Source organism: Pithys albifrons, chromosome 27, assembly GCF_047495875.1.
Source record: "Pithys albifrons albifrons isolate INPA30051 chromosome 27, PitAlb_v1, whole genome shotgun sequence".
Taxonomy (NCBI): Eukaryota; Metazoa; Chordata; class Aves; order Passeriformes; family Thamnophilidae; genus Pithys; species Pithys albifrons.
The window spans coordinates 3,127,531-3,266,346 of record NC_092484.1 but is presented as its reverse complement, the minus strand read 5'-3'; the positions used below and the strand labels follow the sequence as shown (position 1 = coordinate 3,266,346).

Below are 138,816 nucleotides of genomic sequence, written 5' to 3'. Positions count from 1 at the left end.
TTAAAAAAAAAAACCTTTTAAAGTTCAAGATGTCTCAGAACTGCAGTTCTCCAACAGCCTCTAAAACATGAAATATTTTTTTTAAAAAATGACTTCACTCTTAACTTGAAGTGTGTCTTTAAAAGATAAATTCGAGTGATGCTGAGCAGTAAAAGCAAAGGTGAAGAACTTTTGGTTTTGTTTTCTTGGAGGGTTCGAGTTTGTTGTTGCTGTTGAAGAGTTTTTGAGGCTCCTCAGCAATCCAGTTTTAATCTCTTCATCCCCAAAGAATTAACCACAATTTCCCTTAACTGGAAGCTGAGACTTCTTTGTAACGAGGCACCTTCAGGAAAAGAGATATTGGGAAAATCTTCTTAAACTTCAGGATTTTTTTATTTCCTGAGTGACTGGAAAATGTCTGTTCACCCCCAAGGGCTCCTCCTCATCCTTGTGGTTCCTGCCCTGATTTTTCCCTGTAGGAGGAGCCTCTGACCTGCTCCTGCTGTTCAGCCTTTCCCTCTTTATAATTCATCTGCTCCCTCGTGAAGGGCTGGTCTGAGATGGGCTCTCCTGAGCCACCACGTCCATGTGGCCACCACCACATCCATGTGGCCACCACCATGTCCATGTGCCCACCACCATGTTCATATGGCCACCACCATGTCCATATGCCCACCACCATGTCCATGTGCCCACCACCATGTCCATGTGGCCACCACCACATCCATGTGGCCACCACCACATCCATGTGGCCACCACCATGTCAATGTGGCCACCACCACATCCATGTGGCCACCACCACATCCATGTGGCCACCACCACGTCCATGTGGCCACCACCACATCCATGTGGCCACCACCATGTCCATGTGGCCACCACCACATCCATGTGGCCACCACCACATCCATGTGGCCACCACCACGTCCATGTGGCCACCACCACGTCCATGTGGCCACCACCATGTCCATGTGGCCACCACCATGTCCATGTGGCCGCCACCACATCCATATGGCCACCACCACATCCATGTGCCCACCACCACGTCCATGTGGCCACCACCATGTCCATATGGCCACCACCACGTCCATGTGGCCACCACCATGTCCATGTGGCCACCACCATGTCCATGTGGCCACCACCATGTCCATATGGCCACCACCACATCCATGTGGCCACCACCATGTCCATGTGGCCACCACCATGTCCATGTGGCCACCACCATGTCCATATGGCCACCACCACATCCATGTGGCCACCACCATGTCCATGTGCCCACCACCACACCTGGGAGGGTGAAGCACCCCTTGAGTTTTGGTCTTTGGGCTGTTGAGGACTCATCCTGTGCTTCTGGGGGGGTCTCTCAGACCCCAGAACTGGGGCAGATGGAATCCCTTTGATGTCTAACCTGGTGCCAAAGTCCCACCTCCCTCTTCCAAACCTGTGCAGGGAATTGGGTGAGATGGAGTTGGGAGCAGAAAGGAAAATAAGGTGTAGGAAACAGCAGAGTTTGTGCTTAGAGAAGGAAGAGCAGCTTTAGTTTCTTGTAGAGCCAAGTAACTTCCACTTGTCCAACTTGGAAAAGTGCACCATGAAGAGCAGAGAAGAGGAACGAGGCTGGAGAAGGGACTGGAGGTGGCACTGAGTGTCCTCTGAAACACCTCCAGGGACAGAGAATCCACCAGGTCTTGATCCAACCCCCCTGGGATCACCAGCCCAGGGCACGGAGTGCCAGAGTGATCCCAGTGGGGTTGGATCAAGGGTTGGACTTGATGAGCTCAGAGGTCTCTTCCAAGCCAAGTGAGAAGAGCAACGAGGCTGGAGAAGGGACTGGAGCACAAGTGCTGTGGGGAGAGGCTGAGGGAGCTGGGGGTGTTGAGCCTGGAGAAGAGGAGGCTCAGAGGTGACCTCAGCACTGTCTGGAACTGCCTGAAGGGAAGTTCTGGCCAGGTGGGGGTTGGTCTCTTCTCCCAGGCACTCAGCAATAGGACAAGGGGGGCTCAAGCTCTGCCAGGGGAAATTGAAGTTGGAGATCAGGTAGAAATTCTTTGCAGAGAGAGTGCTCAGGGATTGGAATGGGCTGCCCAGAGAGGGGGTGGATTCCCCATCCCTGGAGGTTTTTCAGCTGAGCTTGGCCGTGGCACTGAGTGCCATGATCTGGTAAAGGGACTGGAGTTGGACCAAGGGTTGGACTTGATGACCTCAGAGGGCTTTTCCAAGCCAATCCATTCTAGGATTCTTCTAAAATATTGTCCTGGTGGTTAATGATGGTCTTGAAGGGCCTTCAGCAGAGGGAGAGCACAACCTTTGCCTCATCACTGACTTCCAGGGTTGCTTTGGACACTCCTCCCTGCCCTGTGCTGTGAGGATTAACCAGACCCAGACTGTGCAGAGTGGAAACTCCTGAAGAGGAAACTCTGAGGAGGACAATCCCTACAACTGGAGGCTGAGGGAGTTAAAGGCTTGGAGTTGAGCTCTGCTCTGGCCAAACCTTCTCAGCTCTGAGGGCTCAGGGTGTGTGTCCACGTGCCCAGAGTGTGTCTGGGCCAGTGTGGGGCTCAGTGGAACCCAATCCATTCTAGGATTCTGTGATTATTAATATCAATATCCACATTAATATTGCACAGAGTAACCCAAGGGATGCAAGACAGACTTTGTTGTGCTCTCCTGGTTTTTTCTGAGAAGGCTCTTCAGGCTGATTTTGCTCCTGGGGTGGGTTGTGCAACATTAGTGGAGCCACTCCAGGTTTCAGACAAACCCCAAACCCTAATTTAGAGCCTTCCCTTTAATTACCCAGCAGCATTTTGAGGGTGATAAAGCACTGCTAAGCACCCTCCTGCCTGGGCACAGAGGAACTCAATGATTTGGGGTTGAAATGAGCAGTTTCACCTCCCGTGGGTTGCCACCAGTTGTTGTGTGTGACAGAAACTCCCCAGCAGTGACTGTGCCCGAAAAAAATCTTCACAAGTTTCATTTATTTCCTGTGACAACAGAGCAAAAGGGAAACCTCTGAGACAAGATCTTGCTATTAGCAATTAATGAATGAGAGGGGTGATCACAGAGACCCCTGAGTGCCCTTGGCACAGGTGGAGGAGGCCTGGTGGCCTTCAAGATGACCAGTGGCAATGACTTTCCTCCTTTAAAAAGAAAAGAGAAACCTTTCAGAGAACTTCAGATGTCATGGCAGGATTTCTGCAGGAGAACACAAGGATGGGAGTGTTCCTGGCAGAAAATGAGGACAGAATCACAGGATGGTTGGAAGGGACCTTAAAACTCATCTCACTCCACCCCTGCCATGGGCAGGGACACCTTCCACTAGTCCTGGTTGCTCCTTTCATCCAACCTGGCCTTGGACTGCTGGGACTGGACAAGGAGAGGAGGAAGAGGAGAGAAGCAGGTCCTGGCTGAGCAAATTGGGTTGGGTTGGGTTGGGCATTTTGGCACAGACACATGAACAGATGAAGGAAGGAATTGGGGGGAATAGGAGAAGGTTGTGTTTCCTGGTTGCTGAAGAAAAGGGTTTGAAAATGAAGGGGAGGTCCTTGTTTTTATCAGGGTTTGTTCTCTTTTCCTCCTGAGGTGTCACGGGTTTGGTGGCAGTGGTGCCTCTGCAGCTTCTGCAGAGCTGGGGGTTTGGTCACTGGCAAATGATTCCACTCTGTTTCAATTAAAACAGGGATTTCTACCCTGAGATCAGCTCAGTTGGTTCAAACTTGGTTGGAATAACACCAAGGTCATGGGTTCAATCCCCTGTGTGGGCCATTGACGTAAGAGTTGGACTCGATGATCCTTGTGGGTCCCTTCCAGCTCAGAACAGTCTGGGAATTCTGTGACTCTGTGATTCATGTGCCTCAAGACCTACTGACCACAGATGGTTGAACCTACAGAGGATTAGAAATGTCTTCAATGCTTTCCTGGTGGTTCTTCACTTCTATTTTCCAAGCCTGAAACCCACCGACTTAGGAAGGCCCATGGACTTAAGTCAGCATTTCTGGCCTTATCTCAGCCCTTAGACTCAGCTTAACCTTTAAACTGAAGCCTCTGGTGAGTTTTAAATTTAAAGTTAGGCCACATCAGAGCCTGCAGTGACGTCCTGGAGCTGTGGAGAGGAAGGGACTTACCTTTGGGGCTTGGCCGCCTCTCACTTCTTCCTCCTGACGAGGCATTGTCGTAACTGTGGGGTAACCTTCAGATAATTAGGAGCTTTATCTCTGCCAATCTAACATCACTTTTAGAAAAAAAAAAACCTATTGTGGCAGCAGTTTTTGCCACCTTCAGCCTGAAGCAGGTGGAATTTTCCATTCCTCTGGGTAGGCAGAGAGAGGGGCAGAGCGGGTGCCAGGCTGCACATCCTGCACATCGCTCACGGCCATCCTGCTGCCAGACCTGAGAGCTCCTGGGCTGCTGCTCCTCTTCTCCCACCTGGGGAGTGGAAAAGACCTCCCTGCAGTCCCACCAAGGTAAATGCAGCCATGCCAAGTGACTGTTGGCACAGCTCCGTTCTGAACGTCCCGGCGTGGGATTCGATGGGCTCGGAGCCTCCCTGAGAGGCACAAGGGTTTGGTGGGTTATTCATTGCTTTGTTGGCAAGGAATGTGGCACAGACCTGGTCCAGGTGGGCTGCTCCTGCAATCTGGGCACTGTGGTGGTGACCTGGGTGCAGTGTTTGGGCATGGCAGAGATGCCAAGGTGGGCTGGTTGGCATTAGTCAGCCTGGGGCAGCTCTGCTGGGAGGAAAGGCTGGCAGAGCTGGGATGGTTCAGCCTGGAGAGGAGATTTGGGGTGACCAAATTGTGGCCTTCCAGTGCCTGAAGGAGCTCCAGGAAGGATGGAGAGACACTATTCATTCCAGAGAGAGTGCTCAGGGATTGGAATGGGTTGCCCAGAGAGGGGGTGGATTCCCCATCCCTGGAGGTTTTTCAGCTGAGCTTGGCCGTGGCACTGAGTGCCATGATCTGGTAAAGGGACTGGAGTTGGACCAAGGGTTGGACTTGATGATCTTGGAGGTCTTTTCCAACCCAATCCATTCTATGATTCTATGACTGACAGGGGTCTGGAGGGGCAGGACAAGGGGGAATGGCTTCAGATTGACCCTGAGATCAGCTCAGTTGGTTAAAACTTGGTTGTAATAATGCCAAGGTCGTGGGTTCAATCCCCTGTGTGGGCCACTGACTGAAGAGCTGGACTCGATGATCCTTGTGGGTCCCTTCCAGCTGAGAACAGTCTGGGATTCTGTGAAAGAGAACAGGTTCAGATTAGATATTAGGAAGAAGTTCTACCCTGTGAGGGTGGTGAGGCCCTGGCACAGGTTGCCCAGAGAAGCTGTGGCTTGGAGCCTCCCTCTGTGCTCTGAGAGGCACAATGGTTTGGTGGGTTATTCACTGCTTTGTTGGCACAGACCTGGTCCAGGTGGGCTGCTCCTGCAATCTGGGCACTGTGGTGGTGACCTGGGTGCAGTGTTTGGGCATGGCAGAGGTGCCAGGGTGGGCTGGTTGGCATTAGTCAGCCTGGAGCTCCTGGGCTCCTGCTCTTCTTCTCCCACCTGGGGAGTGGAAAAGGCCTCCCTGCAGTCCCACCAAGGTAAATGCAGCCATGCCAAGCTCTTGTTGGCACAGCTCCATTCTGAACATCCCAGCGTGGGATTTGATGGGCTCGGAGCCTCCCTGAGAGGCACAAGGGTTTGGTGGGTTATTCACTGCTTTGTTGGCACAGACCTGGTCCAGGTGGGCTGTTCCTGCAATCTGGGCACTGTGGTGGTGACCTGGGTGCAGTGTTTGGGCATGGCAGAGGTGCCAAGGTGGGCTGGTTGGCATTAGTCAGCCTGGAGCTCCTTGGCTCCTGCTCCTCTTCATCCACCGGGGGAGTGGAAAAGACCTCCCTGCAGTCCCACCAAGGTAAATGCAGCCATGCCAAGTGACTGTTGGCACAGCTCCATTCTGAACATCCTGGCGTGGGATTCGATGGGCTCGGAGCCTCCCTGAGAGGCACAAGGGTTTGGTGGGTTATTCATTGCTTTGTTGGCACAGACCTGGTCCAGGTGGGCTGTTCCTGCAATCTGGGCACTGTGGTGGTGATCTCAGCGAGGTGGGTGCAGTGTTTGGGCATGGCAGAGGTGCCAAGGTGGGCTGGTTGGCATTAGTCAGCCTGGGGCAGCTCTGCTGGGAGGAAAGGCTGGCAGAGCTGGGATGGTTCAGCCTGGAGAGGAGAAGATTTGGAGTGTCCAAATTGTGGCCTTCCAGTGCCTGAAGGAGCTCTAGAAAAGATGGAGAGACACTATTCATTCCAGAGAGAGTGCTCAGGGATTGGAATGGGCTGCCCAGAGAGGGGGTGGATTCCCCATCCCTGGAGGTTTTTCAGCTGAGCTTGGCCGTGGCACTGAGTGCCATGATCTGGTAAAGGGACTGGAGTTGGACCAAGGGTTGGACTTGATGATCTCAGAGGGCTTTTCCAACCCAATCCATTCTATGATTCTATGACTGACAGGGGTCTGGAGGGGCAGGACAAGGGGGAATGGCTTCAGATTGACCCTGAGATCAGCTCAGTTGGTTAAAACTTGGTGATAATAATGCCAAGGTCGTGGGTTCAATCCCCTGTGTGGGCCACTGACTGAAGAGCTGGACTCGATGATCCTTGTGGGTCCCTTCCAGCTCAGAACAGTCTGGGATTCTGTGAAAGAGAACAGGTTCAGATTAGATATTAGGAAGAAGTTCTACCCTGTGAGGGTGGTGAGGCCCTGGCACAGGTTGCCCAGAGAAGCTGTGGCTTGGAGCCTCCCTCTGTGCTGCTGAGAGGTTTGGTGGGTTATTCACTGCTTTGTTGGCACAGACCTGGCCCAGGTGGGCTGTTCCTGCAATCTGGGCACTGTGGTGGTGATCTCAGCGAGGTGGGTGCAGTGGTTGGGCATGGCAGAGGTGCCAAGGTGGGCTGGTTGGCATTAGTCAGCCTGGGGCAACTCCAGGCTGTCTCAGCATTGTTGAGGCTGAAGGAATAGCTCAGATATCCCTGTGATCCCTTGGGAACACGTGGCAAAGGGAAGAAGAATGGTTGGGTTATTCATATTGGGTGTTCCTGAAAAAGGGGCCACCAAAGAGGTGCTGAAATGGAAGGAACAGCTAAAAATGTCTGTGAAATACTCAGTAGGATCCAGGTGGTCCTTCAGGCACAATCAGCTAAAACTGTCTGTGAAATACTCAGTAGGATCCAGGTGGTCCTTCAGGCACAATCAGCTTTCCAGGGAAAGTTCTAGTTGTTAAAAAAGAAGATCAAAAATTATATAGAAATACTAAGATGGTACTTGTGTTGCATTTTCATAGAATCCCAGAAGGGCTGGGGTTGGAAGGGACCTCAAAGTCCATCTCATCCCACTCCCTGCCATGGGCAGGGACACCTCCCACCACCAGCCCAGGTTGCTCCTTTGATCCATCCTGGCCTTGGACACTTCCAGGGATGGGGCAGCCACAGCTGCTCTGCCCAACCTGTGCCAGGGCCTGCCCACCCTCACAGGGTAGAACTTCTTCCTAATCTCTAATCTGAACCTGTTCTCTCTCAATCTGAAGCCATTCCCCTTGTCCTACCCCTCCAGGCCCTCATCAATAGTCTCTCTCCATCTTTCCTGGAGCTCCTTCAGGCACTGGAAGGTCACAATTTGGTCACCCTGAATCTTCTCCTCTCCAGGCTGAACCATCCCAGCTCTGCCAGCCTTTCCTCCTGTTCCATCCTCTGCCCATCTTGGTGCCCCTCTGGCCTCACTCCAGCAGCTCCATGTCCCTCCTGTTTTGGGTTGAGAACCCCAGAGCTGGTTTTGCTTTTCAGCTGAGCCCCAACTGCAGGAGTTCAGAATTCAACCAACCTCTCCTTGCCAAGCAGAATCTGCCCAAAAGTCACCACTTTCAACCCAAACTGGGAAAGAAACACAAAAAAGGATTTATTTAAAGTCCTTTCCCAGAGGGAAACCCCCCCACATTTATGACATACCTTATGTTGAGCTAAGGTGGGATGTGTTCAGACTCCTTGGCTGAGTTAATTAAGTGAAGGAAACACCACGAAGACTTAATTATTTTGTGATTCTGTGATTATTCAGCAGCTTCACTGAGGCTTTTGCAGACCAAGAAGTGCAACACTTGGTCACTTCTAAAAGCTTGGCAGCTCGGGGGTTTTAGGGCTTTGCAGGACATTTCCTCTCTTATGGTCTTTGTAGACCCACAGTGAAGTTTAGAGGTCAGTTGGTTCTAACTTGAGTAAAACCTGAGCTGGGTTTGAGGGTTTGAGGCTTTTTGCTCTGAGAGTGCAGGCTCAGAGCTGTGGGCTCTGACCAAAGGACTGAGGGAGCAAGGAAGGCTCGTGCAGCTCATGAGCTGAACCTTCTGCTGCAGCTGGTTGGGTAATTTTGGGTGGGTTTGCAAGGTTTGAAGTCTCTACCTCAAGACCAGAAGACAAAATTAATCCTCTCAAGCTGCCAACAAACCACCTGTCATGACTGAGCTGCAGAGACAGTGATTTAATATCTTCTGATGTAGAGTTTGAGTCCATCTGCATCATCCTGAGGCACCAAACTCTGAATTTCAGTCAGATGCACTTCCCTTGGTGTCTTTGAAATCCACTGCCTGATAATTCCACCTCATGTTCTTCATTCCTGAGGGAACATTTCTCTGAGTCTGGGACTCTTCTCGTGTCTCTATTTTCATTTTAGAACCAAATTATTTCAGAATTAATTCGGGAAGGAGGAAGTTCAGTATGTCCTTCAGGGCTGGAATCTCTGGAGGAAAATGGCATTTTGGGGGTGGTTGTGGTCAGATTTCAATAATCATGAACTCCAGGGGGTCCTTACAGGCTCCTGGAACATGATTTTCAAACAACTACCCAAAGAAGTGCAAAGCTTCAGTGGAGACCAGATTTTGGACCAGCTGGTGGTGCCAAGTCTGGTGTTTCATAGAATCATAGAAGGGATTGGGTTGGAAAAGCCCTCCAAGAGAATCAAATCCAACCCTTGATCCAACCCCACTGGGATCACCAGCCCAGGGCACGGAGTGCCCTGGGCTGGTGATCCCAGTGGGGTTGGATCAAGACCTGGTGGATTCTCACTCAGTGCCACATCCATAGAATGACAGAATGGATTGGGTTGGAAGAGACCTCTGAGATCATCAAGTCCAACCCTTGGTCCAACTCCAGTCCCTTTACCAGATCATGGCACTCAGTGCCACGGCCAAGCTCAGCTGAAAAACCTCCAGGGATGGGGAATCCACCCCCCTCTCTGGGCAGCCCATTCCAGTCCCTGAGCACTCTCTCTGCAAAGAATTTCTACCTGATCTCCAACTTCAATTTCCCCTGGCAGAGCTTGAGCCCCCCTTGTCCTATTGCTGAGTGCCTGGGAGAAGAGACCAACCCCCAGCTGGCCAGAACTTCCCTTCAGGCAGTTCCAGACAGTGCTGAGGTCACCTCTGAGCCTCCTCTTCTCCAGGCTCAACACCCCCAGCTCCCTCAGCCTCTCCCCACAGCACTTGTGCTCCAGTCCCTTCTCCAGCCTCGTTGCTCTTCTCTTCTCACTTGGCTTGGAAGAGACCTCTGAGCTCATCAAGTCCAACCCTTGATCCAACCCCACTGGGATCACTCTGGCACTCCGTGCCCTGGGCTGGTGATCCCAGTGGGGCTGGATCAAGACCTGGTGGATTCTCTGTCCCTGGAGGTGTTTCAGAGGACACTCAGTGCCACCTCCAGTCCCTTCTCCAGCCTCGTTGCTCTTCTCTGGCCCCGCTCCAGCCCCTCAATATCAGGCTGTTTGAATCCTGAGATGCATCAACACAATCACACCAACATTCACCTCCTGAGCCACCAATCAATGGGGTGTCCTCAAACCAGACCCACAGCAAACTGTCCTCTGGCTCTGTGGGGCTCTCTCTGACTCACTCCTGGTTTGAATTGGAGCTCAAAGCTCCACAGCAAGAGCGGCTCCTCCACCAGGAGCTGCCGTCCCCGAGGTCATCGGGTTCTGGTTCTCCTTCTCTGCCTCCTTTTCTCACCAGGGCACGTTATTTCCCACTGAGACACCAGAAGTGAGTCAGAGCTGTTCCTCAAGAGCTCCTCTCAGCCACCGCTTTAGTAAGAATGTGAAATACTCAGGAATATGAGTAACTAGAATGAGGTCCTTTTATCTCCAGCAGCCTGAGAGGTTTAGAGAGTTCTGTGAGATACCAACAAACCACAGGTTGAAGTGTGTTCTTATCACTGAGATGAAGAAGCAGCAACAAGGATCAGAAGTTGTTTGTGCAGAGGGAGAAGTTTTGGTTGTAAACCATCCCCTGGGCCTGGTTGTTGTTTCATTTCATCAGTGTCGGTTCTTGTTGGCTCCTGGGGGTCAGGTATCGATGGAGTGCAAGGGGCAAGTTCTGATCTAGCTCAGGATGAACCAATTTGAGAGTGAAAAGAACTGTAATTAACACTTGAGTTAATTGAAGAGTGAAAAATGGGCAGCTCTCGAGTTCCTTTTAATTAATGTAAAGTTTGGCTTCGACTCTGGGCTGATTTAAACTCCAAATTCCAAATTCCATTCCCAGTTTAACAAAAGTGGGTAAATCCAGTGATGTCTCCATGGATTGGCTCTTATTTATGTGTGAATTGAGTGTGATCAGGACTTTGATCCCAAAATTATCTGTAGGGCAGGGAATTTCCTGATGGAATTACACATTTTATGGAAAGCAATGGGAAGTTTCCTTCCTTTTGCTTGTTTGGAGATCAAGGGTGTTGGAAATCCAGTAGACAAGTTATATTGGGAAAAAAATATAGATGTTATATTGGGAAATAAATATAAATTATATTGGGAAATAAATATAAATTATATTGAGAAATAAATATAGAAATTATATTGGAAAATAAATATAAATTATATTGGGAAATAAATATAAATTATATTGGGAAATAAATATAGATGTTATATTGGGAAATAAATATAGATGTTATATTGGGAAATAAATATAAATTATATTGGGAAATAAATATAGAAATTATATTGGGCAATAAATATAGAAGTTGTATTGGGAAATAAATATAAATTATATTGGAAAATAAATATGAATTATATTGGGAAATAAATATAGAAATTATATTGGGAAATAAATATAAATTATATTGGGAAATAAATATAGAAATTATATTGGGAAATAAATATAAATTATATTGGAAAATAATATAAATTATATTGGAAAATAAATATAAAAATTATACGGGGCAATAAATATAGAAGTTATATTGGAAAATAAATATGAATTATATTGGAAAATAAATATAGAAATTATATTGGAAAATAAATATAGAAATTATATTGGGCAATAAATATAAATTATATTGGAAAATAAATATAGAAATTATATTGGAAAATAAATATAAATTATATTGGAAAATAAATATAGAAATTATATTGGGAAATAAATCTAAATTATATTGGGAAATAAATATAAATTATATTGGGAAATAAATATAGAAATTATATTGGGAAATAAATATAAATTATATTGAGAAATAAATATAGAAATTATATTGGAAAATAAATATAGAAATTATATTGGAAAATAAATTTAAATTATATTGGGAAATAAATATAGAAATTATACTGGGAAATAAATACAGAAGTTACAGTGAAAATCAAGGTTACAGTGGATCCAATTTATACTGAAATTCCAGCACAATTCATGTCTGAGCATCTGGTTTAGTTTCAGGGAGTCCTTCAAGGATGGATGATCCTTCTGGATGCCTTTCCACTTGGGATAGTCTGTGATTGTCCCATGGGAATCCCACAGCAAATCTCCCCTTCTCCCTTCAGAGTAAAGGGCAGAAATCCCCAACACAGGGAAAATCTGCCTTTTTATACTCCATTGATTTCCCAATTTAATTAAAATATAAGTTGATTTACTCTTGGATTTTCATCCTTGTGGTTTTGGTCAGGGATGCTCCTCTCAGCTGGATTTTAAACAAGGCTGCAAACCCCAAATCATTATTGGTGGCTGCAGACAGGAATTTGTGACACAAATTCACAGATGTGGAGATTGAACAACAATTTTGCAAGTTCTGGAAAGAGAAACTATAATGAGATGGTGGTGAAATTCAAACTCACACCTTAAAACCAACCAACTGAGGATGATAAAATGCAAATATTCCCTGTCTCCCAAAGCCTGCCCAGAGAGGGGGTGGATTCCCCATCCCTGGAGGTTTTTCAGCTGAGCTTGGCCGTGGCACTGAGTGCCATGATCTGGTAAAGGGACTGGAGTTGGACCAAGGGTTGGACTTGATGATCTCAGAGGGCTTTTCCAACCCAAGTGAGAAGAACAACGAGGCTGGAGAAGGGACTGGAGGTGGCACTGAGTGTCCTCTGAAACACCTCCAGGGACAGAGAATCCACCAGGTCTTGATCCAACCCCACTGGGATCACCAGCCCAGGGCACGGAGTGCCAGAGTGATCCCAGTGGGGTTGGATCAAGGGTTGGACTTGATGAGCTCAGAGGTCTCTTCCAAGCCAAGTGAGAAGAGAAGAGCAACGAGGCTGGAGAAGGGAGTGGAGCACAAGTGCTGTGGGGAGAGGCTGAGGGAGCTGGGGGTGTTGAGCCTGGAGAAGAGGAGGCTCAGAGGTGACCTCAGCACTGTCTGGAACTGCCTGAAGGGAAGTTCTGGCCAGCTGGGGGTTGGTCTCTTCTCCCAGGCACTCAGCAATAGGACAAGGGGGGCTCAAGCTCTGCCAGGGGAAATTGAAGTTGGAGATCAGGTAGAAATTCTTTGCAGAGAGAGTGCTCAGGGCTTGGAATGGGCTGCCCAGAGAGGGGGTGGATTCCCCATCCCTGGAGGTTTTTCAGCTGAGCTTGGCCGTGGCACTGAGTGCCATGATCTGGTAAAGGGACTGGAGTTGGACCAAGGGTTGGACTTGATGAGCTCAGAGGGCTTTTCCAACCCAATCCATTCTGTGATTCTGTGAATGTGGCACTGAGTGAGAATCCACCACATCTTGATCCAACCCCACTGGGATCACTCTGGCACTCCGTGCCCTGGGCTGGTGATCCCAGTGGGGTTGGATCAAGGGTTGGATTTGATGATCTAGGAGGTCTTTTCCAACCCAGTCCACTCTAGGATTCTATGATTGAATTTGGTGTGGAATTCACCTCACCCTGTCTGTGATGCAAAGCAAAGGGAAAACCCATGACTGTGGTTGTTGTGGAGCATCAACAACCCTCCTGCTGGGTGGGGAGAGGACTTTGCTTGGTCACCCACAGGACCTGATATTTCTTGGTGATTCACCTTTAATTTTTAATCTCTGCATCATCCTGAGGTGACAAACTCTGAATTTTAGTCAGATGTACTTTGAAATCCACTGCCTGATAATTCCACCTCATGGTCTTCATTCCTGAGGGAACTTCTCTCTGAGTCCGTGACTGTTCTGGTGGCTCCACTTTCATTTTAGAACCAAATAATTTCGGAATTAATTCCGGAATCTCTTTTGAGCCTTGGAAAAAAAAAAAAAAAGAATCATCTGAGGGTCAGGGGGCTTGAGAAGGGAGAGTCACCAGCTCTTGGCTGGGGCTGGGTGGTTTGATGAGAGCAAAGTGTCTATCGAGTGGGAGATCTGCAACGAATCAGTTCCTGTGAGAGATAAGGTTTTTTTCCTGGAGGGTTTTGCACGACCTGCTGGAAAGTCCAATTCATCAGAGCTGCTCAGGGGGGAGATAAGGGGAGGAAAGGGAGATAGGGCTGACCAAATCTCTGAAGGCTGAGCCCTGAGATAGCCTTTTTTTTTTTTCAGTGGAAGGAAAGAGTTTTACCAGAAATGAAGGTCTCTTGAGGGGCCACCTCCAAACCTTCAGTCCAGCCCGTCCTTGCTGTCCCAGAGGTGGGAATTTACCCAGGACATGACACATTTAGCCCTTCCCAACTGCTCAGGGGCACTGTGGAGGTGGCAGGGATGGTTTTTACTTTATATCTTCCTGCATTTAACAGTTCTCATGTAAACACTGGGACCTGCTTTGTGTCTGCTCAGCAGTGCAAGAGGCTGGAGGAGCTCCAAGGCTGCTCTGCAGAGAAGCAGAGCTGGGAGAGATGCTCTGTCTGAACAGATTCAGTGCAAAGCAGAGGTGAAAAATGAAGGACCACCAGCATTTTCCAGAGTTTTGGGAGCTTTTCTTCTCTTGGGGGTGCCAATAATGCAGAGCACTCCCCATGTTCTGGCAGGATGTTGGTGAATCTCCCACATTTGTGGTTCCAGGAGCAAGAGGTCCCAAAGCACCTCCAAGAGCTCTGGTTGCACAATGTCCTTGCCCCAACCATTCTGCTGCTCTGAATGTTTCCAGCAGCCCTGTGGGGACAGGCTGAGTGTGACTCTGAGCACTCCCCTGCTTGAGAAGACACTCAGCATGTGGGTATAGGTGTGACTTTGTGGGCTGCAGATATAAATAACAGGTAGAGCTCAGACTCTGTGGCCTAAACTTTGATGCTTTCACATGCTGGCCCAGCTCAGTCTTCATGCCTTGACCTTAAAAGGCCAGATCCTGCCTCTGACAAGGACTTCCCCTGCCTCCCACCTCCCACCCAAGCCCCTTCCAGACCTTCCCACCTCCAGCTGTGTCCTCCCTGTGCCTCAGGCTCAGCCCTCACTTCTCACTGCTCCACTTCCCCTTGTTTCAGGTGTTGAGGTGTGAAGGCAATTCCCACCTTGGCACAGTTGGAGTGTCAGGGGTTGGAAAAATGGGGAGAAGGTTCAACAAAGGGAGTTTGGTGGAAGGTTCTTTGTCTCTCTGTCTCACACAGGCCCATGTTGGGTTCCTGTCACCTCCCAGCATTCCCAGCTCAGCTGGACAGGGAATGTTGGGTGCAGTAACCTTGAGATTTCTCATGGGGTGTCCTTGTAGCCCCAGGGGCAAGAGAAGGGCAGGGGGAGCCAACCTGCTCTGCCCCAGTGTGGGGGCTGAGTTTACACAGTGAAAAAGCCACCTGCTGGTTCCTGACTCATTCAACATGTCACATCCCAGCCTGAACCATTCCTGGGAAGTGATTAACCCTGAAAAAAACTCCATTTCTGCCCCTTGACACCGTGAGAAACCACAAGAGCATTCTCTGAAATTCTCCTTTTGATGCTTCGAGCTCAGGAGAAACTTTGAGGGAAAGCTGAAGGAACTACCCCAAACTTCTTCATGCCAAAGGACATTTCTTTGGGTTTGGTTTTGCTCAGAACCTTTGCATTGATAAATTAAAATAATTGCATTTTGCTACAAAATCCCACTTATTTGGACATTGAATATTTAAGTGGGACTCGTCCTGATTTAAACCAGAGCAAAACTCTGGTCACTCTGAGCAAACTTGGAGGACAAACAGATGAGGATTTGTCTCTTCTGCAGGTCTGGGTTGTGCAGAGATCACTGTTGATGACAACCTGCCAATACTAAAGGTCTCTAAATAGGTGTAAAGAAATGAATAAACAGCTCATGTTTCATCTGCAAGCAGCAGAGAATTTAATCCAAGAGCTTCTAGAGCAGTTTTAGGCTCAGTGCTGACATTTCTGCTGCACAGGGTGTGTTTGATGGGACTCCTTTACAACATCCTCACATTGTTGGAGCTTCCAAATCATCCTGAGATCTTTTCTGCCTCATTTGGTGGGTGCTGTCTTGGGGCACCTTATAAAGGAATCTGATTTTCAGGATGAGTTTCAGACTAAGACAGAGGAGGTTTGGATGGGATGTTGGGGAGAAATCCTTCCCTGGGAGGGTGGGCAGGCCCTGGCACAGGTTGGGCAGAGAAGCTGTGGCTGCCCCATCCCTGGAGGTGTCCAAGGGCAGGTTGGATCAAAGGAGCACCCTGGGCTGGTGGGAGGTGTCCCTGCCCATGGCACAGTGTGGGATGGGATGAGCTTCCAGGTCCCTTCCCACCCAAACCACTCCACTCCATGATTCTGTGATTCTGGCACAGGTTGGGCAGAGAAGCTGTGGCTGCCCCATCCCTGGGAGTGTCCAAGGCCAGGTTGGATCAAAGGACTCTGGGCTGGTGGGAGGTGTCTCTGCCCATGACAGGGGGTGGAATGAGTTGGACTTTGAGGTCCCTTCCAACCCAAACCATCCCATGAGTTCACAATTTTGGGATTCTATGATATTTTGCTCCCAAACTTGTTCTGATCCTTGAGCTGGACTCTTGGGGAATCACTTGTCACTCTTGGCAAACCTGACCATTTAAATGTGGTCTCTTGACACAAAACAGGAAGTGAAGAACCCTGGAAATTTCCCAAACCTCCAGACACAAATTACAACTGGACAGGATTTAGGAACTGTTTCCTTTCCATCCCTGATTTGAGTTGATGTGAATGTTCATGGAGGGAAGTGGAGCCCCCAAACTCCCTGATTTCTGTTTGTCCTTCTGTGTCCTGAGGGACACCCAGACCCTGCCCAAAGGGCTGTCCTGAATGACTGGGAGTTTTATCTTGGCTTTTGTTTGAGGAGGGTTACCAGTCACTGAGAAAAAGCAGTTCCTGCCTGTCACACAATCCATTGGTGGAGAGAGAAGGTTGGCTCTTGGCCACGTGGGTTATTAGCCCTGCTGGTTCTCAGAAGGTCATGTGGCAGATGGTCACAGCTCCAGCCACCAACCCCCTGAGACTCCAGAGGAGTCTGAGCTCTCCCTTCACCTGCACCTCTGAATATCTTCAGCTCCAAAACAGCTCTTTGAGAGTTTCTGCCTGAAACCCAAGGAATGGTGAGTTTTGAGCAATTCTCAGCATGAAACTTTTTTTTTTTCTTGGGGGTAAGAAGAGGAGGGAAGTTTTCATCTGAAGGTGTTGGCCAGACCTCTTCCCCCCTGCCAGGAACCTCCCCAATGTTGTGCCGTGACTCAGAAAACCTCTTTGCAGTGACACAAACTGTGCTGTGATGATTCTCTGTGTGTGTGTGTGTGGTGGCCATGGGAGCATTTCAGGGCTCACAAACTGTGAGGGGCATCGTGGCTCTGAGTTGAGTTGGTGGGTGCCAAGGGGCAGGAGGTTGAACCGAAGGGTGTGGGGATGGAGACGTGGCCGAAACTTTGTCCCATCACTCCCTAATCAAAGTGAAACAGCTCTGCCTTCTTTTACCATTTTAGGGCAATCCTGCAGAGGGGATGGTTGGTCAGGGTTGGAGCTGATTGGGCCCTTTGGCCAAGCTTTGTGTTGGTTGGGGTTGTACAACCTGGAGAGGAGAAGCTTCAGGGTGACCAAGTTGTGGCCTTCCAGTGCCTGAAGGAGCTCCAGGAAAGATGGAGAGAGACTATTGATGAGGCCTGGAGGGACAGGACAAGGGCAATGGCTTCAGTTTGAGAGAGAACAGGTTCAGATTAGAGATTAGGAAGAAGTTCTACCCTGTGAGGGTGGGCAGGCCCTGGCACAGGTTGGGCAGAGGAGCTGTGGCTGCCCCATCCCTGGGAGTGTCCAAGGCCAGGTTGGATCAAAGGAGCAACCTGGGCTGGTGGGAGGTGTCCCTGTCCATGGCAGGGGGAGGGATGAGATGACCTTTAAGGTCCCTCCCAACCCAAACCATCCTGTGATTCTGTGATAACAAGTTGTCTCCTCTTGGCTCCATGAGGCAGGTTTCCAAAACTGAAGTTATGTTCACAAGATGAGATTCCCCTCACCAGACCTGAGATGTCTCCAAGGTCAAAACCAGAATTAGTCCCTCTGGGACTTCTTACAATCCACAGACCACAGTCCAGGGAGCCCAAATGACCAAATGTGACAACTTCAGGGTGAGATACACGTCATGCTCAGCTCCCTTCTAGGTCTCAGTGAAGTATAAAGGGTGGTTCAGGTGACCACATGCAGGTATCTACTTCTAGATAGTCCCACCAGCTCAGACTGCCCAGAGGCAGGAGGGCTGCTGGGGCTTTTCCCTGGAAGATCTCTGGTTTAGAGGAAGCTCATAGCATGGGTAGGGATGTCTGGAGTGTGACCTCTTATTAATTTCATTCACAGCTTAGACTCTATTGATCTTCTCCAGTAGATCCTTCCCATCACCAGGGACAACCCACTGTCAGTGTCTTCTGGTGGAAACTTCTGGGCCAACCCTTGGTGCTGCTTTGCTGCTCAGGTACCTGCAAGCTCCTAGAAGGCACTTTCACAGTGTTCATTGTAAGATTTATGATGTTCCTCCAGGATGATCTGATATCCCTGGAAGTGTTTCTGTAGCCCTGGAGGTGTCCAAGGCCAGGCTGGACAGGGCTTGGAGCAACCTGGAACAGTGGAAGTTGTCCCAGGGGAGATTGGAATGAGATGATCAATAAGATGCCTCCCAACCCAACCCATTCCATGACCTGCTCCCAGATGTATCAAAATCACAGCCTGCCCCAAGTGCAGCTTTCCAGGGTGGGGTCGGGAGTTTGGGGACCTTTGGGGACTGGCTGTGCTTGGTGGAGTTACAATCCTGTTCAGCTGCTGACTCAGGTACCTGCCTGGGGTAAATCAGTTCTTCTCCCTGTGCCCTCCTTATCTGTTAGACGGGGCTAAATGACTCTTACTTCCTTTGTGAGACAGCTTGAGATCAGTAGGAGATAATTTTCATTATCTTGATTGAAATTGCTCTGGCAAAACATTTGTGATTGTTCACTGAGTTGGCAAAATCTGGGGGGGGTTGGGGGGTGTTAACTCTGCTCAGCAAACACATTTTGGGGCATCCTGGGCTGGACTTGGCAGATGTTTGAACTCTCCTCAAACACATTTTGGGAGATCCTGGGCTGGACTTTGCAGATGTTTTAACTCTCCTCAAACACATTTTGGGAGATCCTGGGCTGGACTTTGCAGATGTTTTAACTCTGCTCAAACCCCTTTTTTGGGGGATCCTGGGCTGGACTTTGCAGATGTTTTAACTCTGCTCAGTCAAAGACATTTTGGGGGATCCTGGGCTGGACTTTGCAGATGTTTTAACTCTCCTCAAACCCCTTTTTTGGGATCCTGGGCTGGACTTTGCAGATGTTTGAACTCTCCTCAAACACATTTTGGGGGATCCTGGGCTGGACTTTGCAGATGTTTTAACTCTCCTCAGTCAAACACATTTTGGGGGATCCTGGGCTGGACTTTGCAGATGTTTTAACTCTCCTCAGCCAAACCCATTTTTGGGGGATCCTGGGCTGGACTTTGCAGATGTTTTAACTCTCCTCAGAAACACATTTTGGGGGATCCTGGGCTGGACTTTGCAGATGTTTTAACTCTCCTCAAACCCATTTTGGGGGATCCTGGGTTGGACTTTGCAGATGTTTTAACTCTGCAAAAACCCCTTTTTTGGGATCCTGGGCTGGACTTTGCAGATGTTTTAACTCTGCTCAGCCAAACCCATTTTGGGGGATCCTGGGCTGGACTTTGCAGATGTTTTAACTCTGCTCAGCCAAACCCATTTTGGGAGATCCTGGGCTGGACTTTGCAGATGTTTTAACTCTCCTCAGTCAAACACATTTTGGGGGATCCTGGGCTGGACTTTGCAGATGTTTTACTCTCCTCAAACCCCTTTTTTGGGATCCTGGGCTGGACTTGGCAGATGTTGGTGGGATGTGACTGATGTGCTGACACAGCAGGATCTGAATATTGTGAAAGTTTGGCTCCAAAAGGACAGGAACAACCAAGGGAAACTGTGCCCAGTTTGTGTGTGTGGTGCTGTGCTGGTGTGGCTGTGGTAGACAGAAACCAATCACATGGGGAGGTTAATTTATTCATTAAGTTAATGAACCTTTGGTGGGAACAGCTTTGTGCTCTAGAGAGGGCAATGAAGGTGGGGAAGGGCCTGGAGGGGAAGGATCTGAGGGCACTGAGGGCACTTGGTGTGTTCAGGTGGGGAAGAGGAGACTGAGGGGAGGCCTCACTGCAGGGACAACGTCCTGGGGAGGGGCAGAGGAGGGGCAGGCACTGAGCTCTGCTCTGTGGGGACCAGGGACAGGACTCAGGGAATGGCCTGGAGCTGTGCCAGGGGGTTGGGATGGATCTTAGGGAAAGGTTCTTCCCCCAGAGGGTGGTGGGCACTGACCAGGCTCCCCAGGGCAGTGGGCACAGCCCCAAGGCTGCCAGAGCTCCAGGAGGGTTTGGATGATGCTCTGGGGCACAGGGTGGGATTGTTGGGGTGTCTGTGCAGGGCTGAGGGTTGGATGATCCCTGTGGGTCCCTTCCAGCTCAGCACATTCAATGATTCTGTGACTCTCAGGGAAGGAAATCCCAGAGGGTGACTGAGATTAAGCGAAGTTTGCCAGAGCTCCAGGTGCATTTGGATGATCCTCTGGGGCACAGAGTGGGACTCTTGGGGATGGTCCTGTGCAGGGCTGAGGGTTGGATGATCCCTGTGGGTCCCTTCCAGCTCAGCATGCTCCATGATGTGACTCTTAGGGAAGGAAATCCCAGGGGGTGACTGAGATTAAGCAAAGTTTGCCAGAGCATTTGGATGATCCTCTGGGGAACAGAATGTGACTCCTGGGGATGGTCCTGTGCAGGGCTGAGGGTTGGATGATCCCTGTGGGTCCCTTCCAGCTCAGCATGCTCCATGATGTGACTCTTAGGGAAGGAAATCCCAGAGGGTGGCTGAGATTAAGCAAAGTTTGCTCCAGGAGCATTTGGATGATCCTCTGGGGCACAGGATGGGACTGCTGGGGATGGTCCTGTGCAGGACTGAGGGTTGGATGATCCCTGTGGGTCCCTTCCAGCTCAGCACATTCAATGATTCTGTGACTCTCAGGGAAGGAAATCCCAGGGGGTGACTGAGATTAAGCGAAGTTTGCTCCAGGAGCATTTGGATGATCCTCTGAGGCACAGGGTGGGACTCCTGGGGATGGTCCTGTGCAGGGCTGAGGGTTGGATGATCCCTGTGGGTCCCTTCCAGCTCAGCATGCTCCATGATGTGACTCTTAGGGAAGGAAATCCCAGGGGGTGACTGAGATTAAGCAAAGTTTGCCAGAGCTCCAGGAGCATTTGGATGGTCCTCTGGGGCACAGGGTGGGACTCCTGGGGATGGTCCTGTGCAGGGCTGAGGGTTGGATGATCCCTGTGGGTCCCTTCCAGCTCAGCATGCTCCATGATGTGACTCTCAGGGAAGGAAATCCCAGGGGGTGACTGAGATTAAGCAAAGTTTGCCAGAGCTCCAGGTGCATTTGGATGATCCTCTGGGGCACAGAGTGGGACTCTTGGGGATGGTCCTGTGCAGGGCTGAGGGTTGGATGATCCCTGTGGGTCCCTTCCAGCTCAGCATGCTCCATGATGTGACTCTCAGGGAAGGAAATCCCAGGGGGTGACTGAGATTAGGCAAAGTTTGCCAGAGCTCCAGGTGCATTTGGATGATCCTCTGAGGCACAGGGTGGGACTCTTGGGGATGGTCCTGTGCAGAGCTGAGGGTTGGATGATCCCTGGTCCAACCCAACACATTCTGTGATCCTGTGACCCTTCAGTGGTAACACTTTGTGTTCCAACCCTGCAGGACCCTGTGCACCTTCCCCACCATGGAGCACCTCCTGGCCCCGCTGAGCTTCGCCGGGGACCTGTCCGTGCCGCTGGGCAGGGCGGGGGGCACCTCCCGCCGCAAAAGGGAGTTCATGCCCGACCACAAGAAGGACACCACGTACTGGGAGAAGCGGCGCAAGAACAACGAGGCGGCGAAGCGCTCGCGGGAGAAGCGGCGCCTCAACGACGTGGCCATGGAGGGCCGCCTGGCCGCGCTCAGCCGCGAGAACGCCGCGCTCCGCACCGAGCTGCTCGCCCTCAAGCTGCGCTTCGGGCTCCTCAGCCCGGGCAGTGCCCCCTCCCAGGGCTGCTCCCACGGGGGCTACCTCAGAGGGCACAGGGGGGAGCCCTGCGGGTCCTGCTTCGCGGCGCAGAAGAGCTTCGTGCCCGCCGTGGTGGAGCCGCCTGACCTCTCCTGCAGAAGCTTTGCTTCGCCCAGGAGCGTCCTTGGCTGTGACTCAACGCTCCTTGCCATGGACACACCTGGCCTTCAGCAGCCCAGAAGGCTCAATGCCTCCTTTGGCTCCACGGTTTGCTCCCCATTCCTCAGTTACCACTGCCCAGACAGACACCCCTTCCCCTGGCACTGGTCGGGCACCTCCTGCTTCTTGTGCCCTTCCCCCAGCGCCGCCGAGGGCAGCAAAGAAAGCAGCACAACTGTGTCAGATGAAGATGATGAGCAACAAGTGCCCAAGACGTGTCCCCTCCCTCCCTGCAGCCTGCCCTGCCCTTCAGAGGGTGCCCTGAGGGGCAGAAGCTGCTCTGCCCTCCCTCACAAGCTCAGGATTAAGAGCAAAACCCTCAGCACTTTGGAGGAGGGTGGGCTGGACTCACACTGAGACAGCAGAGGAATGACCCACTGCAAGACTTTGGAGAGACAGGAAGGGTTTGGAAGGATGGGGTGGGAGGGAAAGGTCTTATTCTTCAAAGAGGGATGTGGTTTCTCCTGCTGGCCATGATGCTCTTGCTGGGTGAGACCTGTCAGACTCTGTGGTCAGTGAGTCCCACCTGGGCGACAGAGCAAGCTCAGCTGGGAGGTGTGAAGGGGCAGGAAGAGGCCAAGACAGTGGAGGTGGTTCCCACACCACGTGACACAACTCCAGCTGCTTGGGGTGGCAACCACTGGAATGTTCTGTGCGTCATCATCGCCTTCATCGTCACGGATGTGCCTGAACTCTTCATGGCTCCACATGGGAAACTATTGATGGAAAGAGGTTCAGCCTCCTCAGCTGTGTGGAGAACATGGAAATGGACTGACACTGGCATGAAACGAGAGCAGGACCAAGTCCACTTTAGTCCCAGTTTATCCTAATTTATCTCCAGAGACAATGAACTGTGATCAGTCACAGGGTGGTCCAGAAAACAGCATCATTTATATTTGCAACAGCTACTTTCAAAGACTCCATTTATTTTTTTAATTGAAATGCCCAAACTGTTTTACTTTTGCTTCTTCCTTTTTAAACAAGACGTTTTTCTAAGTGATATTTCTGTGGTTGAGAATTGCCTTTATAAAACACAGGTGAGTTTTCTCCAGGCCCACACTGCACATGTGTCTTTATTCCATATCTGCAGGGATGCTCTCCCTGTCCATCTTGTCTTTGGCTGCTTTGCCTTTGGGAAAACCTTTGGGAAAGGCTTTGGCAAAACCTCAGTGAGCAGCAGCCTCACAGAAGGTTCAGAGTTGTTCCTCAGACCCCTCAGCTTACCAGCCAAAGATAATTCTCAGGGGTACAGCCCAGGCATGGCTGTAACTGTTTTTTAAAGGGAACACTCGAGGGTCCCCAGTGGGAGGCACTCAGGGCACAGGAGCTGTGGGCAGCCACAGTGATGCCCCCCTGCCTGGGTGGGGCCTGCCCAGCCCTCTCCACACCCCTCAGGAAACACTGGTGGGTTGAGAGCAAGAAGTTGCACAACACCTTTTTCTTCACTTCAGGGATTCTCCTCCTTTTCTCCACCTTCACCAGGCACCTGCTGTCCCTCCCCTGGGCTCAGCCCCTGGTTGTGTCTTCTGGGCATGAGCCTGCCTGGCACAGGAGCTGCCTGGCACAGGAGGAGGCCCAGCTGCAGGAGCTGTGCTGCCCCTCAGCCTCATCCTGTTTTCTTTGCATTGCTGTGGGTTGGGTAAAGCACCTTTCCCCTCCCCACCAGTGCCCACGTTGTGCTCCTTGGAAAGCAGGAGCTGCATTTCCCCTGGCACTGTTGGGGCTCTCGATCTTGCCCTGGCACTGGAAGCAACAAGTGTGGATGAGATTTTTTTTTTCCTCTGGAAACCTCCTCCTGGACTCGATGCTGGGTCAGTCCTGCAGCTGGAAAAACACTTCCCAAGCAGGGAGACAGTTCTGGGGGTGCAAATCCTGTGCCAGTGGGGTGATGCTCGTGCCCAGCTCCCTTTCCATCAGAATTTCAGAGCTCACCTCCCTGGGCAATCTGGCCCAGGGATGGCAAGAAATGAGGCTGATTTCTCAAGCCCTGAGTGGCACAGGGAGGTTTGGCTGCAGGAAAGCCCTTGGCAGGGCAGGGAGAGGATCGTGGGTGTGGATGGGGCAGTGCTGGGCACGGTCAGAGTGAGATTTGACTGCAGGAAAGCCCTTGGCAGGCAGGGAGGGGATCGTGGGTGTGGATGGGGCAGCCCTGGGCATGGGCACAGGGAGGTTTGGCTGCAGGAAAGCCCTTGGCAGGGCAGGGAGAGGGTGGTGGGTGTGGATGGGGCAGCCCTGGGTGGCACAGGAAGATTTGGCAGCAGGAAAGCCCTTGGCAGGGCAGGGAGGGGGTGGTGGGTGTGGATGGGGCAGTGCTGGGCAGCCCATTCCAATCCCTGAGCACTCTCTCTGCAAAGAATTTCTTTCTGATCTCCAACTTCAATTTCCCCTGGCAGAGCTTGAGCCCCCCTTGTCCTGTTGCTGAGTGCCTGGGAGAAGAGACCAACCCCCAGCTGGCCAGAACTTCCCTTCAGGCAGTTCCAGACAGTGCTGAGGTCACCTCTGAGCCTCCTCTTCTCCAGGCTCAACACCCCCAGCTCCCTCAGCCTCTCCCCACAGCACTTGTGCTCCAGTCCCTTCTCCAGCCTCGTTGCTCTTCTCACTTGGCTTGGAAGAGACCTCTGAGCTCATCAAGTCCAACCCTTGATCCAACCCCACTGGGATCACTCTGGCACTCCGTGCCCAGGGCTGGTGATCACAGTAGGGTTGGATCAAGACATGGTGGATTCTCTGCCCCTGGAGGTGTTTCAGAGGACACTCAGTGCCACATCCAGTCCCTTCTCCAGCCTCGTTGCTCTTCTCTGGCCCCGTTCCAGCCCCTCAATCTCTTGCCTCAACTGAGGGGCCCAGAACTGAACACAACACTCAAGGTGTGGCCTCCCCAAGGCAGAGTCCAGGGGAAGGGTCACTGCCCTGGGCCTGCTGGCCACGCTAGTTTGGATCCAGGCCAGGATGACTCCCCCCTCTCCGTTTGGAGAAGACACCTCTTAGGGCAAGACCATCAAGCTGATGAACATCCATTACCTGGTGAAGACGGGCAGGAATTCATCAAACTCCAAAAAGTGTGAGTTGTGCTCCAGACCCCCTGTGGTTTGAGAGACCCAGATACATTCCCAAACTTTCCTCTGTGTTCTACTTCCTTTGTTTCACGGGTTATTGCCCTCTTCGAAATTTAAGAGAAGGAGAATTCTCCTACACAGCGTCAGCCTCGGGGGGGGGGGAAACACGAGAGATTTTGGCACGTGGGGAGAGAAGGTGGAGGAAAAAAGCCGTGAGTGAAAGGGAAGGGAGTGCAAAGGCTGCGCTTAAAGGTCAACACTTGCCCCGGAGCGAGAAGGGCATTGTCTGTGCTCTTAAAGAGCATTTGCTGACGAGGGTGTCTCACAGCTCTTTGCTTTGGGGCTTTTTCTTCAAAGACCGATTATTCTGTCCCCTTTTTTTTTTTTTTTTTGTTTTGTTTTTTTTCCACTGTACCCGCTCACACCCTGGAGAGGAGGGACCTGATGAGCATCACTGAGATCTCGGGCTCGTCACCACCTGCCCCGTGCGGTACCGGCAGCTCACACCTCCCACTCTCGGTGCGTTTCTTGAATGCGGCACGAACAAAAGCCCGGCAGGAGAGGGAGGTCAGAGCCCCCAAAGACTTTCCACTGAATCACCGCAGCGTTGGACTAACCCCAAAATCACACCGGCCCTTTCTTCCTTCAGACCCGAGGATGAGGAGGGTTTGCCTCCCAGTGTTTGTGTGTCCCGGTGTGTTGCTGGGAGGGAGGAGTGCAGGGAGTGTCTTTGCTTTGTATCACCCCGTGTATTATTTCATATTATTATTTCTCTGTATCCCACATTTATATTGTTGTGGGATAACCTGGAAGGTGCTGTGAGCTCTGAGCTGGACCAATCCCTTTGGCACAAAGACACCGGGGCCATCAGGTGCCATCAGGAATTCATTCCATAGGTCCATGTCCCAGGAATGCTGCAGGGATGCAGGATCCATGACCCAGGAATGCTGCAGGGATACAGCATCCATGACCCAGGAATGCTGCAGGAAGGATGTGTCAGGAATTCTGCAGGGATGCAGGGTCCCTGTTCCAGGAATTCTGCAGGGATGCAGGGTCCATATTCCAGGAATTCTGCAGGGATGCAGGGCCCCTGTTCCAGGAATTCTGCAGGGATGCAGGGTCCATATTCCAGGATTTCTACAGGGATGCAGGGTCCATATTCCAGGATTTCTACAGGGATGCAGGGTCCATATTCCAGGATTTTGCAGGGATGCAGGGTCCATATTCCAGGATTTTGCAGGGATGCAGGGTCCATATTCCAGGAATTCTGCAGGGAGGATGTGTCAGGAATTCTGCAGGGATGCAGGGCCCCCGTTCCAGGAATTCTGCAGGGATGCAGGGTCCATATTCCAGGATTTCTACAGGGATGCAGGGTTCATATTCCAGGATTTCTACAGGGATGCAGGGTCCATATTCCAGGATTTTGCAGGGATGCAGGGTCCATATTCCAGGAATTCTGCAGGGAGGATGTGTCAGGAATTCTGCAGGGATGCAGGGCCCCCGTTCCAGGAATTCTGCAGGGATGCAGGGTCCATATTCCAGGATTTCTACAGGGATGCAGGGTTCATATTCCAGGATTTCTACAGGGATGCAGGGTCCATATTCCAGGATTTTGCAGGGATGCAGGGTCCACATTCCAGGAATTCTGCAGGGAGGATGTGTCAGGAATTCTGCAGGGATGCAGGGTCCATATTCCAGGATTTTGCAGGGATGCAGGGTCCATATTCCAGGAATTCTGCAGGGATGCAGGGTCCATATTCCAGGAATTCTGCAGGGATGCAGGATCCATGACCCAGGAATGCTGCAGGGATGCAGGATCCATGACCCAGGAACGCTGCAGGAAGGATGTGTCAGGAATTCTGCAGGGATGCAGGGCCCCTGTTCCAGGAATTCTGCAGGGAGGATGTGTCAGGAATTCTGCAGGGATGCAGGGTCCATATTCCAGGAATTCTGCAGGGATGCAGGATCCATATTCCAGGATTTTGCAGGAAGGATGTGTCAGGATTTCTGCAGGGATGCAGGGTCCATATTCTAGGAATTCTGCAGGGATGCAGGGTCCATATTCCAGGAATTCTGCAGGGATGCAGGGTCCATATTCTAGGAATTCTGCAGGGATGCAGGGTCCATATTCCAGGAATTCTGCAGGGATGCAGGGTCCTTGTTCCAGGAATGCTGCAGGGATGCAGGATCCATGACCCAGGAATGCTGCAGGAAGGATGTGTCAGAAATTCTATAGGGATGCAGGCCCCCTGTTCCAGGAATTCTACAGGGATGCAGGGTCCATATTCCAGAAATTCTACAGGGATGCAGGGTCCATATTCCAGGAATTCTACAGGGATGCAGGGTCCCTGTTCCAGGAATTCTGCAGGGAGGATGTGTCAGGAATTCTGCAGGGATGCAGGGCCCCTGTTCCAGGAATTCTGCAGGGATGCAGGGCCCCCGTTCCAGGAATTCTGCAGGGATGCAGGGTCCATATTCCAGGAATTCTGCAGGAAGGATGTGTCAGGAATTCTGCAGGGATGCAGGGTCCATATTCCAGGAATTCTGCAGGGATGCAGGGTCCTTGTTCCAGGAATTCTGCAGGGATGAAGGGTCCATATTCCAGGATTTTGCAGGAAGGATGTGTCAGGAATTCTGCAGGGATGCAGGGTCCATATTCCAGGAATTCTGCAGGGAGGATGTGTCAGGAATTCTGCAGGGATGCAGGGTCCATATTCTAGGAATTCTGCAGGGATGCAGGGTCCATATTCCAGGATTTTGCAGGAAGGATGTGTCAGGAATTCTACAGGGATGCAGGGTCCATGTTCCAGGATTTTGCAGGAAGGATGTGTCAGGAATTCTATAGGGATGCAGGGTCCCTGTTCCAGGAATGCTGCAGACACAGCAGAGGGATGCAGGGAGGATGCTGCAGGAATTCTGCAGGAGCACAGGAGGGATCTGGCAGGACACTTTCCCACAGCTCTCTGATGAGTAAAGGCTGTTGGGTTCTCACATTGACTCAAACCAGGCCCTTCATTTCCCCTGAAACTTTCCAGAGAACAGAAGTTCCTCTCTGAGTAGAAACCCAGCCCAGGTCTGGGCTGTCTGGAGGAAGGGGCAGCTCTGGCATCCCACAGTGGCACTGCCAGCCCTGCCTCCCCAGGTGCCACCTGTGGGCTGAGCTGGTGGCACCGTGTGCCCAGTGCAGCCCCAAACCACAGCCCCGTGCCCTGCAGAGCCAAAACTGCCAGTTTGTCTCCTGAGAGCTGAAGGGGGACACACAGCAGGGCCTGGCACCCTCTGGAACATCAAACCTGCACCTTTTTCTTTTAAAGGCTTATCATGGTCAGGGCTCTAATTGTGGCTTTGGTGACTGTGGTGAGCACAACCATCTGAGTGGGCACTGCCATCTGAGTGGGCACTGCCCTCTGAGCAGGCACTGCCCCCTGAGCAGGCACTGCCCTCTGAGCGGGCACTGCCATCTGAGTGGGCACTGCCCTCTGAGCAGGCACTGCCCTCTGAGCGGGCACTGCCATCTGAGTGGGCACTGCCCTCTGAGCAGGCACTGCCCTCTGAGCAGGCACTGCTCTCTGAGCGGGCACTGCCATCTGAGCGGGCACTGCCCTCTGAGCAGGCACTGCCCTCTGAGCAGGCACTGCCATCTGAGCAGTCACTGCCCTCTGAGTGGGCACTGCCCTCTGAGCGGGCACTGCCCTCTGAGCAGGCACTGCCCTCTGAGCAGGCACTGCCATCTGAGCAGTCACTGCCCTCTGAGTGGGCACTGCTCTCTGAGCAGGCACTGCCCCCTGAGCAGGCACTGCCCTCTGAGCAGGCACTGCCATCTGAGTGGGCACTGCCCTCTGAGTGGGCACTGCCCTCTGAGCGGGCACTGCCCTCTGAGCAGGCACTGCCCTTTGAGTGGGCACTGCCCTCTGAGTGGGCACTGCCCTCTGAGCGGGCACTGCCCTCTGAGCAGGCACTGCCCTCTGAGTGGGCACTGCCATCTGAGTGGGCACTGCCCTCTGAGCAGGCACTGCCCCCTGAGCAGGCACTGCCCTCTGAGCGGGCACTGCCATCTGAGCAGGCACTGCCCTCTGAGCAGGCACTGCCCCCTGAGCAGGCACTGCTCTGCCCACAGCACAGCTGGCACAAATCTCCCTCCTCCTCCTCCTGCTACTCAGCAAAAAGCTGGAGCAGCACCACCTTTCCCTCCTGATTCACGCCCAGCTCACCACGAGGCAGAGGCAGGAGAGGGGAGTGAGTGCTCTTGGAGCAGCTCCTTTGCCCACCCTGACACCACCTACACAGGCCTGGGCACTGCCACCACTGCAGTCAATCAGATAGAGGGTGGTGGGCACTGACCAGGCTCCCCAGGGCAGTGGGATGGCCCCAAGGCTGCCAGAGCTCCAGGAGGGTTTGGACAACACTCTGGGGGACAGGGTGGGATTGTTGGGGTGCCTGTGCAGAGGCTGGGTTGGGACTGGGTGGTCCCTGTGGGTCCCTTCCAGCTCAGGATATTCTGTGATTCCAATTAGCAACATTCACTGGGCAGTGCCCGGGCTGAGAGGTCCCACTCGCTCTCTGAAGTGACTCTTCTCCTGTGGTGGTGGACCCACAACAGGCTCTGCAGAGCCTCTCCTGCCCCTCTACTGTCAAATGGCCCGTGGATCTTCCACTGAACATCCCATTCATGCCCCAGATTTAGGTCAGATACCAGTAAAAGGCTCCCCAGGGCAGTGGGCACAGCCCCAAGGCTGCCAGAGCTCCAGGAGGGTTTGGACAATGGGACGGGGGGGATTGTTGGGGTGTCTGTGCAGGGGCTGGGTTGGGACTGGATGGTCCCTGTGGGTCCCTTCCAGTCAGGATATTCTGTGATTCTAATTAGCAACATTCACTGGGCAGTGCCCGGGCTGAGAGGTCCCACTGGTTCTCTGAAGTGACTCTTCTCCTGTGGTGGTGGACCCACAACAGGCTCTGCAGAGCCTCTCCTGCCCCTCTGCTGCCAAATGGCCCATGGAGCTTCCACTGAACATCCCATTCATGTCCCAGATTTAGGTCAGATACCAGTAAAAGGCTCCCCAGGGCAGTGGGACGGCCCCAAGGCTGCCAGAGCTCCAGGAGGGTTGGGATGGATCTCAGGGAAAGGTTCTTCCCCCAGGGGGTGGTGGGCACTGACCAGGCTCCCCAGGGCAGTGGGCACGGCCCCAAGGCTGCCAGAGCTCCAGAAGGGTTTGGGCAACACTCTGGGGGACAGGTGGGGATTGTTGGGGTGTCTGTGCAGGGCCAGGGGTGGGACTGGATGGTCCTTGGGGGTCCCTTCCAGCTCAGCACATTCTGTGCTGCTGTGACACAGGAGCTCAGCAGGGACTGTGAGAGCTCCCAGGGACAGTGGGGAGTGCTCAGAACTCACTCAGCCCCTCTGGGCTCCAGGCAGGGCTGGGATGCCCCAAACTCTCTGCTTTCCACACAGCTGGCACTGGGAGCTGGGTGAGCCCTGCCATGGCCAGGGGTGAGGGAGCACAAAGGCCTGGCCAGGGGCCAGTGGGCTCAGTGTTCCCAGAATCCTGGCAAGGAGGGCAGGGAGGGCTCCCCAGGGGTGGGCACACATGTCACAAGATGCTCAGTGTGAATGGAAACCATTCTCAGCTCCAACAGTGGCTGTGCCCAGAGATTCCTCACCCCCAGCCCAGCTGGAAGGGGGACAGTGTTGCAGCTGGGCTTAATACTGTCCCTTGGAACCCCCGAGTTTCAGGGAAAAGCAGAGTTTGGAGAGAGTTCAGACAACACTCGGGGGGGACATGGTGGGATTGGTGGGGTGTCTGTGCAGGGCCAGGGGTGGGACTGGATGGTCCTTGGGGGTCCCTTCCAGGTCAGGGTACTCCAGGATTCCAGGATTCCCAGCCCTGCTCGGTCCCTCAGCTTTTCCATGGTCACGCTCCAAGCTGGGAAGTCATAGAATCCTAGAATGGATTGGGTTGGAAAAGCCCTCTGAGATCATCCAGTCCAACCCTTGGTCCAACTCCAGTCCCTTTACCAGATCATGGCACTCAGTGCCACGGCCAAGCTCAGCTGAAAACCCTCCAGGGATGGGGAATCCACCCCCTCTCTGGGCAGCCCATTCCAATCCCTGAGCACTCTCTCTGCAAAGAATTTTTCTCTGATATCCAAAGTCCTTCCCACCCGCGGAGTTTCTGCCACAGGGTGGCAGCTCCAGCCAGGACACAGCAGGTGACAGGGACACAGAGAGGTGTTTTGGAAGCCCTGAAAGCCTCTGCTCTGATGTTTGCTGACATAATTGGTGCTTGAAAACCTTTGTTTGAGGAGCAAACAGGTTTCTAATCCCCTGGGGAGAAAACTGAGCCCTGGGAGGAACCAGCCCAACCTGCCCCTGAGGAGCTTCACCCTTGAAAGGCAGAACTCAGTGGGGTTGGGTGGAAACGTGGCCTGTGGTGTGGGAGGATTAATGACTAATCGTGGTTTCATTAATTCAAATGCTTTCACTTTCAGTGCAGAGTTCACCCAATGATGGTATCAAATAATGACACAGAGATCAGCAGCGACCTGGGGCAGGAAAGGGGAACTTTGGGGCAGTTGTGAGATGAGCTGGAGGGGCAGAAGGTCCAGATTTCTGTGACATCACCCCCCCCCCCTCCAAGGAGCAACCAAAGAGCAAAACCTCAGGGGCTTCCATAGGGCAGGAGGAGTTTGTGATTCCATACAGAGGATCCAGAAGAAATGCAACTTCATGGCAGTAAAAGTGGCATTTATTCAACAGGAATCAGCAACAATCTCCAAAGACACAGCCTGGCTGTGCCCCACATGGATCTCACAGCAGCTTTGTCATCATTATAAATAGAAATATTTTCATTAATTTAAGGTATTTACATCTCCAAAGCCAAGTGGGGGAAAAGCTAAAATCTAGGTGGGATTGCTAAACCTACAACAGTCAGTCCCCCAAAATCTCTAAATTACTTTCCTGTTAAGCCTTTTTCAGAAAACTGACATTAACACTGAAGGGCTTTAGAAACTGCAGCTCTTTCTTGCAGAATTTTACCTTTCTGTTGGTTGTGCAATAATATAAAATACTGCAGTGCTTTAAAAAACCACCTTCCTCAGCACCTGCATCGTTGGCAGTTCCCTGGAGTGTGAAAACAATTCTGGCAATAGTGCAAAGATTTGCCTCGAGATGAGTGAAAATGCTGAATATAATTTATTAAAGAACCATTTTTCTGGTATTTATAACTAGTTTTCCTTCATCAGTGAACAAAGAGGTTTGGGAAGACCCAACTTCATCTGTCAATGCACTTTTCCCGTGCTCAGGTGTGGGAAGTACAACCCATACAAGCCTTGCTGCACTTGGTATAAGTGGGATTTCCTTCTTAGGCAAGAGATGACCTGGAGGGAAAAGAACAAAGTTAATGGCAAAAAGAGGAATCTGCACTTTGCCCATCACCAGATGCCTCCAAACAGGTGGGAATGGAGGGACGTTGGGAATAAGATATTTGTCTAATATTGTGAGGCCACCTGTGGCACAAGGTCTGAGGTGGAAGTTTTGCCTCTCCTGACTCTCCCTGGCTGTGATTTGCCCTCCTGAGGACAGTGATCCTTGTTCTCTGCACCTTCAGCTCTTCCCTCCAGCTGCTTCTGAGAGCTGTGAAGATGCTGCTCCCCATCCAACCATCCCCAGAGATGGGCAGAGGATCTTCCCTGCCTTTTCCAAGGTGGAGTTTGACCCTGCAGGGCTGTGAGTTCAAAGCATTGAGTGCCAAATTCTGGCTGGGACTCCCCCAGGGTATCAAACATGTTGTCTTTGGCCCTCCCTTGCCTCCAACCTGCTCATTCTGCAGATTCTTGAAGAGCTTTGAAAAATGCTGCAGGGCATTCCCTAATCCCACCTGTCATCTTGGGCTTGGCCTCACCTTGGGCTTTGAGTTTTCCTCTCTGTCAAAACTCCATCTCAGCCACGATCCTGCTGCTTTTCTAGAGAGAAGATCCCTCTTCCTCCTTTCCTAGAAATCTGTTTAGCTGCTCTAAATTCCCCATCCTGCTGTGCAAGAGGCTTGGAAAGACTTGGCAGTAACTGAGGGAGGACTTGGCAGCAACTGAGGGAGGACTTGGCAGCTCATTGTGCTGTTCCCACTGGGCTTCTTGAGGATGTGAATGTCCCTCCTGTGTGTGCCCAGGGGTCTGGAGCCCAGGGAGAGGTGGGACAGCAAAGAGGGCACTTACCAGGACACATAAGAGGAGGAGGAGGATGAAGCCAAGCAGGGTGAAAACACAGATGAGGATGATTGCCCAGAACTGAAGCTCTGCAAGGGCACAAAAGGAGGGCACATCAGCTTTTTTGGACTCCTCCACGTGGCATTGAGTGTGGAGTCTCACCCTGGCAAAGCTCAGAACTACTGGACAGGGTGTTGGTGAGGCCAAATTACAGAAACTTTGGAGGGTCTGAGAATGTACCACTTTAAATGCCACCTCCGGGAGAGCCAGAACCTTCAGAGGGTTCCAGGGATGCTCAGAGACACAAAGTTGTCTCTCAGCTGCTGTCTGGACTCTTCTGGGGAAGGGGACAGGGCTCAGGGGGTCAGCAAAAGCTGTTGTTACTTTGCCAGTGTGTTTGTGGTGCATAAAAAAGCAACAGCTCAGAGCCCTTTATTTCTTTCTCCTGTTTACTGTTAGTTCTGGGGTTGGGGCTGTGCTTACAACACCAGATTGGGTGGTTTGTTTTTTTTTTTAATAAATAATGCAGTTTTAAAAATTTATTGGTGCCAGAACTTTAAAGTAGCTCCCAAATGGCACTGGGTTTGCCTGTCCATCTCCTCAGCCTGCCTGGCTCTGGTGGTGCTCACTGTTTGCTGCCAGACCACCAATTCTGGGTCTCTTCCATGGGTTTAATCTCCATTTCAAGGGTCTGATCAACCTTTCAAGGTATGTAATGCTAATTGGTTATAGTTCAGTGGTTTCAGGGTCAATCCTTCCCAAAAATATCACTCACCAGATCTTTCAGCCTCTGGTTCATCTGTCTTGAGTGGAGAGTAACCTGGAAATAAAGAGTGGGAGGGATGAGAAACAGAAGCCTCTGGAGCTGATGAAAACTAAGAATTGCCCAAATGTCACTGCAGAGCTCTCACCTTCAACCACCAGACTGTGCTCCTCCAGCTCATAGCTGGGGCCCAGCTTGGTGAACCCCTGTGTGAGATGTTTGAGCTCCTCAAACACCTCCTGCTCTTGTGAAGTCCTCGAGAGGGGGTCCGGGGTGAACTTGCAGATGGAGGAGACATCAGTGTATCCTTTCCCATGGACAGGCCTGGAGGGTGACAGGCAGACAGTGGTTATGGAGCAGAGAGGAAGGAGGAGAGCTGGGTAGAGGGAGAGGGATTCACAGTCAGGTTTGCAGATGTCTCAGCAATGTTTTGCTGGCAGGGGATCATGTTTTGAATTTGTTCCAGATGAGACAGCAGCTCTTGCAGCCTTGTGAGATCCACCTGCTGATTTAATCCCCATTTCTAAGAGGTAAATCAACTTCTTTGTTCCTCCAAAGAGGTGTTGGAGAAGACACACAGAGGGAGGTTTTGTCAGTTCTGCTGATCATTTTGCTAATTTGTGCCAGTGGAATTTCATAGAATCACAGAATCAGTTGGGTTGGAAGAGACCTCTGAGATCATCAAGTCCAACCCTTAATTCAGCCCCACTTTGGTCATCAGATCATGGCACTCAGTGCCACGGCCAAGCTCAGCTGAAAAACCTCCAGGGATGGGGAATCCACCCCCTCTCTGGGCAGCCCATTCCAATCCCTGAACACTCTCTCTGCAAAGAATTTCTTCCTGATATCCAACCTAAACCTCCCCTGGCAGAGCTTGAGCCGTGCCCTCTTTTCCTACTGTTGGTTGCCTGAGAGAAGAGAAGAGACCAATCCCCACCCTGGCCACAACATCCTTTCAGGGAGTTGTAGAGAGTGATAAGGTCTCCCCTGAGCCTCTTCTTCTCCTCTTTTCAGGGCATTTGAGCACATTAAAGAGGAGAATGAAGGTTTTTGTTTTCCTTCAGAATGGTTTATGCACGAGAAAGGCTTTGCAAGCAACAGAAACAAACCCTCCTCTCCTTTGGCCAGAAAATCCTTGTGGTGAAGGCACAGCTTGAATGGAGGTGCCTCCTGGGTGTCACCCGGGGCACAAAGGGTGGCATCGAGGGGTGCCCAGCCTGCTGTGACCCTGAATGCCACTCCAGGGGAAACCCCTCCCAAGCAGGACGTACCCAAAGCTCTCCACGGTACAACCGACAAAGTGGTTCTTCAGGCGGCCGGTCCTGAACACCTCGAGCTGGAGGGGACAACACAACATTTGAGGGCAATTCAACACATCCTTTGGACAGGCAGCTCTGGCTGTGGCTGCTCCTTTTTCTTTACCTCTTTCTCGATCTTCTCTTTGTTCACTCGGTGCATGTGGGACGTCGGGTCCTGCAGCTGTGGCAGGTAGGGCAGGTTGGAGATGTGGAAATTCAAGGCCAAGTTTTCTTTGCCAGCCTCGAGGGGTGTTCTGGGTGTTGCTGCCTCGACTGCGAATTCCATGGCTGGAAAGGGAGAGGAAAAAAATCAGTGTAAATTCCAGCAGGGGCTTTTCTCCCAAGCAGCACTGACCTGCAGGCTTTTCACTAGGCTTAGCTTAACAAAACTTGAGTTGACAGGAAATTCCCCATCAGTCCCTCATTTATTTGGGATGCTGCACTTTGGGGAAACCCCTGAGAGTCTGTTTATCTCTAAATGGTTGAAGGTCTGGTGAGGAGTTGGTGCTTCATTTCCTAATTATTTAATATTGAATAACAACTTTAAATTGAGTAACACCCTAATACTGAATAACACTTTAATACTGAGTAACACCTTAATATTGAATAACACCTTTAAACTGAACATCTTATTATTGAATAACACCCTAATATTGAATAACACCTTATTATTGAATAACACCTTAATATTGAATAACACCTTAATACTGAATAACACCTTAAATTTGAGTAACACCTTAATACTGAACAACACTTTATTATTGAATAACACCTTAATACTGAATAAGACCTTAATATTGAATAACACCTTAATACTGAATAACACCCTTACATTGAATAACACCCTTACATTGAATAACACCCTAATATCGAATAACACCTTATTATTGAATAATACCTTAATATTGAATAACACCCTAATACTGAGTAACATCTTAAAACTGAACAACAGCTTATTATTGAATAACACCTTAGCACTGAATAACACCTTAAAATTGAGTAACACCTTAATACTGAACAACACTTTATTATTGAATAGCACCCTAATACTGAATGACACCCTAATATTGAATAACACCCTAATACTGAATAACACCTTAAAATTGAATTACACCTTAATACTGAATAAGATCTTAATATTGAATAACACCTTAAAATTGAATAACACCTTAATACTGAACAGCACTTTAATACTAACACCTTAATATTGAGTAACACCTTAATACTGAATAACACATTAATACTGAATAACACCTTAAAATGGAATAACACCTTAATATTGAATTACACATTAAAATCGAATAACACCTTAATACTGAACAGCACTTTAATACTGAGTAACACCTTAACAGTGAACACCTTAAAATTAACACCTTAATACTGAACACCACTTTATTATTGAATAACACCCTAACACTGAATAACACCTTAATATTGAATAACACCTTAATATTGAATAACACCTTAATACTGAATAACACCTTAAAATGGAATTACATCTTAATATTGAATTACACCTTAATACTGAATAGCACTTTAATACTGAGTAGCACCTTAACACTGAACAACACCTTAAAATTAACACCTTAATACTGAACACCACTTTATTATTGAATAACACCCTAATATTGAATAACACCTTAACACTGAACAACAGCTTATTATTGAATAACACTCTAATATTGAATAACACCTTAATATTGAATAAGATCTTAATATTGAATAACACCTTAATACTGAACAGCACTTTAATACTGTGTAACACCTTAATACTGAACACCACTTTATTGTTGAATAACACCCTAATACTGAATAACACCTTAATATTGAATAACACCTTAATATTGAATAACACCTTAATATTGAACAACACCTTAATACTGAACAGTACTTTAATACTAACACCTTAATATTGAGTAGCATCTTAATACTGAATAACACCTTAATATTGAATTACACCTTAAAATGGAATAACACCCTAATACTGAATAACACCTTAAAACTGAACAACAGTTTATTATTGAATAACACCCTAATATTGAATAACACCTTAAAATTGAATAACACCTTAATACTGAACACCACTATTGTTGAAGAACACCCTAATATTGAATAACACCTTAATATTGAATAACACCTTACATCAGAACAACAGCTTATTATTGAATAACACCATAATATTGAATAACACCTTAATACTGAATAACACCTTATTTTTGAATAATACCCTAAAATTGAATAACACCTTAATACTGAACAGCACTTTAATACTGACACCTTAATATTGAGTAGCACCTTAATATTGAATAACACCTTAAAATGGAATAACACCTTAATACTGAATAGCACTTTAATACTGAGTAACACCTTAAAATTAACACCTTAATACTGAACACCACTTTATTGTTGAATAACACCCTAATACTGAATAACATCTTAATATTGAATAACACCTTAATACTGAATAACACCCTAATACTGAGTAACACCCTAATATTGAAGAACACCTTAAAATTGAATAACACCCTAATATTGAATAACACCCTAATATTGAATAACACCTTAATACTGAACAGCACTTTAATTCTGAGTAACACCTTAACACTGAACAACACCTTAAAATTAACATCTTAATACTGAACACCACCTTATTATTGAATAACACCCTAATACTGAATAACACCCTAATATTGAATAACACCCTAATATTGAATAACACCTTAATATTGAATAACACCTTAATACTGAATAACACCTTAATACTGAATAACACCTTAATACTGAATAACACCCTAATACTGAGTAACATCTTAAAACTGAACAACAGCTTATTATTGAATAACACCTTAGCACTGAATAACACCTTAAAATTGAATAACACCTTAATACTGAACAACACTTTATTATTGAATAACACCCTAATACTGAATAACACCCTAATATTGAATAACACCCTAATACTGAATAACACCTTAAAATTGAATTACACCTTAATACTGAATAAGATCTTAATATTGAATTACACATTAAAATTGAGTAACACCTTAATACTGAATAATACCTTAATATTGAATAACACCCTAATACTGAATAACACCTTAAAATGGAATAACACCTTAATATTGAATTACACATTAAAATCGAATAACACCTTAATACTGAACAGCACTTTAATACTGTGTAACACCTTAACACTGAACAACACCTTAAAATTAACACCTTAATACTGAACACCACTTTATTGTTGAATAACACCCTAACACTGAATAACACCTTAATATTGAATAACACCTTAATATTGAATAACACCTTAATATTGAATAACACCCTAATATTGAATAACACCTTAAAATGGAATTACATCTTAATATTGAATTACACCTTAATACTGAATAGCACTTTAATACTGAGTAACACCTTAACACTGAACAACACCTTAAAATTAACACCTTAATACTGAACACCACCTTATTATTGAATAACACCCTAATACTGAATAACACCTTAATATTGAATAACACCCTAATATTGAATAACACCTTAACACTGAACAGCACTTTAATACTGAGTAACACCTTAACACTGAGTAGCACCTTAATACTGAATAACACCTTAATATTGAATTACACCTTAAAATTGAATAACACCCTAATACTGAATAACACCTTAATATTGAAAAACACCCTAATATTGAATAACACCTTAATACTGAATAACACCTTATTATTGAATAATACTCTAAAATTGAATAACACCTTAATATTGAATCGCACTTTAATACTGAGTAACACCTTAAAATTAACACCTTAATACTGAACACCACTTTATTGTTGAATAACACCCTAATACTGAATAACATCTTAATATTGAATAACACCTTACAACAAAACAACAGCTTATTATTAAATAACACCCTAATATTGAATAACACCTTAATACTGAACAACACCTTAAAACTGAATAACACCTGAATATTGAATAACATCTTAATACTAAACACCACCTTACTCTTGAATAACACCCAAATATTGAATAACACCCAAATATTGATTAACACCTTAATACTGAACAACACTTTATTATTGAATAACACCCTAATACTGAATGACACCTTAATATTGAATAACACCCTAATATTGAATAATACCCTAATATTGATTAACACCTTAATACTGGACACCACTTTCTTATTGAATAACACCCAAATACTGAATAACACCCTAATATTGAAGAACACCCTAATGTTGAAGAACACCCTAATGTTGAATAACACCCTAATACTGAATAACACCCTAATATTGAAGAACACCTCAAGCCCCTGAGGACTGACAGACTACACTGAGCCAGACTCAATATCTGAATATCCCAACTCAGACCTTGGCTCAGCGATTTCCCTTAATATCAGATTTATTTCTGCTCTGATGGAGCAGAAACTGGGGAGTTCTGAGGATGCAGAGTGGGGGTGACTGGGTGGGCACTGGGCAGAGGTTTGAGCTCTACATACCATCCACTGAGAATTCCTGCAGCCTGTAGCTGCTCCCCAGCCACAGGCCGGTGTCATTGGAAGTCCTGTCCTGGAAGGTCCTTTCCACCACAGCCCTGTTGATGTTGGGTTCAGGGTGGAAGAAGCACTGGCAGTCGACCACTATGGATCCAGCCCTGTGGGCAGAGGAATGGAGGGGCTGAGATAAGGAGGCTGAGGGTCACCAAACTTCACATGGAAAGGGTTTCCTGAAGGGTTCCTGCTGCTCCAAGTGTTGGGTTGGAAAGCAGTGTGGTGGAACAATGATGATCTGGGGTTTTCCTTTGGTTTCCTGAAGGGTTCCTGCTGTTCCAAGTGTTGGGTTGGAAAGCAGTGTGGTGGAACATTGCTGATCTGGGGTTTTCCTTTGGACAGGGACACCAAAGGAAATAGTTCCTTTTCTCTCTACAAATTCAGGTTGTGCTGCACAAACACAGGGAGAGATGAGCTGTTTGTAGAGCTTTAGAGGGTCCCTTGTCCCAACCTCTTTCCACCCACAGCAGGACACCACAGCTATGCCTGAAGCCCATTTTGAAAGCCAAGAGGGGGAGTGCAGAGGTTACAGGATCATCAGTTCCCGTGGAGAGGATGGGAGTCAGTAATTCCCGGGATATTCAGTGACCTCACAGAAACCCTGACAGAGACTGAGGCAAATATCAGGCAGGAGAAACTCAAAGCACCAAACAAGGCCTAGAAACTACTTCTTAGGGCATAAATTTCCAACAGGAGAAGGGAGGGGAGGAATTTCCCCAGGGGGACAGTGGCATTTGGCCCTGGGGACCACAATCAGAACATGCCCCAGACCTCAGGTGGGTGATGTTGCAGCCCAGGAACTGATCCCGCAGGTCACTCTGATGGAAGAGCTGATTCATCTGGAATGAAAACGTCATGTGAGACATTAATGAGTTCTGAGCACTGTGGAGAAACACCAGGCTATTTATTTCTGAGCAATGTGGAGAAAACAGGTTATTTTTTTTCCTTTTTTTTTTTTTTTGACTGGTTGCATTTCCTGGGAGTTGGTTTTGAGTTTGGAATGTGCCTTCTGGTGACAGAATCTGAGCCCCAGCCTGGCAAAACTTCCTGCTTTATCTGAGCAAGGTGGCAGGGTTAAAAAATCCAGTCTGCTGCTGACTCATCCACACACTCAGAACTCAAAGAAGCACAGAATGTTCCATCTAAAGAGCAAAACCCCCCCAGTCAGGACTTTATCAGGTTGGGTTGGTGCTGAAGGGAACTCTCAGCAGTGAATTGTGGATGTGTTGACCTCTGAGCTGGCAGGGATTTGCAAACTCTGCTGGAGCTGGGACTGAAATGCTGAGTCCATGTGCATCTCACAGATCCCCTAAACCCTCCTGTATTTCAGAATCCATGTCTTTGGCTGGAGATCCCCTAAACCTTTTTGTATTTCAGAATCCATGTCTTTGACTGGAGGTCACCTAAAACCTCCTACATGTCTTTGGCTGGAGATCCCCTAAACCTTTTTGCATTTCAGAATCCATGTCTTTGGCTGGAGATCCCCTAAACCTTCTTGTATTTCAGAATCCATGTCTTTGGTTGGAGATCCCCTAAACTCTCCTGTATTTCAGAATCCATGTCTTTGGCTGGAGATCACCTAAACCTTCTTGTATTTTAGAATCCATGTCTTTGGCTGGAGATCCCCTAAACCTTCTTGTATTTCAGAATCCATGTCTTTGGTTGGAGATCCCCTAAACTCTCCTGTATTTCAGAATCCATGTCTTTGGCTGGAGATCACCTAAACCTTTTTGTATTTCAGAATCCATGTCTTTGGCTGGAGGTCACCTAAACCTTCTTGTATTTCAGAATCCATGTCTTTGGCTGGAGATCACCTAAACCTTCTTGTATTTTAGAATCCATGTCTTTGGCTGGAGATCCCCTAAACCTTCTTGTATTTCAGAATCCATGTCTTTGGTTGGAGATCCCCTAAACTCTCCTGTATTTCAGAATCCATGTCTTTGGCTGGAGATCACCTAAACCCTCCTGTATTTCAGAATCCATGTCTTTGGCTGGAGATCCCCTAAACCTTTTTGTATTTCAGAATCCATGTCTTTGGCTGGAGGTCACCTAAACCCTCCTACATGTCTTTGGTTGGAGATCCCCTAAACCCTCCTGTATTTCAGAATCCATGTCTTTGGCTGGAGATCACCTAAACCTTCTTGTATTTCAGAATCCATGTCTTTGGCTGGAGGGAATTTCTTAAGCCCACATAGAATCCCAGGATTATTTTATGGCTTGGAAGGGACCCTAAAGGTCACCCAGGGCAGGGTTGGCACCCACAAGGTGCAACATTGAACATAACAAAAAATGATTCAAAAGCCAATCTCATCTTTCACATTCTAGAAACTTTTGCTCCCAAATATTGAATTAAAAAAAAAAAAAAGACATAAAACTATGGCTGTTGCTTCCCAAATTGACCAAAGAGGTTCATATTTGAGCTGCAGTTCCTCACCTTGGTGGTGATGCTTCCCACTGCTGCCTTGTACTCTGGAGACTGAGGGTCTGGGCTGGTTAGATTTTCATTGACTATCCTGAAGCTCAGTCTGTAGCCCCGTTTGGCTGGAGCTTCAATGAAGAGAGGCCTTCTGGTGGTGGCTGTGTCTGGGAGGGGGAACCCTAAAGAGAAAGGTCCAGTGCATTTATTTGGACATCAGGTCTATCCATACCCTAAAACCAACAGAGGACATTCCTGTTTAGATTATAGAACAAAGCAATGAAATTCTCCAGGAATTTGTGGGATTTAAGGGTTGGAAATGCTTCTAGGATGGCAAGAGCCTGCTGGATTGGTTTTGTCACAGAGTCAAAACCTGCAGGAAACCAACAAGCCAAAGGCTCAAGCCCCAGTGGAGTGATGAGGAGTGATCTCTAAGGGAACCCGATAGAGGAATGATCTCCAAGGGATCCCAAAAGAGGAGTGACCTCCAAGGGATCCCCAAAGAGAAGAGATCTCCAAGGGATCCCAAAAGAGTGACCTCCAAGGGCTCCCAAAAGAGGAGTGACCTCCAAGGGATCCCAAAAGAGAAGAGATCTCCAAGGGATCCCAAAAGAGGAGTGACCTCCAAGGGATCCCCAAAGAGGAGTGACCTCCAAGGGCTCCCAAAAGAGGAGTGACCTCCAAGGGCTCCCAAAAGAGTGATCTCCAAGGGATTCCAAAAGAGTGACCTCCAAGGGCTCCCAGAAGAGGAGTGACGTCCAAGAGATTACCAAAGAGGAGTAACCTCCAAGGGATCCCAAGAGAGGAGTGACCTTCAAGGGATCCCAAAAGAGGAGTGACCTCCAGGGGATCCCAATACAGGAGTGATCTCCAAGGGCTCTCAAAAGAGGAGTGACCTCCAAGAGATCCCAAAAGAGGAGTGACCTCCAAGGGATCCCAAAAGAGGAGTGACCTCCAAGGGATCCCCAAAGAGGAGTGATCTCCAAGGGCTCCCAAAAGAGGAGTGACATCCAAGGGATCCCCCAAAAAAGAGTGATCCCCAAGGGACCCCAATACAGGAGTGATCTCCAGGGGATCCCAAAAGAAGAGAGATCTCCAAGGGATCCCAAAAGAGGAGTGACCTCCAAGGGAACCCAAGAGAGAAATGATCTCCAAGAGGTCCCCAAAGAGGAGTGACCTCCAAGAGATCCCCAAAGAGGAGTGATCTCCAAGAGGTCCCCAAAGAGGAGTGATCTCCAAGAGATCCCCAAAGAGGAGTGACCTCCAAGAGATCCCCAAAGAGGAGTGATCTCCAAGAGGCCCCCAAATCAGGATATGCTCATGGCTACTCACCATTGACACAGAGGCTGTTCTGGTCCAGGCTGTAATGCCCCAGTCTGGTGCCACCCTCTGTCATGGTGCTCAGCTCCTGATAAACCTGTTCCCTGTCAAACCTGGCCAAGCTGGCACTGTCCTTGTAGCTGCAGGTGGCATCTACTCCTGTGTAATCCCTGTGTCTCCCAGGCCTGGGGGAAAACATCAGACACAGCCTTGAGGATGCTGCTGGTGCTGGAAGAGCACTCGGTGGGATTTGCACAATGAGAAGTGACCCCAAAATCTGTAACTGGGCTCCTACACCTTTCACCAGAGGTCAGGATTGGGTTGATGACATTTAGACCCCAAAATGATTTTCCCAGCAGGAGAATCCTGAATGGACAGGGAGGTGTCACAGGTTTGTCTTTTCTGACATCAGAACAACTACCATAACTCATGGAAATTTAAGGTGTGTAAGAGCAGATGAAGGTTAATTGCACTTTCAGGAGGTTTTTAATGTACTTTCAGATACTTTTGGTATCAGCAGGGAGGAGTCAGAGGGTGGAATCAGACTCCTCTTGGGGGTGTCAAGTATTAAGATGCAACAGGCAGAAAGTGATGCCCAGGAAGTTCCATCTGCACATGAGGAAGAACTTCCCTGCACTGAACAGGCTGCCAGAGGGTGTGGAGTTTCCATCACTGGAGATATTCCAGAGCAATCCTGTGCCATGTGCTCTGGGATAGCCCTGCTGGAGCTGGGAGGTGGGATCCAGGTGCCTTCCAACCTGACCCATCCTGGGATTCTGAGTCTTACCTAAATCTCATCATTTTACATCCTGTGTAGGCAGATCTTACGCTGCTGCTTCTGAAGAGAGGGTCAATCTGCCAGGGGGGAAAGGAAAAGGTCCAACTGAGAACTAGAAATCTCATCCTGAGTTTCATGCAGGTGGGTTAAGGGCACCACCAGAACCCCAAAATGGGCAAAGCCAGAGCCAGACTCACGTAGTGGTTGAGAACTCTCACTGTGGACGTGAATTTGCGGGAATTTGGCACATCCAGATCTGGAGTGTAGGGCAGGTTGGTCAGGGTGAAGTTGAGGGTGAAATTCCTGGTTGATGGTCCTGGTGCAGTGATGGAACTTGGAGCTGTAATGGAAGGGGAGAAGAACGATGAGCTTCCTACAGAAGAGTTCCCCTCACTTTCAAAGCCCTTCCCAACCCTAACACACTTCAAGGCTGTGCTGAATTCAAGGAATAGCACAAGTCCTATGGGGAGAGGCTGAGGGAGCTGGGGGTGTTGAGCCTGGAGAAGAGGAGGCTCAGAGGTGACCTCAGCACTGTCTGGAACTGCCTGAAGGGAAGTTCTGGCCAGGTGGGGGTTGGTCTCTTCTCCCAGGCACTCAGCAATAGGACAAGGGGGGCTCAAGCTCTGCCAGGGGAAATTGAAGTTGGAGATCAGGTAGAAATTTTTTACAGAGAGAGTGCTCAGGGATTGGAATGGGCTGCCCAGAGAGATGGTGGATTCCCCATCCCTAGAGATTTTTAAACACAGATTGGACGTGGCACTGAGTGCCATGATCTGATAAATGGACTGGAGTTGGACCAAGGGTTGGACTCAATGATCTTGGAGGTCTTTTCCAACCCAATCCATTCTATGATTCTATGATTCTATGATTCTATGAATCACCTCTTCCCCTCTTAAAATCCCTCCCTCTGTTATTTTCTGAGGGCACCACTCCTTTGGCACCTTTCCCTGGAGGGGGTTGCCAAAATACTTACAGGATCTCTCAAGTGGTTCGTTGTAACCTGGAAAGGAAATGCAAGAAAAATGTTACGTAAGAGAATCCTCCACTTACGAGAATGAAAGTAGAGAGGGGACGATTAAATGGATGACTTGGGAGTGAATCATCCGAACCAGCCCCCGAGGGTGTGAATCCCTTGAGCAAACAAAGCTTAAGCAGAACAAGGTGCTTTTGTAAGAGCCGTGACTGCAATGAGAAAGTGTCTGGGCTGGGTAATTAAATACTGGTGAGACACAAAGCAGGTGAAATGTTCGTGTGCAGGTGAACGACTGAGGTCAAGACTAAAATTGGCGTAATGTAGAAATGAAAATCTCCAACGATGTCAGTGTGAGGAGATTTCAAAGCTTACGGCTCATCTTACACAGAAAAGTCCTTCTCCTTAAGGTCACCTTTTTAACACTGAAGGGATTCCTGGGATTCCAGGTGGTCACAAACTGCTCCAGGGCTCAGAGGGCTGAGAAAATGAATCACCTACCATTGACATAGAGGCTCTTGCTGTCCAGGGTATAGATTCCTAACTTGGTGAAGCCACTTGTCATGTTCCTCAGTTCTTGGTAAACCTCAGCTGAGTTAAACTTGGGCACTTGGGAACTGTTTGTGTAGCTGCAGATGGTGTTTACTCCTGTGCTCTCCCTCTTCTTCATGGACCTGAAGAATTCAATACCATGAAGCTTCTGTTAGTTCTTAAAAATAAAAATAGTCGTGGGAGTTATTTTTTTTCCTGATGTGATTAAAAAAAACCCAAACAATAAATCTGTCCACAGTTCTCAGATGAGCTGCAGGATTTATGTGGTCTTACAAACCAAAAAGCTTTGTCAGATAAAGGCCATTCAGAAATGCCCACAAGCTTTATCAGAGCTGGCAACTACTTGAAATAAAGAACCATTATTAGAGTGCCAGTCAAATGGAAGGAAATCCATTTGCTGCATTTCAAGGTTGTTGCTCACCTGAATCCTGTCACTTTGCAGCCAGAGAACTGGGGGCCAACGGTGGTCCTTTGAAGCAGGGGGTGAATCTGGCAAGGAAAAGGCTGTGAGTGTGAGAACCCCCAAACTGGGGGGGATTTCAGTGGCAAACAGCCTGGCCTTGGCTTACATAGTGCTGCATTATCCTCTCCGTGGAGTGGAACTTGGCAGAACTTGGTGCCTCCAGGTCTCTGGTGAACATCAGGTTGGTGATGGTGAAGTTCATGGTGAAGTGCCCCGTGGCTGGTCCTGAGCTTGGTGTGGGGGTTGGATGCAGCACTGTGAGAGAGAACAAAAAGGACACATGAAATAAGAACAGGGCTGTTATTACGTTCCTTAGAGCAAAAAAATATGTGAACATGATCACACCCTTCAGACACTTTGCAGTGTTACAATCAGGGGAAATACTGTTAAATATCTGCACCTTCATTTTATTGCTAAACTTATTTCTGCACCTTCATTTTATTGCTAAATCGGGGGAACACTGTTAAATATCTGCACCTTAATTTTATTACTAAACACTGTTAAATATCTGCACCTTCATTTTATTGCTAAACACTGTTAAGTGTTTGCACCTTAATTTTATTGCTAAATCAGGGGGAACACTTAAATATCTGCACCTTCATTTTATTTCTAAACACTGTTAAATATCTGTACCTTCATTTTATTACTAAACTTATTTCTGCACCTTCATTTTATTGCTAAATCAGGAGAAACACTGTTAAATATTTACACCTTAATTTTATTGCTAACCAATATTAAATATCTGCACCTTCATTTTATTTCTAAACACTGTTAAATATCTGCACCTTCATTTTATTGCTAAATCAGGGGGAACACTTAAATATCTGCACCTTCATTTTATTTCTAAACACTGTTAAATATCTGTACCTTCATTTTATTACTAAACTTATTTCTGCACCTTCATTTTATTGCTAAACACATTTCTGCACCTTCCTTTTATTGCTAAATCAGGGGAAATACTGTTAAATATTTACACCTTCATTTTATTGCTAAACACTGTTAAATATCTACACCTTCATTTTATTGCTAAAAATTGTTAAATATCTGCATCTTCATTTTATTGCTAAACTTATTTCTGCACCTTCATTTTATTACTAAATACTGTTAAATATCTGCACCTTAATTTTATTTCTAAACACTGTCAAATATCTGCACCTTCATTTTATTGCTAAACTTATTTCTGCACCTTCATTTTATTGCTAAACACTGTTAAATATCTGTACCTTTATTTTATTACTAAACACATTTCTGCACCTTCAATTTATTGTTAAACACTGTTAAATATCTGCACCTTCATTTTATTGCTAAACACATTTCTGCACCTTCCTTTTATTGCTAAATCAGGGGGAACACTGTTAAATATTTACACCTTCATTTTATTGCTAAACACTGTTAAGTATCTGCAACTTCATTTTATTTCTAAACACTGTTAAATATCTGCACCTTCATTTTATTGCTAAATCAGGGGGAACACTTAAATATCTGCACCTTCATTTTATTACTAAACACTGTTAAATATCTGCACCTTCATTTTATTTCTAAACACATTTCTGCACCTTCATTTTATTGCTAAATCAGGGGAAATACTGTTAAATATCTGCACCTTCATTTTATTGCTAAACACTGTTAAATATCTGTACCTTCATTTTATTACTAAACACATTTCTGCACCTTCATTTTATTGCTAAATTAGGGAAATACTGTTAAATATCTGCACCTTCATTTTATTGCTAAACTTATTTCTGCACCTTCATTTTATTACTAAACCCTGTTAAATATCTGCACCTTCATTTTCTTTCTAGTTCCATTAAAAGCCTAGAAAATGAGAAGCTGGGGAGCAGGAATTCACCTCCACCTTGTGCATTGAGACTTAGGGCACCACTTTGATTACTGAGCAGTACTTACGGGGTGAGAGATGAGCTTGGTGGTAGCCTGGAAGGAGGAAGGACAAAGAAGCCATGAGTTATTATACTAATGAGACACGATGATTCAATTAGAGAGTTCTACAGATGAGCCACCCCACTGAAGGGCAACAGAGTTGCTGTTTCTAAGCAGTCATTGAAACTGTTTACGGTTGAGCAGGGAGGTGTTGCTTTGAAGAAACCTCCGTCCTGAATGGTGGAGGGAGGGCCCCAGTTCAGGCTGAAATTAGATGTATTCACAGCCAGGATTTCTGGGCTGCTTTGTATGTTTGGGGATTTTATCAAATGTTATTTAAAAACAAAAACAAACAAAGAAAAAAAGCTGCAACTGGCAATATAAAAGCTCTGAAGGTAAATGGTGCTGCTTTGAGGAGCCTTTGAGCAACTAATGGAGCTTTCTGAACTTTCTATGTTAAGGCTAATTATAAATTTGGCAACTGCTCTTCCATCTGCACCTCAGTTATTACTCATTTAACTACAGGAGAGATATGGACTATTGGCCAGCTCTGGGGTGCCCAGAATTAGAGGGATCTGGAACTGCTGGAGAGTCCAGAGAAGGCCACGGAGATGCTCCAGGGCTGGAGCCCCTCTGCTCTGGAGCCAGGCTGGGAGAGCTGGGGGGGATCACCTGGAGAAGGGAGGGCCCCAGGGAGATCTGAGAGCTCCTTCCAGAGCCTAAAGGGGCTCCAGAAGAGCTGGAGAGGGACTGGGGACAAGGGATGAAGGGACAGGACAAGTGGAACGGCTTCAAACAGAAAGAGATGATATTTATGTTGGAGAGGGAAAAGGAATTCTTCCCTCTGAGGGTGGGCAGGCCCTGGCACAGGTTGGGCAGAGAAGATGTGGTTGTTCCATCCATGGAAGTGTCCAAGGCAAGGGTGGATGGGGCTTGGAGCAACCTGGGCGTGTGGAAGGTGTCCCTGCCCATGGCAGGGGGTGGAACTGGATGGGCTTTAAGGTCCCTCGCAACTCAACCCAACCCAAACCAACCCAACCCAACCCAACCCAACCCAACCCAACCCAACCCAACCCAACGCAACCCAACCCAAACCAACCCAACCCAACCCAATGCAACCCAACCCAACGCAACCCAACCCAATGCAACCCAATGCAACGCAACCCAACCCAACCCAACCCAACCCAGCCCAACTCAACCCAACTCAACGCAACCCAACCCAACCCAGCACAACCCAACCCAACCCAACCCAATGCAACCCAACGCAACCCAACCCAGTCCAACCCAACCCAACCCAACCCAACCCAACCCAGCCCAACCCAACCCAACCCAACCCAACGCAACCCAACCCAGCCCAACCCAACCCAACCCAATGCAACCCAACGCAACCCAACCCAATGCAACCCAACCCAACCCAACCCAACCCAACCCAACCCACCCCAACCCACCCCAGCCCAACCCAACCCAACCCAACCCAATGCAACCCAACCCAACCCAAACCAACCCAACCCAACCCAACCCAACCCAACCCAACCCAATGAAACCCAACCCAACCCAGCCCAGCCCAACCCAACCCAGCCCAACCCAACCCAACCCATTCCATCATTCATATATGAAGAAATAAAGCACAGACCAGTGCACAACCATGGCCTGCAAATGAAATTATGTAAGTAAAAGAAAAACATGAAAGTAACAGAAATTTTTAAAAAATTGTCACCATTGACGTAGAGACTGTCCTTGTCCAGGCTGTAGGGGCCCAGCTGGGTGATGCCACTGGTCCTGTTGCTGACTTGGTGGTACAGCCCCACCCTGTCCAAAGGGGCAGCGAAGGGCTCCTTCCTGTAGGTGCACACGGCGTCCACCCGGGTCTCCTCCCTGTGACTGCCTGGCCTGGAACACACAGGGACAGCTCTTAAACTTCCCCCTCTACACATTCTTTCTGCAAGGCTGGGCCTTGGGGTTTCTGTGGCCATCCCTGTGTGGGAAGGTAAAAACTGGAATGCCAAAGAGTGTGTCTGTGTGACGGACAGCCAGTCACTGCAGCTGAAGAAAGCCCTGAAGATGTTCATGAATCAAAGGGACAGACAGCACTTAGGATTCATTTTGGGGTTATGCCTTTACCACCCTGAGATGGGAGGGCAAGCAGTGAGTGAAGGCTCTGATGCAAGAAAGCATGAAGGTCCAGTCTCTGTGGCACAGATGTCCACTGAACATGACCATGATGAGCCACCTCATCTAACGAAGGGAACTACAAAGGGACACTGAAACACTACCCATACCTGAAGGCTGTGGATTCACATCCATGGAAATCAGGCCCAATGGTGCTTTGCTTCAGCAGGCGGTCAAGCTGCCAAGGGCAGAGGTTTCACAGTTAAAACCTGGACTGACCCATCCATTCTGCCAAGGTTATTAGAGCAGTAAGAGGAAGACCATGTGCTAGTGATGGTTCACTTACCAAGGTGTTCATAACCCTTCGTGTCGACTTGAACTTTGCTGAGTCAGGCATTGCCAGGTCAGACATGTAGGGGAGGTTGGTGATGGTGAAGTTGACAGTGAAAGGCTCAAGACTGGCAGCAGTTGTTGGATGGGTGGGAGCTGGAAGAAGCACAGATGGGGAGTGACAAGGGGCAAGACCCAGGGAGTCAGGAATAAGGCTGGAAAACCCTGCAGGTCTCCTACCAGCCCTTCTCCTCATTTTGGAGGGTTTCAAGCTCTTTTCCCTTCCCCAGGATCACAGTCTTCATCCCCCAGACTCCTCTCTCTGAAAGATCCCCCTAATGCACTTGCTGCCCTCTGAGCCCAGCCAGCTCCTGCAAGGTACTCACTGGGCAGCACTGGCTGTTCGTTGTAGCCTGGCAAAAGAGAGAGACAGAGGGTCAGCAGCTGGAGCTGGGCAAGGGGCAGCAGTGGGGGGTGGCTGCTGAGGGAGAGCAGAGGAGGCACAGAGAGGAGCGTAGGTCACCGTTGACGTAGAGACTGTCCTTGTCCAGGCTGTAGGGGCCCAGCTGGGTGATGCCTCTGGTCCTGTTGCTGACTTGATGGTACAGCCCCACCCTGTCCAGAGGGGCAGCGGAGGGCTCCTTCCTGTAGGTGCACACGGCGTCCACCCGGGTCTCGTCCCTGTGACTGCCTGGCCTGGAACACACAGGAATATTATGGAGCACCAACCTCCGAGTCTTCTCCCCTCAAGGCCTGCCCTTGGGGCTTCTGTGGCCGCCCCTGCAAGGGGAAGCCAAACTCTTCATTCCAAAAATCTGTGTTGTTGATGGGCAACCAGTGCTCCAAACCTTCACTAATGCCCTGCAGTTGTTCAGGAAGCCCAGGGACAGACAGGACTTTAAAGTCATCCTGGGGCTACACTATCAACACCCTTAGTTCAAAGGGCAGGAAGAGAGTGCAGGCTCTGAGGCTGGAGATCATCAGGGACAAGGTCCTGCCTCCCTAGGGAAGGTGCCCAAATACCAGGACCATCACTGGCAAAGTCCTTTGAGCAAAAGACCTGGAAAGGGACATTAAAACACGACCCATACCTGAAGGCTGTGGATTCACATCCATGGAAATCAGGCCCAATGGTGCTTTGCTTCAGCAGGCGGTCGAGCTGCCAAGGGAAAAGTTTTCTCAGTTAAGTCCTGGACAGACCCCAGGACTCCTCCAAGGTTATGAGGGCAGTGTGGGCAAGACCATGTGCCAGTGATGGTTCACTTACCAAAGTGTTCATAACCCTTTGTGTCGACTTGAACTTTGCAGAGTCAGGCTTCGCCAGGTCAGACATGTAGAGGAGGTTGGTGATGGTGAAGTTGACAGTGAAAGGCTCAAGACTGGCAGCAGTTGTTGGATGGGTGGGAGCTGGAAGAAGCACAGATGGGGAGTGATAAAGGGTATGAGCCAGGGTGTCAGGGCTATGGCTGGCCAACCACAGAGGTCTCCTGCCAGCCCTGATCTCCATTCCAAAGACTTTCACAATCCCTGTCTCTCCTCAGGATCTGAAGCTCCAACCCCCAGATTCCTCTGCCCAGAAGGAGATCCCTACAAGGCACTTGCTGCCCTCTGAGCCCAGCCCACTCCTGCAAGGTACTCACTGGGCAGCAGTGGCTGTTCGTTGTAGCCTGGCAAAAGAGAGAGACAGAGGGTCAGCAGCTGGAGCTGGGCAAGGAGCAGCACTGGGGGGTGGCTGCTGAGGGAGAGCAGAGGAGGCACAGAGAGGAGCGTAGGTCACCGTTGACGTAGAGACTGTCCTTGTCCAGGCTGTAGGGGCCCAGCTGGGTGATGCCTCCGGTCCTGTTGCTGACTTGGTGGTACAGCCCCACCCTGTCCAGAGGGGCAGCGGAGGGCTCCTTCCTGTAGGTGCACACGGCGTCCACCCGGGTCTCGTCCCTGTGACTGCCTGGCCTGCAACACACAGGGATATTATGGAGCACCAACCTCCGAGTCTTCTCCCCTCAAGGCCTGCCCTTGGGGCTTCTGTGGCCGCCCCTGCAAGGGGAAGCCAAACTCTTCATTCCAAAAATCTGTGTTGTTGATGTGCAACCAGTGCTCCAAACCTTCAGTAATGCCCTGCAGTTGTTCAGGAAGCCCAGGGACAGACAGGACTTTAAAGTCATCCTGGGGCTACACTATCAACACCCTTAGTTCAAAGGGCAGGAAGAGAGTGCAGGCTCTGAGGCTGGAGAGCATCAGGGACAAGGTCCTGCCTCCCTAGAGAAGGTGCCCAAATACCAGGACCATCACTGGCAAAGTCCTTTGAGCAAAAGTCCTGCAAAGGGATATTCAAACATGACCCATACCTGAAGGCTGTGGATTCACATCCATGGAAATCAGGCCCAATGGTGCTTTGCTTCAGCAGGCGGTCGAGCTGCCAAGGGAAAGGTTTTCTCAGTTAAGTCCTGGACAGACCCCAGGACTCCTCCAAGGTTATGAGGGCAGTGTGGGCAAGACCATGTGCCAGTGATGGTTCACTTACCAAAGTGTTCATAACCCTTTGTGTTGACTTGAACTTTGCTGAGTCAGGCTTTGTCAGGTCAGACATGTAGGGGAGGTTGGTGATGGTGAAGTTGACGGTGAAAGGCTCGAGTGCAGCAGCTGTTGTTGGATGGGTGGGAGCTGAATGAAGCAGAGACAGGGAGTGAAAAGGGGCAAGACGCAGGGGTTCAGTGCTTTGGCTGGATAAGCACAGAGGTTTCCTCCCAACCCTGCTCTCCATTGGAAAATCTTCCAGCCTCCCTGTATCTCAAGCCCCGAACGCTAGAATCCTCAGCCTGAAAGAAGAACCCCCAAGGCACTTGCTGCCCTCTGAGCCCAGCCCGCTCCTGCAAGGTACTCACTGGGCAGCACTGGCCGTTCGTTGTAGCCTGGCAAAAGAGAGAGACAGAGGGTCAGCAGCTGGAGCTGGGCAAGGGGCAGCAGTGGGGGGTGGCTGCTGAGGGAGAGCAGAGGAGGCACAGAGAGGAGCGTAGGTCACCGTTGACGTAGAGACTGTCCTTGTCCAGGCTGTAGGGGCCCAGCTGGGTGATGCCTCCGGTCCTGTTGCTGACTTGGTGGTACAGCCCCACCCTGTCCAGAGGGGCAGCGGAGGGCTCCTTCCTGTAGGTGCACACGGCGTCCACCCGGGTCTCCTCCCTGTGACTGCCTGGCCTGGAACACACAGGGACAACACTGAGCACCATCCTCTCCATGTTCTCTCTGGAAGTCAAGGCTATGTGGGCTCTGTGGCCATCCCTGCATGGGAAAACAAGCTGTGCCTTGCCAAGTGTGTGTGAACAGCCTGGCCATTGCACTCCACATCCACTAATGCCTTGGGGATTTTTATGGACAACAGGGCCAGGCAGGACCAAAAGCCAACATGTGGCTGTGCTGTCATCACCCCAAAAAGTGGGTGAAGGCAGAGACTGGAACCTTAATGGCAGGAGGGAATCCAGGAGAAGTCCTATCTCTCTGTACTAGTTTTCAATTGAACATGATCATGATAAAAGGACCTCAAAGGGACATTCCAACATGACCCATACCTGAAGGCTGTGGATTCACATCCATGGAAAACAGGCCCAATGGTGCTTTTCTTGAGCAGGCGGTCGAGCTGCCAAGGGCAGAGGTTTCACAGTTACAGCATGGACAAATCCCTGCACTGACACCAAAGTGAGGAGACAAGCAGGGCCAAGGATAGTTCTCACTTCTGGTTCACTTACCAAGGTGTTCATGACCCTTCGTGTCGACTTGAACTTTGCAGAGTCAGGCTTTGTCAGGTCAGACATGTAGGGGAGGTTGGTGATGGTGAAGTTGACAGTGAAAGGCTCAAGACTGGCAGCAGTTGTTGGATGGGTGGGAGCTGCAAGAAGCAGAGAAGGGGAGTAAGAAGAGGCAAGAGACAGGGGGTAGAGCTCTGGCTGGATAAGCACAGAGGTTTCCTCCCAACCCTGATCTCCATTCCAAAGACTGTCATAATCTCTGTCTCTGCCCAGGATCTCAAGCTCCAACCCCCAAACTGCTGTGCCTGAAAGAAGATCCCCCTAATGCACTTGCTGCCCTCTGAGCCCAGCCCACTCCTGCAAGGTACTCACTGGGCAGCACTGGCTGTTCGTTGTAGCCTGGAAAAGAGAGAGACAGAGGGTCAGCAGCTGGAGCTGGGCAAGGGGCAGCAGTGGGGGGTGGCTGCTGAGGGAGAGCAGAGGAGGCACAGAGAGGAGCGTAGGTCACCGTTGACGTAGAGACTGTCCTTGTCCAGGCTGTAGGGGCCCAGCTGGGTGATGCCTCTGGTCCTGTTGCTGACTTGGTGGTACAGCCCCACCCTGTCCAGAGGGGCAGTGGAGGGCTCCTTCCTGTAGGTGCACACGGCGTCCACCCGGGTCTCCTCCCTGTGACTGCCTGGCCTGGAACACACAGGGACAGCTCTCAGCACCCTCCTCTGTTCCTTCTCCCCTCAAGCCTGAGTCTGGGGACATCTGTGTCCCTTACGAGGGGACCTTGTAGTCACTTTAGGGCTACAATGCCAACATGCAAAGAGAACCACACTGGACTAGAGGGGAGGCTCTAATGTGAGAGGGCATCAATTCAGAAGTCCTGTCTCCATAGTTTGGGCATGAACTGAAGAGAAAATGGATGGACCCTCAAATCTGAGCAATGGTCATTAAAGGGACACTGAGGTGAAACTTCATACCTGAAGGCTGTGGATTCACATCCATGGAAATCAGGCCCAATGGTGCTTTTCTTCAGCAGGCGGTCGAGCTGCCAAGGGCAGAGGTTTCACAGTTAAGCCCTGAACAGTTCCCAGATTCTGCCTATTCATTGGCAAGCTGGAGCAAGACAATATCCCAGTGTTGGTTCACTTACCAAAGTGTTCATAACTCTTTGTGCAGACTTGAACTTTGCTGAGTCAGGGTTTTCCAGGTCAGAATTGTAGGGGAGGTTGGTGATGGTGAAGTTGACGGTGAAATGCTCCAGATTGGCAGCAGTTGTTGTTGTTGGTGGATGGGTGGGAGCTGGAAGAAACACAGATGGAGGAGAGTGATGAAAGGCAAGAGCCAAGGTTCGAAGGCTTTGGCAGGAAAAGAGCAGAGGATTTCTCCCAGCTCTGTTCTCCATTTGAAAGGCTTTCTGGATCCCTTCCTCTCCCCTGCATCTCAAGCCCCTGGCCCCAAACTTGTCTACTGAGGAGAAGACCCCCCCCAAGATATTTACTCCCCTCTGAGCCCATCCTGTTCCTGCAAGGTACTCACTGGGCAGCACTGGCTGTTCGTTGTAGCCTGGCAAAAGAGAGAGACAGAGGGTCAGCAGCTGGAGCTGGGCAAGGGGCAGCAGTGGGGGGTGGCTGCTGAGGGAGAGCAGAGGAGGCACAGAGAGGAGCGTAGGTCACCGTTGACGTAGAGACTGTCCTTGTCCAGGCTGTAGGGGCCCAGCTGGGTGATGCCTCCGGTCCTGTTGCTGACTTGGTGGTACAGCCCCACCCTGTCCAGAGGGGCAGCGGAGGGCTCCTTCCTGTAGGTGCACACGGCGTCCACCCGGGTCTCGTACCTGTGACTGCCTGGCCTGGAACACACAGGGACAGCTCTCAGCACCCTCCTCTGTTCCTTCTTCCCTCAAGTCTCAGTCTTAGGATTTCTGTGGCTCTGCCAGGCATGACTTTACAGTCATCTTAGGGGTACAATGACAGCATTGGACAGAATGACAGAACTGTGAAGAGGACCATGCAGGAAGGGAGGGGAGTTCAAAGGCAGGAAGGCATCCATATGAAAATCCTGTCTTCGTAGGCTGGGCATCAACTGAAGAGAAAATGCTGTATCCTCTAAGCTGAGCAAAGGGCATTCAAAGGGACATGGGGGCACAACTGATACCTGAAGGCTGTGGATTCACATCCATGGAAATCAGGCCCAATGGTGCTTTTCTTCAGCAGGTGGTCGAGCTGCCAAGGGCAGAGGTTTCACAGTCACAACATGGACATATACCTGCACTCCCTCCACAATTCTGTGACCGATATCAACGCAATGTCCCATTGATGGCAAACCTACCAAAGTGTTCATAACTCTTTGCGTTGACTTGAACTTTGCTGAGTCAGGCTTTGCCAGGTCAGACATGTAGGGGAGGTTGGTGATGGTGAAGTTGACAGTGAAAGGCTCCAGATTGGCAGCAGTCGTTGTTGGTGGATGGGTGGTAGCTGCAAGAAGCACAGAAGGGGAATGACAAGGGGCATGAGGCAGAGGCTGAGGGATATGGCTGTAAAATCATACAGGTCCTTCTGCCAGCCCTGCTATTTATTTGAGAGGCTTTCAAGCTCCCTGCCTCTCTCGAGGGTCCCAAGCCCCCAACCCCAGACTCCTCTGCCAAAAATGAGACTCTCCCTCAATGCACTTGCTTCCCTCTGAGCCCATCCTGTTCCTGCAAGGTACTCACTGGGCAGCACTGGCTGTTCATTGTAGCCTGGCAAAAGAGAGAGACAGAGGGTCAGCAGCTGGAGCTGGGCAAGGGGCAGCACTGGGGGGTGGCTGCTGAGGGAGAGCAGAGGAGGCACAGAGAGGAGCGTAGGTCACCGTTGACGTAGAGACTGTCCTTGTCCAGGCTGTAGGGGCCCAGCTGGGTGATGCCTCTGGTCCTGTTGCTGACTTGGTGGTACAGCCCCACCCTGTCCAGAGGGGCAGCGGAGGGCTCCTTCCTGTAGGTGCACACGGCGTCCACCCGGGTCTGGTCCCTGTGACTGCCTGGCCTGGAACACACAGGGACAGCTCTCAGCACCCTCCTTTGCATCTCTGCCCCTCAAAGGGCTTCATTTGCCATGGCTGTGAGAAGATGAACATTCTTCTTTTCCAAATGTCTATGTCTGGTGGCCAACCACTGCTCTCTACCTCCACTAACACCTTGAGGCTCTTTAGAAAACAGATCCAGGAATGACTTTAGAGTCATTCCAGGGCTACTCCATCAGCACCGTGAGACGAGAGGGCAGGAACAAGGGGAAGATCAAAGACAGGAAGGTATGTGGGACAGGATCATGGGGCAACCAGAAATCAGGGAGCAGGTTGTGCTTTAGAAGGACAGGCACCAACAGAACAGACCACAATGGTTCCACTCCTCATAATAAGGGACATACAGAGAATCATATGCATGACCCATACCTGAAAGCTGTAGCCTCACATCCCTGAAAATCAGGCCCAATGGTGCTTTTCTTCATCAGGCGGTCGAGCTGCCAAGGGCAGAGGTTTCAGTTAAGCTCTGAACATCTGCCAACAATCCAAATAATTCATTGGCAAGCTGGAGCAAGACAATATCCCAGTGTGGATCGACTTACCAAAGTGTTCATAACTCTCTGTGCAGACTTGAACTTTGCTGAGTCGGGCTTTTCCAGGTCAGAATTGTAGGGGAGGTTGGTGATGGTGAAGTTGACGGTGAAATGCTCCAGATTGGCAGCAGTTGTTGTTGGTGGATGGGTGGGAGCTGGAAGAAACACAGATGCAGGGGATTGATAAATAGCAAGAGCCAAGGTTTCAAGGCTCTGTCAAAAAGAGAGCAGAGGTTTCCTTCCAGCCCTGCTCTCCATTAGAATGACTTTCAGGATTCCTTCTTCTCTCCTGTACCTCCAGCCCCAGCCCTCAGACTTCTCTACTCAGGAGAAAACCCATCCAAGGTACTTGCTTCCCTCTGAGCCCATCCTGTTCCTGCAAGGTACTCACTGGGCAGCAGTGGCTGTTCGTTGTAGCCTGGAAAAGAGAGAGACAGAGGGTCAGCAGCTGGAGCTGGGCAAGGGGCAGCAGTGGGGGGTGGCTGCTGAGGGAGAGCAGAGGAGGCACAGAGAGGAGCGTAGGTCACCGTTGACGTAGAGACTGTCCTTGTCCAGGCTGTAGGGGCCCAGCTGGGTGATGCCTCTGGTCCTGTTGCTGACTTGGTGGTACAGCCCCACCCTGTCCAGAGGGGCAGTGGAGGGCTCCTTCCTGTAGGTGCACACGGCGTCCACCCGGGTCTCGTACCTGTGACTGCCTGGCCTGGAACACACAGGGACAGCTCTCAGCACCCTCCTCTGTTCCTTCTCCCCTCAGGGCTGAGTCTTGTGACTTCGGTGGCCCTTCCTGATTGGACTTTATAGTCAATTTAGGGCTACAATATGAGCTTGCAGAGAGAATCGTAAAGGATTAGAGGGGAGGCTCTAAGGAAAGAGGGCATCAATTCAGAAGTCCTGGGTCCATAGTATTGGGATCAACTGAAGAGAAAAGGGATTGACCGCCAAATCTGAGCAATGGTCATTAAAGTGTCACTGGGGTGAAACTTCATACCTGAAGGCTGTGGATTCACATCCATGGAAATCAGGCCCAATGGTGCTTTGCTTCAGCAGGCGGTCGAGCTGCCAAGGGCAGAGATTTCACAGTTAAAACCTGGACAGATCCTTCCACTTCCTCCACATTTCTGAGACCAATATCAAGAGAATGTCCCATTGAAGGCAAACCTACCAAAGTGTTCATAACTCTTTGTGTAGACTTGAACTTGGCTGAGTCAGGGTTTTCCAGGTCAGAATTGTAGGGGAGGTTGGTGATGGTGAAGTTGACGGTGAAAGGCTCCAGATTGGCAGCAGTCGTTGTTGGTGGATGGGTGGAAGCTGAAAGAAGCAGAGATGGGGAGTGATAATGAGGAGGAGCCAGGGGTCAGGGCTATGGCTGGACAACCACAGAGGTTTCCTGTCAGCCCTGATCTCCATTGGAAATGGGTTCAGACTTCCTATCTCAAGCCAGGATCATAAGCCCTAGCCCCAGACTCCTCAATCCAAAAGAAGATTCTCCCAAAGGCACTTGCTGCCCTCGTAGTCCAGCCCACTCCTGCAAGGTACTCACTGGGCAGCACTGGCTGTTCGTTGTAGCCTGGCAAAATAGAGAGACAGAGGGTCAGCAGCTGGAGCTGGGCAAGGGGCAGCAGTGGGGGGTGGCTGCTGAGGGAGAGCAGAGGAGGCACAGAGAGGAGCGTAGGTCACCGTTGACGTAGAGACTGTCCTTGTCCAGGCTGTAGGGGCCCAGTTGGGTGATGCCTCCGGTCCTGTTGCTGACTTGGTGGTACAGCCCCACCCTGTCCAGAGGGGCAGTGGAGGGCTCCTTCCTGTAGGTGCACACGGCGTCCACCCGGGTCTCGTCCCTGTGACTGCCTGGCCTGCAACACACAGGGATATTATGGAGCACCAACCTCCGAGTCTTCTCCCCTCAAGGCCTGCCCTTGGGGCTTCTGTGGCTGCTCCTGCAAGGGGAAGCCAAACTCTTCATTCCAAAAATCTGTGTTGTTGATGTGCAACCAGTGCTCCGAACCTTCAGTAATGCCCTGCAGTTGTTCAGGAAGCCCAGGGACAGACAGGACTTTAAAGTCATCCTGGGGCTACACTATCAACACCCTTAGTTCAAAGGGCAGGAAGAGAGTGCAGGCTCTGAGGCTGGAGAGTATCAGGGACAAGGTCCTGCCTCCCTAGAGAAGGTGCCCAAATACCAGGACCATCACTGGCAAAGTCCTTTGAGCAAAAGACCTGGAAAGGGACATTAAAACACGACCCATACCTGAAGGCTGTGGATTCACATCCATGGAAATCAGGCCCAATGGTGCTTTGCTTCAGCAGGCGGTCGAGCTGCCAAGGGAAAAGTTTTCTCAGTTAAGTCCTGGACAGACCCCAGGACTCCTCCAGGTTATGAGGGCAGTGTGGGCAAGACCATGTGCCAGTGATGGTTCACTTACCAAAGTGTTCATAACCCTTCGTGTTGACTTGAACTTTGCAGAGTCAGGCTTCGTCAGGTCAGACATGTAGGGGAGGTTGGTGATGGTGAAGTTGACAGTGAAAGGCTCAAGACTGGCAGCAGTTGTTGGATGGGTGGGAGCTGGAAGAAGCACAGATGGGGAGTGATAAAGGGTATGAGCCAGGGTGTCAGGACTATGGCTGGCCAACCACAGAGGTCTCCTGCCAGCCCTGATCTCCATTCCAAAGACTTTCACAATCCCTGTCTCTCCTCAGGATCTGAAGCCCCAACCCCCAGATTCCTCTGCACAGAAGGAGATCCCTACAAGGCACTTGCTGCCCTCTGAGCCCAGCCCACTCCTGCAAGGTACTCACTGGGCAGCACTGGCTGTTCGTTGTAGCCTGGCAAAAGAGAGAGACAGAGGGTCAGCAGCTGGAGCTGGGCAAGGGGCAGCAGTGGGGGGTGGCTGCTGAGGGAGAGCAGAGGAGGCACAGAGAGGAGCGTAGGTCACCGTTGACGTAGAGACTGTCCTTGTCCAGGCTGTAGGGGCCCAGCTGGGTGATGCCTCCGGTCCTGTTGCTGACTTGGTGGTACAGCCCCACCCTGTCCAGAGGGGCAGCGGAGGGCTCCTTCCTGTAGGTGCACACGGCGTCCACCCGGGTCTCCTCCCTGTGACTGCCTGGCCTGGAACACACAGGGACAGCTCTCAGCACCCTCCTCTGTTCCTTCTCCCCTCAGGGCTGAGTCTGGGGACATCTGTGTCCCTTACATGGGGACCTTGTAGTCATTTTAGGGCTACAATGTCAACATGCAAAGAGAACCACACTGGACTAGAGGGGAGGCTCTAATGTGAGAGGGCATGCCAATGGATGTCCTGAATCCATAGTTTGGGCATGAACTGAAGAGAAAATGGATGGACCCTCAAATCTGAGCAATGGTCATTACAGGGACACTGAGGTGAAACTTCATACCTGAAGGCTGTGGATTCACATCCATGGAAATCAGGCCCAATGGTGCTTTTCTTCAGCAGGCGATCGAGCTGCCAAGGGCAGAGGTTTCAGTTAAGCCCTGAACATCTGCCAACACTCCCACCAATTCATTGGCAGGCTGGAACAAGACAATATCCCAGTGTGGATCGACTTACCAAAGTGTTCATAACTCTTTGTGCAGACTTGAACTTTGCTGAGTCAGGCTTTTCCAGGTCAGAATTGTAGGGGAGGTTGGTGATCGTGAAGTTGACGGTGAAAGGCTCAAGGGCAGCAGCTGTTGTTGTTGGTGGATGGGTGGGAGCTGGAAGAAACACAGATGTAGGGGATTGATAAATAGCAAGAGCCAAGGTTTCAAGGCTCTGTCAAAAAGAGAGCAGAGGTTTCCTTCCAGTCCTGCTCTCCATTAGAATGACTTTCAGGATTCCTTCTTCTCTCCTGCACCTCCAGCCCCAGCCCTCAGACTTCTCTACTCAGGAGAAAATCCATCCAAGGCACTTGCTTCCCTCTGAGCCCATCCTGTTCCTGCAAGGTACTCACTGGGCAGCAGTGGCTGTTCGTTGTAGCCTGGAAAAGAGAGAGACAGAGGGTCAGCAGCTGGAGCTGGGCAAGGGGCAGCACTGGGGGGTGGCTGCTGAGGGAGAGCAGAGGAGGCACAGAGAGGAGCGTAGGTCACCGTTGACGTAGAGACTGTCCTTGTCCAGGCTGTAGGGGCCCAGCTGGGTGATGCCTCTGGTCCTGTTGCTGACTTGGTGGTACAGCCCCACCCTGTCCAGAGGGGCAGCGGAGGGCTCCTTCCTGTAGGTGCACACGGCGTCCACCCGGGTCTCGTACCTGTGACTGCCTGGCCTGGAACACACAGGGACAGCTCTCAGCACCCTCCTCTGTTCCTTCTCCCCTCAGGGCTGAGTCTTGTGACTTCGGTGGCCCTTCCTGGTTGGACTTTATAGTCAATTTAGGGCTACAATATGAGCTTGCAGAGAGAATCGTAAAGGATTAGAGGGGAGGCTCTAAGGAAAGAGGGCATCAGTTCAGAAGTCCTGTGTCCATAGTATTGGGATCAACTGAAGAGAAAAGGGATGGACCTCCAAATCTGAGCAATGGTCATTAAAGGGACACTGAGGTGAAACTTCATACCTGAAGGCTGTGGATTCACATCCATGGAAATCAGGCCCAATGGTGCTTTGCTTCAGCAGGCGGTCGAGCTGCCAAGGGCAGAGGTTTCACAGTTAAGCCCTGAACAGTTCCCAGATTCTGCCTATTCATTGGCAAGCTGGAGCAAGACAATATCCCAGTGTTGGTTCACTTACCAAAGTGTTCATAACTCTTTGTGCAGACTTGAACTTTGCCGAGGCAGGGTTTTCCAGGTCAGAATTGTAGGGGAGGTTGGTGATGGTGAAGTTGACGGTGAAATGCTCAAGGGCAGCAGCTGTTGTTGGTGGATGGGTGGGAGCTGGAAGAAGCAGAGATATGGAGTGATAAAGGTAAGAGTCAGGGGGTCAGGCTCCCAGCTGGACAACCAGAGATGTGTCCTCCCATCCCTTCTCTACATTAGAAAGGCTTTGAGGGTCCCTAAGATCCAAGGATCTCAAGCCCCTGGGTTAGCACTCATCTGTCTGAAAGAAGACCCCCCCCATATATTTGCTTCCCTCGTAGCCCAGCCCACTCCTGCAAGGTACTCACTGGGCAGCACTGGCTGTTCGTTGTAGCCTGGCAAAAGAGAGAGACAGAGGGTCAGCAGCTGGAGCTGGGCAAGGGGCAGCAGTGGGGGGTGGCTGCTGAGGGAGAGCAGAGGAGGCACAGAGAGGAGCGTAGGTCACCGTTGACGTAGAGACTGTCCTTGTCCAGGCTGTAGGGGCCCAGTTGGGTGATGCCTCTGGTCCTGTTGCTGACTTGGTGGTACAGCCCCACCCTGTCCAGAGGGGCAGCGGAGGGCTCCTTCCTGTAGGTGCACACGGCGTCCACCCGGGTCTGGTCCCTGTGACTGCCTGGCCTGGAACACACAGGGACAGCTCTCAGCATAATCCTTTGCATCTCTACCCCTCAAAGGGCTTCATTGGCCATGGTTGTGAGAAGATGGACACACTTCTATCCCAAACGTCTACGTCTGGTGGCCAAGCACTGCTCTCTACCTCCATTAACATCTTGAGGCTCTTTAGAAAACAGATCCGGGAATGACTTTAGAGTCATTCCAGGGCTACTCCATCAACACCATGAGTGGAGAGGACAGGAACAAGGGGAAGATCAAAGACAGAAAGGTATCTGGAACAAGATCATGCGAAAATCAGAAATCAGGGAGCACGTTGTGCTTTGGAAGGACAGGCACCAACAGAACAGACCACAATGGTTCCACTCCTCATAATAAGGGACATACAGAGAATTGTATGCATGACCCATACCTGAAAGTTTTGGCCTCACATCCCTGAAAATCAGGCCCAATGGTGCTTTCCTTCATCAGGCGGTCGAGCTGCCAAGGGCAGAGGTTTAAGTTAAGCTCTGAACATCTGCCAACAATCCAGCCAATTCATTGGCAGGCTGGAGCAAGACAATATCCCAGTATTGGTCGACTTACCAAAGTGTTCATAACTCTCTGTGCAGTCTTGAACTTTGCAGAGTCAGGCTTTTCCAGGTCAGAATTGTAGGGGAGGTTGGTGATGGTGAAGTTGACAGTGAAATGCTCAAGGGCAGCAGCTGTTGTTGTTGGTGGATGGGTGGGAGCTGGAAGAAGCAGAGATGTGGGGGAGTGACGAATAGCAAGAGCCAAGACTTGAAAGCTCTGGCAGGAAAAGACCAGGGAATTCCTCCCATCCTGGCTCTCCACTGGAAAGGCTTTTAGAAGCCCTTTCTCACCCCTGCATCTCAAGCCCAAGAGCCCAGATTTCTCTGCTCAGAAAAAGACCCCCCCAAAGCACTTGCTGCCCTCTAAGCCCAACCCGCTCCTGCAAGGTACTCACTGGGCAGCACTGGCTGTTCGTTGTAGCCTGGAAAAGAGAGAGACAGAGGGTCAGCAGCTGGAGCTGGGCAAGGGGCAGCACTGGGGGGTGGCTGCTGAGGGAGAGCAGAGGAGGCACAGAGAGGAGCGTAGGTCACCGTTGACGTAGAGACTGTCCTTGTCCAGGCTGTAGGGGCCCAGCTGGGTGATGCCTCTGGTCCTGTTGCTGACTTGGTGGTACAGCCCCACCCTGTCCAGAGGGGCAGCGGAGGGCTCCTTCCTGTAGGTGCACACGGCGTCCACCCGGGTCTCGTCCCTGTGACTGCCTGGCCTGGAACACACAGGGACAGCTCTCAGCACCCTCCTTTGCATCTCTGCCCCTCAAAGGGCTTCATTGGCCATGGTTGTGAGAAGATGGACACAATTCTATCCCAAACGTCTATCTCTGGTGGAGAACCACTGCTCTCTACCTCCACTAACACCTTGAGGCTCTTTAGAAAACAGATCCAGGAATGACTTTAGAGTCATTCCAGGGCTACTCCATCAGCACCGTGACATGAGAGGACAGGAACAAGGGGAAGATCAAAGACAGGAAGGTATCTGGGACAGGATCATGGGGCAATCAGAAATCAGGGAGCAGGTTGTGCTTTGGAAGGACAGGCACCAACAGAACAGACCACAATGGTTCCACTCCTCATAATAAGGGACATACAGAGAATCATATGCATGATCCATACCTGAAAGTTTTGGCCTCACATCCCTGAAAATCAGGCCCAATGGTGCTTTTCTTCAGCAGGCGGTCGAGCTGCCAAGGGCAGAGGTTTCACAGTTAAGCCCTGAACAGTTCTCAGATTCTGCCTATTCATTGGCAAGCTGGAGCAAGACAATATCCCAGCGTTGGTTCACTTACCAAAGTGTTCATAACTCTTTGTGCAGACTTGAACTTTGCTGAGTCAGGGTTTTCCAGGTCAGAATTGTAGGGGAGGTTGGTGATGGTGAAGTTGACGGTGAAATGCTCAAGGGCAGCAGCTGTTGTTGGTGGTGGATGGGTGGGAGCTGGAAGAAGCAGAGATATGGAGTGATAAAGGTAAGAGTCAGGGGGTAAGGCTCCTAGCTGGACAACCAGAGATGTGTCCTCCCATCCCTTCTCTACATTAGAAAGGCTTTGAGGGTCCCTAAGATCCAAGGATCTCAAGCCCCTGGGTTAGCACTCATCTGTCTGAAAGAAGACCCCCCCCATATATTTGCTTCCCTCGTAGCCCAGCCCACTCCTGCAAGGTACTCACTGGGCAGCAGTGGCTGTTCGTTGTAGCCTGGCAAAAGAGAGAGACAGAGGGTCAGCAGCTGGAGCTGGGCAAGGGGCAGCAGTGGGGGGTGGCTGCTGAGGGAGAGCAGAGGAGGCACAGAGAGGAGCGTAGGTCACCGTTGACGTAGAGACTGTCCTTGTCCAGGCTGTAGGGGCCCAGCTGGGTGATGCCTCCGGTCCTGTTGCTGACTTGGTGGTACAGCCCCACCCTGTCCAGAGGGGCAGCGGAGGGCTCCTTCCTGTAGGTGCACACGGCGTCCACCCGGGTCTGGTCCCTGTGACTGCCTGGCCTGCAACACACAGGGACAGCTCTCAGCACCCTCCTCTGTTCCTTCTCCCCTCAGGGCTGAGTCTTGTGACTTCGGTGGCCCTTCCTGGTTGGACTTTATATTCAATTGAGGGCTACAATATGAGCTTCTAGAGAGAATCATAAAGGATTAGAGGGGAGGCTCTAAGGAATGAGGGCATCAGTTCAGAAGTCCTGTCTCCATAGTATTGGGATCAACTGAAGAGAAAAGGGATGGACCTCCAAATCTCAGCAATGGTCATTAAAGTGACACTGGGTGAAACTTCATACCTGAAGGCTGTGGATTCACATCCATGGAAATCAGGCCCAATGGTGCTTTGCTTCAGCAGGCGGTCGAGCTGCCAAGGGCAGAGGTTTCACAGTTAAGCCCTGAACAGTTCCCAGATTCTGCCTATTCATTGGCAAGCTGGAGCAAGACAATATCCCAGCGTTGGCTCACTTACCAAAGTGTTCATAACTCTTTGTGCAGACTTGAACTTTGCCGAGTCAGGGTTTTCCAGGTCAGAATTGTAGGGGAGGTTGGTGATGGTGAAGTTGACGGTGAAATGCTCCAGATTGGCAGCAGTTGTTGTTGGTGGATGGGTGGGAGCTGGAAGAAACACAGATGGAGGAGAGTGATGAAAGGCAAGAGCCAAAGTTCGAAGGCTTTGGCTGGAAAAGAGCAGAGGATTTCTCCCAGCTCTGTTCTCCATTTGAAAGTCTTTCAGGATCCCTTCCTCTCCCCTGCATCTCAAGCCCCTGGCCCCAAACTTGTCTACTGAGGAGAAGACCCCCCCAAGATATTTACTCCCCTCTGAGCCCATCCTGTTCCTGCAAGGTACTCACTGGGCAGCAGTGGCTGTTCGTTGTAGCCTGGCAAAAGAGAGAGACAGAGGGTCAGCAGCTGGAGCTGGGCAAGGGGCAGCACTGGGGGGTGGCTGCTGAGGGAGAGCAGAGGAGGCACAGAGAGGAGCGTAGGTCACCGTTGACGTAGAGACTGTCCTTGTCCAGGCTGTAGGGGCCCAGTTGGGTGATGCCTCCGGTCCTGTTGCTGACTTGGTGGTACAGCCCCACCCTGTCCAGAGGGGCAGCGGAGGGCTCCTTCCTGTAGGTGCACACGGCGTCCACCCGGGTCTGGTCCCTGTGACTGCCTGGCCTGCAACACACAGGGACAGCTCTCAGCACCCTCCTCTGTTCCTTCTCCCCTCAGGGCTGAGTCTTGTGACTTCAGTGGCCCTTCCTGGTTGGACTTTATATTCAATTGAGGGCTACAATATGAGCTTCTAGAGAGAATCATAAAGGATTAGAGGGGAGGCTCTAAGGAATGAGGGCATCAGTTCAGAAGTCCTGTCTCCATAGTATTGGGATCAACTGAAGAGAAAAGGGATGGACTTCCAAATCTCAGCAATGGTCATTAAAGTGACACTGGGTGAAACTTCATACCTGAAGGCTGTGGATTCACATCCATGGAAATCAGGCCCAATGGTGCTTTGCTTCAGCAGGCGGTCGAGCTGCCAAGGGCAGAGGTTTCACAGTTAAGCCCTGAACAGTTCCCAGATTCTGCCTATTCATTGGCAAGCTGGAGCAAGACAATATCCCAGTGTTGGTTCACTTACCAAAGTGTTCATAACTCTTTGTGCAGACTTGAACTTTGCCGAGTCAGGGTTTTCCAGGTCAGAATTGTAGGGGAGGTTGGTGATGGTGAAGTTGACGGTGAAATGCTCCAGATTGGCAGCAGTTGTTGTTGGTGGATGGGTGGGAGCTGGAAGAAACACAGATGGAGGAGAGTGATGAAAGGCAAGAGCCAAAGTTCGAAGGCTTTGGCTGGAAAAGAGCAGAGGATTTCTCCCAGCTCTGTTCTCCATTTGAAAGTCTTTCAGGATCCCTTCCTCTCCCCTGCATCTCAAGCCCCTGGCCCCAAACTTGTCTACTGAGGAGAAGACCCCCCCAAGATATTTACTCCCCTCTGAGCCCATCCTGTTCCTGCAAGGTACTCACTGGGCAGCAGTGGCTGTTCGTTGTAGCCTGGCAAAAGAGAGAGACAGAGGGTCAGCAGCTGGAGCTGGGCAAGGGGCAGCACTGGGGGGTGGCTGCTGAGGGAGAGCAGAGGAGGCACAGAGAGGAGCGTAGGTCACCGTTGACGTAGAGACTGTCCTTGTCCAGGCTGTAGGGGCCCAGTTGGGTGATGCCTCTGGTCCTGTTGCTGACTTGGTGGTACAGCCCCACCCTGTCCAGAGGGGCAGCGGAGGGCTCCTTCCTGTAGGTGCACACGGCGTCCACCCGGGTCTGGTCCCTGTGACTGCCTGGCCTGGAACACACAGGGACAGCTCTCAGCACCCTCCTTTGCATCTCTGCCCCTCAAAGGGCTTCATTGGCCATGGTTGTGAGAAGATGGACACAATTCTATCCCAAACGTCTATCTCTGGTGGAGAACCACTGCTCTCTACCTCCACTAACACCTTGAGGCTCTTTAGAAAACAGATCCAGGAATGACTTTAGAGTCATTCCAGGGCTACTCCATCAGCACCGTGACATGAGAGGACAGGAACAAGGGGAAGATCAAAGACAGGAAGGTATGTGGGACAGGATCATGGGGCAATCAGAAATCAGGGAGCAGGTTGTGCTTTAGAAGGACAGGCACCAACAGAACAGACCACAATGGTTCCACTCCTCATTATAAGGGACATACAGAGAATTGTAAGCATGACCCATACCTGAAAGCTGTAGCCTCACATCCCTGAAAATCAGGCCCAATGGTGCTTTCCTTCATCAGGCGGTCGAGCTGCCAAGGGCAGAGGTTTCAGTTAAGCCATGAACATCTGCCAACACTCCCACCAATTCATTGGCAGGCTGGAGCAAGACAATATCCCAGTATTGGTCGACTTACCAAAGTGTTCATAACTCTCTGTGCAGACTTGAACTTTGCTGAGTCAGGCTTTTCCAGGTCAGAATTGTAGGGGAGGTTGGTGATGGTGAAGTTGACAGTGAAATGCTCAAGATTGGCAGCAGTTGTTGTTGGTGGATGGGTGGGAGCTGAAAGAAGCACAGATGGGGAGTGACAAGGGGCAAGATCCAGAGTGTCAGGGCTCTAGCTGGACAACCAGAGAGGTTTCCTTCCTGCACTACTTTCCACAGGAAATGTGTTCAAACTCCCTGTCTCCACCCAGGATCTCAACACCAGCCCCAGACTCCTCAACTCAAAAGAAGACTCCCCTTAATGCCCTTGCTGCCCTCTGAGCCCAGCCCACTCCTGCAATGTACTCACTGGGCAGCACTGGCTGTTCGTTGTAGCCTGGCAAAAGAGAGAGACAGAGGGTCAGCAGCTGGAGCTGGGCAAGGGGCAGCAGTGGGGGGTGGCTGCTGAGGGAGAGCAGAGGAGGCACAGAGAGGAGCGTAGGTCACCGTTGACGTAGAGACTGTCCTTGTCCAGGCTGTAGGGGCCCAGCTGGGTGATGCCTCCGGTCCTGTTGCTGACTTGGTGGTACAGCCCCACCCTGTCCAGAGGGGCAGCGGAGGGCTCCTTCCTGTAGGTGCACACGGCGTCCACCCGGGTCTCCTCCCTGTGACTGCCTGGCCTGGAACACACAGGGACAGCTCTCAGCACCCTCCTCTATTCCTTCTCCCCTCAGGGCTGAGTCTTGTGACTTCGGTGGCCCTTCTTGGTTGGACTTTATAGTCAATTTAGGGCTACAATATGAGCTTGTAGAGAGAATCATAAAGCATTAGAGGGGAGGCTCTAAGGAAAGAGGGCATCAGTTCAGAAGTCCTGTGTCCATAGTATTGGGATCAACTGAAGAGAAAAGGGATGGACCTCCAAATCTGAGCAATGGTCATTAAAGGGACACTGGGGTGAAACTTCATACCTGAAGGCTGTGGATTCACATCCATGGAAATCAGGCCCAATGGTGCTTTGCTTCAGCAGGCGGTCGAGCTGCCAAGGGCAGAGGTTTCACAGTTAAGACCTGAACAGTTCCCAGATTCTGCCTATTCATTGGCAAGCTGGAGCAAGACAATATCCCAGTGTTGGTTCACTTACCAAAGTGTTCATAACTCTTTGTGCAGACTTGAACTTTGCCGAGTCAGGGTTTTCCAGGTCAGAATTGTAGGGGAGGTTGGTGATGGTGAAGTTGACGGTGAAATGCTCCAGATTGGCAGCAGTTGTTGTTGTTGGTGGATGGGTGGGAGCTGGAAGAAACACAGATGGAGGAGAGTGATGAAAGGCAAGAGCCAAGGTTCGAAGGCTTTGGCAGGAAAAGAGCAGAGGATTTCTCCCAGCTCTGTTCTCCATTTGAAAGTCTTTCAGGATCCCTTCCTCTCCCCTGCATCTCAAGCCCCTGGCCCCAAACTTGTCTACTGAGGAGAAGACCCCCCCAAGATATTTACTCCCCTCTGAGCCCATCCTGTTCCTGCAAGGTACTCACTGGGCAGCAGTGGCTGTTCGTTGTAGCCTGGCAAAAGAGAGAGACAGAGGGTCAGCAGCTGGAGCTGGGCAAGGGGCAGCAGTGGGGGGTGGCTGCTGAGGGAGAGCAGAGGAGGCACAGAGAGGAGCGTAGGTCACCGTTGACGTAGAGACTGTCCTTGTCCAGGCTGTAGGGGCCCAGCTGGGTGATGCCTCTGGTCCTGTTGCTGACTTGGTGGTACAGCCCCACCCTGTCCAGAGGGGCAGCGGAGGGCTCCTTCCTGTAGGTGCACACGGCGTCCACCCGGGTCTGGTCCCTGTGACTGCCTGGCCTGGAACACACAGGGACAGCTCTCAGCACCCTCCTTTGCATCTCTACCCCTCAAAGGGCTTCATTGGCCATGGCTGTGAGAAGATGAACATTCTTCTTTTCCAAATGTCTATGTCTGGTGGCCAACCACTGCTCTCTACCTCCATTAACATCTTGAGGCTCTTTAGAAAACAGATCCAGGAATGACTTTAGAGTCATTCCAGGGCTACTCCATCAACACCATGAGTGGAGAGGACAGGAACAAGGGGAAGATCAAAGACAGAAAGGTATCTGGAACAAGATCATGCGAAAATCAGAAATCAGGGAGCACGTTGTGCTTTGGAACGACAGGCACCAACAGAACAGACCACAATGGTTCCACTCCTCATAATAAGGGACATACAGAGAATTGTAAGCATGACCCATACCTGAAAGCTGTAGCCTCACATCCCTGAAAATCAGGCCCAATGGTGCTTTTCTTCATCAGGCGGTCGAGCTGCCAAGGGCAGAGTTTTCAGTTAAGCTCTGAACATCTGCCAACACTCCCACCAATTCATTGGCAGGCTGGAGCAAGACAATATCCCAGTGTTGGTTCACTTACCAAAGTGTTCATAACTCTCTGTGCAGACTTGAACTTTGCTGAGTCAGGGTTTTCCAGGTCAGAATTGTAGGGGAGGTTGGTGATGGTGAAGTTGACAGTGAAATGCTCCAGATTGGCAGCAGTTGTTGTTGGTGGATGGGTGGGAGCTGGAAGAAGCAGAGATATGGAGTGATAAAGGTAAGAGTCAGGGGGTCAGGCTCCCAGCTGGACAACCAGAGATGTGTCCTCCCATCCCTTCTCTACATTAGAAAGGCTTTGAGGGTCCCTAAGATCCAAGGATCTCAAGCCCCTGGGTTAGCACTCATCTGTCTGAAAGAAGACCCCCCCCATATATTTGCTTCCCTCGTAGCCCAGCCCACTCCTGCAAGGTACTCACTGGGCAGCACTGGCTGTTCGTTGTAGCCTGGCAAAAGAGAGAGACAGAGGGTCAGCAGCTGGAGCTGGGCAAGGGGCAGCACTGGGGGGTGGCTGCTGAGGGAGAGCAGAGGAGGCACAGAGAGGAGCGTAGGTCACCGTTGACGTAGAGACTGTCCTTGTCCAGGCTGTAGGGGCCCAGCTGGGTGATGCCTCCGGTCCTGTTGCTGACTTGGTGGTACAGCCCCACCCTGTCCAGAGGGGCAGTGGAGGGCTCCTTCCTGTAGGTGCACACGGCGTCCACCCGGGTCTCATCCCTGTGACTGCCTGGCCTGGAACACACAGGAATATTATGGAGCACCAACCTCTGAGCCTTCTCCCCTCAAGGCCTGCCCTTGGGGCTTTTGTGGCACTTTCTTGGAGGACTTTGGACTCATCTTAGGTCTCCAATATCAGCATGAGGAAAGAACTGCACTGGAATAGAGCAGAGGCTCTAAGGCAGGAGGGCATCATTAGGGACATGCCGCCACTTTAGACTGGGCATCAACTGAAGAAAACAGGGACGGATCACGAAATCCGAGCAAGGGCCGTTCAAAGGGACACTGGGGCAAAACTGATACCTGAAGGCTGTGGATTCACATCCATGGAAATCAGGCCCAATGGTGCTTTGCTTCAGCAGGTGGTCGAGCTGCCAAGGGCAGAGGTTTCACAGTTAAGCCATAGAAGTTTCCTAGGTGAGGTTTCTGCGCTCCACCCAAGGTTAGGCGGTCAGAGGGGGTGAGGCAATGTCACAGTAATGATGCACTTACCAATGTGTTCATAACTCGTTGTGTAGAGTTGAACCTGGCTGAGTCAGGCTTTGCCAGGTCGGACATGTAGGGTAGGTTGGTGATGGTGAAGTTGACAGTGAAATGCTCCAGATTGGCAGCAGATGTTGTTGTTGGATGGGTGGGAGCTGCAAGAAGCGCAGATGGGGAGTGATAAGGGGCATGAGACAGAGGGTCAGGGCTTTGGCTGGACAAGCAGAGAGCTTGGAGATGGATCCTGCTGGTCCTGCTGTTTCCCATTGACATCTTTTCTGTCTTAGTTCACTATATGATGATGTGCTAAACTATTAATCTTTCCTTATTTTTTCTCTTTCCAGATATGATATAATAACAGTTACATTAAGAGTCATGTTATGCATTATACATAGAGAGAGAAAGAGAAAATAATTTATCTGTATAATCGTTACATTTATATCATATTGGAATATTTCTTCAGTGCATGTCTCTATTGGATGGTATTTGTATCTTTCAGTTTTAAAGGGAGGACACACAATCTTATGAATAATAATTCAGATTTTAGTAGAGCACCCAAAAAAAGCCAAACATTTCAAAAAAACAAAAATCAAATCCTTTCAAACAATGACAAAAACAGATCGATATTTCACGTGATAATGTAAAGCTGGACATAAAAAATTGATTTCAATTGTGCATAAGGTATAGATTAAATTATTTTAAAAAAAGACACAAAATAAAAAAATGTAAAATTATGAAAATAATTTTAAAAATTATAGTACTGTTCAATATTATTAATAAATTACTTACCAGTTTGGAAAGCAGAAGTAATATCAGGTATGACAGTACTTCCAGAATGCACAGTACTGCTGACAGCAGATGTCTGTGTACTATAGGAAGCTGTGCTGGAGGAAACAGAGAGGAAAGCTGTTGTTCCAGAAGCTCTGCTGGAGGTTTCTACTGTGGTGGACAGAAGTGTGGACGTAGTTTCAGCTGTAGATGTGGGTGTGAAAGCTGAAGAGATTACAGTAACTGTGTCAGTAGATCTGGACAAGGACACTGATGTGAAGGGATGCGGCTCTGTTGAGGTTCTCGCAGTGGTGGCCTCAAGGGTTGATGTTGCTGTGCGAGCAGCAACAGAGGTGGTGGCCGGCAGAGCGGTGGGTGTAGGTATGGTGAGAGCTGAGGAAGTGGTCCGAATAGTAGAGATAAGATGAAGACTGGAAGTATTCTCAGGAACTGGGCCTGTCGCAGCAGTAGAGGATGATGCTTGTGCAAAGACTGTGGTAGTGGCCTCTGTGGTGTCGGGAGCTTGAGTTGTGTCCCGGGCAGGAGTGGATGTTGCAGCTGTGCTGGAAGGGACTGCAGTGGTTGTTGCCGGAGCTGTGGTAGAGCTTGGTGTTGTGGTGGAGAGTGGTGTGGAGGTGGCCTCAAGAGTAGACATGGGTGGCCGAGTGGAAGAGGTTGAAGTCGGTGTTTCAGTGGATGTGGAGTGAGCGACTGCTGTGGAGGGTTCCCCCATTGTCGAGGTGATCGCAGTGGTGGCTTCAAGGGTTGAGGTGGCTGTACCTTCAGCGGTGGAGGTTATGGCTGGAGTAGAGCTGGGTGCAGTTGTGGTGAGAGCTGGGGAAGTGTTCTCCAGAGTAGAGCTGAGAGGAGGAGTGGTGGTGTTCACTGGAGTTGGGCTTGTTCCAGGACTAGAAGAGGACGTCTGTGCACGCACTGTGGTGGTCGCCCCTCTTGCCTCTGTTACTGCCAATGGGAATTGAGACGCAGTGGATATTCCAGCTGTGCTTGACGCCACTGAAGTGGTGGTTGCAGCAGTTGTGCTGGGGCTTTGTGCTGAGGTGGAGGTGAGTCTTCCAGTGTTGTCAAGAGTAGACAAGGGTGCTGAGGTGGAAGGGCTTGAAGCCAGAGTGTGAGGAGGTGTGGAGTGCGCAAGTGACGTGGAGGGCTGCGCCACTGTCGAGGTGGCGGCCGTGGTGGCCTCAAGGGTTGATGTTGCTGTGCGAGCAGCAGTAGAGGTGGTGGGCGGCAGAGAGGTGGGGGTAGGTGTGGTGAGAGCTGGGGAAGTGGTCTCCAGGGTAGAGGTGAGAGGAGGAGTGGAGGTATTCTCTGGGCTTGTGGCAGCAGAAGAAGACGAAGTTTGTGCCCGGAGAGTGGTAGTGGCCTCTGTTGTGTCGGGAGCTTGAGTTGTGTCCCGGGCAGGAGTGGATGTTGCAGCTGTGCTGGAAGGGACTGCAGTGGTTGTTGCAGGAGCTGTGGTAGAGCTTGGTGTTGTGGTGGAGAGTGGTGTGGAGGTGGCCTCAAGAGTAGACATGGGTGGCCGAGTGGAAGAGGTTGACGTCGGTGTTTCAGCGGATGTGGAGTGAGCGACTGCTGTGGAGGGTTCCCCCATTGTCGAGGTGATCGCAGTGGTGGCCTCAAGGGTTGATGTTGCTGTGCGAGCAGCAGTAGAGGTGGTGGCCGGTGGAGAGGTGGATGTAGGTGTGGTGAGAGCTGGGGAAGTGGTCTCCAGAGTAGAGGTGAGAGGAGGAGTGGAGGTATTCTCTGGGCTTGTCGCAGAAGAAGAAGACGAAGTTTCTTCCCGGAGCGTGGTAGTGGCCTCTGTGGTGTCGGGAGCTTGAGTTGTGCCAGGGGCACGAGTGGATGTTGCAGCTGTGCTGGAAGGGACTGCAGTGGTTGTTGCAGGAGCTGTGGTAGAGCTTGGTGTTGTGGTGGAGAGTGGTGTGGAGGTGGCCTCAAGAGTAGACATGGGTGGCCGAGTGGAAGAGGTTGACGTCGGTGTTTCAGTGGATGTGGAGTGAGCGACTGCTGTGGAGGGTTCCCCCATTGTCGAGGTGATCGCAGTGGTGGCTTCAAGGGTTGAGGTGGCTGTACCTTCAGCGGTGGAGGTTATGGCTGGAGTAGAGCTGGGTGCAGTTGTGGTGAGAGCTGGGGAAGTGTTCTCCAGAGTAGAGCTGAGAGGAGGAGTGGTGGTGTTCTCTGGAGCTGGGCTTGTTCCAGAACTAGAAGAGGACGTTTGTGCAAGCACTGTGGTGGTCGCCCCTCTTGCCTCTGTTACTGCCAATGGGAATTGAGACGCAGTGGATATTCCAGCTGTGCTTGACGCCACTGAAGTGGTGGTTGCAGCAGTTGTGCTGGGGCTTTGTGCTGAGGTGGAGGTGAGTCTTCCAGTGTTGTCAAGAGTAGACAAGGGTGCTGAGGTGGAAAGAGTTGAAGCCAGAGTGTGAGGAGGTGTGGAGTGTGCAAGTGACGTGGAGGGCTGCGCCACTGTCGAGGTGGCGGCCGTGGTGGCCTCAAGGGTTGATGTTGCTGTGCGAGCAGCAGTAGAGGTGGTGGGCGGCAGAGAGGTGGGGGTAGGTGTGGTGAGAGCTGGGGAAGTGGTCTCCAGGGTAGAGGTGAGAGGAGGAGTGGAGGTATTCTCTGGGCTTGTGGCAGGAGAAGAAGACGAAGGTTGTGCCCGGAGAGTGGTAGTGGCCTCTGTTGTGTCGGGAGCTTGAGTTGTGTCCCAGGCAGGAGTGGATGTTGCAGCTGTGCTGGAAGGGACTGCAGTGGTTGTTGCAGGAGCTGTGGTAGAGCTTGGTGTTGTGGTGGAGAGTGGTGTGGAGGTGGCCTCAAGAGTAGACATGGGTGGCCGAGTGGAAGAGGTTGACGTCGGTGTTTCAGTGGATGTGGAGTGAGCGACTGCTGTGGAGGGTTCCCCCATTGTCGAGGTGATCGCAGTGGTGGCTTCAAGGGTTGAGGTGGCTGTACCTTCAGCGGTGGAGGTTATGGCTGGAGTAGAGCTGGGTGCAGTTGTGGTGAGAGCTGGAGAAGTGTTCTCCAGAGTAGAGCTGAGAGGAGGAGTGGTGGTGTTCTCTGGAGCTGGGCTTGTCCCTGAACTAGGAGAGGACGTTTGTGCAAGCACTGTGGTGGTCGCCCCTCTTGCCTCTGTTACTGCCAATGGGATTTGAGGCGCAGTGGATATTCCAGCTGTGCTTGACGCCACTGAAGTGGTGGTTGCAGCAGTTGTGCTGGGGCTTTGTGCTGAGGTGGAGGTGAGTCTTCCAGTGTTGTCAAGAGTAGACAAGGGTGCTGAGGTGGAAAGAGTTGAAGCCAGAGTGTGAGGAGGTGTGGAGTGCGCAAGTGACGTGGAGGGCTGCGCCACTGTCGAGGTGGCGGCCGTGGTGGTCTCAAGGGTTGATGTTACTGTGTGAGCAGCAGTAGAGGTGGTGGGCGGCAGAGAGGTGGGGGTAGGTGTGGTGAGAGCTGGGGAAGTGGTCTCCAGAGTAGAGGTGAGAGGAGGAGTGGAGGTATTCTCTGGGCTTGTGGCAGGAGAAGAAGACGAAGTTTGTGCCCGGAGAGTGGTAGTGGCCTCTGTTGTGTCGGGAGCTTGAGTTGTGTCCCGGGCAGGAGTGGATGTTGCAGCTGTGCTGGAAGGGACTGCAGTGGTTGTTGCAGGAGCTGTGGTAGAGCTTGGTGTTGTGGTGGAGAGTGGTGTGGAGGTGGCCTCAAGAGTAGACATGGGTGGCCGAGTGGAAGAGGTTGAAGTCGGAGTTTCAGCGGATGTGGAGTGAGCGACTGCTGTGGAGGGTTCCCCCATTGTCGAGGTGATCGCAGTGGTGGCCTCAAGGGTTGATGTTGCTGTGCGAGCAGCAGTAGAGGTGGTGGCCGGTGGAGAGGTGGATGTAGGTGTGGTGAGAGCTGGGGAAGTGGTCTCCAGAGTAGAGGTGAGAGGAGGAGTGGAGGTATTCTCTGGGCTTGTCGCAGAAGAAGAAGACGAAGTTTCTTCCCGGAGCGTGGTAGTGGCCTCTGTGGTGTCGGGAGCTTGAGTTGTGCCAGGGGCACGAGTGGATGTTGCAGCCGTGCTGGAAGGGACTGCAGTGGTTGTTGCAGGAGCTGTGGTAGAGCTTGGTGTTGTGGTGGAGAGTGGTGTGGAGGTGGCCTCAAGAGTAGACATGGGTGGCCGAGTGGAAGAGGTTGACGTCGGTGTTTCAGTGGATGTGGAGTGAGCGACTGCTGTGGAGGGTTCCCCCATTGTCGAGGTGATCGCAGTGGTGGCTTCAAGGGTTGAGGTGGCTGTACCTTCAGCGGTGGAGGTTATGGCTGGAGTAGAGCTGGGTGGAGTTGTGGTGAGAGCTGGGGAAGTGTTCTCCAGAGTAGAGCTGAGAGGAGGAGTGGTGGTGTTCTCTGGAGTTGGGCTTGTCCCAGGACTAGAAGAGGACGTCTGTGCACGCACTGTGGTGGTCGCCCCTCTTGCCTCTGTTACTGCCAATGGGAATTGAGACGCAGTGGATATTCCAGCTGTGCTTGACGCCACTGAAGTGGTGGTTGCAGCAGTTGTGCTGGGGCTTTGTGCTGAGGTGGAGGTGAGTCTTCCAGTGTTGTCAAGAGTAGACAAGGGTGCTGAGGTGGAAAGAGTTGAAGCCAGAGTGTGAGGAGGTGTGGAGTGTGCAAGTGACGTGGAGGGCTGCGCCACTGTCGAGGTGGCGGCCGTGGTGGCCTCAAGGGTTGATGTTGCTGTGCGAGCAGCAGTAGAGGTGGTGGGCGGCAGAGAGGTGGGTGTAGGTGTGGTGAGAGCTGGGGAAGTGGTCTCCAGGGTAGAGGTGAGAGGAGGAGTGGAGGTATTCTCTGGGCTTGTGGCAGGAGAAGAAGACGAAGGTTGTGCCCGGAGAGTGGTAGTGGCCTCTGTTGTGTCGGGAGCTTGAGTTGTGTCCCAGGCAGGAGTGGATGTTGCAGCTGTGCTGGAAGGGACTGCAGTGGTTGTTGCAGGAGCTGTGGTAGAGCTTGGTGTTGTGGTGGAGAGTGGTGTGGAGGTGGCCTCAAGAGTAGACATGGGTGGCCGAGTGGAAGAGGTTGACGTCGGTGTTTCAGTGGATGTGGAGTGAGCGACTGCTGTGGAGGGTTCCCCCATTGTCGAGGTGATCGCAGTGGTGGCTTCAAGGGTTGAGGTGGCTGTACCTTCAGCGGTGGAGGTTATGGCTGGAGTAGAGCTGGGTGCAGTTGTGGTGAGAGCTGGAGAAGTGTTCTCCAGAGTAGAGCTGAGAGGAGGAGTGGTGGTGTTCTCTGGAGCTGGGCTTGTCCCTGAACTAGGAGAGGACGTTTGTGCAAGCACTGTGGTGGTCGCCCCTCTTGCCTCTGTTACTGCCAATGGGATTTGAGGCGCAGTGGATATTCCAGCTGTGCTTGACGCCACTGAAGTGGTGGTTGCAGCAGTTGTGCTGGGGCTTTGTGCTGAGGTGGAGGTGAGTCTTCCAGTGTTGTCAAGAGTAGACAAGGGTGCTGAGGTGGAAAGAGTTGAAGCCAGAGTGTGAGGAGGTCTGGAGTGCGCAAGTGACGTGGAGGGCTGCGCCACTGTCGAGGTGGCGGCCGTGGTGGTCTCAAGGGTTGATGTTACTGTGTGAGCAGCAGTAGAGGTGGTGGGCGGCAGAGAGGTGGGGGTAGGTGTGGTGAGAGCTGGGGAAGTGGTCTCCAGAGTAGAGGTGAGAGGAGGAGTGGAGGTATTCTCTGGGCTTGTGGCAGGAGAAGAAGACGAAGTTTGTGCCCGGAGAGTGGTAGTGGCCTCTGTTGTGTCAGGAGCTTGAGTTGTGTCCCGGGCAGGAGTGGATGTTGCAGCTGTGCTGGAAGGGACTGCAGTGGTTGTTGCAGGAGCTGTGGTAGAGCTTGGTGTTGTGGTGGAGAGTGGTGTGGAGGTGGCCTCAAGAGTAGACATGGGTGGCCGAGTGGAAGAGGTTGAAGTCGGAGTTTCAGCGGATGTGGAGTGAGCGACTGCTGTGGAGGGTTCCCCCATTGTCGAGGTGATCGCAGTGGTGGCCTCAAGGGTTGATGTTGCTGTGCGAGCAGCAGTGGAGGTGGTGGCCGGTGGAGAGGTGGATGTAGGTGTGGTGAGAGCTGGGGAAGTGGTCTCCAGAGTAGAGGTGAGAGGAGGAGTGGAGGTATTCTCTGGGCTTGTCGCAGAAGAAGAAGACGAAGTTTCTTCCCGGAGCGTGGTAGTGGCCTCTGTGGTGTCGGGAGCTTGAGTTGTGCCAGGGGCACGAGTGGATGTTGCAGCCGTGCTGGAAGGGACTGCAGTGGTTGTTGCAGGAGCTGTGGTAGAGCTTGGTGTTGTGGTGGAGAGTGGTGTGGAGGTGGCCTCAAGAGTAGACATGGGTGGCCGAGTGGAAGAGGTTGACGTCGGTGTTTCAGTGGATGTGGAGTGAGCGACTGCTGTGGAGGGTTCCCCCATTGTCGAGGTGATCGCAGTGGTGGCTTCAAGGGTTGAGGTGGCTGTACCTTCAGCGGTGGAGGTTATGGCTGGAGTAGAGCTGGGTGGCGTTGTGGTGAGAGCTGGGGAAGTGGTCTCCAGAGTAGAGCTGAGAGGAGGAGTGGTGGTGTTCTCTGGAGTTGGGCTTGTTCCAGGACTAGAAGAGGACGTTTGTGCAAGCACTGTGGTGGTCGCCCCTCTTGCCTCTGTTACTGCCAATGGGAATTGAGGCGCAGTGGATATTCCAGCTGTGCTTGACGCCACTGAAGTGGTGGTTGCAGCAGTTGTGCTGGGGCTTTGTGCTGAGGTGGAGGTGAGTCTTCCAGTGTTGTCAAGAGTAGACAAGGGTGCTGAGGTGGAAAGAGTTGAAGCCAGAGTGTGAGGAGGTGTGGAGTGTGCAAGTGACGTGGAGGGCTGCGCCACTGTCGAGGTGGCGGCCGTGGTGGCCTCAAGGGTTGATGTTGCTGTGCGAGCAGCAGTAGAGGTGGTGGGCGGCAGAGAGGTGGGGGTAGGTGTGGTGAGAGCTGGGGAAGTGGTCTCCAGGGTAGAGGTGAGAGGAGGAGTGGAGGTATTCTCTGGGCTTGTGGCAGGAGAAGAAGACGAAGTTTGTGCCCGGCGAGTGGTAGTGGCCTCTGTTGTGTCGGGAGCTTGAGTTGTGTCCCGGGCAGGAGTGGATGTTGCAGCTGTGCTGGAAGGGACTGCAGTGGTTGTTACAGGAGCTGTGGTAGAGCTTGGTGTTGTGGTGGAGAGTGGTGTGGAGGTGGCCTCAAGAGTAGACATGGGTGGCCGAGTGGAAGAGGTTGAAGTCGGTGTTTCAGTGGATGTGGAGTGAGCGACTGCTGTGGAGGGTTCCCCCATTGTCGAGGTGATCGCAGTGGTGGCTTCAAGGGTTGAGGTGGCTGTACCTTCAGCGGTGGAGGTTATGGCTGGAGTAGAGCTGGGTGCAGTTGTGGTGAGAGCTGGGGAAGTGTTCTCTAGAGTAGAGCTGAGAGGAGGAGTGGTGGTGTTCTCTGGAGTTGGGCTTGTCCCAGGACTAGAAGAGGACGTTTGTGCAAGCACTGTGGTGGTCGCCCCTCTTGCCTCTGTTACTGCCAATGGGATTTGAGGCGCAGTGGATATTCCAGCTGTGCTTGACGCCACTGAAGTGGTGGTTGCAGCAGTTGTGCTGGGGCTTTGTGCTGAGGTGGAGGTGAGTCTTCCAGTGTTGTCAAGAGTAGACAAGGGTGCTGAGGTGGAAAGAGTTGAAGCCAGATTGTGAGGAGGTGTGGAGTGCGCAAGTGACGTGGAGGGCTGCGCCACTGTCGAGGTGGCGGCCATGGTGGCCTCAAGGGTTGATGTTGCTGTGCGAGCAGCAGTAGAGGTGGTGGGCGGCAGAGAGGTGGGGGTAGGTGTGGTGAGAGCTGGGGAAGTGGTCTCCAGGGTAGAGGTGAGAGGAGGAGTGGAGGTATTCTCTGGGCTTGTGGCAGGAGAAGAAGACGAAGTTTGTGCCCGGAGCGTGGTAGTGGCCTCTGTGGTGTCGGGAGCTTGAGTTGTGCCAGGGGCACGAGTGGATGTTGCAGCTGTGCTGGAAGGGACTGCAGTGGTTGTTGCAGGAGCTGTGGTAGAGCTTGGTGTTGTGGTGGAGAGTGGTGTGGAGGTGGCCTCAAGAGTAGACATGGGTGGCCGAGTGGAAGAGGTTGAAGTCGGTGTTTCAGTGGATGTGGAGTGAGCGACTGCTGTGGAGGGTTCCCCCATTGTCGAGGTGATCGCAGTGGTGGCTTCAAGGGTTGAGGTGGCTGTACCTTCAGCGGTGGAGGTTATGGCTGGAGTAGAGCTGGGTGGAGTTGTGGTGAGAGCTGGGGAAGTGTTCTCCAGAGTAGAGCTGAGAGGAGGAGTGGTGGTGTTCTCTGGAGTTGGGCTTGTTCCAGAACTAGAAGAGGACGTCTGTGCAAGCACTGTGGTGGTCGCCCCTCTTGCCTCTGTTACTGCCAATGGGATTTGAGGCGCAGTGGATATTCCAGCTGTGCTTGACGCCACTGAAGTGGTGGTTGCAGCAGTTGTGCTGGGGCTTTGTGCTGAGGTGGAGGTGAGTCTTCCAGTGTTGTCAAGAGTAGACAAGGGTGCTGAGGTGGAAGGGCTTGAAGCCAGAGTGTGAGGAGGTGTGGAGTGCGCAAGTGACGTGGAGGGCTGCGCCACTGTCGAGGTGGCGGCCGTGGTGGCCTCAAGGGTTGATGTTGCTGTGCGAGCAGCAGTAGAGGTGGTGGGCGGCAGAGAGGTGGGGGTAGGTGTGGTGAGAGCTGGGGAAGTGGTCTCCAGGATAGAGATGAGAGGAGGAGTGGAGGTATTCTCTGGGCTTGTGGCAGGAGAAGAAGACGAAGTTTGTGCCCGGAGAGTGGTAGTGGCCTCTGTTGTGTCAGGAGCTTGAGTTGTGTCCCGGGCAGGAGTGGATGTTGCAGCTGTGCTGGAAGGGACTGCAGTGGTTGTTGCAGGAGCTGTGGTAGAGCTTGGTGTTGTGGTGGAGAGTGGTGTGGAGGTGGCCTCAAGAGTAGACATGGGTGGCCGAGTGGAAGAGGTTGAAGTCGGTGTTTCAGCGGATGTGGAGTGAGCGACTGCTGTGGAGGGTTCCCCCATTGTCGAGGTGATCGCAGTGGTGGCCTCAAGGGTTGATGTTACTGTGCGAGCAGCAGTAGAGGTGGTGGCCGGTGGAGAGGTGGGTGTAGGTGTGGTGAGAGCTGGGGAAGTGGTCTCCAGAGCAGAGGTGAGAGGAGGAGTGGAGGTATTGTCTGGGCTTGTCGCAGAAGAAGAAGACAAAGTTTCTTCCCGGAGCGTGGAAGTGGCCTCTGTGGTGTCGGGAGCTTGAGTTGTGCCAGGGGCACGAGTGGATGTTGCAGCTGTGCTGGAAGGGACTGCAGTGGTTGTTGCAGGAGCTGTGGTAGAGCTTGGTGTTGTGGTGGAGAGTGGTGTGGAGGTGGCCTCAAGAGTAGACATGGGTGGCCGAGTGGAAGAGGTTGAAGTCGGTGTTTCAGTGGATGTGGAGTGAGCGACTGCTGTGGAGGGTTCCCCCATTGTCGAGGTGATCGCAGTGGTGGCTTCAAGGTTTGAGGTGGCTGTACCTTCAGCGGTGGAGGTTATGGCTGGAGTAGAGCTGGGTGCAGTTGTGGTGAGAGCTGGAGAAGTGTTCTCCAGAGTAGAGCTGAGAGGAGGAGTGGTGGTGTTCTCTGGAGCTGGGCTTGTTCCAGAACTAGAAGAGGACGTTTGTGCAAGCACTGTGGTGGTCGCCCCTCTTGCCTCTGTTACTGCCAATGGGAATTGAGACGCAGTGGATATTCCAGCTGTGCTTGACGGCACTGCAGTGGTGGTTGCAGCAGTTGTGCTGGGGCTTTGTGCTGAGGTGGAGGTGAGTCTTCCAGTGTTGTCAAGAGTAGACAAGGGTGCTGAGGTGGAAGGGCTTGAAGCCAGAGTGTGAGGAGGTGTGGAGTGCGCAAGTGACGTGGAGGGCTGCGCCACTGTCGAGGTGGCGGCCGTGGTGGCCTCAAGGGTTGATGTTGCTGTGCGAGCAGCAGTAGAGGTGGTGGGCGGCAGAGAGGTGGGGGTAGGTGTGGTGAGAGCTGGGGAAGTGGTCTCCAGGGTAGAGGTGATAGGAGGAGTGGAGGTATTCTCCGGGCTTGTGGCAGGAGAAGAAGACGAAGTTTGTGCCCGGAGAGTGGTAGTGGCCTCTGTTGTCTCGGGAGCTTGAGTTGTGCCAGGGGCACGAGTGGATGTTGCAGCTGTGCTGGAAGGGACTGCAGTGGTTGTTGCAGGAGCTGTGGTAGAGCTTGGTGTTGTGGTGGAGAGTGGTGTGGAGGTGGCCTCAAGAGTAGACATGGGTGGCCGAGTGGAAGAGGTTGAAGTCGGTGTTTCAGTGGATGTGGAGTGAGCGACTGCTGTGGAGGGTTCCCCCATTGTCGAGGTGATCGCAGTGGTGGCTTCAAGGGTTGAGGTGGCTGTACCTTCAGCGGTGGAGGTTATGGCTGGAGTAGAGCTGGGTGGAGTTGTGGTGAGAGCTGGGGAAGTGTTCTCCAGAGTAGAGCTGAGAGGAGAAGTGGTGGTGTTCTCTGGAGCTGGGCTTGTTCCAGAACTAGAAGAGGACGTTTGTGCAAGCACTGTGGTGGTCGCCCCTCTTGCCTCTGTTACTGCCAATGGGAATTGAGACGCAGTGGATATTCCAGCTGTGCTTGACGGCACTGCAGTGGTGGTTGCAGCAGTTGTGCTGGGGCTTTGTGCTGAGGTGGAGGTGAGTCTTCCAGTGTTGTCAAGAGTAGACAAGGGTGCTGAGGTGGAAGGGCTTGAAGCCAGAGTGTGAGGAGGTGTGGAGTGCGCAAGTGACGTGGAGGGCTGCGCCACTCTCGAGGTGGCGGCCGTGGTGGCCTCAAGGGTTGATGTTGCTGTGCGAGCAGCAGTAGAGGTGGTGGGCGGCAGAGAGGTGGGGGTAGGTGTGGTGAGAGCTGGGGAAGTGGTCTCCAGGGTAGAGGTGATAGGAGGAGTGGAGGTATTCTCCGGGCTTGTGGCAGGAGAAGAAGACGAAGTTTGTGCCCGGAGAGTGGTAGTGGCCTCTGTGGTGTCGGGAGCTTGAGTTGTGTCCCGGGCAGGAGTGGATGTTGCAGCTGTGCTGGAAGGGAGTGCAGTGGTTGTTGCAGGAGCTGTGGTAGAGCTTGGTGTTGTGGTGGAGAGTGGTGTGGAGGTGGCCTCAAGAGTAGACATGGGTGGCCGAGTGGAAGAGGTTGAAGTCGGTGTTTCAGCGGATGTGGAGTGAGCGACTGCTGTGGAGGGTTCCCCCATTGTCGAGGTGATCGCAGTGGTGGCCTCAAGGGTTGATGTTACTGTGCGAGCAGCAGTAGAGGTGGTGGCCGGTGGAGAGGTGGATGTAGGTGTGGTGAGAGCTGGGGAAGTGGTCTCCAGAGTAGAGGTGAGAGGAGGAGTGGAGGTATTCTCTGGGCTTGTCGCAGAAGAAGAAGACGAAGTTTCTTCCCGGAGCGTGGTAGTGGCCTCTGTGGTGTCGGGAGCTTGAGTTGTGCCAGGGGCACGAGTGGATGTTGCAGCTGTGCTGGAAGGGAGTGCAGTGGTTGTTGCAGGAGCTGTGGTAGAGCTTGGTGTTGTGGTGGAGAGTGGTGTGGAGGTGGCCTCAAGAGTAGACATGGGTGGCCGAGTGGAAGAGGTTGACGTCGGTGTTTCAGTGGATGTGGAGTGAGCGACTGCTGTGGAGGGTTCCCCCATTGTCGAGGTGATCGCAGTGGTGGCCTCAGGGGTTGAGGTGGCTGTACCTTCAGCGGTGGAGGTTATGGCTGGAGTAGAGCTGGGTGCAGTTGTGGTGAGAGCTGGGGAAGTGTTCTCCAGAGTAGAGCTGAGAGGAGGAGTGGTGGTGTTCTCTGGAGCTGGGCTTGTTCCAGAACTAGAAGAGGACGTCTGTGCAAGCACTGTGGTGGTCGCCCCTCTTGCCTCTGTTACTGCCAATGGGAATTGAGACGCAGTGGATATTCCAGCTGTGCTTGACGCCACTGAAGTGGTGGTTGCAGCAGTTGTGCTGGGGCTTTGTGCTGAGGTGGAGGTGAGTCTTCCAGTGTTGTCAAGAGTAGACAAGGGTGCTGAGGTGGAAGGGCTTGAAGCCAGAGTGTGAGGAGGTGTGGAGTGCGCAAGTGACGTGGAGGGCTGCGCCACTGTCGAGGTGGCGGCCGTGGTGGCCTCAAGGGTTGATGTTGCTGTGCGAGCAGCAGTAGAGGTGGTGGGCGGCAGAGAGGTGGGGGTAGGTGTGGTGAGAGCTGGGGAAGTGGTCTCCAGGATAGAGGTGAGAGGAGGAGTGGAGGTATTCTCTGGGCTTGTGGCAGGAGAAGAAGACGAAGTTTGTGCCCGGAGAGTGGTAGTGGCCTCTGTTGTCTCGGGAGCTTGTGTTGTGTCCCGGGCAGGAGTGGATGTTGCAGCTGTGCTGGAAGGGAGTGCAGTGGTTGTTGCAGGAGCTGTGGTAGAGCTTGGTGTTGTGGTGGAGAGTGGTGTGGAGGTGGCCTCAAGAGTAGACATGGGTGGCCGAGTGGAAGAGGTTGAAGTCGGTGTTTCAGCGGATGTGGAGTGAGCGACTGCTGTGGAGGGTTCCCCCATTGTCGAGGTGATTGCAGTGGTGGCCTCAAGGGTTGATGTTACTGTGCGAGCAGCAGTAGAGGTGGTGGCCGGTGGAGAGGTGGATGTAGGTGTGGTGAGTGCTGGGGAAGTGGTCTCCAGAGTAGAGGTGAGAGGAGGAGTGGAGGTATTCTCTGGGCTTGTCGCAGAAGAAGAAGACGAAGTTTGTGCCCGGAGAATGGTAGTGGCCTCTGTGGTGTCGGGAGCTTGAGTTGTGCCAGGGGCACGAGTGGATGTTGCAGCTGTGCTGGAAGGGACTGCAGTGGTTGTTGCAGGAGCTGTGGTAGAGCTTGGTGTTGTGGTGGAGAGTGGTGTGGAGGTGGCCTCAAGAGTAGACATGGGTGGCCGAGTGGAAGAGGTTGAAGTCGCCGTTTCAGTGGATGTGGAGTGAGCGACTGCTGTGGAGGGTTCCCCCATTGTCGAGGTGATCGCAGTGGTGGCTTCAAGGTTTGAGGTGGCTGTACCTTCAGCGGTGGAGGTTATGGCTGGAGTAGAGCTGGGTGGAGTTGTGGTGAGAGCTGGGGAAGTGTTCTCCAGAGTAGAGCTGAGAGGAGGAGTGGTGGTGTTCTCTGGAGTTGGGCTTGTTCCAGAACTAGAAGAGGACGTCTGTGCAAGCACTGTGGTGGTCGCCCCTCTTGCCTCTGTTACTGCCAATGGGATTTGAGGCGCAGTGGATATTGCAGCTGTGCTTGACGCCACTGAAGTGGTGGTTGCAGCAGTTGTGCTGGGGCTTTGTGCTGAGGTGGAGGTGAGTCTTCCAGTGTTGTCAAGAGTAGACAAGGGTGCTGAGGTGGAAGGGCTTGAAGCCAGAGTGTGAGGAGGTGTGGAGTGCGCAAGTGACGTGGAGGGCTGCGCCACTGTCGAGGTGGCGGCCGTGGTGGCCTCAAGGGTTGATGTTGCTGTGCGAGCAGCAGTAGAGGTGGTGGGCGGCAGAGAGGTGGGGGTAGGTGTGGTGAGAGCTGGGGAAGTGGTCTCCAGGATAGAGATGAGAGGAGGAGTGGAGGTATTCTCTGGGCTTGTGGCAGGAGAAGAAGACGAAGTTTGTGCCCGGAGAGTGGTAGTGGCCTCTGTTGTCTCGGGAGCTTGAGTTGTGTTCCGGGCAGGAGTGGATGTTGCAGCTGTGCTGGAAGGGACTGCAGTGGTTGTTGCAGGAGCTGTGGTAGAGCTTGGTGTTGTGGTGGAGAGTGGTGTGGAGGTGGCCTCAAGAGTAGACATGGGTGGCCAAGTGGAAGAGGTTGAATTCGGTGTTTCAGCGGATGTGGAGTGAGCGACTGCTGTGGAGGGTTCCCCCATTGTCGAGGTGATCGCAGTGGTGGCCTCAAGGGTTGATGTTGCTGTGCGAGCAGCAGTAGAGGTGGTGGCCGGTGGAGAGGTGGATGTAGGTGTGGTGAGAGCTGGGGAAGTGGTCTCCAGAGTAGAGGTGAGAGGAGGAGTGGAGGTATTGTCTGGGCTTGTCGCAGAAGAAGAAGACAAAGTTTCTTCCCGGAGCGTGGTAGTGGCCTCTGTGGTGTCGGGAGCTTGAGTTGTGCCAGGGGCACGAGTGGATGTTGCAGCTGTGCTGGAAGGGAGTGCAGTGGTTGTTGCAGGAGCTGTGGTAGAGCTTGGTGTTGTGGTGGAGAGTGGTGTGGAGGTGGCCTCAAGAGTAGACATGGGTGGCCGAGTGGAAGAGGTTGAAGTCGGTGTTTCAGTGGATGTGGAGTGAGCGACTGCTGTGGAGGGTTCCCCCATTGTCGAGGTGATCGCAGTGGTGGCTTCAAGGTTTGAGGTGGCTGTACCTTCAGCGGTGGAGGTTATGGCTGGAGTAGAGCTGGGTGGAGTTGTGGTGAGAGCTGGGGAAGTGTTCTCCAGAGTAGAGCTGAGAGGAGGAGTGGTGGTGTTCTCTGGAGCTGGGCTTGTTCCAGAACTAGAAGAGGACGTTTGTGCAAGCACTGTGGTGGTCGCCCCTCTTGCCTCTGTTACTGCCAATGGGAATTGAGACGCAGTGGATATTGCAGCTGTGCTTGACGGCACTGCAGTGGTGGTTGCAGCAGTTGTGCTGGGGCTTTGTGCTGAGGTGGAGGTGAGTCGTCCAGTGTTGTCAAGAGTAGACAAGGGTGCTGAGGTGGAAGGGCTTGAAGCCAGAGTGTGAGGAGGTGTGGAGTGCGCAAGTGACGTGGAGGGCTGCGCCACTGTCGAGGTGGCGGCTGTGGTGGCCTCAAGGGTTGATGTTGCTGTGCGAGCAGCAGTAGAGGTGGTGGGCGGCAGAGAGGTGGGGGTAGGTGTGGTGAGAGCTGGGGAAGTGGTCTCCAGGGTAGAGGTGATAGGAGGAGTGGAGGTATTCTCCGGGCTTGTGGCAGGAGAAGAAGACGAAGTTTGTGCCCGGAGAGTGGTAGTGGCCTCTGTGGTGTCGGGAGCTTGAGTTGTGTCCCGGGCAGGAGTGGATGTTGCAGCTGTGCTGGAAGGGAGTGCAGTGGTTGTTGCAGGAGCTGTGGTAGAGCTTGGTGTTGTGGTGGAGAGTGGTGTGGAGGTGGCCTCAAGAGTAGACATGGGTGGCCGAGTGGAAGAGGTTGAAGTCGGTGTTTCAGCGGATGTGGAGTGAGCGACTGCTGTGGAGGGTTCCCCCATTGTCGAGGTGATCGCAGTGGTGGCCTCAAGGGTTGATGTTACTGTGCGAGCAGCAGTAGAGGTGGTGGCCGGTGGAGAGGTGGATGTAGGTGTGGTGAGAGCTGGGGAAGTGGTCTCCAGAGTAGAGATGAGAGGAGGAGTGGAGGTATTCTCTGGGCTTGTCGCAGAAGAAGAAGACGAAGTTTCTTCCCGGAGCGTGGTAGTGGCCTCTGTGGTGTCGGGAGCTTGAGTTGTGCCAGGGGCACGAGTGGATGTTGCAGCTGTGCTGGAAGGGAGTGCAGTGGTTGTTGCAGGAGCTGTGGTAGAGCTTGGTGTTGTGGTGGAGAGTGGTGTGGAGGTGGCCTCAAGAGTAGACATGGGTGGCCGAGTGGAAGAGGTTGACGTCGGTGTTTCAGTGGATGTGGAGTGAGCGACTGCTGTGGAGGGTTCCCCCATTGTCGAGGTGATCGCAGTGGTGGCCTCAGGGGTTGAGGTGGCTGTACCTTCAGCGGTGGAGGTTATGGCTGGAGGAGAGCTGGGTGCAGTTGTGGTGAGAGCTGGGGAAGTGTTCTCCAGAGTAGAGCTGAGAGGAGGAGTGGTGGTGTTCTCTGGAGCTGGGCTTGTTCCAGAACTAGAAGAGGACGTTTGTGCAAGCACTGTGGTGGTCGCCCCTCTTGCCTCTGTTACTGCCAATGGGAATTGAGACGCAGTGGATATTCCAGCTGTGCTTGACGCCACTGAAGTGGTGGTTGCAGCAGTTGTGCTGGGGCTTTGTGCTGAGGTGGAGGTGAGTCTTCCAGTGTTGTCAAGAGTAGACAAGGGTGCTGAGGTGGAAGGGCTTGAAGCCAGAGTGTGAGGAGGTGTGGAGTGCGCAAGTGACGTGGAGGGCTGCGTCACTGTCGAGGTGGCGGGGGTGGTGGCCTCAAGGGTTGATGTTGCTGTGCGAGCAGCAGTAGAGGTGGTGGGCGGCAGAGAGGTGGGGGTAGGTGTGGTGAGAGCTGGGGAAGTGGTCTCCAGAGTAGAGGTGAGAGGAGGAGTGGAGGTATTCTCCGGGCTTGTGGCAGGAGAAGAAGACGAAGTTTGTGCCCGGAGAGTGGTAGTGGCCTCTGTTGTGTCAGGAGCTTGAGTTGTGTCCCGGGCAGGAGTGGATGTTGCAGCTGTGCTGGAAGGGACTGCAGTGGTTGTTGCAGGAGCTGTGGTAGAGCTTGGTGTTGTGGTGGAGAGTGGTGTGGAGGTGGCCTCAAGAGTAGACATGGGTGGCCGAGTGGAAGAGGTTGAAGTCGGTGTTTCAGTGGATGTGGAGTGAGCGACTGCTGTGGAGGGTTCCCCCATTGTCGAGGTGATCGCAGTGGTGGCCTCAAGGGTTGATGTTGCTGTGCGAGCAGCAGTAGAGGTGGTGGCCGGTGGAGAGGTGGATGTAGGTGTGGTGAGAGCTGGGGAAGTGGTCTCCAGAGTAGAGGTGAGAGGAGGAGTGGAGTTATTCTCTGGGCTTGTCGCAGAAGAAGATGACGAAGTTTGTGCCCGGAGAATGGTAGTGGCCTCTGTGTTGTCAGGAGCTTGAGTTGTGCCAGGGGCACGAGTGGATGTTGCAGCTGTGCTGGAAGGGACTGCAGTGGTTGTTGCAGGAGCTGTGGTAGAGCTTGGTGTTGTGGTGGAGAGTGGTGTGGAGGTGGCCTCAAGAGTAGACATGGGTGGCCGAGTGGAAGAGGTTGACGTCGGTGTTTCAGTGGATGTGGAGTGAGCGACTGCTGTGGAGGGTTCCCCCATTGTCGAGGTGATCGCAGTGGTGGCTTCAAGGGTTGAGGTGGCTGTACCTTCAGCGGTGGAGGTTATGGCTGGAGTAGAGCTGGGTGGAGTTGTGGTGAGAGCTGGGGAAGTGTTCTCCAGAGTAGAGCTGAGAGGAGGAGTGGTGGTGTTCTCTGGAGCTGGGCTTGTTCCAGAACTAGAAGAGGACGTTTGTGCAAGCACTGTGGTGGTCGCCCCTCTTGCCTCTGTTACTGCCAATGGGAATTGAGACGCAGTGGATATTCCAGCTGTGCTTGACGGCACTGCAGTGGTGGTTGCAGCAGTTGTGCTGGGGCTTTGTGCTGAGGTGGAGGTGAGTCTTCCAGTGTTGTCAAGAGTAGACAAGGGTGCTGAGGTGGAAGGGCTTGAAGCCACAGTGTGAGGAGGTGTGGAGTGCGCAAGTGACGTGGAGGGCTGCGCCACTGTCGAGGTGGCGGCCGTGGTGGCCTCAAGGGTTGATGTTGCTGTGCGAGCAGCAGTAGAGGTGGTGGGCGGCAGAGAGGTGGGGGTAGGTGTGGTGAGAGCTGGGGAAGTGGTCTCCAGAGTAGAGGTGAGAGGAGGAGTGGAGGTATTCTCTGGGCTTGTGGCAGGAGAAGAAGACGAAGTTTGTGCCCGGAGAGTGGTAGTGGCCTCTGTTGTGTCAGGAGCTTGAGTTGTGTCCCGGGCAGGAGTGGATGTTGCAGCTGTGCTGGAAGGGACTGCAGTGGTTGTTGCAGGAGCTGTGGTAGAGCTTGGTGTTGTGGTGGAGAGTGGTGTGGAGGTGGCCTCAAGAGTAGACATGGGTGGCCGAGTGGAAGAGGTTGAAGTCGCCGTTTCAGCGGATTTGGAGTGAGCGACTGCTGTGGAGGGTTCCCCCATTGTCGAGGTGATCGCAGTGGTGGCCTCAAGGGTTGATGTTACTGTGCGAGCAGCAGTAGAGGTGGTGGCCGGTGGAGAGGTGGATGTAGGTGTGGTGAGAGCTGGGGAAGTGGTCTCCAGAGTAGAGGTGAGAGGAGGAGTGGAGGTATTCTCTGGGCTTGTCGCAGAAGAAGAAGACGAAGTTTCTTCCCGGAGCGTGGTAGTGGCCTCTGTGGTGTCGGGAGCTTGAGTTGTGCCAGGGGCACGAGTGGATGTTGCAGCTGTGCTGGAAGGGACTGCAGTGGTTGTTGCAGGAGCTGTGGTAGAGCTTGGTGTTGTGGTGGAGAGTGGTGTGGAGGTGGCCTCAAGAGTAGACATGGGTGGCCGAGTGGAAGAGGTTGAAGTCGCCGTTTCAGTGGATGTGGAGTGAGCGACTGCTGTGGAGGGTTCCCCCATTGTCGAGGTGATCGCAGTGGTGGCTTCAAGGTTTGAGGTGGCTGTACCTTCAGCGGTGGAGGTTATGGCTGGAGTAGAGCTGGGTGCAGTTGTGGTGAGAGCTGGGGAAGTGTTCTCCAGAGTAGAGCTGAGAGGAGGAGTGGTGGTGTTCTCTGGAGCTGGGCTTGTTCCAGAACTAGAAGCGGACGTCTGTGCAAGCACTCTGGTGGTCGCCCCTCTTGCCTCTGTTACTGCCAATGGGAATTGAGACGCAGTGGATATTCCAGCTGTGCTTGACGCCACTGCAGTGGTGGTTGCAGCAGTTGTGCTGGGGCTTTGTGCTGAGGTGGAGGTGAGTCTTCCAGTGTTGTCAAGAGTAGACAAGGGTGCTGAGGTGGAAGGGCTTGAAGCCACAGTGTGAGGAGGTGTGGAGTGCGCAAGTGACGTGGAGGGCTGCGCCACTGTCGAGGTGGCGGCTGTGGTGGCCTCAAGGGTTGATGTTGCTGTGCGAGCAGCAGTAGAGGTGGTGGGCGGCAGAGAGGTGGGGGTAGGTGTGGTGAGAGCTGGGGAAGTGGTCTCCAGGGTAGAGGTGATAGGAGGAGTGGAGGTATTCTCCGGGCTTGTGGCAGGAGAAGAAGACGAAGTTTGTGCCCGGAGAGTGGTAGTGGCCTCTGTGGTGTCGGGAGCTTGAGTTGTGTCCCGGGCAGGAGTGGATGTTGCAGCTGTGCTGGAAGGGAGTGCAGTGGTTGTTGCAGGAGCTGTGGTAGAGCTTGGTGTTGTGGTGGAGAGTGGTGTGGAGGTGGCCTCAAGAGTAGACATGGGTGGCCGAGTTGAAGAGGTTGAAGTCGCAGTTTCAGCGGATGTGGAGTGAGCGACTGCTGTGGAGGGTTCCCCCATTGTCGAGGTGATCGCAGTGGTGGCCTCAAGGGTTGATGTTGCTGTGCGAGCAGCAGTAGAGGTGGTGGCCGGTGGAGAGGTGGATGTAGGTGTGGTGAGAGCTGGGGAAGTGGTCTCCAGAGTAGAGGTGAGAGGAGGAGTGGAGGTATTCTCTGGGCTTGTCGCAGAAGAAGAAGACGAAGTTTCTTCCCGGAGCGTGGTAGTGGCCTCTGTGGTGTCGGGAGCTTGAGTTGTGCCAGGGGCACGAGTGGATGTTGCAGCTGTGCTGGAAGGGACTGCAGTGGTTGTTGCAGGAGCTGTGGTAGAGCTTGGTGTTGTGGTGGAGAGTGGTGTGGAGGTGGCCTCAAGAGTAGACATGGGTGGCCGAGTGGAAGAGGTTGAAGTCGCCGTTTCAGTGGATGTGGAGTGAGCGACTGCTGTGGAGGGTTCCCCCATTGTCGAGGTGATCGCAGTGGTGGCTTCAAGGTTTGAGGTGGCTGTACCTTCAGCGGTGGAGGTTATGGCTGGAGTAGAGCTGGGTGGAGTTGTGGTGAGAGCTGGGGAAGTGTTCTCCAGAGTAGAGCTGAGAGGAGGAGTGGTGGTGTTCTCTGGAGTTGGGCTTGTTCCAGAACTAGAAGAGGACGTCTGTGCAAGCACTGTGGTGGTCGCCCCTCTTGCCTCTGTTACTGCCAATGGGAATTGAGACGCAGTGGATATTGCAGCTGTGCTTGACGCCACTGAAGTGGTGGTTGCAGCAGTTGTGCTGGGGCTTTGTGCTGAGGTGGAGGTGAGTCTTCCAGTGTTGTCAAGAGTAGACAAGGGTGCTGAGGTGGAAGGGCTTGAAGCCACAGTGTGAGGAGGTGTGGAGTGCGCAAGTGACGTGGAGGGCTGCGCCACTGTCGAGGTGGCGGCCGTGGTGGCCTCAAGGGTTGATGTTGCTGTGCGAGCAGCAGTAGAGGTGGTGGGCGGCAGAGAGGTGGGGGTAGGTGTGGTGAGAGCTGGGGAAGTGGTCTCCAGGGTAGAGGTGATAGGAGGAGTGGAGGTATTCTCTGGGCTTGTGGCAGGAGAAGAAGACGAAGTTTGTGCCCGGAGAGTGGTAGTGGCCTCTGTTGTCTCGGGAGCTTGAGTTGTGTCCCGGGCAGGAGTGGATGTTGCAGCTGTGCTGGAAGGGACTGCAGTGGTTGTTGCAGGAGCTGTGGTAGAGCTTGGTGTTGTGGTGGAGAGTGGTGTGGAGGTGGCCTCAAGAGTAGACATGGGTGGCCGAGTGGAAGAGGTTGAAGTCGGTGTTTCAGCGGATGTGGAGTGAGCGACTGCTGTGGAGGGTTCCCCCATTGTCGAGGTGATTGCAGTGGTGGCCTCAAGGGTTGATGTTGCTGTGCGAGCAGCAGTAGAGGTGGTGGCCGGTGGAGATTTGGATGTAGGTGTGGTGAGAGCTGGGGAAGTGGTCTCCAGAGTAGAGGTGAGAGGAGGAGTGGAGGTATTCTCTGGGCTTGTCGCAGAAGAAGAAGACGAAGTTTCTTCCCGGAGCGTGGTAGTGGCCTCTGTGGTGTCGGGAGCTTGAGTTGTGCCAGGGGCACGAGTGGATGTTGCAGCTGTGCTGGAAGGGACTGCAGTGGTTGTTGCAGGAGCTGTGGTAGAGCTTGGTGTTGTGGTGGAGAGTGGTGTGGAGGTGGCCTCAAGAGTAGACATGGGTGGCCGAGTGGAAGAGGTTGAAGTCGCCGTTTCAGTGGATGTGGAGTGAGCGACTGCTGTGGAGGGTTCCCCCATTGTCGAGGTGATCGCAGTGGTGGCTTCAAGGTTTGAGGTGGCTGTACCTTCAGCGGTGGAGGTTATGGCTGGAGTAGAGCTGGGTGCAGTTGTGGTGAGAGCTGGGGAAGTGTTCTCCAGAGTAGAGCTGAGAGGAGGAGTGGTGGTGCTCTCTGGAGCTGGGCTTGTTCCAGAACTAGAAGAGGACGTTTGTGCACGCACTGTGGTGGTCGCCCCTCTTGCCTCTGTTACTGCCAATGGGAATTGAGACGCAGTGGATATTTCAGCTGTGCTTGACGCCACTGCAGTGGTGGTTGCAGCAGTTGTGCTGGGGCTTTGTGCTGAGGTGGAGGTGAGTCTTCCAGTGTTGTCAAGAGTAGACAAGGGTGCTGAGGTGGAAGGGCTTGAAGCCAGAGTGTGAGGAGGTGTGGAGTGCGCAAGTGACGTGGAGGGCTGCGCCACTGTCGAGGTGGCGGCCGTGGTGGCCTCAAGGGTTGATGTTGCTGTGCGAGCAGCAGTAGAGGTGGTGGGCGGCAGAGAGGTGGATGTAGGTGTGGTGAGAGCTGGGGAAGTGGTCTCCAGGGTAGAGGTGAGAGGAGGAGTGGAGGTATTCTCTGGGCTTGTGGCAGAAGAAGAAGACGAAGTTTGTGCCCGGAGCGTGGTAGTGGCCTCTGTGGTGTCGGGAGCTTGAGTTGTGTCCCGGGCAGGAGTGGATGTTGCAGCTGTGCTGGAAGGGACTGCAGTGGTTGTTGCAGGAGCTGTGGTAGAGCTTGGTGTTGTGGTGGAGAGTGGTGTGGAGGTGGCCTCAAGAGTAGACATGGGTGGCCGAGTGGAAGAGGTTGAAGTCGGTGTTTCAGCGGATGTGGAGTGAGCGACTGCTGTGGAGGGTTCCCCCATTGTCGAGGTGATCGCAGTGGTGGCTTCAAGGGTTGAGGTGGCTGTACCTTCAGCGGTGGAGGTTATGGCTGGAGTAGAGCTGGGTGGAGTTGTGGTGAGAGCTGGGGAAGTGTTCTCCAGAGTAGAGCTGAGAGGAGGAGTGGTGGTGTTCTCTGGAGCTGGGCTTGTTCCAGAACTAGAAGAGGACGTTTGTGCAAGCACTGTGGTGGTCGCCCCTCTTGCCTCTGTTACTGCCAATGGGAATTGAGACGCAGTGGATATTCCAGCTGTGCTTGACGGCACTGCAGTGGTGGTTGCAGCAGTTGTGCTGGGGCTTTGTGCTGAGGTGGAGGTGAGTCTTCCAGTGTTGTCAAGAGTAGACAAGGGTGCTGAGGTGGAAGGGCTTGAAGCCAGAGTGTGAGGAGGTGTGGAGTGCGCAAGTGACGTGGAGGGCTGCGCCACTGTCGAGGTGGCGGCTGTGGTGGCCTCAAGGGTTGATGTTGCTGTGCGAGCAGCAGTAGAGGTGGTGGGCAGCAGAGAGGTGGGGGTAGGTGTGGTGAGAGCTGGGGAAGTGGTCGCCAGGGTAGAGGTGATAGGAGGAGTGGAGGTATTCTCTGGGCTTGTGGCAGGAGAAGAAGACGAAGTTTGTGCCCGGAGAGTGGTAGTGGCCTCTGTGGTGTCGGGAGCTTGAGTTGTGTCCCGGGCAGGAGTGGATGTTGCAGCTGTGCTGGAAGGGACTGCAGTGGTTGTTGCAGGAGCTGTGGTAGAGCTTGGTGTTGTGGTGGAGAGTGGTGTGGAGGTGGCCTCAAGAGTAGACATGGGTGGCCGAGTGGAAGAGGTTGAAGTCGGTGTTTCAGCGGATGTGGAGTGAGCGACTGCTGTGGAGGGTTCCCCCATTGTCGAGGTGATCGCAGTGGTGGCCTCAAGGGTTGATGTTACTGTGCGAGCAGCAGTAGAGGTGGTGGCCGGTGGAGAGGTGGATGTAGGTGTGGTGAGAGCTGGGGAAGTGGTCTCCAGAGTAGAGGTGAGAGGAGGAGTGGAGGTATTCTCTGGGCTTGTCGCAGAAGAAGAAGACGAAGTTTCTTCCCGGAGCGTGGTAGTGGCCTCTGTGGTGTCGGGAGCTTGAGTTGTGCCAGGGGCACGAGTGGATGTTGCAGCTGTGCTGGAAGGGACTGCAGTGGTTGTTGCAGGAGCTGTGGTAGAGCTTGGTGTTGTGGTGGAGAGTGGTGTGGAGGTGGCCTCAAGAGTAGACATGGGTGGCCGAGTGGAAGAGGTTGAAGTCGCCGTTTCAGTGGATGTGGAGTGAGCGACTGCTGTGGAGGGTTCCCCCATTGTCGAGGTGATCGCAGTGGTGGCTTCAAGGTTTGAGGTGGCTGTACCTTCAGCGGTGGAGGTTATGGCTGGAGTAGAGCTGGGTGCAGTTGTGGTGAGAGCTGGGGAAGTGTTCTCCAGAGTAGAGCTGAGAGGAGGAGTGGTGGTGTTCTCTGGAGCTGGGCTTGTTCCAGAACTAGAAGCGGACGTCTGTGCAAGCACTGTGGTGGTCGCCCCTCTTGCCTCTGTTACTGCCAATGGGAATTGAGGCGCAGTGGATATTCCAGCTGTGCTTGACGCCACTGCAGTGGTGGTTGCAGCAGTTGTGCTGGGGCTTTGTGCTGAGGTGGAGGTGAGTCTTCCAGTGTTGTCAAGAGTAGACAAGGGTGCTGAGGTGGAAGGGCTTGAAGCCACAGTGTGAGGAGGTGTGGAGTGCGCAAGTGACGTGGAGGGCTGCGCCACTGTCGAGGTGGCGGCTGTGGTGGCCTCAAGGGTTGATGTTGCTGTGCGAGCAGCAGTAGAGGTGGTGGGCGGCAGAGAGGTGGGGGTAGGTGTGGTGAGAGCTGGGGAAGTGGTCTCCAGGATAGAGGTGATAGGAGGAGTGGAGGTATTCTCCGGGCTTGTGGCAGGAGAAGAAGACGAAGTTTGTGCCCGGAGAGTGGTAGTGGCCTCTGTGGTGTCGGGAGCTTGAGTTGTGTCCCGGGCAGGAGTGGATGTTGCAGCTGTGCTGGAAGGGAGTGCAGTGGTTGTTGCAGGAGCTGTGGTAGAGCTTGGTGTTGTGGTGGAGAGTGGTGTGGAGGTGGCCTCAAGAGTAGACATGGGTGGCCGAGTTGAAGAGGTTGAAGTCGCAGTTTCAGCGGATGTGGAGTGAGCGACTGCTGTGGAGGGTTCCCCCATTGTCGAGGTGATCGCAGTGGTGGCCTCAAGGGTTGATGTTGCTGTGCGAGCAGCAGTAGAGGTGGTGGCCGGTGGAGAGGTGGATGTAGGTGTGGTGAGAGCTGGGGAAGTGGTCTCCAGAGTAGAGGTGAGAGGAGGAGTGGAGGTATTCTCTGGGCTTGTCGCAGAAGAAGAAGACGAAGTTTCTTCCCGGAGCGTGGTAGTGGCCTCTGTGGTGTCGGGAGCTTGAGTTGTGCCAGGGGCACGAGTGGATGTTGCAGCTGTGCTGGAAGGGACTGCAGTGGTTGTTGCAGGAGCTGTGGTAGAGCTTGGTGTTGTGGTGGAGAGTGGTGTGGAGGTGGCCTCAAGAGTAGACATGGGTGGCCGAGTTGAAGAGGTTGAAGTCGGTGTTTCAGTGGATGTGGAGTGAGCGACTGCTGTGGAGGGTTCCCCCATTGTCGAGGTGATCGCAGTGGTGGCTTCAAGGGTTGAGGTGGCTGTACCTTCAGCGGTGGAGGTTATGGCTGGAGTAGAGCTGGGTGCAGTTGTGGTGAGAGCTGGGGAAGTGTTCTCCAGAGTAGAGCTGAGAGGAGGAGTGGTGGTGTTCTCTGGAGTTGGGCTTGTTCCAGAACTAGAAGAGGACGTCTGTGCAAGCACTGTGGTGGTCGCCCCTCTTGCCTCTGTTACTGCCAATGGGATTTGAGGCGCAGTGGATATTGCAGCTGTGCTTGACGCCACTGAAGTGGTGGTTGCAGCAGTTGTGCTGGGGCTTTGTGCTGAGGTGGAGGTGAGTCTTCCAGTGTTGTCAAGAGTAGACAAGGGTGCTGAGGTGGAAGGGCTTGAAGCCACAGTGTGAGGAGGTGTGGAGTGCGCAAGTGACGTGGAGGGCTGCGCCACTGTCGAGGTGGCGGCCGTGGTGGCCTCAAGGGTTGATGTTGCTGTGCGAGCAGCAGTAGAGGTGGTGGGCGGCAGAGAGGTGGGGGTAGGTGTGGTGAGAGCTGGGGAAGTGGTCTCCAGGGTAGAGGTGTTAGGAGGAGTGGAGGTATTCTCTGGGCTTGTGGCAGGAGAAGAAGACGAAGTTTGTGCCCGGAGAGTGGTAGTGGCCTCTGTTGTCTCGGGAGCTTGAGTTGTGTCCCGGGCAGGAGTGGATGTTGCAGCTGTGCTGGAAGGGACTGCAGTGGTTGTTGCAGGAGCTGTGGTAGAGCTTGGTGTTGTGGTGGAGAGTGGTGTGGAGGTGGCCTCAAGAGTAGACATGGGTGGCCGAGTGGAAGAGGTTGAAGTCGGTGTTTCAGCGGATGTGGAGTGAGCGACTGCTGTGGAGGGTTCCCCCATTGTCGAGGTGATTGCAGTGGTGGCCTCAAGGGTTGATGTTGCTGTGCGAGCAGCAGTAGAGGTGGTGGCCGGTGGAGAGGTGGATGTAGGTGTGGTGAGAGCTGGGGAAGTGGTCTCCAGAGTAGAGGTGAGAGGAGGAGTGGAGGTATTCTCTGGGCTTGTCGCAGAAGAAGAAGACGAAGTTTCTTCCCGGAGCGTGGTAGTGGCCTCTGTGGTGTCGGGAGCTTGAGTTGTGCCAGGGGCACGAGTGGATGTTGCAGCTGTGCTGGAAGGGACTACAGTGGTTGTTGCAGGAGCTGTGGTAGAGCTTGGTGTTGTGGTGGAGAGTGGTGTGGAGGTGGCCTCAAGAGTAGACATGGGTGGCCGAGTGGAAGAGGTTGAAGTCGGTGTTTCAGTGGATGTGGAGTGAGCGACTGCTGTGGAGGGTTCCCCCATTGTCGAGGTGATCGCAGTGGTGGCTTCAAGGTTTGAGGTGGCTGTACCTTCAGCGGTGGAGGTTATGGCTGGAGTAGAGCTGGGTGCAGTTGTGGTGAGAGCTGGGGAAGTGTTCTCCAGAGTAGAGCTGAGAGGAGGAGTGGTGGTGCTCTCTGGAGCTGGGCTTGTTCCAGAACTAGAAGAGGACGTTTGTGCACGCACTGTGGTGGTCGCCCCTCTTGCCTCTGTTACTGCCAATGGGAATTGAGGCGCAGTGGATATTTCAGCTGTGCTTGACGCCACTGAAGTGGTGGTTGCAGCAGTTGTGCTGGGGCTTTGTGCTGAGGTGGAGGTGAGTCTTCCAGTGTTGTCAAGAGTAGACAAGGGTGCTGAGGTGGAAGGGCTTGAAGCCAGAGTGTGAGGAGGTGTGGAGTGCGCAAGTGACGTGGAGGGCTGCGCCACTGTCGAGGTGGCGGCCGTGGTGGCCTCAAGGGTTGATGTTGCTGTGCGAGCAGCAGTAGAGGTGGTGGGCGGCAGAGAGGTGGATGTAGGTGTGGTGAGAGCTGGGGAAGTGGTCTCCAGGGTAGAGGTGAGAGGAGGAGTGGAGGTATTCTCTGGGCTTGTGGCAGAAGAAGAAGACGAAGTTTGTGCCCGGAGCGTGGTAGTGGCCTCTGTGGTGTCGGGAGCTTGAGTTGTGTCCCGGGCAGGAATGGATGTTGCAGCTGTGCTGGAAGGGACTCCAGTGGTTGTTGCAGGAGCTGTGGTAGAGCTTGGTGTTGTGGTGGAGAGTGGTGTGGAGGTGGCCTCAAGAGTAGACATGGGTGGCCGAGTGGAAGAGGTTGAAGTCGCCGTTTCAGCGGATGTGGAGTGAGCGACTGCTGTGGAGGGTTCCCCCATTGTCGAGGTGATCGCAGTGGTGGCCTCAAGGGTTGATGTTGCTGTGCGAGCAGCAGTAGAGGTGGTGGCCGGTGGAGAGGTGGATGTAGGTGTGGTGAGAGCTGGGGAAGTGGTCTCCAGAGTAGAGGTGAGAGGAGGAGTGGAGGTATTCTCTGGGCTTGTCGCAGAAGAAGAAGACGAAGTTTGTGCCCGGAGAATGGTAGTGGCCTCTGTGGTGTCGGGAGCTTGAGTTGTGCCAGGGGCACGAGTGGATGTTGCAGCTGTGCTGGAAGGGACTGCAGTGGTTGTTGCAGGAGCTGTGGTAGAGCTTGGTGTTGTGGTGGAGAGTGGTGTGGAGGTGGCCTCAAGAGTAGACATGGGTGGCCGAGTGGAAGAGGTTGACGTCGCCGTTTCAGTGGATGTGGAGTGAGCGACTGCTGTGGAGGGTTCCCCCATTGTCGAGGTGATCGCAGTGGTGGCTTCAAGGGTTGAGGTGGCTGTACCTTCAGCGGTGGAGGTTATGGCTGGAGTAGAGCTGGGTGGAGTTGTGGTGAGAGCTGGGGAAGTGTTCTCCAGAGTAGAGCTGAGAGGAGGAGTGGTGGTGTTCTCTGGAGCTGGGCTTGTTCCAGAACTAGAAGAGGACGTTTGTGCACGCACTGTGGTGGTCGCCCCTCTTGCCTCTGTTACTGCCAATGGGAATTGAGACGCCGTGGATATTCCAGCTGTGCTTGACGCCACTGCAGTGGTGGTTGCAGCAGTTGTGCTGGGGCTTTGTGCTGAGGTGGAGGTGAGTCTTCCAGTGTTGTCAAGAGTAGACAAGGGTGCTGAGGTGGAAGGGCTTGAAGCCAGAGTGTGAGGAGGTGTGGAGTGCGCAAGTGACGTGGAGGGCTGCGCCACTGTCGAGGTGGCGGCCGTGGTGGCCTCAAGGGTTGATGTTGCTGTGCGAGCAGCAGTAGAGGTGGTGGGCGGCAGAGAGGTGGGGGTAGGTGTGGTGAGAGCTGGGGAAGTGGTCTCCAGGGTAGAGGTGAGAGGAGGAGTGGAGGTATTCTCTGGGCTTGTCGCAGAAGAAGAAGACGAAGTTTCTTCCCGGAGCGTGGTAGTGGCCTCTGTGGTGTCGGGAGCTTGAGTTGTGTCCCGGGCAGGAATGGATGTTGCAGCTGTGCTGGAAGGGACTGCAGTGGTTGTTGCAGGAGCTGTGGTAGAGCTTGGTGTTGTGGTGGAGAGTGGTGTGGAGGTGGCCTCAAGAGTAGACATGGGTGGCCGAGTGGAAGAGGTTGAAGTCGCCGTTTCAGCGGATGTGGAGTGAGCGACTGCTGTGGAGGGTTCCCCCATTGTCGAGGTGATCGCAGTGGTGGCCTCAAGGGTTGATGTTGCTGTGCGAGCAGCAGTAGAGGTGGTGGCCGGTGGAGAGGTGGATGTAGGTGTGGTGAGAGCTGGGGAAGTGGTCTCCAGAGTAGAGGTGAGAGGAGGAGTGGAGGTATTCTCTGGGCTTGTCGCAGAAGAAGAAGACGAAGTTTGTGCCCGGAGAATGGTAGTGGCCTCTGTGGTGTCGGGAGCTTGAGTTGTGCCAGGGGCACGAGTGGATGTTGCAGCTGTGCTGGAAGGGACTGCAGTGGTTGTTGCAGGAGCTGTGGTAGAGCTTGGTGTTGTGGTGGAGAGTGGTGTGGAGGTGGCCTCAAGAGTAGACATGGGTGGCCGAGTGGAAGAGGTTGACGTCGCCGTTTCAGTGGATGTGGAGTGAGCGACTGCTGTGGAGGGTTCCCCCATTGTCGAGGTGATCGCAGTGGTGGCTTCAAGGGTTGAGGTGGCTGTACCTTCAGCGGTGGAGGTTATGGCTGGAGTAGAGCTGGGTGGAGTTGTGGTGAGAGCTGGGGAAGTGTTCTCCAGAGTAGAGCTGAGAGGAGGAGTGGTGGTGTTCTCTGGAGCTGGGCTTGTTCCAGAACTAGAAGAGGACGTTTGTGCAAGCACTGTGGTGGTCGCCCCTCTTGCCTCTGTTACTGCCAATGGGAATTGAGACGCAGTGGATATTCCAGCTGTGCTTGACGGCACTGCAGTGGTGGTTGCAGCAGTTGTGCTGGGGCTTTGTGCTGAGGTGGAGGTGAGTCTTCCAGTGTTGTCAAGAGTAGACAAGGGTGCTGAGGTGGAAGGGCTTGAAGCCAGAGTGTGAGGAGGTGTGGAGTGCGCAAGTGACGTGGAGGGCTGCGCCACTGTCGAGGTGGCGGCTGTGGTGGCCTCAAGGGTTGATGTTGCTGTGCGAGCAGCAGTAGAGGTGGTGGGCGGCAGAGAGGTGGGGGTAGGTGTGGTGAGAGCTGGGGAAGTGGTCTCCAGGGTAGAGGTGATAGGAGGAGTGGAGGTATTCTCCGGGCTTGTGGCAGGAGAAGAAGACGAAGTTTGTGCCCGGAGAGTGGTAGTGGCCTCTGTGGTGTCGGGAGCTTGAGTTGTGTCCCGGGCAGGAGTGGATGTTGCAGCTGTGCTGGAAGGGACTGCAGTGGTTGTTGCAGGAGCTGTGGTAGAGCTTGGTGTTGTGGTGGAGAGTGGTGTGGAGGTGGCCTCAAGAGTAGACATGGGTGGCCGAGTGGAAGAGGTTGAAGTCGCCGTTTCAGCGGATGTGGAGTGAGCGACTGCTGTGGAGGGTTCCCCCATTGTCGAGGTGATCGCAGTGGTGGCCTCAAGGGTTGATGTTACTGTGCGAGCAGCAGTAGAGGTGGTGGCCGGTGGAGAGGTGGATGTAGGTGTGGTGAGAGCTGGGGAAGTGGTCTCCAGAGTAGAGGTGAGAGGAGGAGTGGAGGTATTCTCTGGGCTTGTCGCAGAAGAAGACGAAGTTTCTTCCCGGAGCGTGGTAGTGGCCTCTGTGGTGTCGGGAGCTTGAGTTGTGCCAGGGGCACGAGTGGATGTTGCAGCTGTGCTGGAAGGGACTGCAGTGGTTGTTGCAGGAGCTGTGGTAGAGCTTGGTGTTGTGGTGGAGAGTGGTGTGGAGGTGGCCTCAAGAGTAGACATGGGTGGCCGAGTGGAAGAGGTTGAAGTCGCCGTTTCAGCGGATGTGGAGTGAGCGACTGCTGTGGAGGGTTCCCCCATTGTCGAGGTGATCGCAGTGGTGGCTTCAAGGGTTGAGGTGGCTGTACCTTCAGCGGTGGAGGTTATGGCTGGAGTAGAGCTGGGTGCAGTTGTGGTGAGAGCTGGGGAAGTGTTCTCCAGAGTAGAGCTGAGAGGAGGAGTGGTGGTGTTCTCTGGAGTTGGGCTTGTTCCAGAACTAGAAGAGGACGTCTGTGCAAGCACTGTGGTGGTCGCCCCTCTTGCCTCTGTTACTGCCAATGGGAATTGAGACGCAGTGGATATTCCAGCTGTGCTTGACGCCACTGCAGTGGTGGTTGCAGCAGTTGTGCTGGGGCTTTGTGCTGAGGTGGAGGTGAGTCTTCCAGTGTTGTCCAGAGTAGACAAGGGTGCTGAGGTGGAAGGGCTTGAAGCCAGAGTGTGAGGAGGTGTGGAGTGCGCAAGTGACGTGGAGGGCTGCGCCACTGTCGAGGTGGCGGCCGTGGTGGCCTCAAGGGTTGATGTTCCTGTGCGAGCAGCAGTAGAGGTGGTGGCCGGTGGAGAGGTGGATGTAGGTGTGGTGAGAGCTGGGGAAGTGGTCTCCAGAGTAGAGGTGAGAGGAGGAGTGGAGGTATTCTCTGGGCTTGTGGCAGAAGAAGACGAAGTTTCTTCCCGGAGCGTGGTAGTGGCCTCTGTGGTGTCGGGAGCTTGAGTTGTGCCAGGGGCACGAGTGGATGTTGCAGCTGTGCTGGAAGGGTGTGCAGTGGTTGTTGCAGGAGCTGTGGTAGAGCTTGGTGTTGTGGTGGAGAGTGGTGTGGAGGTGGCCTCAAGAGTAGACATGGGTGGCCGAGTGGAAGAGGTTGAAGTCGGTGTTTCAGTGGATGTGGAGTGAGCGACTGCTGTGGAGGGTTCCCCCATTGTCGAGGTGATCGCAGTGGTGGCCTCAAGGGTTGATGTTACTGTGCGAGCAGCAGTAGAGGTGGTGGCCGGTGGAGAGGTGGATGTAGGTGTGGTGAGAGCTGGGGAAGTGGTCTCCAGAGTAGAGCTGAGAGGAGGAGTGGAGGTATTCTCCGGGCTTGTCGCAGAAGAAGAAGACGAAGTTTCTTCCCGGAGCGTGGTAGTGGCCTCTGTGGTGTCGGGAGCTTGAGTTGTGCCAGGGGCACGAGTGGATGTTGCAGCTGTGCTGGAAGGGACTGCAGTGGTTGTTGCAGGAGCTGTGGTAGAGCTTGGTGTTGTGGTGGAGAGTGGTGTGGAGGTGGCCTCAAGAGTAGACATGGGTGGCCGAGTGGAAGAGGTTGAAGTCGCCGTTTCAGTGGATGTGGAGTGAGCGACTGCTGTGGAGGGTTCCCCCATTGTCGAGGTGATCGCAGTGGTGGTTTCAAGGTTTGAGGTGGCTGTACCTTCAGCGGTGGAGGTTATGGCTGGAGTAGAGCTGGGTGGAGTTGTGGTGAGAGCTGGGGAAGTGTTCTCCAGAGTAGAGCTGAGAGGAGGAGTGGTGGTGTTCTCTGGAGCTGGGCTTGTTCCAGAACTAGAAGAGGACGTTTGTGCACGCACTGTGGTGGTCGCCCCTCTTGCCTCTGTTACTGCCAATGGGAATTGAGACGCAGTGGATATTCCAGCTGTGCTTGACGCCACTGCAGTGGTGGTTGCAGCAGTTGTGCTGGGGCTTTGTGCTGAGGTGGAGGTGAGTCTTCCAGTGTTGTCAAGAGTAGACAAGGGTGCTGAGGTGGAAGGGCTTGAAGCCAGAGTGTGAGGAGGTGTGGAGTGCGCAAGTGACGTGGAGGGCTGCGCCACTGTCGAGGTGGCGGCCGTGGTGGCCTCAAGGGTTGATGTTGCTGTGCGAGCAGCAGTAGAGGTGGTGGGCGGCAGAGAGGTGGGGGTAGGTGTGGTGAGAGCTGGGGAAGTGGTCTCCAGGGTAGAGGTGAGAGGAGGAGTGGAGGTATTCTCTGGGCTTGTCGCAGAAGAAGAAGACGAAGTTTCTTCCCGGAGAATGGTAGTGGCCTCTGTGGTGTCGGGAGCTTGAGTTGTGTCCCGGGCAGGAATGGATGTTGCAGCTGTGCTGGAAGGGACTGCAGTGGTTGTTGCAGGAGCTGTGGTAGAGCTTGGTGTTGTGGTGGAGAGTGGTGTGGAGGTGGCCTCAAGAGTAGACATGGGTGGCCGAGTGGAAGAGGTTGAAGTCGGTGTTTCAGCGGATGTGGAGTGAGCGACTGCTGTGGAGGGTTCCCCCATTGTCGAGGTGATCGCAGTGGTGGCCTCAAGGGTTGATGTTGCTGTGCGAGCAGCAGTAGAGGTGGTGGCCGGTGGAGAGGTGGATGTAGGTGTGGTGAGAGCTGGGGAAGTGGTCTCCAGAGTAGAGGTGAGAGGAGGAGTGGAGGTATTCTCTGGGCTTGTCGCAGAAGAAGAAGACGAAGTTTGTGCCCGGAGAATGGTAGTGGCCTCTGTGGTGTCGGGAGCTTGAGTTGTGCCAGGGGCACGAGTGGATGTTGCAGCTGTGCTGGAAGGGACTGCAGTGGTTGTTGCAGGAGCTGTGGTAGAGCTTGGTGTTGTGGTGGAGAGTGGTGTGGAGGTGGCCTCAAGAGTAGACATGGGTGGCCGAGTGGAAGAGGTTGAAGTCGCCGTTTCAGCGGATGTGGAGTGAGCGACTGCTGTGGAGGGTTCCCCCATTGTCGAGGTGATCGCAGTGGTGGCTTCAAGGGTTGAGGTGGCTGTACCTTCAGCGGTGGAGGTTATGGCTGGAGTAGAGCTGGGTGGAGTTGTGGTGAGAGCTGGGGAAGTGTTCTCCAGAGTAGAGCTGAGAGGAGGAGTGGTGGTGTTCTCTGGAGCTGGGCTTGTTCCAGAACTAGAAGAGGACGTTTGTGCAAGCACTGTGGTGGTCGCCCCTCTTGCCTCTGTTACTGCCAATGGGAATTGAGACGCAGTGGATATTCCAGCTGTGCTTGACGGCACTGCAGTGGTGGTTGCAGCAGTTGTGCTGGGGCTTTGTGCTGAGGTGGAGGTGAGTCTTCCAGTGTTGTCAAGAGTAGACAAGGGTGCTGAGGTGGAAGGGCTTGAAGCCAGAGTGTGAGGAGGTGTGGAGTGCGCAAGTGACGTGGAGGGCTGCGCCACTGTCGAGGTGGCGGCTGTGGTGGCCTCAAGGGTTGATGTTGCTGTGCGAGCAGCAGTAGAGGTGGTGGGCGGCAGAGAGGTGGGGGTAGGTGTGGTGAGAGCTGGGGAAGTGGTCTCCAGAGTAGAGGTGAGAGGAGGAGTGGAGGTATTCTCCGGGCTTGTGGCAGGAGAAGAAGACGAAGTTTGTGCCCGGAGAGTGGTAGTGGCCTCTGTGGTGTCGGGAGCTTGAGTTGTGTCCCGGGCAGGAGTGGATGTTGCAGCTGTGCTGGAAGGGAGTGCAGTGGTTGTTGCAGGAGCTGTGGTAGAGCTTGGTGTTGTGGTGGAGAGTGGTGTGGAGGTGGCCTCAAGAGTAGACATGGGTGGCCGAGTTGAAGAGGTTGAAGTTGCCGTTTCAGCGGATGTGGAGTGAGCGACTGCTGTGGAGGGTTCCCCCATTGTCGAGGTGATTGCAGTGGTGGCCTCAAGGGTTGATGTTACTGTGCGAGCAGCAGTAGAGGTGGTGGCCGGTGGAGAGGTGGATGTAGGTGTGGTGAGAGCTGGGGAAGTGGTCTCCAGAGTAGAGGTGAGAGGAGGAGTGGAGGTATTCTCTGGGCTTGTCGCAGAAGAAGAAGACGAAGTTTCTTCCCGGAGCGTGGTAGTGGCCTCTGTGGTGTCGGGAGCTTGAGTTGTGCCAGGGGCACGAGTGGATGTTGCAGCTGTGCTGGAAGGGACTGCAGTGGTTGTTGCAGGAGCTGTGGTAGAGCTTGGTGTTGTGGTGGAGAGTGGTGTGGAGGTGGCCTCAAGAGTAGACATGGGTGGCCGAGTGGAAGAGGTTGAAGTCGGTGTTTCAGCGGATGTGGAGTGAGCGACTGCTGTGGAGGGTTCCCCCATTGTCGAGGTGATCGCAGTGGTGGCTTCAAGGTTTGAGGTGGCTGTACCTTCAGCGGTGGAGGTTATGGCTGGAGTAGAGCTGGGTGGAGTTGTGGTGAGAGCTGGGGAAGTGTTCTCCAGAGTAGAGCTGAGAGGAGGAGTGGTGGTGTTCTCTGGAGCTGGGCTTGTTCCAGAACTAGAAGAGGACGTTTGTGCAAGCACTGTGGTGGTCGCCCCTCTTGCCTCTGTTACTGCCAATGGGAATTGAGACGCAGTGGATATTCCAGCTGTGCTTGACGCCACTGCAGTGGTGGTTGCAGCAGTTGTGCTGGGGCTTTGTGCTGAGGTGGAGGTGAGTCTTCCAGTGTTGTCAAGAGTAGACAAGGGTGCTGAGGTGGAAGGGCTTGAAGCCAGAGTGTGAGGAGGTGTGGAGTGCGCAAGTGACGTGGAGGGCTGCGCCACTGTCGAGGTGGCGGCCGTGGTGGCCTCAAGGGTTGATGTTGCTGTGCGAGCAGCAGTAGAGGTGGTGGGCGGCAGAGAGGTGGGGGTAGGTGTGGTGAGAGCTGGGGAAGTGGTCTCCAGGGTAGAGGTGATAGGAGGAGTGGAGGTATTCTCCGGGCTTGTGGCAGGAGAAGAAGACGAAGTTTGTGCCCGGAGAATGGTAGTGGCCTCTGTGGTGTCGGGAGCTTGAGTTGTGTCCCGGGCAGGAGTGGATGTTGCAGCTGTGCTGGAAGGGACTGCAGTGGTTGTTGCAGGAGCTGTGGTAGAGCTTGGTGTTGTGGTGGAGAGTGGTGTGGAGGTGGCCTCAAGAGTAGACATGGGTGGCCGAGTGGAAGAGGTTGAAGTCGGTGTTTCAGCGGATGTGGAGTGAGCGACTGCTGTGGAGGGTTCCCCCATTGTCGAGGTGATCGCAGTGGTGGCCTCAAGGGTTGATGTTGCTGTGCGAGCAGCAGTAGAGGTGGTGGCCGGTGGAGAGGTGGATGTAGGTGTGGTGAGAGCTGGGGAAGTGGTCTCCAGAGTAGAGGTGAGAGGAGGAGTGGAGGTATTCTCTGGGCTTGTCGCAGAAGAAGAAGACGAAGTTTCTTCCCGGAGCGTGGTAGTGGCCTCTGTGGTGTCGGGAGCTTGAGTTGTGCCAGGGGCACGAGTGGATGTTGCAGCTGTGCTGGAAGGGACTGCAGTGGTTGTTGCAGGAGCTGTGGTAGAGCTTGGTGTTGTGGTGGAGAGTGGTGTGGAGGTGGCCTCAAGAGTAGACATGGGTGGCCGAGTGGAAGAGGTTGACGTCGCCGTTTCAGTGGATGTGGAGTGAGCGACTGCTGTGGAGGGTTCCCCCATTGTCGAGGTGATCGCAGTGGTGGCTTCAAGGGTTGAGGTGGCTGTACCTTCAGCGGTGGAGGTTATGGCTGGTGTAGAGCTGGGTGCAGTTGTGGTGAGAGCTGGGGAAGTGTTCTCCAGAGTAGAGCTGAGAGGAGGAGTGGTGGTGTTCTCTGGAGTTGGGCTTGTTCCAGAACTAGAAGAGGACATTTGTGCAAGCACTGTGGTGGTCGCCCCTCTTGCCTCTGTTACTGCCAATGGGAATTGAGACGCAGTGGATATTCCAGCTGTGCTTGACGGCACTGCAGTGGTGGTTGCAGCAGTTGTGCTGGGGCTTTGTGCTGAGGTGGAGGTGAGTCTTCCAGTGTTGTCAAGAGTAGACAAGGGTGCTGAGGTGGAAAGAGTTGAAGCCACAGTGTGAGGAGGTGTGGAGTGCGCAAGTGACGTGGAGGGCTGCGCCACTGTCGAGGTGGCGGCCGTGGTGGCCTCAAGGGTTGATGTTCCTGTGCGAGCAGCAGTAGAGGTGGTGGCCGGTGGAGAGGTGGATGTAGGTGTGGTGAGAGCTGGGGAAGTGGTCTCCAGAGTAGAGGTGAGAGGAGGAGTGGAGGTATTCTCTGGGCTTGTGGCAGAAGAAGACGAAGTTTCTTCCCGGAGCGTGGTAGTGGCCTCTGTGGTGTCGGGAGCTTGAGTTGTGCCAGGGGCACGAGTGGATGTTGCAGCTGTGCTGGAAGGGAGTGCAGTGGTTGTTGCAGGAGCTGTGGTAGAGCTTGGTGTTGTGGTGGAGAGTGGTGTGGAGGTGGCCTCAAGAGTAGACATGGGTGGCCGAGTGGAAGAGGTTGAAGTCGGTGTTTCAGTGGATGTGGAGTGAGCGACTGCTGTGGAGGGTTCCCCCATTGTCGAGGTGATCGCAGTGGTGGCCTCAAGGGTTGATGTTCCTGTGCGAGCAGCAGTAGAGGTGGTGGCCGGTGGAGAGGTGGATGTAGGTGTGGTGAGAGCTGGGGAAGTGGTCTCCAGAGTAGAGGTGAGAGGAGGAGTGGAGGTATTCTCTGGGCTTGTCGCAGAAGAAGAAGACGAAGTTTCTTCCCGGAGCGTGGTAGTGGCCTCTGTGGTGTCGGGAGCTTGAGTTGTGCCAGGGGCACGAGTGGATGTTGCAGCTGTGCTGGAAGGGACTGCAGTGGTTGTTGCAGGAGCTGTGGTAGAGCTTGGTGTTGTGGTGGAGAGTGGTGTGGAGGTGGCCTCAAGAGTAGACATGGGTGGCCGAGTGGAAGAGGTTGAAGTCGGTGTTTCAGCGGATGTGGAGTGAGCGACTGCTGTGGAGGGTTCCCCCATTGTCGAGGTGATCGCAGTGGTGGCTTCAAGGTTTGAGGTGGCTGTACCTTCAGCGGTGGAGGTTATGGCTGGAGTAGAGCTGGGTGGAGTTGTGGTGAGAGCTGGGGAAGTGTTCTCCAGAGTAGAGCTGAGAGGAGGAGTGGTGGTGTTCTCTGGAGCTGGGCTTGTTCCAGAACTAGAAGAGGACGTTTGTGCAAGCACTGTGGTGGTCGCCCCTCTTGCCTCTGTTACTGCCAATGGGAATTGAGACGCAGTGGATATTCCAGCTGTGCTTGACGCCACTGCAGTGGTGGTTGCAGCAGTTGTGCTGGGGCTTTGTGCTGAGGTGGAGGTGAGTCTTCCAGTGTTGTCAAGAGTAGACAAGGGTGCTGAGGTGGAAGGGCTTGAAGCCAGAGTGTGAGGAGGTGTGGAGTGCGCAAGTGACGTGGAGGGCTGCGCCACTGTCGAGGTGGCGGCCGTGGTGGCCTCAAGGGTTGATGTTGCTGTGCGAGCAGCAGTAGAGGTGGTGGGCGGCAGAGAGGTGGGGGTAGGTGTGGTGAGAGCTGGGGAAGTGGTCTCCAGGGTAGAGGTGATAGGAGGAGTGGAGGTATTCTCCGGGCTTGTGGCAGGAGAAGAAGACGAAGTTTGTGCCCGGAGAATGGTAGTGGCCTCTGTGGTGTCGGGAGCTTGAGTTGTGTCCCGGGCAGGAGTGGATGTTGCAGCTGTGCTGGAAGGGACTGCAGTGGTTGTTGCAGGAGCTGTGGTAGAGCTTGGTGTTGTGGTGGAGAGTGGTGTGGAGGTGGCCTCAAGAGTAGACATGGGTGGCCGAGTGGAAGAGGTTGAAGTCGGTGTTTCAGCGGATGTGGAGTGAGCGACTGCTGTGGAGGGTTCCCCCATTGTCGAGGTGATCGCAGTGGTGGCCTCAAGGGTTGATGTTGCTGTGCGAGCAGCAGTAGAGGTGGTGGCCGGTGGAGAGGTGGATGTAGGTGTGGTGAGAGCTGGGGAAGTGGTCTCCAGAGTAGAGGTGAGAGGAGGAGTGGAGGTATTCTCTGGGCTTGTCGCAGAAGAAGAAGACGAAGTTTCTTCCCGGAGCGTGGTAGTGGCCTCTGTGGTGTCGGGAGCTTGAGTTGTGCCAGGGGCACGAGTGGATGTTGCAGCTGTGCTGGAAGGGACTGCAGTGGTTGTTGCAGGAGCTGTGGTAGAGCTTGGTGTTGTGGTGGAGAGTGGTGTGGAGGTGGCCTCAAGAGTAGACATGGGTGGCCGAGTGGAAGAGGTTGACGTCGCCGTTTCAGTGGATGTGGAGTGAGCGACTGCTGTGGAGGGTTCCCCCATTGTCGAGGTGATCGCAGTGGTGGCTTCAAGGGTTGAGGTGGCTGTACCTTCAGCGGTGGAGGTTATGGCTGGTGTAGAGCTGGGTGCAGTTGTGGTGAGAGCTGGGGAAGTGTTCTCCAGAGTAGAGCTGAGAGGAGGAGTGGTGGTGTTCTCTGGAGTTGGGCTTGTTCCAGAACTAGAAGAGGACATTTGTGCAAGCACTGTGGTGGTCGCCCCTCTTGCCTCTGTTACTGCCAATGGGAATTGAGACGCAGTGGATATTCCAGCTGTGCTTGACGGCACTGCAGTGGTGGTTGCAGCAGTTGTGCTGGGGCTTTGTGCTGAGGTGGAGGTGAGTCTTCCAGTGTTGTCAAGAGTAGACAAGGGTGCTGAGGTGGAAAGAGTTGAAGCCACAGTGTGAGGAGGTGTGGAGTGCGCAAGTGACGTGGAGGGCTGCGCCACTGTCGAGGTGGCGGCCGTGGTGGCCTCAAGGGTTGATGTTCCTGTGCGAGCAGCAGTAGAGGTGGTGGCCGGTGGAGAGGTGGATGTAGGTGTGGTGAGAGCTGGGGAAGTGGTCTCCAGAGTAGAGGTGAGAGGAGGAGTGGAGGTATTCTCTGGGCTTGTGGCAGAAGAAGACGAAGTTTCTTCCCGGAGCGTGGTAGTGGCCTCTGTGGTGTCGGGAGCTTGAGTTGTGCCAGGGGCACGAGTGGATGTTGCAGCTGTGCTGGAAGGGAGTGCAGTGGTTGTTGCAGGAGCTGTGGTAGAGCTTGGTGTTGTGGTGGAGAGTGGTGTGGAGGTGGCCTCAAGAGTAGACATGGGTGGCCGAGTGGAAGAGGTTGAAGTCGGTGTTTCAGTGGATGTGGAGTGAGCGACTGCTGTGGAGGGTTCCCCCATTGTCGAGGTGATCGCAGTGGTGGCCTCAAGGGTTGATGTTCCTGTGCGAGCAGCAGTAGAGGTGGTGGCCGGTGGAGAGGTGGATGTAGGTGTGGTGAGAGCTGGGGAAGTGGTCTCCAGAGTAGAGGTGAGAGGAGGAGTGGAGGTATTCTCTGGGCTTGTCGCAGAAGAAGAAGACGAAGTTTCTTCCCGGAGCGTGGTAGTGGCCTCTGTGGTGTCGGGAGCTTGAGTTGTGCCAGGGGCACGAGTGGATGTTGCAGCTGTGCTGGAAGGGACTGCAGTGGTTGTTGCAGGAGCTGTGGTAGAGCTTGGTGTTGTGGTGGAGAGTGGTGTGGAGGTGGCCTCAAGAGTAGACATGGGTGGCCGAGTGGAAGAGGTTGAAGTCGGTGTTTCAGCGGATGTGGAGTGAGCGACTGCTGTGGAGGGTTCCCCCATTGTCGAGGTGATCGCAGTGGTGGCTTCAAGGTTTGAGGTGGCTGTACCTTCAGCGGTGGAGGTTATGGCTGGAGTAGAGCTGGGTGGAGTTGTGGTGAGAGCTGGGGAAGTGTTCTCCAGAGTAGAGCTGAGAGGAGGAGTGGTGGTGTTCTCTGGAGCTGGGCTTGTTCCAGAACTAGAAGAGGACGTTTGTGCAAGCACTGTGGTGGTCGCCCCTCTTGCCTCTGTTACTGCCAATGGGAATTGAGACGCAGTGGATATTCCAGCTGTGCTTGACGCCACTGCAGTGGTGGTTGCAGCAGTTGTGCTGGGGCTTTGTGCTGAGGTGGAGGTGAGTCTTCCAGTGTTGTCAAGAGTAGACAAGGGTGCTGAGGTGGAAGGGCTTGAAGCCAGAGTGTGAGGAGGTGTGGAGTGCGCAAGTGACGTGGAGGGCTGCGCCACTGTCGAGGTGGCGGCCGTGGTGGCCTCAAGGGTTGATGTTGCTGTGCGAGCAGCAGTAGAGGTGGTGGGCGGCAGAGAGGTGGGGGTAGGTGTGGTGAGAGCTGGGGAAGTGGTCTCCAGGGTAGAGGTGATAGGAGGAGTGGAGGTATTCTCCGGGCTTGTGGCAGGAGAAGAAGACGAAGTTTGTGCCCGGAGAATGGTAGTGGCCTCTGTGGTGTCGGGAGCTTGAGTTGTGCCAGGGGCACGAGTGGATGTTGCAGCTGTGCTGGAAGGGACTGCAGTGGTTGTTGCAGGAGCTGTGGTAGAGCTTGGTGTTGTGGTGGAGAGTGGTGTGGAGGTGGCCTCAAGAGTAGACATGGGTGGCCGAGTGGAAGAGGTTGACGTCGCCGTTTCAGTGGATGTGGAGTGAGCGACTGCTGTGGAGGGTTCCCCCATTGTCGAGGTGATCGCAGTGGTGGCTTCAAGGGTTGAGGTGGCTGTACCTTCAGCGGTGGAGGTTATGGCTGGTGTAGAGCTGGGTGCAGTTGTGGTGAGAGCTGGGGAAGTGTTCTCCAGAGTAGAGCTGAGAGGAGGAGTGGTGGTGTTCTCTGGAGTTGGGCTTGTTCCAGAACTAGAAGAGGACATTTGTGCAAGCACTGTGGTGGTCGCCCCTCTTGCCTCTGTTACTGCCAATGGGAATTGAGACGCAGTGGATATTCCAGCTGTGCTTGACGGCACTGCAGTGGTGGTTGCAGCAGTTGTGCTGGGGCTTTGTGCTGAGGTGGAGGTGAGTCTTCCAGTGTTGTCAAGAGTAGACAAGGGTGCTGAGGTGGAAAGAGTTGAAGCCACAGTGTGAGGAGGTGTGGAGTGCGCAAGTGACGTGGAGGGCTGCGCCACTGTCGAGGTGGCGGCCGTGGTGGCCTCAAGGGTTGATGTTCCTGTGCGAGCAGCAGTAGAGGTGGTGGCCGGTGGAGAGGTGGATGTAGGTGTGGTGAGAGCTGGGGAAGTGGTCTCCAGAGTAGAGGTGAGAGGAGGAGTGGAGGTATTCTCTGGGCTTGTGGCAGAAGAAGACGAAGTTTCTTCCCGGAGCGTGGTAGTGGCCTCTGTGGTGTCGGGAGCTTGAGTTGTGCCAGGGGCACGAGTGGATGTTGCAGCTGTGCTGGAAGGGACTGCAGTGGTTGTTGCAGGAGCTGTGGTAGAGCTTGGTGTTGTGGTGGAGAGTGGTGTGGAGGTGGCCTCAAGAGTAGACATGGGTGGCCGAGTGGAAGAGGTTGAAGTCGGTGTTTCAGTGGATGTGGAGTGAGCGACTGCTGTGGAGGGTTCCCCCATTGTCGAGGTGATCGCAGTGGTGGCCTCAAGGGTTGATGTTCCTGTGCGAGCAGCAGTAGAGGTGGTGGCCGGTGGAGAGGTGGATGTAGGTGTGGTGAGAGCTGGGGAAGTGGTCTCCAGAGTAGAGGTGAGAGGAGGAGTGGAGGTATTCTCTGGGCTTGTCGCAGAAGAAGAAGACGAAGTTTCTTCCCGGAGCGTGGTAGTGGCCTCTGTGGTGTCGGGAGCTTGAGTTGTGCCAGGGGCACGAGTGGATGTTGCAGCTGTGCTGGAAGGGACTGCAGTGGTTGTTGCAGGAGCTGTGGTACAGCTTGGTGTTGTGGTGGAGAGTGGTGTGGAGGTGGCCTCAAGAGTAGACATGGGTGGCCGAGTGGAAGAGGTTGAAGTCGCCGTTTCAGTGGATGTGGAGTGAGCGACTGCTGTGGAGGGTTCCCCCATTGTCGAGGTGATCGCAGTGGTGGTTTCAAGGTTTGAGGTGGCTGTACCTTCAGCGGTGGAGGTTATGGCTGGAGTAGAGCTGGGTGGAGTTGTGGTGAGAGCTGGGGAAGTGTTCTCCAGAGTAGAGCTGAGAGGAGGAGTGGTGGTGTTCTCTGGAGCTGGGCTTGTTCCAGAACTAGAAGAGGACGTTTGTGCACGCACTGTGGTGGTCGCCCCTCTTGCCTCTGTTACTGCCAATGGGAATTGAGACGCAGTGGATATTCCAGCTGTGCTTGACGGCACTGCAGTGGTGGTTGCAGCAGTTGTGCTGGGGCTTTGTGCTGAGGTGGAGGTGAGTCTTCCAGTGTTGTCAAGAGTAGACAAGGGTGCTGAGGTGGAAGGGCTTGAAGCCACAGTGTGAGGAGGTGTGGAGTGCGCAAGTGACGTGGAGGGCTGCGCCACTGTCGAGGTGGCGGCCGTGGTGGCCTCAAGGGTTGATGTTGCTGTGCGAGCAGCAGTAGAGGTGGTGGGCGGCAGAGAGGTGGGGGTAGGTGTGGTGAGAGCTGGGGAAGTGGTCTCCAGGGTAGAGGTGAGAGGAGGAGTGGAGGTATTCTCTGGGCTTGTCGCAGAAGAAGAAGACGAAGTTTCTTCCCGGAGCGTGGTAGTGGCCTCTGTGGTGTCGGGAGCTTGAGTTGTGTCCCGGGCAGGAATGGATGTTGCAGCTGTGCTGGAAGGGACTGCAGTGGTTGTTGCAGGAGCTGTGGTAGAGCTTGGTGTTGTGGTGGAGAGTGGTGTGGAGGTGGCCTCAAGAGTAGACATGGGTGGCCGAGTGGAAGAGGTTGAAGTCGGTGTTTCAGCGGATGTGGAGTGAGCGACTGCTGTGGAGGGTTCCCCCATTGTCGAGGTGATCGCAGTGGTGGCCTCAAGGGTTGATGTTGCTGTGCGAGCAGCAGTAGAGGTGGTGGCCGGTGGAGAGGTGGATGTAGGTGTGGTGAGAGCTGGGGAAGTGGTCTCCAGAGTAGAGGTGAGAGGAGGAGTGGAGGTATTCTCTGGGCTTGTCGCAGAAGAAGAAGACGAAGTTTGTGCCCGGAGAATGGTAGTGGCCTCTGTGGTGTCGGGAGCTTGAGTTGTGCCAGGGGCACGAGTGGATGTTGCAGCTGTGCTGGAAGGGACTGCAGTGGTTGTTGCAGGAGCTGTGGTAGAGCTTGGTGTTGTGGTGGAGAGTGGTGTGGAGGTGGCCTCAAGAGTAGACATGGGTGGCCGAGTGGAAGAGGTTGAAGTCGGTGTTTCAGCGGATGTGGAGTGAGCGACTGCTGTGGAGGGTTCCCCCATTGTCGAGGTGATCGCAGTGGTGGCCTCAAGGGTTGATGTTCCTGTGCGAGCAGCAGTAGAGGTGGTGGCCGGTGGAGAGGTGGATGTAGGTGTGGTGAGAGCTGGGGAAGTGGTCTCCAGAGTAGAGGTGAGAGGAGGAGTGGAGGTATTCTCTGGGCTTGTCGCAGAAGAAGAAGACGAAGTTTCTTCCCGGAGCGTGGTAGTGGCCTCTGTGGTGTCGGGAGCTTGAGTTGTGCCAGGGGCACGAGTGGATGTTGCAGCTGTGCTGGAAGGGACTGCAGTGGTTGTTGCAGGAGCTGTGGTAGAGCTTGGTGTTGTGGTGGAGAGTGGTGTGGAGGTGGCCTCAAGAGTAGACATGGGTGGCCGAGTGGAAGAGGTTGAAGTCGCCGTTTCAGCGGATGTGGAGTGAGCGACTGCTGTGGAGGGTTCCCCCATTGTCGAGGTGATCGCAGTGGTGGCTTCAAGGTTTGAGGTGGCTGTACCTTCAGCGGTGGAGGTTATGGCTGGAGTAGAGCTGGGTGGAGTTGTGGTGAGAGCTGGGGAAGTGTTCTCCAGAGTAGAGCTGAGAGGAGGAGTGGTGGTGTTCTCTGGAGCTGGGCTTGTTCCAGAACTAGAAGAGGACGTTTGTGCAAGCACTGTGGTGGTCGCCCCTCTTGCCTCTGTTACTGCCAATGGGAATTGAGACGCAGTGGATATTCCAGCTGTGCTTGACGGCACTGCAGTGGTGGTTGCAGCAGTTGTGCTGGGGCTTTGTGCTGAGGTGGAGGTGAGTCTTCCAGTGTTGTCAAGAGTAGACAAGGGTGCTGAGGTGGAAGGGCTTGAAGCCAGAGTGTGAGGAGGTGTGGAGTGCGCAAGTGACGTGGAGGGCTGCGCCACTGTCGAGGTGGCGGCTGTGGTGGCCTCAAGGGTTGATGTTGCTGTGCGAGCAGCAGTAGAGGTGGTGGGCGGCAGAGAGGTGGGGGTAGGTGTGGTGAGAGCTGGGGAAGTGGTCTCCAGAGTAGAGGTGAGAGGAGGAGTGGAGGTATTCTCCGGGCTTGTGGCAGGAGAAGAAGACGAAGTTTGTGCCCGGAGAGTGGTAGTGGCCTCTGTGGTGTCGGGAGCTTGAGTTGTGTCCCGGGCAGGAGTGGATGTTGCAGCTGTGCTGGAAGGGAGTGCAGTGGTTGTTGCAGGAGCTGTGGTAGAGCTTGGTGTTGTGGTGGAGAGTGGTGTGGAGGTGGCCTCAAGAGTAGACATGGGTGGCCGAGTGGAAGAGGTTGAAGTCGGTGTTTCAGCGGATGTGGAGTGAGCGACTGCTGTGGAGGGTTCCCCCATTGTCGAGGTGATCGCAGTGGTGGCCTCAAGGGTTGATGTTGCTGTGCGAGCAGCAGTAGAGGTGGTGGCCGGTGGAGAGGTGGATGTAGGTGTGGTGAGAGCTGGGGAAGTGGTCTCCAGAGTAGAGGTGAGAGGAGGAGTGGAGGTATTCTCTGGGCTTGTCGCAGAAGAAGAAGACGAAGTTTCTTCCCGGAGCGTGGTAGTGGCCTCTGTGGTGTCGGGAGCTTGAGTTGTGCCAGGGGCACGAGTGGATGTTGCAGCTGTGCTGGAAGGGACTGCAGTGGTTGTTGCAGGAGCTGTGGTAGAGCTTGGTGTTGTGGTGGAGAGTGGTGTGGAGGTGGCCTCAAGAGTAGACATGGGTGGCCGAGTGGAAGAGGTTGACGTCGCCGTTTCAGTGGATGTGGAGTGAGCGACTGCTGTGGAGGGTTCCCCCATTGTCGAGGTGATCGCAGTGGTGGCTTCAAGGGTTGAGGTGGCTGTACCTTCAGCGGTGGAGGTTATGGCTGGTGTAGAGCTGGGTGCAGTTGTGGTGAGAGCTGGGGAAGTGTTCTCCAGAGTAGAGCTGAGAGGAGGAGTGGTGGTGTTCTCTGGAGTTGGGCTTGTTCCAGAACTAGAAGAGGACGTTTGTGCAAGCACTGTGGTGGTCGCCCCTCTTGCCTCTGTTACTGCCAATGGGAATTGAGACGCAGTGGATATTGCAGCTGTGCTTGACGGCACTGCAGTGGTGGTTGCAGCAGTTGTGCTGGGGCTTTGTGCTGAGGTGGAGGTGAGTCTTCCAGTGTTGTCAAGAGTAGACAAGGGTGCTGAGGTGGAAAGAGTTGAAGCCACAGTGTGAGGAGGTGTGGAGTGCGCAAGTGACGTGGAGGGCTGCGCCACTGTCGAGGTGGCGGCCGTGGTGGCCTCAAGGGTTGATGTTCCTGTGCGAGCAGCAGTAGAGGTGGTGGCCGGTGGAGAGGTGGATGTAGGTGTGGTGAGAGCTGGGGAAGTGGTCTCCAGAGTAGAGGTGAGAGGAGGAGTGGAGGTATTCTCTGGGCTTGTGGCAGAAGAAGACGAAGTTTCTTCCCGGAGCGTGGTAGTGGCCTCTGCGGTGTCGGGAGCTTGAGTTGTGCCAGGGGCACGAGTGGATGTTGCAGCTGTGCTGGAAGGGAGTGCAGTGGTTGTTGCAGGAGCTGTGGTAGAGCTTGGTGTTGTGGTGGAGAGTGGTGTGGAGGTGGCCTCAAGAGTAGACATGGGTGGCCGAGTGGAAGAGGTTGAAGTCGCCGTTTCAGTGGATGTGGAGTGAGCGACTGCTGTGGAGGGTTCCCCCATTGTCGAGGTGATCGCAGTGGTGGCCTCAAGGGTTGATGTTCCTGTGCGAGCAGCAGTAGAGGTGGTGGCCGGTGGAGAGGTGGATGTAGGTGTGGTGAGAGCTGGGGAAGTGTTCTCCAGAGTAGAGCTGAGAGGAGGAGTGGTGGTGTTCTCTGGAGTTGGGCTTGTTCCAGAACTAGAAGAGGACGTTTGTCCACGCACTGTGGTGGTCGCCCCTCTTGCCTCTGTTACTGCCAATGGGATTTGAGTCGCAGTGGATATTCCAGCTGTGCTTGAAGCCACTGAAGTGGTGGTAGCAGCAGTTGTGCTGGAGATTTTTGTGGCTTTGTGGACTAGTGCAGTTTTGGTGTCAAGAGGAGCCATCGGTGCCTCAGTCAAGGAGATTGAATTTGTTGTGTTGTTTTTATTTTTGCTGTTGTTCTTTGTTGGCCAGTATGTCGTAATAGATTTTTCCTGATTGTTGTTCTCTGTAGTCGTAGAAGTTGTTTGTGACGTTACATCATTTGGAGTTTGTTGTAGTGACTTGCCTGAAAAAGTGATTGATATTTTAGCTACTTTTTAAATACTTTTTCTCTTCTATTTGCTTATTTTCCTCAATTTTTTTTCTGTAATTCATGGCATTTTTAAACATCTTTTTGTAGCATTATATCTATTTTTAGAGAACATAAACTTGTACATTTCTTTTATCTGTGTTTTTAATTTAATGTCTGCTCATAATCATTTCTGTTTGAATTCTCAAATGACAGTAATGATTAATCATTTACTCATCCAGTCCTTCATTATATAATATTATCATAGAATTATATAATGGTTTTGGGTTGAAATGGATCTTAAAGCTCATCCAGTCCCACCCTCTGCCATGGGCAGGGACACTTCCTACTAGCCCAGGTTGCTGCAAGGACCCCCTTCCTCAAGGAAAAATTTCTTCCCCATTCCACCCTAAACTTTGTCTTTCAATATATTTGCAAGACTCCAAACTTTTTTCATTCCCAGAGAATCTTTCAAAGCATTTGTGTTAAACTGTCCCTAATGGAGAGAACTCTGAATGGTGACATTTAAAACAGTCTCACTCATTTCTAAGCATTAACTGCTATGGAGGGGATTCATGCTATTTTTGTCATTCCAAACTAGAAGAGACCATTCAGTAACAGCCATCCATGAGGATTTCCCTCTAGCCTGGATAATTTCTCCTTTTAGCAAAGGGTTGTGTCAATCATTGTTCCCTTTTATTCTCTGGTTAAATTCTTACTAAACTGAGCATTTGCCTTTGGTCAAAACCTCTTGTCAAAAAGGAAATTGAATCTGGTTGGTACAAATTTTTCCTTTTTTTTACTTCTGAACACTTCAATTTTTTTATGTGGCCTTGTTAATTTTTACTATTCTCTTTAATATTCTGCTCATTGTAGGAAAGATGGTTTGGAGAGAATTCCCCACAATAGAAATTCCTTCTTTTCCATGAGAAATCATGTTCCTACCCATGCCCAATCCTTTGTGATTCATCCATAAGCAGTGGAAAAGAGGGTCAGAGCTCAATGTCCAGAGTCTTCCTGAACATCTTTTTGAGAAGTCTGAGCTGTTTCAGGATTTGAGAGTCATGTCTGTAATTCCCATATTTCCAAGCATCAGTAGATACTCAAACGGATCAAGACGGGGCTCAAGAAAAATAATCTGACCAAGTCAACGTTTTTTTTTGGCTGCTCTTTATGTAAATATTACATATTCATACCCTCCGCTTTTTCAAGCTTTATGAATTGGCAATACCTGAAAAATCTCCTGTTCATCCATGGCCACTTCAGTGACGACAACACAATAGGTGTGTGTTTGTCAGCCTAAAGAAATGACCCCGAGGTATTTGCAAACGATCATCTCCATTGTGTGTTTCTAAGGAGGGGCTCGTTCCATTCACGATCCTTCACAGCAATCACACCCCACGCACCTCCCCTGTCAGGTTGGTCGTGCCACCTCAGAAGATTCTCTGGGGTGAGACATTCCAGCCTGGTTAGTAATTCCTGTGCCTGACACCCATCAGGAAATGGGGAAATGTTCTGCCTCGCTTGGTGCCGTGACAGAGGCAGAGGATGGGGAAGGAAAAGGCACTGAGGCCAAGCTCTTGGTGACTTAAGGAATCACTCTCAGATCCCAGGAGCCTCCTGAACAACTTTACAGAGTCATAGTTACAGACTGGCCTGGCTTGGAAGGGACCCTGAAGACCATCTTGTTCTACTCCCTTGCCATGGGCAGGGACACCATCACACAACTCCATTTCTCCTTGTCCACATCCAATTCCTGAATCTCTGACAGTTTTTTATACTTTTGCAGCCTTTTCTGCTCGTGGAAATCATGGAATCACAGGATGGCTTGGGTTGGAAGGAGCATCCAGTCCCACCCCCTGCCATGGGCAGCGACACCTCCCACCAGCCCAGAGTGCTCCAAGTTTATCCAACCTGGCCTTGGACACTGCCAGGGATGGGGCAGCCACAGCTGCTCTGCCCAACCTGTGCCAGGATCTCCCCAACTTCCCAGCCAGGAATTCCTTCCCAATATCCCATCTATCCCTGCCCTCTGGCAGTGAGAAGCCATTCCCCCTTGTCCTTCACTCCAGGTCCCTGGGAATAGTCTCCATTTATCTTGTTGACCCCTTCAGGCATTGGAAGGGCACAATTGGGTCACCCCAAAGCTTCTCTTCTCCAGCCAGAACAATCCCATCCTTTCCTCCCAGCAGAGCTGCTCCATCCCTCTGATCCCCCTGGTGCCTCCTCTGGGCTTCTTCCAGCATGTCCATGGTCTTCCTGTGCTGGAGACCCCACAGCTGGATTCAGGACTCCAAGTGGGGTCTCACCAGAGTGGAGCAGAGGGGCAGAACCACATGAACTATCTTTGCTGTCACAAAACACCAGCTGGACAATGGAAAGGAAGGATTTGGGGGGGTTGTGTGTGCAGGTGTTTGTTCTCCTTGCACCACCACCCACCTGGAGCCAGCTGGCCCTGGGCCACTTCCATGCTGGTGGCTGTGTTGTCACTCAGCAGGACTTGTTGGCTGTCACCCATTCCCCAGAAGCCAAAGATCTGTCTCCTTGATTCCAAAATAATGGCCTGTCCCTTCCCTGTTCCATCATCTTTGCTGATCCCAAACTCAACCAAGGACTTATTGACGTGTTTATTCACATTAATGGTCTCGATATCAAACATGACACAGATCTCAGAATTAAAGATCTGCATTAACACATTGGAGGGACAGGACAAGGGAGTGGCTTCCCACTCACAGAGGGAAGGATTAGGTGGGATATTGGGAAGGAATTCCTGGCTGGGAGGGTGGGCAGGCCCTGGCACAGGTTGGGCAGAGCAGCTGTGGCTGCTCCATCCCTGGGAGTGTCCAAGGCCAGGTTGGATAAACTTGGAGCACCCTGGGCTGGTGGGAGGTGTCCCTGCCCATGGCACAGCGTGGGATGGGATGAGCTTCCAGGTCCCTTCCCACCCAAACCACTCCACTCCATGATTCTGTGATTCTGGCACAGGTTGGGCAGAGAAGCTGTGGCTGCCCCATCCCTGGGAGTGTCCAAGGCCAGGTTGGATCAAAGGAACACCCTGGGCTGGTGGGAGGTGTCCCTGCCCATGGCAGGGGGTGGCACTGGATGGACTTTAAGGTCCCTTCCAACCCAAACCATCCTGGGATTCCATGAATCCAAATTCTTATTTAAAAAAAGGATGTAAATCTGAATAAATATCAGGAATAAGTAGAGGCTTTTTCTTAAATAAGTGGAATTGGAAACCCTGTTCTGTGCTGTATTTCCATACATATATGGATTTATAGAGAATATTTATATTTTATTTTATTTTACTTTATTTTATTTTATTTTATTTTATTTTACTTTATTTTATTTTATTTTACTTTATTTTATTTTATTTTACTTTATTTTACTTTATTTTATTTTATTTTATTTTACTTTATTTTATTTTATTTTATTTTACTTTAATTTATTTTATTTTATTTTACTTTATTTTATTTTATTTTATTTTATTTTACTTTATTTTATTTTATTTTACTTTATTTTACTTTATTTTATTTTATTTCATTTTACTTTATTTTACTTTATTTTATTTTATTTCATTTTACTTTATTTTATTTTATTTTATTTTATTTTATTTTACTTTATTTTATTTTATTTTATTTTATTTTACTTTATTTTATTTTATTTTATTTTATTTTATTTTATTTTATTTTATTTTATTTTATTTTATTTTATTTTACTTTATTTTATTTTATTTTACTTTACTTTATTTTATTTTATTTAATTTTATTTTATTTTATTTTATTTTATTTTACTTTACTTTATTTTATTTTATTTTATTTTACTTTACTTTATTTTATTTTATTTATGCGATTATTTATTTATTTATTTATTATTTATTTATAAATTTTCTATTTTTATTTATATTTTTTATTTATATTTTTGTTAATATTTGTATATCTATGTGTGCACATACATGTTTTTATAAAGCACATACACACACACACATACATTCTCTATCCAGAAAATAATCACCTTTGATTTTCTATATAAATATCTAAAGATTGGCTGAATTCTCCCTTTTTTTTTGCTGTACCCTCTGGGGCTTTGAAGCCATTCCTGGCCATGTCTAAGAGTTTTGTCAGGATTTTCTGTTTGGAATATCGAAGGAAAGGACCAAACACTCTCCGTGTCCCACCTCTTTATTCCACCTGCAAATCCCAAATCTCTCCAACCAACGACCTGCATTCCCACATTTGTTAACAGCGATTGGATATTTTGCTTTTTAAGCCATAATTTTGCAGATATTGAAATAAATATCGAGACAGAACCACAAAGTGTGGAATTCAGGCCATAATTATCTGCCCTTCTCAAGGAGCATTTGGTGAATTCACCAAATATTCCCCCAAAAGAGCAAAGTTCCATCACTCCAACACGCTGTGGCTTCCCTGACCCTGCTCAGAAATCCCTTTTCATGCTCCAAATCAAAGCTGGACATTATTTCTGCAGCTCAGGGGCAAGAAGGGAATATCTTCACATCCACCTGGTGAAATCCTCGTGCACTTTCCCCTCCCCAAGACAAAACCTCAGCCAAAAATTCCTCCGCCAAAACCACCCAAAGGCCACAGGGAGAGGGGAATTTAATCTGAATTAATACAATTTTATGCATTGTGCAAATGTCTTGGAGCACATTTGGTTTAAAGGAATGTTTAACTCTGGTTTCCCCTTTAATTCAGAATTAAAACAACCTTTTAATTTAAAATTAATATCAATTAAGCTGCAGGGTTGTGTGAACAAATTTATGGTTTACACCAAAGGCACTGGAAACTTCTCGAATAATTTGAATTAATTCTCCTGACTTGTCTGTGCTTGGAAAGCCCCTGAAAGTCACTGGAGCTTCAAATCCCAAATTTATCTCCTAAAATGACATTTACACACCTTTGAGTGACCAGAACCCCCAAACTGCTTTTCCATAAGAGAAACCAAGCAATTAAATTTTTAATTAAAAAAAAAATAACATTAAAAGTTTAGATGTTTCGATGCCTTCCAGATTTTAAATTCAGGGGGTATTTAGAAAGTTCCTTTTCATTTTAAAATTAAGATAATATTCATATTCATATTAATAAATTAATAAATATTAATTTATTAGTATGATATTCATATTAATAAATTAATATTAATAATATTAATTTAGTAGTATAATATTCATATTCATATTAATAAAGTAATAAATATTAATTTATTAGTATAATATTAATATTCATAAATTAATATTAATAATATTAATTTATTAGTATAATATTAATATTCATATTAATAAATTAATAAATATTGATTTATTAGTATAATGTTAATATTCATAAATTAATATTGATAATATTAATTTATTAGTATAATATTGATATTCATATTAATAAATTAATAAATATTGATTTATTAGTATAATATTAATATTCATAAATTAATATTGATAATATTAATTTATTAGTATAATATTAATATTCATATTAATAAATTAATATTAATAAATATTGATTTATTAGTATAATATTAATATTCATACTGAAATACAAATAAAATCTGTTCTATTTCATTATATTTTAGATACTGAAATACAAATAAAACCTATTCTACTTTTTTATAGTTTTTGGATACTGAAATACAAATAAAATCTGTTCTATTTCATTATAGTTTTTAGATACTGAAATACAAAATCTATTTTACTTCTTTATAGTTTTAGATACTGAAATGCAAATAAAACCTGTTCTGCTTCATTATAGATTTAGATACTGAAATGCAAATAAAATCTGTTCTACTTTTTTATAGTTTTTGGATACTGAAATATAAATAAAACCTGTTCTACTTCATTATAGTTTTTAGGTATTGACATACAAATAAAATCTGTTCAATTTCATTATATTTTAGATACTGAAATACAAATAAAGTCTGTTCTGTTGCATTATAGTTTTTAGATACTTAAAGACAAAATCTATTTTAGTTCATTATAGTTTTAGATACTGAAATATAAATAAAATCTGTTCTATTTTTTATAGTTTTTGGATACTGAAATACAAATAAAACCTGTTCTACTTTTTTATAGTTTTTAGATACTTAAATACAAATAAAATCTGTTCTACTTTTTTATTATTTTAGATACTGAAGTATAAATAAAATCTGTTCTACTTCATTATAGTTTTAGATACTGAAATACAAATAAAACCTGTTCTATTTCACTATATTTTAGATACTTAGAGACAAATAAAATCTGTTCTACTTTTTTATAGTTTTTAGATACTGAAATACAAATAAAATCTGTTCTACTTTTTTATAATTTTAGATACTGAAATATAAATAAAATCTGTTCTATTTCATTATATTTTAGATACTTAGAGCCAAATAAAATCTGTTCTATTTCATTATAGTTTTTAGATACTGAAATACAAAATCTATTTTACACCATTATAGTTTTTGGATACTGAAATACAAATAAATGTTCCAATTCTTTATCGTTTTTGGATCCTTGGATACAAAGAGAGTCTTTCCCACTCCATTGTAGTTTTCAGTGGCAAGAACTTCATTTCAAAACTCAGTTCGACTCCAAACACCCCGGCAGAGTTTTCTCCAAGCAGCAAATAAATCCAACTTACCCCAAAAGCAGCAGAAAACCGCGACAGCAAAGAGCATCTTCATCTTGTGCGGAGGCAAATGGATTGTCCAATCCATCCTTTTCCCTTTGGAAATTGGAGTTTTGTGAGCTGAGCCCCAACTTGGGCTGTGCCCTCTGGGCCCCCTGAGCACCCTGTGCCCCCTGAGCCACCTGTGTCCCCTGTGCCCACTGTGTCCCCTGAGCCCCTTTGCCCCCTGTGCCCCCTGTGCCCCCTGTGCCTCCTGTGCCCCCTGTGCCACCTCTGCCACCTCTGCCACCCGTGCCACCTGTGCCCCCTGTGCCCCCTGAGCCCCCTGTGCCACCTGTGCCACCTGTGTCCCCTGTGCCCCCTGTGCCCCCTGAGCCTCCTGTGCCCCCTGTGCCCCCTGTGCCACCTGTCCCCCCTGTGCCCCCTGTGCCACCTGTGTCCCCTGTGCCACCTCTGCCTCCTGTGCTCCCTGTGCCCCCTGTGCCAGCTGTGCCAGCTGTGCCACCTGTACCTCCTGTGCCACCTCTGCCACCTCTGCCCCCTGTGCCCCCTGTGCCCCCCGTGCCACCTCTGCCACCTGTACCCCCTGTGCCCCCTGTGCCAGCTGTGCCACCTGTGCCACCTGTGCCCCCTGTGCCCCCTGTGCCACCTCTGCCACCTGTACCCCCTGTGCCCCCTGTGCCACCTGTGCCACCTGTGCCACCTGTGACCCCTGTGCCACCTGTGCCACCTGTGCCACCTCTGCCACCTGTGCCCCCTGTGCCACCTGTGTCCCCTGTGCCCCCATGCCCCTGTGCCACCTGTGCCACCTGTGTCCCCTGTGCCCCCGTGCCCCTGTGCCCCCTGTGCCACCTGTGCCCCCTGTGCCCCTGTGCCACCTGTGCCCCCGTGCCACCTTGCCTCCTGTGCCTCCTCTGCCCCCTGTGCCACCTCTGCCACCTGTGCCCCCTGTGCCACCTGTAACCCCCGTGCCCCCGTGCCACCTGTGCCAGCTGTGCCACCTGTGCCCCCTGTGCCCCCTGTGCCTCCTGTGTCACCTGTGCCCCCTGTGCCCCCTGTGCCACCTGTGCAACCTGTGCCTCCTGTGCCACCTGTGCCCCCTGTGCCCCCTGTGCCCCCCGTGCCCCCCTATGCCCCCTGTGCCCCCTGTGCCACCTGTGCCTCCCGTGTCCCCTGTGCCCCCTGTGCCACCTGTGCCACCTGTGCCACCTGTGCCCCCTGTGCCCCCCTGTGCCCACCTGTGCCCCCGTGCCACCTGTCCCACCTGTGCCAGCTGTGCCACCTGTGCCACAGCCAAGAGGATGAGGCTGATGCTCAAGGGGCAAATGTTCTTAAAGCAAAGCCCTTTAGGGAAGGGCTGCACTTTTTTTTTTTTTTTTTTTTGGTGGAGGCTTTGGCAGGGCCGCCCCTGCCCCGGGGTTGGCACATCCCACAGTGGCACTTTCCCTCGAGGGAAGGCAAATAAGAAACCTGCGGCTGGGAAAAGGTCAGAGGGAGTGAATGTGGGCATGAAATGGGCAGGAATGGGGATGAGCCTCCACCCTGGAGAGGCCACAATCGCACATTCATCCCGCAGATATTTAAGTTCAGGGTGGACACTTTGCAGAGGGAGCTTGGCTGAGGTTCAGGTTTGCCTTTCACTCTCACAACTTTGGGCTGAAGAGCAGCAAACACTTCCTGATGCCACCCTGGAGGGCACTGTGGGCACTCAGAGCCTGCTTTGATTGATGAGAAAAGCTTCTCATCCTTCCTTCCCACAGGGGTTGTCCAAATTCTTGGGGATCAAAAGGGTTTATCCACTGCCCCAAGTGCAAACTTTGCTTAATCTCAGCCACCCCCTGGGATTTCCTCCCCTGAGAGTCACAGAATCACAGAATGGGCTGAGCTGGAGGGGACCCCAAAGGATCATCAAGTCCAACCCTGCTCAGGACCATCCCCAAGAGTCACACCATGAGCCTGAAGGATCATCCAAACCCTCCTGGAGCTCTGACAGCCTTGGGGCCGTGCCCACTGCCCTGGGGAGCCTGGTCAGTGCCCACCACCCTGTGGGGGAAGAACCTTTCCCTGAGATCCATCCCAACCCTCCTGGAGCTCTGGCAGCCTTGGGGCCGTGCCCACTGCCCTGGGGAGCCTGGTCAGTGCCCACCACCCTCTGGGGGCAGAACCTGTCCCTGAGATCCATCCCAACCCCTGGCACAGCTCCAGCCATTCCCTGGGTCCTGTCCCTGGTCCCAGAGCAGAGCTCAGGGCCTGCCCCTCCACCTCCCCTGGGGAGGAGCTGCAGCCCCCGAGGAGTCTCCCCTCAGTGTCCTCTGCCCCAGCTGAACAAGCCCAGTGCCCTCAGCTGCTCCTCAGACCCTTCTCCACCTTCATGTCACCAGAATTTGGGTGACAGCAAGAACAGTGAGGATGAGTTACCTCCCCTTGGTCAGACAATAGAGAATCCTGGAATATCCTGAGCCGGGAGGGACCCCCAAGGACCATCCAGTCCCACCCCTGGCCCTGCACAGACACCCCAACAATCCCACATTGTCCTCCAGAGTGTTGTCTAAACCCTCCTGGAGCTCTGGCAGCCTTGGGGCCGTGCCCACTGCCCTGGGGAGACTGGTCAGTGCCCACCACCCTCTGGGGGAAGAACCTTTCCCTGAGATCCATCCCAACCCCCTGGCACAGCTCCAGCCCTTCCCTGGGTCCTGTCCCTGGTCCCAGAGCAGAGCTCAGGCCCTGCCTCTCCTCTGCCCCTCAGAACCTGTTTGGGGGAATGTGTGTCATGGATAAAGTGGGTACCTGGAGCAGTCAATAACTGCAGTGTAAGGAAGAACTGCCCCATCCACAATTCAGATGATAATTAAAAGGCTTTGCAGCTATTTTGAACCATCACCAACACTAAATGAGTTTGATTCTTTAATTCTTTTTGATTGATCTCCAAAGGATGGAAAATCTGGCTCTGGGCTCCTTTCCCCCTGAAGTCTTGCCCTTGTTCTCTTTCCAGAATCCTGTTTCCCTTTCCTCTCACAGCTCTTCCAAACCCAACATTTCTTATTCAAGGTGGATCCAGGAAAAAGCAAAAAATCCTTGTGTGCATTAAAAAAAAATCTTTATGTGCATTAAGAAAAAAATCTTTATGTGCATTAAGAAAAAAAATCTTTATGTGCATTAAGAAAAAAACCTTGTCTGGATTAAGAAAAAAATCCTTATCTGCATTAAAAAAAATCTTTATGTGCATTAAGAAAAAAAATCTTTATGTGCATTAAGAAAAAAATCTTTATGTGCATTAAGAAAAAATCTTTTTGTGCTTTAAGGAAAAAACCTTGTCTGGATTAAGAAAAAAATTATGTGCATTAAGAAAAAAATCCTTATCTGCATTAAAAAAAAAATCTTTATGTGCATAAAGATAAAAATCTTTATGTGCTTTAAGAAAAAAACCTTGTCTGGATTAAGAAAAAAATTATGTGCATTAAGAAAAAAATCCTTATCTGCATTAAAAAAAAATCTTTATGTGCATAAAGAAAAAAATCTTTATGTGCATTAGGAAAAAAATCCTTATGTGCATTAAGAAAAAAATCTTTATGTGCATTAAGGAAAAACCTTGTCTGGATTAAGAAAAAAATTATGTGCATTAAGAAAAAATCCTTCTCTGCATTTTGCCTTAGTTTGGAGTTAACAGTTGTCAGTAACTCAAGAGCTTTGGCTCAGAAAAGGGTCAAAACCTTTTTAACACCTCATGGAGAGGCTCCACAACCAGCTCAGTTCCAAGTTTAGAGACAGTTTTCAAACAGAAACTGGCAGTGCTGTTTGACCTGGAAACTCTCTGGCAACCAATCAGCTGGTTTAGGAGCATTAGAGAAATATTTAATTGGATTGGATTGAAAAATTATGGTTTATTTTTGCTGTCTTGTCCAACTTGCAGTTCTGCTCTGACTATCCAAGGTGGGGGGGGGTAAATGCTTAATTTATATTAAAAAGACCCTTTTCACAGGTACCAAATTAGTAAACTCTGGGTTATATATTATTAACCAAACCAATGTCAGGATGAGAAGCCCCTCCCAGGGTGGCTGCAGCGACCTCAGGCACAGATGGCACCATGTGAGGGACTGACGTGTGTGTTCCCACCTGCTTGTGCAAGAGGTTGGGCGAGTTGAAGGCACAGCCTTGACCTTTCCTCAAGTGTTAAGGAGGGAGAGACAACCTGTGATTCACGATTCTTTCTGCTTGGTCTCCCCCTGCCTTTCATTTGGCTTCATCTTTGTGCATGGAAGGGGTTAATGACAGGGAGGGGAGGGAATTCATCCCAGCTTTGGGGAGGAACAGGGATGTGCTGTCAAAAAAATCAAATTGAACTGAAGGAGCTTTGGGAATTCTTCTGAGGGTCTTCAGGGTAAAAAAGCACAACCCTCCTGTTCTCACTTTGAATTTTAAGTACCAAGAGCCAGTGGAAGTTGCTTATTTTAGTCCAAAATCTGGTTGAAGAGCTCCACAAACCACCAAAGAGGCAGATGCTCCACAGACACCTGAACCAAAAGGGAGGTTTGACACTAAAAGCTGATCAAATCTGCAGGAAAAATCTACTCCTGGCAACGAATTCTGCCACAAACACCTCTGAGAGACAACTCTTAAGTCCCTTTAAGAATAGAAAGGTGTTCTTTGGGTGATGCCTCTCCAGTAACCTTTGCACAATCCACTGTAATTTCCTTTTAAAACCCAACTCAGGGGGTTGCCCAACAACTCACCACGTCCAGTCCTGGTTTCTCACCAGTAAATGAAGGTGGTTCCACACCAGTAAATGAAAGTGGAGGGAAAGGTCTGACTGGTGTGGAGAGAAAGGTCTGACTGCTGTGGAGGGAAAGGTCTGACTGGTGTGGAGACAAAGGTCTGACTGGTGTGGAGGGAAAGGTCTGACTGGTGTGGAAGGAAAGGTCTGACTGGTGTGGAGGGAAAGGTCTGACTGGTGTGGAGGGAAAGGTCTGACTGGTGTGGAGGGAAAGGTCTGACTGGTGTGGAGACAAAGGTCTGACTGGTGTGGAGGGAAAGGTCTGACTGGTGTGGAGGGAAAGGTCTGACTGGTGTGGAGGGAAAGGTCTGACTGGTGTGGAGGGAATTCAGCACCTTCAGCAAGGCTGGCCATGATTTCCCTTTAAATCTGCCTTTTAAACCAGGAGTGAACCTTCCTGAGGGAATTCAGCTCTGAAATGGGAATAATCCTCACTCTTGTGCTGGGGAAAACTCAGTGGGAACACCTGAGAACTTGTCTGGGAACTCCTGACAACTTCTCTGGGAACTCCTGAGAACTTGTCTGGGAACTCCTGAGAACTTGTCTGGGAACTCCTGAGAACTTCTCTAAGCAGTTTGAAGTTGCTCCTCTGAACTTTCATTCTCTGAGTGTCCCCTTTTAACGAACTCCCGAAACTCTTGATTGATTTATCAGGTTTTACCAGTCTGGTTTGTAACCAAATACTTCCTTCTGCTGGCACCATCCAAGAACTGCATTTTGAACTCGAACCAGGCTGTGCAAAGAGGTGATTTCCCCCCTGGTTTATCTTCATTTGCTCCTGGATTAGGGCATCGTTTCAGTTTATTCCTGTTGTCCCCGTGGTATCGTTTGCTACACCCAAACCCCACCCCTGACAGGGGTGACACTCTCAGGGGTGACACCTAAAACTGGGACGTGACTCAACCCTGAGGGACTCCCGACTGAAAGGGCAAATTAACCAGAGAATGTGGACAATGTTCCTCTGAGTGGGTGCTCAAACAAACACCTTTGGCTGCCAAAGGGCAAAAATCTGCCTCAAGGCTCTCAATTTTGCAGCCCAAACTCGTGCCCTGAGTGTCCCCAACACCCCTTGGGAGAACTGGGACAACCCCACAGCACAGAGAGTGTTCCTAAGGCATGACCAGACCTATTTAATGCTCCATGGAGGAGAAGTTCCCAAAAATCACTCAAAACTTCCCCAGTTTAAGGGATGTCAACTCCTTTCAGGTGACACTGGGGTGGAGAGGAAACACTTCTGAAAGGAAGATCCCATAATGGTTTGGGTTGGGAGAGACCTTGAGGATCATCTCCTTCCACATCCCTGCCTTGGGCAGGGACACCTTCCACTGGAAGGGTGATGAGCTGCCCCCAAATGAACAGTTCCAAACACCTAAATAAGATTAAAGAAGCAGCTGATCACTCTTAATTAAGTGCAAACCTCCTGACTTGCAGTGATGGTGCCCACCCTGGTGGTGGCCAAGGAGGTTGAGGGTCTCCTGCAGTGAGTTCTCAGGGGTTGAGGAGGCCTGGGTGGTCCCCTGGGGCCAAAGAAGGAGGGGCTCCCTCTGGGATACCCCGTGCCAACCACACCAAGCCCTGTGAGATCCATCAGAGCATCTGCATAAGGTGCCCTGGGGTGGTGGAGAACCCAACCTGTTGTGAGAGAACAGACTGGGGATTCATCACAAGCCAGAAGCATGAATGTTTGAATGTGTAGGACTGGTGATATTTTGCACAGTTTTCCCAGTTTTACACAGTTATATCTTTTCATGGAATTAATAAAGGATAATAATATGAGGGCAGGGGGCTGTTGGTACAGAAAAATCAAAGGTGAGCAATTCAGGTCTATGTAGACCCTGTGAGACTGAAGGCAGAGATCAGCTGAGAATAATCAAGGCCACAGGTGCTGTTGGCTGGGAAAGGACAAATCACTCCCCAGGAGTTCTCAGCAACTCCCCAGAAGTTGCTCACGGGAACTCCTCAGGTTTCCCACAGGACACTGGAGATGTTCCTGAAAACACTGGACACCATCACACAACTCCATTTCTCCTTGTCCACATCCAATTCCTGAACCTCTGACAGCTGTTTATACTTTTGCAGCTTTTTCTGCTTGTGGAAATCATGGAATCACAGGATGGTTTGGGTTGGAAGGACCTTAGAGCCCATCCAGTGCCACCCCTGCCATGGGCAGGGACACCTCCCACCAGCCCAGGTTGCTCCAAGTTTATCCAACCTGGCCTTGGACACTCCCAGGGCTGGGGCAGCCACAGCTGCTCTGCCCAACCTGTGCCAGGGCCTGCCCACCCTCCCAGCCAGGAATTCCTTCCCAATATCCCACCTTTCCCTGCCCTCTGGCAGTGGATATGGATTATAACCAATTAGGATTTGTAGTTAGATGGTGTGAGATTCAATTTAGCCAATAGAATGCAGCTTTAACCCTTTATAAACCATGTGCTGTGTGAAATAAATGGCATTTTCTGATCAAACTGATCTGGTGAGTGGGGTCCTTATTCCTCCATCTATTTATTATTTATTGGGGGGGGTGAGGTTTCTAGAAAGGTCTGAGGGAGGGGGGGTATCCCTTCTCTAGGTGGGAAGGCTGGAAGGTGACAGCTCCAATCAGGGACCGGGGACAGGGGCTGGCAGGACAAGGGGACCACCAATTAAAGTGCCATGATCTGGTAAAGGGACTGGAGTTGGACCAAGGGTTGGACTTGATGAGCTCAGAGGTCTCTTCCAAGCCAAGTGAGAAGAGAAGGGCAACGAGGCTGGAGAAGGGACTGGAGGTGGCACTGAGTGTCCTCTGAAACACCTCCAGGCACAGAGAATCCACCAGGTCTTGATCCAACCCCACTGGGATCACCAGCCCAGGGCACGGAGTGCCAGAGTGATCCCAGTGGGGTTGGATCAAGGGTTGGACTTGATGAGCTCAGAGGTCTCTTCCAAGCCAAGTGAGAAGAGAAGAGCAACGAGGCTGGAGAAGGGAGTGGAGCACAAGTGCTGTGGGGAGAGGCTGAGGGAGCTGGGGGTGTTGAGCCTGGAGAAGAGGAGGCTCAGAGGTGACCTCAGCACTGTCTGGAACTGCCTGAAGGGAAGTTCTGGCCAGCTGGGGGTTGGTCTCTTCTCCCAGGCACTCAGCAATAGGACAAGGGGGGCTCAAGCTCTGCCAGGGGAAATTGAAGTTGGAGATCAGGTAGAAATTCTTTGCAGAGAGAGTGCTCAGGGATTGGAATGGGCTGCCCAGAGAGGGGGTGGATTCTCCATCCCTGGAGGTTTTTCAGCTGAGCTTGGCCGTGGCACTGAGTGCCATGATCTGGTAAAGGGACTGGAGTTGGACCAAGGGTTGGACTTGATGAACTCGGAGGTCTTTTCCAACCCAATCCATTCTAGGATTCCATGATGGTATCTGAGCAACAGTTTCAGTCTGGTTTGGGGGCTCCTGGAGCAGCTCTGTGATGAGCTGGCTGAGCTCCTGCAGGTGTTTCCCAGAGAGGTCCCCAGTGCTCACTGTTAAATTAATTTTCCTATTTCACTTCCATTTGGATTCTGCCTCTAAATTTTGGATCGAGGGTTTTTTCCCACACTGGGGCACTTGAGGAGATGGGAGGGGGGAAAAGGGGCTCTGGTGTGGGGGGAAGGATGTGGAGAGTTCCCACCTTCCCCCTCGTGGGTGGGGGTCAATGCTGTGCCCACCCTTGGTGTCCTGGTGGGCTTGATGAGGGCTCTGAGGTCACCACTGCAGTGCCAGGGGGTTGCTGGCCCAGTTCCAATGTGGTGCTTTGCTTGAAGGGCCAAAATCTGCCCTCCAGAGTTGTCCCTCCCAGGCCCACAGTGCCCCTCTGGCACTGCCACCAGTCCCAGGGTGGCAATTTCAGCCTCTTGTGGCATCTCCCCCATCACTGCCAGGCAGTTTGTGCCATGCCCTGTGCTCCTGGCACCTGCTGGGGGAATACAGGGAGCTCAAAACTCAGCAGGAAGAAAATCTGCACCTTCAGAGGAGATTTGCATCATTTTTGATTATTTTAATTATTTCATTGAGTCATTTCTAAAATTTAATTAATTAAAAAGGGTGGTGGGCACTGACCAGGCTGCCCAGGGCAGTGGGCACAGCCCCAGGGCTGCCAGAGCTCCAGGAGGGTTGGGATGGATCTCAGGGAAAGGTTCTTCCCCCAGAGGGTGGTGGGCACTGACCAGGCTCCCCAGGGCAGTGGGCACGGCCCCAAGGCTGCCAGAGCTCCAGGAGGGTTTGGACAATGGGACAGGGTGGGATTGTTGGGGTGTCTGTGCAGGGCCAGGGGTGGGACTGATGGTCCCTGTGGGTCCCTTCCAGCTCAGGATATTCTGTGATTCTAATTAGCAACATTCACTGGGCAGTGCCCGGGCTGAGAGGTCCCACTCGTTCTCTGAAGTGACTCTTCTCCTGTGGTGGTGGACCCACAACAGGCTCTGCAGAGCCTCTCCTGCCCCTCTGCTGCCAAATGCCCCGTGGAGCTTCCACTGAGCATCCCATTCATGTCCCAGATTTAGGTCAGATATCAGTAAAAGCTCTCCAGGGCAGTGGGCACGGCCCCAAGGCTGCCAGAGCTCCAGGAGGGTTTGGACAATGGGACATGGTGGGATTGTTGGGGTGTCTGTGCAGGGCCAGGGGTGGGACTGGATGGGCCCTGTGGGTCCCTTCCAGCTCAGGAGATTCTGTGATTCTGTAATTTTTTTTTGTGGGATTTTAACATCATTCTGCTCCTTCTTTTGGGATCTTCTCTTTCCTCTGTCCCAGGTCTCCTGATCCACCTGCTCCAAAGTGTCCAGCAGGGCCAAGGCTCTTCCAGCCAGGGACTCCTTCCCCCTGGATCAAGCAATCCTGGAGGATGAGCAGAGGGGGGGACAGTGGTGGGAACATCTTCTCTGAGTGCCCTCAGGGAGGCCAAAGGTTTCTCTGCAATAATTCCAGGATTTATAGAATTATATAAATGTTTGTGTTGGGAGAGACCCTGAAGATCTTCCAGTTCCACCTCCTGCCGTGGACCTTCCACGTGGACCTTCCACCTTCCACTAGACCAGGGACCACCCAGTCCACCCTGTCTGGATTTAAATTTTGGTTTAAAATCTGATGTAAAGAGTTGGGTTTTTTTACATTTTGAATTTCCACCTCCTGGTTGTTGCTTTTTGTCACCTGATTCTCCTCCTAATTCCCCTCCTGTTCTGTCCACAGAGGGAGGAACTGGGACAGGAACCACTTTGCCTCCTCATTTCCAGCATCTCAACGAACCCAACGGACTGTGACCCTCCCTCTGCCACTCTGCCCTAATTCCAGCAATTTAAGATGTCAGACACTGATAGAACATTTATTTCAGGGCACTTTGAGGGGTTTGACCTTCAAGTGATGAATATTGAAACCCATTTTCTGGGAGTTTCTTCTCATACCACAATAATTTTTATATTTCTTGCATCCTTAGACTCAAAACTGCAATTTCCCTCTCAGGGCTCTCACTGGGCTGAAGGATCAGGACAGATTTATGTGGGAAAAAATTCCAACCACCTTCTCTTTCCTTTCTGACCTCTTGGATGTCAGATATTTGCAGTCTGAGGGAAAAAATGTCGGATTTGGGGGTCAGATTTGGGGGTTCTGTTTACCCAAATAATGGGATTTGGGCACAAAGGGAGTGTTAAAAAATCTCTCACTGTTTATTCCAAGAACTTGGGCCTCAACCAGGTGGAATCATGGAATGGTTTAGGTTGGAAGGGACTTTAAAACCCATCCAGTGCCACCCCTGCCATGGGCAGGGACACCTCCCACTGTCCCAGGTTACTCCAACCTGACCTTGGGCACTTCCAGGGATGGGGCAGCCACAGCTGCTCTGCCCACCCTGTGCCAGGGCCTGCCCACCCTCCCAGCCAGCAATTCCATCTGTATCTCCAACCTAAATTCCCCCTCTTTCAGCCTGAAGGAGATTTGCAGGGGTCAGGTGTCCTCCCTTCTTATATCCAGAGGGAAAATTAGGAAGAACAACCTCAAATTCCACGACTGGATCAGTCACTGCTCGTTCAACCTCCGTGCCAGTCCCTGCCCCTGGCACAGCTGGAACAACATGCCAGGAACCTCTCCTGCCACCACAGGGAATATGCTCAAGTTTGAACTATTTGGGAAGTTTTTTTCCCTCCTTTTCCTCACTCCCAGAATAATCCACAATGACCAGAAAGTGTTTTAATTATTTCCTGCCTTAATTCCTGTGTGCAAGTGAAGGTACAGATATTTTTCAGGCTTTTTTCAATACATTCTCCTACTGTTAATCTAAATATAAAAATGGCATCATGGAATCATTCTATGATTCTATTCTCTGAATTCATTCTGCTACTGTTAATATAAAAATATTTCACTGTTAATTAGAGGTATAGATTTGACATATAGATCCAAATTCCCTTTCCAAAGATCTCCCTTCTCCATTACCAAAGTTTACAGTTCCCCTGGAGCAGAAATAATTTTCAAGCATTTTTCAATACATTCTGCTACTGTTAATATATAAATATCTCTCTTTTAAATAGATGTACAGAACTGACATATAGAAACATATTCCCTTTCCAAAGATCTCCCCCCTCCATGACAAGAGTTCACAGTTTCCCTGGAGTAGAAAGAATCCACACCAGGTCCACCCTACCTGTTGCTGTGCACATGTGGAAATAAAACACCACCACCACGAAGATGTTTCGTGGAAAATATCGCCCAGAGCAGCATTTCCAGGTCATTTTTGTTGCCTTGAGGAGTCCTCAGGCAGAGGAGGGATTGCTTGAGGCTCCTCACGGCTCTGCTCCCCCTGCAAGCAAATTCCAAGTGTTAGGGCAGTAACAGGCACGTTGCTGTGTGAGCTGAGCAGACACACCTTAAACCTGCCTGGGTTGGGGAGTTGGTGTTATCTGGGTGAGAAAACCTCGGCCTAATGTGGGCAATTCTGAGTTTAAAGGTGTAGTTTTGTTTGGGAATCTGTTTAAGACCCTCATGGGGGCGTCCTGGTTAAGGCTTTGTATGAAAAGTGTTGGCAGGTAAATGTGGGGTTGTGACGAGATTAATGGGAGAGCATTTGGGTTTTAGATGGATGGATAGATAGATAGATAGATAGATAGATAGATAGATAGATAGATAGATAGATAGATAGATAGATATAGAGATAGATATATAGATATAGAGATAGATAGATAGATAGATAGATAGATAGATAGATAGATAGATAGATAGATAGATAGATAGATAGATATGGATGATGGATGGATGGATGGATGGATGGATGGATAGATAGATAGATAGATAGATAGATAGATAGATAGATAGATAGATAGATAGATAGATAGATAGATAGATATGGATGATGGATGGATGGATGGATGGATGGATCGATGGATGGATAGATAGATAGATAGATAGATGGATAGATAGATAGATAGATAGATAGATAGATATAGATAGGTAGATAGATAGATAGATAGATAGATAGATAGATAGATAGATAGATAGATAGATATGGATGATGGAAGGGTGGATAGATAGATAGATAGATAGATAGATATAGAGATAGATAGGTAGATAGATATAGAGATAGATAGATAGATAGATAGATAGATAGATAGATAGATAGATAGATAGATAGATAGATAATGGATAGATGGAGGTCACACCTTGAGTGTTGTGTTCAGTTCTGGGCCCCTCAGTTGAGGCAAGAGATTGAGGGGCTGGAGTGGGGCCAGAGAAGAGCAACGAGGCTGGAGAAGGGACTGGAGGTGGCACTGAGTGTCCTCTGAAACACCTCCAGGGACAGAGAATCCACCAGGTCTTGATCCAACCCCACTGGGATCACCAGCCCAGGGCACGGAGTGCCAGAGTGATCCCAGTGGGGTTGGATCAAGGGTTGGACTTGATGAGCTCAGAGGTCTCTTCCAAGTCAAGAGAGAAGAGAAGAGCAACGAGGCTGGAGAAGGGACTGGAGCACAAGTGCTGTGGGGAGAGGCTGAGGGAGCTGGGGGTGTTCAGCCTGGAGAAGAGGAGGCTCAGAGGTGACCTCAGCACTGTCTGGAACTGCCTGAAGGGAAGTTCTGGCCAGCTGGGGGTTGGTCTCTTCTCCCAGGCACTCAGCAATAGGACAAGGGGGGCTCAAGCTCTGCCAGGGGAAATTGAAGTTGGAGATCAGGTAGAAATTCTTTGCAGAGAGAGTGCTCAGGGATTGGAATGGGCTGCCCAGAGAGGGGGTGGATTCCCCATCCCTGGAGGTTTTTCAGCTGAGCTTGGCCGTGGCACTGAGTGCCATGATCTGGTAAAGGGACTGGAGTTGGACCAAGGCTTGGACTTGATGATCTCAGAGGGCTCTTCCAACCCAATCCATTCTGTGATTCTGTGATAGATGGATGGATGGATGGATGGATGGATGGATAGATAGATAGATAGATAGATAGATAGATAGATAGATAGATAGACAGACAGACAGACAGACACATACATTCATACATACATAATGGACTGATTGGGCTGAAGTTTGGAAACAAAACAGGTCTCCAAGAGCATCTCTACCATTATTGGCCATGACAAAATGTGTTGATGACAAAGAACTGTCTGACTGTTGCAGCAGAGATCAGTGATCCCCCCAGGGGTCCCTTCCCCCCAACTCTCTCCCAGAGCACGTGGAGAGGGTTTGGGTTTGCAGGAGCAATTCCTCACACCCCCTGAGGCTCAAATAAAGGAAATGTCTCATTAAACCCCTCACTCCTGTGTGGTTTTCTGATTAAAACCCGACTCAAACAGACCTTGAGCAGAAATGTGCTGGTCCAAGGCTCTGGAAGAGACTGAGACGAACATTCCCTCCTCTCCTGCACCTGCTCTGTCTGCAGAGGGATGAACTGGGCTGATTGTTCCCAGCTTTGCCTCCTCTTTTCCAGCATCCCAGTGAACTCAATGGGCTGTGACAACCCCTGTGCTGCTCCTGCAGGTGATGGTCAGGGCC

At 51.8% G+C, this 138,816-nt stretch overlaps 2 protein-coding genes across 2 annotated transcripts; one reads left to right on the top strand and one right to left on the bottom strand.

The window, feature by feature from the left end:
* Positions 1 to 21,426: 21,426 nt before the first annotated feature.
* Positions 21,427 to 22,266, top strand: NFILZ (NFIL3 like basic leucine zipper). The gene has a single exon (XM_071577831.1). It carries the CDS (start codon positions 21,427 to 21,429, stop codon positions 22,264 to 22,266), a length of 840 nt encoding a protein of 279 aa, XP_071433932.1.
* Positions 22,267 to 28,298: 6,032 nt separating this feature from the next.
* Positions 28,299 to 116,633, bottom strand: MUC16 (mucin 16, cell surface associated). Its single transcript, XM_071577830.1, has 94 exons — positions 96,155 to 116,633; positions 95,715 to 96,014; positions 73,097 to 95,653; positions 72,317 to 72,462; positions 72,128 to 72,195; positions 71,646 to 71,839; positions 71,530 to 71,556; positions 71,154 to 71,299; positions 70,981 to 71,048; positions 70,381 to 70,574; positions 70,265 to 70,291; positions 69,880 to 70,028; positions 69,707 to 69,774; positions 69,246 to 69,418; positions 69,109 to 69,135; positions 68,731 to 68,876; positions 68,558 to 68,625; positions 67,958 to 68,151; positions 67,842 to 67,868; positions 67,460 to 67,605; positions 67,287 to 67,354; positions 66,827 to 66,999; positions 66,690 to 66,716; positions 66,308 to 66,453; positions 66,135 to 66,202; positions 65,654 to 65,847; positions 65,538 to 65,564; positions 65,162 to 65,307; positions 64,989 to 65,056; positions 64,410 to 64,582; positions 64,274 to 64,300; positions 63,892 to 64,037; positions 63,719 to 63,786; positions 63,140 to 63,312; positions 63,003 to 63,029; positions 62,630 to 62,772; positions 62,457 to 62,524; positions 61,975 to 62,168; positions 61,860 to 61,886; positions 61,478 to 61,623; positions 61,305 to 61,372; positions 60,824 to 61,017; positions 60,708 to 60,734; positions 60,335 to 60,474; positions 60,160 to 60,227; positions 59,571 to 59,764; positions 59,455 to 59,481; positions 59,077 to 59,222; positions 58,903 to 58,970; positions 58,442 to 58,614; positions 58,306 to 58,332; positions 57,924 to 58,069; positions 57,751 to 57,818; positions 57,151 to 57,344; positions 57,035 to 57,061; positions 56,653 to 56,798; positions 56,479 to 56,546; positions 55,980 to 56,173; positions 55,864 to 55,890; positions 55,478 to 55,626; positions 55,305 to 55,372; positions 54,824 to 55,017; positions 54,709 to 54,735; positions 54,337 to 54,476; positions 54,160 to 54,227; positions 53,595 to 53,788; positions 53,479 to 53,505; positions 53,118 to 53,257; positions 52,942 to 53,009; positions 52,374 to 52,546; positions 52,237 to 52,263; positions 51,864 to 52,003; positions 51,688 to 51,755; positions 51,120 to 51,292; positions 50,983 to 51,009; positions 50,613 to 50,752; positions 50,437 to 50,504; positions 49,875 to 50,047; positions 46,386 to 46,534; positions 46,238 to 46,305; positions 45,766 to 45,938; positions 45,268 to 45,294; positions 44,492 to 44,634; positions 44,304 to 44,371; positions 43,529 to 43,701; positions 42,215 to 42,363; positions 40,552 to 40,619; positions 39,730 to 39,884; positions 35,350 to 35,513; positions 35,199 to 35,263; positions 34,076 to 34,251; positions 33,940 to 33,984; positions 33,174 to 33,253; positions 28,299 to 29,117 (listed from the first exon to the last, which is right to left on the bottom strand). Exons 1-94 carry the CDS (start codon positions 116,631 to 116,633, stop codon positions 28,299 to 28,301), a joined length of 53,901 nt encoding a protein of 17,966 aa, XP_071433931.1.
* Positions 116,634 to 138,816: the final 22,183 nt, after the last annotated feature.

Bases quoted from the DNA above. Each gene is read 5' to 3' on its own strand.
- MUC16 (XM_071577830.1), bottom strand. From the start codon at position 116,633: ATGGGGGAACCCTCCACAGCAGTCGCTCACTCCACATCCGCTGAAACA. The intron at 62,773-63,002 runs GTGAGTACCTTG...TGCTTCTTCCAG, and splicing joins CGAACAGCCAGTGCTGCCCA to CTCCCACCCATCCACCAACA. The intron at 58,070-58,305 runs GTGAGTACCTTG...TGTTTCTTCCAG, and splicing joins CGAACAGCCACTGCTGCCCA to CTCCCACCCATCCACCAACA.
- NFILZ (XM_071577831.1), top strand. From the start codon at position 21,427: ATGGAGCACCTCCTGGCCCCGCTGAGCTTCGCCGGGGACCTGTCCGTG.